This window comes from Dendrobates tinctorius, unplaced genomic scaffold (genome assembly GCF_039654945.1).
Source record: "Dendrobates tinctorius isolate UK_male_01 unplaced genomic scaffold, ASM3965494v1 ptg000270l, whole genome shotgun sequence".
In the NCBI taxonomy this organism is placed as follows: Eukaryota; Metazoa; Chordata; class Amphibia; order Anura; family Dendrobatidae; genus Dendrobates; species Dendrobates tinctorius.
Genome location: NW_027361937.1, coordinates 8,696,094 through 8,840,272, shown reverse-complemented (window position 1 = coordinate 8,840,272; position 144,179 = coordinate 8,696,094). Strand labels below are relative to the sequence as shown.

Sequence of the window (144,179 nt, the reverse complement as noted above, 5' to 3'; positions counted from 1 at the left end):
AGTGGTGGGATTCAAATTTTTAACAACAGGTTCTGTGTTTGTGTGTAGGAAATCCACACCCATTTTAAGCCACACCCATTTTAAGCCACACCCATTTACACGCACCTTTTCCTCAAACATATACAAGTAGGGGCGCAGTCAAACAGTTAAAAAAAATAATAAATTGGAATGAGATCAGAACAGTGCACAGGTCCCCAATAGGCAGCACAGGTCCCCAATAGGCAGCACAGGTCCCCAATAGGCAGCACAGGTCCCCAATAGACAGCACAGGTCCCTATAGGCAGCATAGGTCCCTAATAGGCAGCATTGTTCCCAAATAGGCAGTACAGGTCCCCAATAGGCAGCATTGTTCCCTATAGGCAGCACAGGTCCCCAAAAGGCAGCACAGGTCCCCAATAGGCAGCATTGTTCCCAAATAGGCAGCACAGGTCCCCAATAGGTAGCATTGTTCCCTATAGGCAGCACAGGTCCCCAATAGGCAGCACAGGTCCCCATTAGGCAGCACAGGTCCCCATTAGGCAGCACACGTCCCCAATAGGCAGCACAGGTCACCAATATGCAGCAAAGGTCCCCATTAGGCAGCACAGGTCCCCAATAGGCAGCACAGGTCCCCAATATGCAGCACAGGTCCCCAATATGCAGCACAGGTCCCCATTAGGCAGCACATGTCACCAATATGCAGCACACGTCCCCATTAGACAGCACAGGTCCCCATTAGGCAGCACAGGTCCCCATTAGGCAGCACAGGTCCCCATTAGGCAGCACAGGTCCCCAATATGCAGCACATGTCCCCAATATGCAGCACAGGTCCCCATTAGGCAGCACACGTCCCCATTAGGCAGCACAGGTCCCCAATATGCAGCACAGGTCCCCAATAGGCAGCACACATCCCCATTAGGCAGCACACGTCCCCAATATACAGCACATGTCCCCATTAGGCAGCACACGTCCCCATTAGGCAGCACACGTCCCCATTAGGCAGCACACGTCCCCAATATGCAGCACACGTCCCCATTAGGCAGCACACGTCCCCATTAGGCAGCACACGTCCCTAATATGCAGCACACGTCCCCATTAGGCAGCACACGTCCCCATTAGGCAGCACACGTCCCCAATAGGCAGCACATGTCCCCATTAGGCAGGACAGGTCCCCAATATGCAGCACATGTCCCCATTAGGCATGACAGGTCCCCAATATGCAGCCAGCACATGTCCCCATTAGGCAGCACAGCAGGTCCCCATTAGGCAGCAGCAGTACATACTGACCTGACACAGCAGCACCGGTGTGACCAGTCCAGGATGATGAAGATGGCAGGCCGGGCCCGGGGTGACTAGGAAGGCAGGCCGCAGACCACGCGCAGCTCACACTGGGTAGCGGCGCACGGTTCGTCCTGGTTAGTATCAGTGCGCGGGGGCACTGGGGTCCGGCGGGGTGTGCTCAGTCCCCGTCAGTGCCTGCGGCTGGCCGGCTGCACGTATCAGTGTGCGGTATCCGGCGCGGCGGGCGGGACTAGGAAGCAGAGCAAGAGTCCTCCTCTGCTCCTGCTCCTTGCCGGCTGCTGCAGGAACATCAAAGTACCGGATTGCGGCTGTGAATCTCCCCGGTTCGGGGAAGCGGCTGCTTTTTTAACAACCGGTTCCACCGAACCGAGGAGAACCCGCTGAATCCCACCCCTGGGTTGAGGGTAATTTGGAGTATGAGGTAGAGAAAATTTTGGACTCTCGTCTGGCTAGACGTAGACTCCAGTACTTGGTCAAGTGGAAATGTTATGGCCAGGAGGATAATTCTTGGGTATCTGCTTCCGATATTCATGCCGAGAGATTGGTTTGTGCTTTTCACCGGGCCCATCCTGATCGGCCTGGTGGTGTGGATGAGGGTTCGGTGACCCCTCCTTAAGGGGGGGTACTGTTGTGAGCTCTCTTGATCCGACTTTTGAGGCAAGGCTCCCTCTGGTGGATTCTGCTCGTAGTGGTGCTGGTCAACGTGATGTTAACCCAACAGCTGCAGAAAATAATTGGAGTAGTGGTGGAAGTGACTGGGACTACATAAGCGAGCAGACTTCTCTCAGTGACTGCCGGTGATACTCCTTTCTTTGCTTACTGAGGATTTCTGTCTGCTGCCTGATCCTGCATTTTTTCAGCTAAGTGTCATTTGCTAAACCCTTTGCATCTGTTTTTGCCTTGCTGTCAGGGGTCAGCTTGCTCCCCCAGGGGCTGCTGGCTCCTGCCCTGTATTTTTGTATCTTGTGTTTGTTTGCTCAGTCCCCTGCTGTATTAGCCTGTTGCTAGCCGCCAGTTCACACCTGAGTGCTGATATAGTGGGGGTGAGGTTGTTCAAACCTCAGTATTTTTGTACTTCAGTCGTGTTGGAACTATTAGGGTTTTTGCGCGATTGCAGATAGGACAGGACAGAAAAGGCACTATCTAGTCAGTGTGGGCCCCATCATTTGCTCAGTCTATTTTCTGTCTGTGTTTGTGCTTCATCTTGTCCCATCGACAATATATGTTTGGGGGCTGTCTATTCCTTTGGGGATCTGCTCCGGGGCAGTTTAGATTTCACCTTTCTGTCTTTAGGCTTAGTTAGTCCTCCGGCTGTGACGAGGCATCTAGGGCAACGTAGGAACGCTCCACGGCTACTGCTAGTTGTGTTGTTAAGATCAGGGGTCTGCAATCCGCTGAGCGACCAACCTCTCTGGTGTTCTGGTGGCATAGCCTATTGCGCTCTCCTCCTCGGTGACCCATTCATAACAGGAAGGAGGATGGGGGATTGGGGTGGATGAAAATAGATTGGGCAGGGATCAGTTAGGGTTGTAGTTTAGGTGGCGCAAGGGGGGGTAAAAAAAAAAGGAAAAACGGCAGGCACAAACTCTGATAAGTGAACTGTGTCACTTATCAAAGTTTTGCGGCTGCAGGATGTGTGTGCCGAGGTGGTGCAAAGGGGGCTGAGGAAAAAAGCACGCACGAGTGTTGATCGGTGAACTGCATCACCAATCAACACTCAGCGGCTGCGCACAGTGGCAGTGCAAAAGGGGGGGTGGAAGGGGGTAAAAAGAGGGGGATGGGGGATTGTGGTGGATGAAGAGAGATTGGGCAGGGATCAACAGTTAGGGTTGTAGTTAGTTGGCACAAAGGGGGTGAAAAAAATGAAAAACGTCAGGCACAAGCTTTGATAAGTGACGTGCGTCACTTATGAAAGTTTTGCGGCTGCGGTATGTGTGTGCGGAGGTGGCGCAAAGGGGGCTAAGGAAAAAAGCGAGCACGAGTGTTGATCAGTGAACTGCGTCACCAATCAACGCTCAGCGGCTGCGCAGAGGCGCCAAAAGGTGGGTTGGAGGGGGTAAAAAGAAGGGGAAGTGGGGATGTAGATAGATTGGGGGGTGAAGATAGATTGGGCAGGGGATCCGTTAACACTTACAGTTGTAGTGTTCTTTTTTCTTTCTTCTTTTTTTCTGCAGGATTTGTGGTGCTACAGGCTGCTGTGGCACCACAATACCCAGCACAGGAGCTCTTGCTGCTTGTGACTTCTCTGCAGGAATGCTCAGCTAGAGTGAGGACCCCTGCAGGGAAGTCAGACAGGTCACCTGAAGATTAGAGACAGGTCACAGAGCGGTCTCACCGCTGCTGTGACCTGTCATTGGTGGGATCGAATGATTACATCGATCCCACCAATCCCTGCAGGCCCTGATGACCATGGCAACTGCCTAGGATTGGAGCTCACAGCTCCGATTCCTAGGCAGGTCATGGCCAGGTCACCAGCAGGGCACAGAGCGGTCACAGCATGACCGCAGCTGTGCCCTGTGGTTGGCGCGATCAACGGTAACATCGATCGCGCAAACCAGCTCCTGCAGACCCTGCTGGGCCTGTACCAGACTCCAGTCTAGGATCGGTGCTAATACAGCACAGATCCGGGCTGACACTGGCAGGGCACAGTGGCGATATACCGCCGCTGTGCCCTGGATTGGCGCGATCGATTAGATCGGCGATCGCCCCAATCCGGGGGCTAACAGCCGGTGCCTGGCCAGGCTCCGGGGCTAGGATCGAGTACATCGGTACTCCGATCCTAGCCTAGAACCTCATTGGCTGTTCAGAATTGAACAGCCAATCACAGCGTTCTGGAGGCCGGGGGGGCTGGATCGCAGCCTGGGAGGCCGTCGCCATCTTCCCTAAGGTGAGATGGCATCGGAATTTTAATGCAATCACCGCGACTTAAGTCCCGATATCGCATTAAAGGGCTCGACGTACTATCCCGTCCACGGTCATACGGGCCCGTGTAACGTGGACGGGATAGTACGTCGAATGTCAGAAAGAGGTTAAAGTGCAAGTGCATTAATAGGATATCAATGGATAAATTAGATATCAGAGGCTAATAGTAAACAGCAGCTAAAACGTATATATAGCCATAATGGCAACATTATACATAGCTGAATTATACATAGCTGATTAAAAACTGCCAACAGAAGCCATCCAACATTATATTACCTCATGCACATGTGAAAGGAGTCCCCAGGATGTGCCCAGCCCCTTCCATGACTGAGAATAAGATTTTCTGTCCGGATTCATGGATGGCCCATAACTTTGCGCCCAAAGCTCTGAATTGGTTGATTGTGCCGCCACTGAGTTCTGCTGGATTTTATCTGTGCATAGAGACCAAATATGCCTACTGTATGTAATTCCTGTTAGCTATGATTTATAACTCAATAATGCAGGATTGTGGAGGTGTCTAAATAATATGGGCGTGTGGGGAAAGGAATGTCGATTCCGATAATGTGCTTGGCTAGGCTCAGAGATATTGCATTCTGTTATTTTAGGTCATTTTCCAGATTCAATACCTCAGAGCCTGCTGTGACTTGTTGTATGACGGCGTCTCCATGTGTTTCAGTCAGACAAAGGGCCAGCTGGCTGCAGCTGCAAAAAAAAGTTTGCACCCTTGTGTTAGTTTTTTCCTTCCGTATTGCTTCAATTCTTGTGAAGCACCTGAAGGGTTAATAACCTATTTGAATGGGGTTTTGAACACCTTGAGGGGTGCAGTTTTTAGAATGGCGTCACTTTTGGGTATTTACTGTCATATAGGCCCCCAAAGCTACTTAAAATGTGAGGTGGTCCCTAAAAAAAATGGTTTTGTAAATTTTGTTTAAAAAATGAGACATTGCTGGTCAAATTTTAACCCTTATAACTTCCTAACAAAAAAAAAATTATATTTCAAAAATTGTGCTGCTGTAAAGTAGACATGTGGGAAATGTTATTTATTAACTATTCTGTGTGATATAACGCTCTGATTTAGGGGCGTAAAAACTTAAAATTTGAAAATTGTGAAATGTGCAAAAAAAAAATTTTCACAAATAACCACAAGAAGTTTTGAAGAACTTAAGAACTTTTACCACTGTCATACAATATGTCATGTAAAAACATTCTCAGAATCAGTGGGATCCATTGAAGCATTCCAGAGATATAACCAGATAAAGTGACAGTGACCAGATTTCAAAATTAAGGCCTGGTCATAAACCTACAATGTGACTTGATCCTTAAGGGGTTAAACAACCAATAAGCTGTAACAATAAAGCAAAAGACACCCAGGACGCCTCTTGTCCTGTGATTGCTTCTCCTTTTTCCAACCTTTTACTATTTGTTTAATAATAAATTCTTTTGTTACATCTCTACAACCCCAAAGTTTTAGCATAAATGCTGGGCCAGATAGCTTTTTCTATTCGCTAAAACCAGACAGACTTCTTCGCTTCCAAACTTCCAGCAATGACAGAGTAGTTTTGTAAATGAGATCTATCACACGTAGGAAACTTGCCACCAGCAAACATCAACCACTCATTCCATGCCGTACCATGACTTTGCCATGTCAAGTGAGCCACCGACGTCTGAACTAAGTGTGCCAGCTCTGCTCTACGATAATCCACAAGTGGTCCGGGCAACTGAAATCTGTTTCTTCTGCCTGTGGAAAACTGAAATTGATGAAGCTAAGTATAGAGAAAAGTTTCAGAAGCCACCCCAAGAGATTTTGTGAAATTTACAAGATCCTGGTGGAGATGTCGGGAGGAGTGGAAAGATTCTGGAAGAGTGATTGGATGTCCTATTTTATTCACCCAATAAGGCTGGATTTAAGATAGGCTAAAGTATTTTGATTCTGTTATTATGTGAAAAGATTGCATTATTTTTGTATCTTTTCTAGAAAAAGTGGACTTTTACTTTAATGTCGCGTCTTCTGACGCACTCAAATTTAAAAAAAAAATCTGTTCTTATCAGTTTAATATCTGATACGTCCCCTATCTGGGGACTATATATTAAATGGATTTTTAAAACCGGGAGATGGAAAAAGAGCTCGCTCTGTTCACTCCACGCATTGACCTGGTATTGCAGTAATTCCAGGACCGATACAAACCCCTTCCATAATCCAGTTTCCAAACAAAGATTGAATTGAAAATCAATGCAAGTTGTGTTTTTGAACTATTATTTTAATTGTTTTTTTTTTGTTTGCTTTTTTTATATTTTTTTATCTTCATTCGTTTTTTTCAGGGTCAAAGTGGCACATTTCAGATGCCAAATACATTCTGGTTGAAGTTGACCAACTCTGCTATATCTTGTGTGTGCATTGTTTTCACCTATGTATGTAAAGCATTGTATTGTATTCAATTTGTAAGGTAATTAATGTAATCTATCTATCTGCTTGCTTCAGGTGTGATAAGCTGCAACAATGAAATTGGCCTTTATTACCATGTTGCACACACACCTCCTACAAGGCCAGTCCCCTTGCCATCAGTACTTGCTGGTTTAATTCAAGTATCCCATGTGTAGATATTGCATTCCTTCCACATTCCTGATGCTATGATTTATTTTGTGAAACATTGTCTCCCTCTTGTGGCACACAGATTTCTTAATTTTGTGTATATGGATTAAAAAAAAATAAAAATTTGGTCTGGGGTGGTGTTTGAATGTGCTGCCTATCTTCCCCAATCTGAGTATTTGGCAGCAGGAGAGGTAAAGGCCCCGTTAAACATAACAATGTCCCAGCGATCCCACCAACGATCCGACATGATGGGATCACTGGGACATCGTTAGGCTGATCGCTGGTGAACTGTCACAAGACAGCCGCTCCAGTGATCAGGACCAGCGACTCTGGACGCTGGTTTCTAATGTAAACATCGGGTATCTAAGAGCCGCGCGACTCCTGGATACCCGCACGATCAGTGATAACCGGCAGGGGGGCGGTCGCTGATCCCCGTCACACGCTAGCGAGATCGCTGTGTGTGACGGGGCCTTTAGGCAAGACAGCTGCTCTTTTGTTTGTTGAATGTTCTCCCCCCTCCTACTGGCGTTGAGGCGCATTGATATAACGGGGAGGGAGGGTGTGTTAAAATAGGTGGAGTTATGTAGATTAAAATCACGTGGATTGCAGCTAGAACAAGCAGCAGAATTGTCATTTTTAATGCATCTAGTGTTTGTTAATTAATGTCTTCTTAAGAGCAATCTCTGGCTCGATCTCCACAACGAGTGTGTCGTAGGTCATGGGGCGTCACAAGTACAAAACAAATACTGGTTATTGCTTCTCAGCCTTTTGGCTAAGATCAAGTGCAGTGATCTAACAGTTGCTGTGCTTGGTCTTGGCCGGAGGTGACCAGGGTACCCAGCTTCTTGCCCTTCTTGTCCTGGGGAGATCATTGTACTTGAAGGTGTGACTTCACCCCCTGCTGCTTTTGGGGAGTCTGATTAGTCACTGGACAATGTGGAGCGATCACCTTGCCTCGTATTTTGGTACTAAAGGTTTCCTGCGATTGGGGCGACCGTTTGCTGGCGAAATGGAAGGAATCCCAGAATATATGCGGATTTGGAAAGCTGTCTGTATTTCTTTTGGAGAAATGGCGAGGAAGTAAAGAGAGCTGGAACTCCTGATGGACACTTTGTTACTTGGCCTGTTTAAAGTGAGTAGAGAGGATATCCTATGTGTGATGGACTACCGCCATCGGGGTTATTATGACATTACATTTGGAGGTGAAGCATCTTTGTTTAAATTTTTGGACTTAACCCCTTCACCCCCAAGGGTGGTTTGCACGTTCATGACCGGGCCAATTTTTACAATTCTGACCACTGTACCTTTATGAGGTCATAACTCTGGAACGCTTCCATGGATCCCAGTGATTCTGACATTGTTTTCTCGTGACATATTGTACTTCGTGTTAGTGGTAAAATTTCATTCAAATAACTTGCGTTTATTTGTGAAAAAAATGGAAATTTGGCAAAAATTTTGAAAATTTCGCAATTTTCCAACTTTGAATTTTTATGCCCTTAAATCACAGAGATACGGCACACAAAAAACTTGATAAGTAACATTTCCCACATGTTTACTTTACATCAGCACAATTTTGGAACCAAAATTTTTTTTTGTTAGGAAGTTATAAGGGTTAAAAGTTGACCAGCGATTTCTCATTTTTACAACACCATTTTATTTTTAGGACCACATCACATTTGAAGCCACTTTGAGGGGTCTATATGATAGAAAATACCCAAAAGTGACACCATTCTAAAAACTGAACCCCTTAAGGTGCTCAAAACCACATTCAAGAAGTTTATTAACCCATTAGGTGCGTCACAGGAATTTTTTTGAATATTTAAAAAGAAATGAACATCTAACTTTTTTTCACAAAAAAAATACTTCAGGTTCAATTTTTTTTATTTTACCAAGGGTAACAGGAGAAATTGGACTGCAAAAGTTATTGTGCAATTTGTCCTGAGTACGCTGATACCTGATTTGTGGGGGGGACGACTGTTTCGGCGCATGGCAGAGCTCAGAATGGAAGGAGCGCCGTTTGACTTTTTCAATGCAAAATTGGCTGGAATTCAGATCGGACGCCATGTCACGTTTGGAGAGTCCCTGATGTACCTAAACAGTGGAAACCCCCTACAAGTGACCCCATTTTGGAAACTAGACCCCCCAAGGAACTTATCTAGATATGTGGTGAGAACTTTGAACCCACAAGGGCTTTACAGAAGTTTATAACGTACAGCGGTACAATTAAAAAATCATATTTTTTCCACAAAAATGATCTTTTCACCCCAATTTTTATTTTCCCAAGGGTAACAGGACCCTAAAAGTTATTGTGCAATTTGTCCTGAGTACGCTGATACCCCACATGTGGGGGTAAACCACTATTTGGGCGCATGGCAGAGCTCGGAAGGGAAGCAGTGCGATTTGACGTTTTTGGCTGGAATTGAGATCGGACACCATGTCGCGTTTGGAAAACCCCTGATGTACCAAAACAGTGGAAACCCCCCACAAATGACACCATTTTGGAAACTAGACCCCCTAAGGAACTTATCCAGATGTGTGGTGAGAACTTTGAACCCCCATGGGCTTCACAGAAGTTTATAACATAAAGCCATACAATTAAAAAATCATATTTTTTCCACAAAAATGATCTTTTCACCCTCAATTCTTATTTTTCCAAGGGTAACAGGACCCTAAAAGTTATTGTGCAATTTGTTCTGAGTACGCTGATACCCCACATGTGGGGGTAAACCACTATTTGGGCGCATGGCAGAGCTCGGAAGGGAAGCAGCGCCATTTGACGTTTTTGGCTGGAATTGACATCGGACACCATGTCGCGTTTGGAAAACTCCTGATGTACCAAAACAGTGGAAACCCCCCACAAATGACACCATTTTGGAAACTAGACCCCCTAAGGAACTTATCTAGATGTGTGGTGAGCACTTTGAACCCCCCAGTGCTTCACAGAAGTTTATAATGCCCGGGCGTGAAAATAAATAATTCGTATTTTTTCCACAAACATGATCTTTTAGTCACCATTTTTTTATTTTCCCAAGGGTACCAGGAGAAATTGGACCCCAAAAGTTGTTGTCCAATTTGTCCTGAGTATGCTGATACCCCATATGTGGGAGAAAACTACTGTATGGGCACACGTCGGGGCTCGGAAGGGAAGTAGTGACGTTTTGGAATGCAGACTTTGATGGAATGGTCTGCGGGTGTCATGTTGCCTTTTGAGAGCCCCTAATGTACCTAAACAGTGGAAACCCCCCACAAATGACACCATTTTGTAAACTAGACCCCCCAAGGAACTTATCTAGATGTGTGGTGAGCACTCAGAACCCCCCAGTGCTTCACAGAAGTTTATAACGCCCGGGCGTGAAAATAAAAAAATCATATTTTTTCCAGAAACATGATCAATTAGTCCCCAGTTTTTTCATTTTCCCAAGGGTAACAAGAGAAATTGGACCCCCAAAAGTTGTTGTCCAATTTGGCCTGAGTACGCTGACACCCCATATGTGGGAGAAAACTACTGTATGGACACACGTCGGGGCTCGGAAGGGAAGCAGTGACGTTTTGGAATGCAGACTTTGATGGAATGGTCTGCGGGTGTCATGTGCGTTTGGAGAGCCCCTGATGTACCTAAACTATTGAAACTCCCCACAAGTGACCTCATTTTGGACACTAGACCCCCCACGGAACTTATCTAGATGTGTGGTGAGCACTTTGAACCCCCAAGTGCTTCACAGAAGTTTATAACACTCGGACGTGAAAATAAAAAAATCATTTTTTTCCACAAAAATGATATTTTTGCCCCCAATTTTTTATTTTCCTAAGGGTAACAGGAGAAATTGGACCCCAAAAATTGTTTTGCAATTTGTCCTGAGTAGGCTGATACCCTACATGTGGGGGTAAAACACTGTTTGGGCGCATGGCAGAGCTTGGAAGGGAAGGAGCACCATTTGACTTTTTCAACTCAGAATTGGCTGGAATTGAGATCAGACGCCATGTTGCATTTGGAGAGCCCCTGATGTGCCCAAACAGTGGAAACCCCCAATTATAACTCCAACCCTAACCCCAACACACCCCTAACCCTAATCTGAGCCCTAGCCCTAGCCCTAGCCCTAACCCTAGCCCTAACCCTAGCCCTAACCCTAAGGCTGTGTGCACACGCTGCGGATTTTGCTGCGGTTCCGCAGCGGTTTTGGCTGCTGCGGACCCACAGCAGTTTCTGCTGCGGTGTACAGTACCATGATTCCCTATGGGAATCAAAAACCGCAGTGCAGACGGTGCGGAATTTTCCGCGCGGATTATCTGCGGTTTTCAATCCGCAGAAAGAATTGACATGTCAATTCTTTCTGCGGATTCTCCTGCGGTTTGCCATCTCCTCTATTGAGGAGATGAAAAACCGCAGGACAAAACCGCAGAGCAATCCGCAGGTAAAACCGCAGGTCTTTTGACCTGCGGTTTCACCTGCGGATTTTACAAAATCCGCGCGGATGAATCCGCACCTAATCCGCAGCGTGTGCACACAGCCTTACCCTAACGGGAAAATGGAGATAAATACTTTTTTTTTAGTTTTATTATTTTTCCCTAACTAAGGGGGTGATAACGGGGGGTTTGACTTACTATTTATGGCGGTTTTTATGTTTGGCGACTGTCACACGCTAAAAGACGCTTTTTATTGTAAAATAGTTTTTGCATCACCACATTTTGAGAGCTATAATTTTTCCGTCTTTTGACCCACTGAGTCATGTGAGGTCTTATTTTTTTGCGGGACGAGTTGACGTTTTTATTGGTACCATTTTCGGGCACGTGAAATTTTTTGATCGCTTTTTATTCCGATTTTTGGGACGCAGAATGAAGAAAAACCAGCGTTTCATGAATTTCTTTTGGGGGGGTGCGTTTACACCGTTCCGCGTGCGGTAAAATTGATAAAGCGGTTTTATTCTTCGGGTCAGTACGGTTACAGCGATACCTCATTTAGGTCGTTTTTTTATGTTTTTGTCGGTTTTATGCAATGAAAACTATTTTATATAAAAAATAATTATTTTTGCATCGCTTTATTCTGCGAGCTATAACTTTTTTATTTTTTCGCTGATGATGCTGTGTGGTGGCTCGTTTTTTGCGGGACAAGATGACGTTTTCAGCAGTACCATGGATATTTATATGCGTCTTTTTGATCGCGCGTTATTACACTTTTTGTTTGGCGGTATGATAATAAATCATTATTTTTTGCTTCGTTTTTTATTTTTATTTTTTAAGGGGTTCGCTAAAAGGGTTAACTAATGGGACAGTTTTATAGGGCGGGTCATTACGGACGCGGCGATACTTAATATGTGTACTTTTATTGTTTTTTTTTTTATTATTTCCAAAAAATGGATTTATTGAGGGAATTTTTTTTTTTTTTTCTAATTTATTTGGCGATTTTTTTTAATTTATTTTTACATTTTTTTTTAATTTTTTTTTACTTTATTACATAGTCCCAGGTGGGACATCACTGTCCTGTGACAGATCGCTGATCTGTCACATCACAGATCACTGTGACAGATCAGCAATCTGTCACAGGCATTGAGGAAGACTTCCTCTTGCCTGCGCTTTGCAGGCACTGAGGAAGCCAGCTTCCTCAGGTCCCCGAAGGCCCCCGTCGCCATCTTGGATCCGGGGGCCTGGAGGATAGGAGCCCCCGGCAGCAGCGCTGCACATTGCGCTGCCGTGGGGGGCTCAGGGAAGCACGGAGGGAGCCCCCTCCCTCCCGATGCTTCCCTTTAACTCCCGGTACACCGCGATCATGTTTGATCGCGGTGTGCAAGGGGTTAACGTGTCGGGGGCGGTCCGTGACCGCCCCTGACACATAGTGCCGGGTGTCAGCTGTGATAATCAGCTGACACCCGGCCGCGATCAGCGGCGCTCACCACGTGGGCGCCGCTGATCGCGGTAGACGTCCACGGTCATACGGGCCCGGGTACCGTGGACGGGATAGTACGTCGGATGTCAGGAAGGGGTTAAGGAACAGGATGAAGGAAGATCCAACAGTGGCCGGAGTCACAGAGAATCCTCACTACGACTCTTGATGGAAGCTTTTTACTGCGTAGTCTTTACTCGCCATATGTAACTGAAGATGTTTGTTTTCTGAAGAAATGTTGCAAGAGTGTGACAAGTAAAGGTAAAGTTTTCAACCAGTGTGGTTTCTAGACAAGTAAGTGGAAGATGAATTGTGAGTTGGACAAAGATGGAAAGTTTATCCTACCTCCGGCCTATTTTAAAATTGGTGCGGCTGCGGGTGATTTGTTTTTCGCTGGAATGGGAATGTTTTGCTTTAATTGTAAAGAGTATGGTCACAGTAAAGTGGATTGCTTGAATAAATTTTGCTCTAAATGTTTTCAAGAAGGACATGAGTATAAGGGTTCATACCCATATCCGAGAAAAAAAAACGGTCCGATTTCCAGACCGAAAAACGGACGAGAGCCATGCGAGTGTCATGCAATTTCTGTTCAATTTTTAAACCGAACATCCGTATGACATGCGTATGCAATGCAATCTTACCATGAGCTTTTACATACAGCAGTTCTTTGTCCTTTACACATCATTTTAAAACAAAATATTCTTGAAAACACATACATATACAGTACAGACCAAAAGTTTGGACACACCTCATTCAAAGAGTTTTCTTTCTTTTCATGACTATGAAAATTGTAGATTCACTCTGAAGGCATCAAAACTATGAATTACTTTACTAAGGCTAGTTTCACACTAGCGTTTATGAGCGCAGCGACGGCCTGCGCACGGCCGCCGCTAAGCCACGCCCCCTGCCGCGCCTCCGCCGGTAGCTCCGCCCACCGGCGCATGACGCTGCATGCGCCCTGCGTCCCTTATCTTTATCACAGGGGGTGCAGGCCGTGCGCAGTATGCGTTTGGCGGCGCATGCGTCCTTTTGACGGTGCACCAAACGCAACCTGCTGCAGTTTGGTTGCGTCGGCGCACCGTCAAAAAGGCGCATGCGCCGCCAAACGCATACTGCGCACGGCCTGCGCCCCCTGTGATAAAGATAGGGGACGCAGGGCGCATGCAGCGCCATGCGCCGGTGGGCGGAGCTACCGACGGGGCGCGGCAGGGGGCGGGGCTTAGCGGCGGCCGTGCGCAGGCCGTCGCTGCGCTCATAAACGCTAGTGTGAAACTAGCCTTAGCTGCTTTTTTCTTGCAATAAAACAAATTCTAACAGTCTATTCAGTAGGACTATCAGCTGTGTATCCACCAGACTTCTGCACAACACAACTGATGGTCCCAACTCCATTTATAAGCAGGGCCACGACTCCAACTCCCACATATATTGCTTATATTCAAGTGAAAAATTTATTGTAGTATAATGTGAACATCAGACACTTAATCATTTTTATGATACAATAATCAAGATATTTAGATAGAACATAATATATATCTAATACACTATGTAATATCGATTACATATATAACACTATGTAATAAACTATGTACAGTTGTGGTCAAAAGTATTGACACCCCTGCAATTCTGTCAGATAATACTCAGTTTCTTCCTGAAAATGATTTGCAAACACAAATTCTTTGGTATTATTATCTTCATTTAATTTGTCTTAAATGAAAAAACACAAAAAGAATTGTCCTAAAGCCAAATTTGATATAATTCCACACCAAACATAAAAAAGAGGTTGGACAAAAGTATTGGCACTGTTGGAAAAATCATGTGATGCTTCTCTAATTTGTGTAATTAACAACACCTGTAACTTACCTGTGGCAACTAACAGGTGTTGGCAATAACTAAATCATACTTGCAGCCAGTTGACATGGATTAAAGTTGACTCAACCTCTGTCCTGTGTCCTTGTGTGTACCACATTGAGCATGGAGAAAAGAAAGAAGACCAAAGAACTGTCTGAGGACTTGAGAAACCAAATTGTGAGGAAGCATGAGCAATCTCAAGGCTACAAGTCTATCTCCAAAGACCTGAATGTTCCTGTTTCTACCGTGCACAGTGTAATCAAGAAGTTTAAAGCCCATGGCACTATGGCTAACCTCCCTAGATGTGGACAGAAAAGAAAAATTGACAAGAGATTTCAACACAAGATTGTGCAGATGTTGGATAAAGAACCTCGACTAACATCCAAACAAGTTCAAGCTGCCCTGTCGTCCGAGGGTACAACAGTGTCAACCTGTACTATCCGTCGGCGTCTGAATGAAAAGGGACTGTATGGTAGGAGACCCAGGAAGACCCCACTTCTTACCCCGAGACATAAAAAAGCCAGGCTGAAGTTTGCCAAAACTTACCTGAAAAAGCCTAAAACGTTTTGGAAGAATGTTCTCTGGTCAGATGAGACAAAAGTAGAGCTTTTTGGGCAAAGGCATCAACATAGAGTTTACAGGAGAAAAAAAGAGGCATTCAAAGAAAAGAACACGGTCCCAACAGTCAAACATGGCGGAGGTTCCCTGATGTTTTGAGGTTGCTTTGCTGCCTCTGGCACTGGACTGCTTGACCGTGTGCATGGCATTATGAAGTCTGAAGACTACCAACAAATTTTGCAGCATAATGTAGGGCCCGGTGTGAGAAAGTTGGGTCTCCCTCAGAGGTCATGGGTCTTCCAGCAGGATAATGACCCAAAACACACTTCAAAAAGCACTAGAAAATGGTTTGAGAGAAAGCACTGGAGACTTTTAAGGTGGCCAGCAATGAGTCCAGACCTGAATCCCATAGAACACCTGTGGAGATATCTAAAAATGGCAGTTTGGAGAAGGCACCCTTCAAATATCAGGGACCTGGAGCAGTTTGTCAAAGAAAAATGGTCTAAAATTCCAGCAGAACATTGTAAGAAACTCATTGATGGTTACCGGAAGCGGTTGGTTGCAGTTATTTTGGCTAAAGGTTGTGCAACCAAGTATTAGGCTGAGGGTGCCAATACTTTTGTATGGCCCATTTTTGGAGTTTTGTGTGAAATGATCAATGTTTTGCTTTTTTCTTCATTCTCTTTTGTGTTTTTTCATTTAAGACAAATTAAATGAAGATAATAGTACCAAAGAATTTGTGTTTGCAATCATTTTCAGGAAGAAACTGAGTATTATCTGACAGAATTGCAGGGGTGTCAATACTTTTGGTCACAACTGTAAGTGGCAAAAAACAGTTTTCAACAAAAACATACTAAATAACATTTGTGCAGTCTAGAATTACCTCCATCAGATCCTCCTTCATAGATGACCTCAAATCTGACCTAATAATTTTAAGGCCAGAGAACAACCTCTCTACACTAACTTGGGTTGGAGGCAAAGCCGTAACCACATGGGCAGCATCTCTAACAATTTCCGGGTATAAAGGAATTGCCTCATGCACAGTCAGTTTTGATGAACGGTTGAATTTTTCTATTTCTTTGAGAGCAAGTGAAACATTTTGCTGAAATATGGTCAATCTGCTTGCTATAGGAAACGGAGTGAAGTTTTTTTCCTTGCGGCAACGCTTTGCCTGCTCCATGTCATCCAAATACTTGTCAAAGTCAAACTCATCTGATGAGGATGAAGATATGGTAGCAGTAGCACTGTCAGGACCCAAATCCTCTTGCACCTGGCAGTCCTCCTGTAGGCCACTCATCCTATCTGCTACCTTAGTCAGAGCTTCTTTTCCTTTAGTAAGCTGTTGATCATATTATGCAGTAGACGATGACTTGGGTACACATAAACAGCTGTCAGAACAAATTTATTTTCCAATAGCTGTGTCTCTCTCCATTTCATTGAAGCAGAAATGCCATCTGCGATTAAACCACCTCTTTGGGACAAGCAAAATAGCAAGTTCTTCCACTCCCTTATGAAAATGCCAGAAGTTAAATCCTCAGCTTGTAATTTTTTAGTCACTGTAAATGGGTGGTTAAGCAATTCCTTCAATTCAGTCACCTGTGTCCATTGACCTTCATTTAGGGTTACCTGAGGGATCGCCATATCTGTAAGAAACGGTTTTAGTTCAAGCAATCGCTCAATCATTAAATAAGTGCTGCCCCACCGAGTGGCTTGATCGACAATTGCCCCTTTCCCAGCACGTCTCTTCAAGATGGGATCAATTTTAGGGGTTCTGGTGGGAATAACCAATTTCCTCACTTTTCCTATCAGATTTCCAGCATGTCCCTCTTGCAGACTATTTCTTATTGCTACCCTTGTCTGTAGAGGAGGAGCTTCACTGGTGCTAGAGTTCAGCACTGACCCTCAGCTGCTGCGAACCTCATACTGCACACCCCTACACTTGAAAATAAAGCCTGCACCTTAAGAAGATGTGGTGAATGCAGTCTATTTATTCCAACTATCAATTGATGTTGATGTGTTACTGAAGAGGAGCAATGCCTGTCCTGGGCGTCCTTTTGGGCAGCTATGAGGTGTACCTGACTGGTGCTAAAATAAAAAATGGAGTGTTAGTCTCTGTGCTATCCGGCTTTCATTATTTTTTGGTACTGATAAGATATGGATAGACAGATATGGATAAATGGATATATAGAGCAGATTTCTAATCTGCTTTTGATATTGAAAACATTATCTATGAGCTCAAAAACCTTTCAGGTGATGCGGTTTTTTAAAAATCTAATCTGCTTTTGCAGCTGAAAAACATATCCTCAAAAAACGTAGCAAAAATGCTGTGTGTGAATGTAGCCTTAGATTAGGAATAGAACAGCCATTTATAGGACATTTCATAACTTTCGCAAATTCCTATGAAAAAATATTCAGCATATTCTGCATTGAACTACTGTACCCAATTTATTATATATTTTCGGAGTCGGTCCATTTTATACAGACTCCGACTCCACCAAAATGAGCTTTGACTCCATGACTCTGACTCCACAGCCCTGTTTATAAGGCAAGAAATCCCACTTATTAAACCTGACAGGACACACCTGTGAAGTGAAAACCATTTCCAGTGACTACCTCTTTAAGCTCATCAAGAGAATGCCAAGAGTGTGCAAAGTAGTAATCAAAGCAAAAGGTGGCTACTTTGAAGAACCTAGAATAGAAGGCATATTTTCAGTTGTTTCACACTTTTTTGTTAATTATATAATTCCACATGTGTTAATTCATAGTTTTGATGCCTTCAGCATGAATCTACAATTTTTATAGTCATGAAAATAAAGAAAACTCTTTGAATGAGAAGGTGTGTCCAAACTTCCAAACTTTTGGTCTGTACTGTGTGTGTGTGTATATATATATATATATATATATATATATATATATACAGCTGTGGCAAAAATTAAGAGACCACTGCATAGTTTCTAAAAAATCAGCTTCTCTACATGTCTGACAGCCACTCCATTCCAGTGTCAGTTGAATTCCAACCAGAGTACACCTCATTCTACTTAATGTGCTTCTGATGTGATCACCTGAACCAAATCTTATTTAACAAAGGAGAGTATAAAAAAAAAACCTGCTATGGTGTTCACAATCCTCTTGCAATAGGACAAGCTAGATGGCAAAACAAGTGCTAGTAATATTCCAAAAGCAATAGGAATGAAAAAATAACTTTTAACCATGTCAAAGGAGTTGAAAAGAAAAGTCTTGAGTGAGGAAAAGAAGGGCTCACTTCTGGCTTTACTAGCAGAGGGATATCGGCAGCATCATGTTTCCATCCTTAAAATTTCTAAGACAGTCCATTGCAACAAGGTCAAGCAGCAGACAATCGGGACAACAAAGCTACAAACCGGCAGAGGGCAAAAACGACTCTCCACTAACCGGGATGACCATCATCTTATTCGAATATCACTCAGCAACTGCAGGATGACATCAATTGACCTACAAAAAGAATGGCAAATGGCAGCTGGGGTGAAGTGCATGGCAAGAACAGTTTGTAACAGGCTCCTAGAGGCAGGGCTCAAGTCATGTAAAGGTAGAAAAAAGCCTTTCATCAATGAGAAGCAAAGGAGAGCCAGGCTGAAGTTTGCCAAAGACCATAAGGATTGGACCATAGAGGACTGCAGTAAGGTAATCTTCTGTGATGAATCTAATTTTCAGCTGGAGAGGCGTACAAGCCACAGCATCTTGCACCCACTGTGAAATTTGGTGGAGGATCGGTGATGATCTAGGGATGCTTCAGCAAGGCTGGAATTGGGCAGTTTAATCTTTGCGAAGGACATATGAATCAATCTGCATACAAGGTTATCCTGGAAAAACAGTTTTCCTTCTGCTCAGGAAATGTTCCCCAACCCTGAGGACTGTTTTTTTCCAGCAGGACAATGCGCCATGCCACACATCTAGGTCAATCAATGTGTGGATGAAGGATCATCACATCAAATCCCTATCATGGCCAGTCCAGTCTCCACACCTGAACTCCATTGAAAACCTCTGGAATGTAATCAAGAGGAAGATGGATAGTCATAAGCCATGAAACAAAAAACTGTTTAAATTTTTGTACCAAGAGTGGCATAAGGTCACCCAAAAGCAGTGTGAAAGACTGGTGGAAAGCATGCCAAAACACATGAAAGCTGTGATTAAAAATCATGGTTATTCCACAAAATATTGATTTCTGAACTCTTCCTGAGTTAAAACATTAGTATTGTTGTTTCTAAATGATTATGAACTTGTTTTCTTAGCATTATTTATTTGAAGGTCTGCCAGCACTGCATTTTTTTTGTTATTTTAACCATTCTTCATTTTCTAAAAATAAATACAAAGTGTAGTTCTTGGAAATTTGAAGACATGTTGTAAGTAGTTTATAGAATAAAAGAACAATTTACACATTTTACTCAAAAATATTCCTATAAAGAGAAAAATCAGACAACATGGAAATTTTGCAGTGGTCTCTAAATTTTTGCCAGAGCTGTTTGTGTGTATGTGTGTGTATATATATATATATATATATATATATATATATACACACACACACATACGCACATATATACAGAGTGGTCCAAGAGTAGGTGGACAGAAAATAGTAACATTTATTTTGATGTATATATAACATTATATTTACTAACACAACCTTAACATTGACAATTAAATTTTATTCTGCACAATAATACAAAAGCCCTTAAATTTTATCAACGCAGGTGCTCAAAGTGTTTTCCATCACAAGCTTGACAAAGACGGGTCACCGTTGAAACGTTGGCACCTGAGGATCAGTAAAGTATCCACTTATTTTTTTCACATTTAATCTGGAGTGCTGCCTATTTTTTTTATATATATATATATATATATATATATATATACACATACACTGCTCAAAAAAATAAAGGGAACGCTCAAATATCACATCTTAGATCTGAATGAATGAAATAGCACACGAAAATCATCAATGGAAATCAAATTTATTAACCAATGGAGGCCTGGATTTAGAGTCACACACAAAATTAAAGTGGAATGTAATGTCCTTAAAACAAGTCAAAACGAGGCTCAGTATTGTGTGTGGCCTCCACGTGCCTGTATGACCTCCCTACTGTACAACGCCTAAGCACACTACTGAGGCGTCGGATGAACTCCTGAGGGATCTCCGCCCAGACCTGGACTAAAGCATCCGCCAACTCCTGGACAGTCTGTGGTGCAACGTGGCATTATTGGATGGAGCGAGACATGATGTTCCAGATGTGCTCAATTGGATTCAGGTTTGGGGAACCGGCGGGCCAGTCCATAGCTTCAAAGCCTTCATCTTACAGGAACTGCTGACACACTCCAGCCTCATGAGGTCTGGCATTGTCCTGCATTAGGAGGAACCCAGGGCCAACCGCAACAGCATATGGCCTCACAAGGGGTCGGAGGATCTCATCTCAGTACCTAATGGCAGTCAGGCTACCTCTGGCGAGCACATGGAGGGCTGTGAGGCCCTCCAAAGAAATGCCACCCCACACCATTACTGACCCACTGCCAAACCAGTCATGCTGAATTATGTTGCAGGCAGAAGATCGCTCTCCACGGCATCTCCAGACTGTCACATCTGTCACATGTGCTCAGTGTGAACCTGCTTTCATCTGTGAAGAGCACAGGGCGCCAGTGACAAATTTGCCAATCCTGGGGTTCTGTGACAAATGCCAAGAGTCCTGCACGGTGCATCTGTTGTCTATTCCATTTGCACAACAGCATGTGAAATTAATTGTCAATCAGTGTTGCTTCCTAAGTGGACAGTTTGATTTCACAGAAGTTTGATTTACTTGGAGTTATATTCTGTTGTTTAAGTGTTCCCTTTATTTTTTTTGAGCAGTGCATATATATATATATATATATATATATATATATATGTAGCAAAAAACAGGGAAACAGCATATGGAGTAGAAAAAGTAAACTTTAACCCCTTTACCCCCAAGTGTGGTTTGCACGTTCATGACCGGGCCAATTTTTACAATTCTGACCACTGTCCCTTTATGAGGTAATAACTCTGAAATGCTTCCATGGATCCTGGTGATTCTGACACTTGTACTTCATGTTAGTGGTAAAATTTAATTGATATAACTTGCGTTTATTTGTGAAAAAAACAGAAATTTGGCGAAAATTTCGCAATTTTCCAACTTTGAATTTTTATGCCCTTAAATCACAGAGATATGGCACACAAAAAACTTAATAAGTAACATTTCCCACATGTTTAATTTACATCAGCACAATTTTGGAACCAAAATTTTTTTCTGTTAGGAAGTTTTAAGGGTTAAAATTTGACCAGCAATTTCTCATTTTTGAAACACAATTTTATTTTTATGGACCACATCACATTTGAAGTCACTTTGAGGAGTCTATATGATAGCAAATACCCAAAAGTGACACCATTCTAAAACCTGCACCCCTCAAGGTGCCCAAAACCACATTCAAGAAGTTTATTAACCCTTCAGGTGCTTCACAGGAATTTTTTGAATGTTTAAAAAAAAATTGAACATTTAACTTTTTTTCACAAAAAAATTACTTCAGGTCCAATTTTTTTATTTTACCAAGGGTAAGGCCGGTTTCACACTAGCGCATTTTCAGCGCGCGCACGGCCGGGGGTAGCTCCGCCCCCGATCCGGCTCTCTGCCCGGCGTGCCCGCCCCTTCCTTGTAGCGCCGCCTCCTAGCGGACGGCGGCGCCTGCGATCGGCGCACCCTATCTTTAGCATAGGGTGCGCCGATCGTGCGCAGGTCGTGCGCTAGTTGCGCTTTGACCTGCGCTGCGCACTTATGACGGTGCGCCGTGCGCGCCAAAATCCGAAAAGTTCGATTTTGGCGCGCACGGCGCACTGTCAAAAGTGCGCAGCGCAGGTCAAAGCGCAACTAGCGCACGACCTGCGCACGATCGGCGCACCCTATGCTAAAGATAGGGTGCGCCGATCGCAGGCGCCGCTGTCCGCTAGGAGGCGGCGCTACAAGGAAGGGGCGGGCACGCCGGGCAGAGAGCCGGCTCGGGGGCGGAGCTACCCCCGGCCGTGCGCGCGTTGAAAATGCGCTAGTGTGAAACCGGCCTAACAGGAGAAATTGGACTGCAAAAGTTATTGTGCAATTTGTCCTGAGTAAGCTAATACCTGATATATGGGGGAGAACCACTGTTTCGGCACATGGCAGAGCTCAGAAGGGAAGGAGCGCCTTTTGACTTTTTCAATGCAAAATTGGGTGGAATTCAGATCGGATGCCATGTAACGTTTGGAGAGTCCATGATGTGCCTAAACAGTGGAAACCCCACACAAGTGGCCCCATTTTGGAAACTAGACCCCCCAAAGAACTTATATAGATATGTGGTGAGAACTTTGAACCCACAAGGGCTTCACAGAAGTTTATAACGTACAGCCGTACAATTAAAAAATCACATTTTTTCCACAAAAATGATCTTTTTACCCCTAATTTTTATTTTCCCAAGGGTAACAGGACACTAAAAGTTATAGTGCAATTTGTCCTGAGTACGCTGATACCCCATATGTGGGTGTAAACTACTATTTGGGCGCATGGTAGAGCTCGGAAGGGAAGCAGCGCTATTTGACTTTTTTGGCTGGAATTGAGATCGGACGCCATGTCGCGTTTGGAAAGCCCCTGATGTGCCAAAACAGTGGAAACTCCCCACAAATGACACCATTTTGGAAACTAGACCCCCCAAGGAACTTATCTAGATGTGTGGTGAGAACTTTGAACCTCCCAGGGCTTCACAGAAGTTTATAACGTACAGCCGTAAAATTAAAAAATCACATTTTTTCCACAAAAATGATCTTTTCACCCCTAATTTTTTTTCCCAAGGGTAGCAGGACGCCAAAATTTATTGTGCAATTTGTCCTGAGTAAGCTGATACCCCACATGAGGGGGTAAACCACTATTTGGGCGCATGGCAGAGCTCGGAAGGGATAGCAGCGCCATTTGACTTTTTTGGCTGGAATTGGGATCAGACGCCATGCCGCGTTTGAAAAGCCCCTGATGTGCCTAAACAGTAGAAACATCGCACAAGTGACACCATTTTGGAAACTAGACCCCCCATGGAACTTATCTAGATGTGTGGTGAGCACTTTGAACCCCCAAGGGCTTCACAGAAGTTTATAACACCTGGGCGTGAAAATAAAAAAAATCATATTTTTTCCACAAACATGATCTTTTAGTCCCCAATTTTTTTTATTTTCCCAAGGGTAACAGGAGAAATTGGACACCAAATGTTGTTGTCCAATTTGTCCTGAGTACGCTGATACCCCACATATGGGAGAAAACTACTGTATGGGCACACGTCGGGGCTCGGAAGGGAAGTAGTGACGTTTTGGAATGCAGACTTTGATGGAATGGTCTGCGGGTGTCATGTTGCCTTTGGAAAGCCTCTGATGTGCCTAAACTGTGGAAACCCCCCACAAGTTACACCATTTTGGAAACTAGACCCCCACGGAACTTATCTAGATGTGTAGTGAACACTTTGAACCCCCAAGTGCTTCACAGAAGTTTATAACGCCCGGGCGTGAAAATAAAAAAATCATATTTTTTTCCACAAAAATGATATTATTGCCCCCAATTTTTTATTTTCCTAAGGGTAACAGGAGAAATTGGACCCCAAAAGTTGTTTTGCAATTTGCCCTGAGTAGGCTGATACCCCATATGTGAGGGTAAAACACTGTTTGGGCACATGGCAGAGCATGGAAGGGAAGGAGCACCATTTGACTTTTTCAACTCAGAATTGGCTGGAATTGAGATCAGACGCCATGTTGCATTTGGAGAGCACCTGATGTGCCCAAACAGTGGAAACCCCCAAATTTTAACTCCATCCCTAACCCCAACACACCCCTAACCCTAAACTCAGCCCTAACCCTAGTACTAGCCCTAAGGCCTCTTTCACACATCAATTTTTCGCCGTCAGGCGCAATCCGACTATTTTTACGAAAACCGGATCCGGCGAAATGCAATGTCGGATCCGGTTTTTCCCCATTGACTTGCATTAGCGCCGGATCTCGCCGGATGGTCATGCATTTTGTCCGGTTTTGGCCGGATCCGGCAATGTGTCGCAATCCGGCGTCTGGAAAAAACGGCAACTGTAACGTTTTTTTTGTCTCCGGCGAAAAAGCCGGACTCGCCGGATCCAGCACTTCCGGCTTTTTCACACAATGAAAGTCTATGAGCGCCACAATGTGCCGGATCCGTTTTTTTTGGTCTGAGCATGCTCAGTAGCCCTGCCCACAGCAAACATATATAAAACCATGACAGTGGGACCCACAGCCACAGCCCATATGCCAGCCAAGAGAGGAGCCAGCCGCAGGAGAAGGCAGGAGAGTACCGCACCACAAGCACCACCCCAAATGGAGTCAAGGGACCTTGATGAACAGGCAGAGGGGAATCCAGCAGCAGACGACAGACGGTAATTATCAAATCCCCCATTCCTCAAAACTAGGGCCATGGAATATTAATATATTCAGTGGCCCTTTGTTTGTCTTTATTCACCAGCAGAAGACGCCCTATAGATGCAGCAGCACCGGCAGCAACAGCAGCACCAGCAGCAACAGCAGGAGTGGAGACTGGCCAGCAGGAGGACACCACATCTTCTTCTGGGAGCCCTCCCTCACATCGTCAGCGTTTGACGGTAAGTTTTTATTTCCAAAATCCATCATCTCTGGAATATATGTCTATTCATTGGCTTTTATTTCAAAACAGGAATCACAAGCTGAAGAGGAGCTCCCAGAAGAAGAAGGAAGGGGTGGACAGATACCTGGAGTGGGCTCGCAATTGATAAGTTTCCTGCATCAAACGCAGAAACAGTACATCACACTACACACAACACATAGAAAACAATGTAGCGCAGATATCACACAGCAAACACATATGCCTATATCCAACCACATAATTTTTTTGCTTTTCTTTTCTAGTCTTCCCAATCTGGTGCTCGGCCAAGAGGTCCTCGCAGTGCCTCCCAGGGTCGTCGGCGACAGCAACGCGGCGGTCACCAGCGTGTAAGTATAATAATTTTGATTTGATTTTTTTGCACTTTTTATTTCATTTCTTAAAGTGTGGAGGCTAATTATGTTAATTTTCTCTTTTTCTTTAACAGCCTTCACAGCGTGCTCCCGACTCTGACGGTGAGGATCGAGGGATTGATGTCGACCACCTCATCGATCTTGTTAGAGAAAGGGAGCCGCTTTGGAATATGGCTGACCGCCAGCATGCTGATCTAATTGTGACTCGACGGCTCTGGGAGGAAATCTGTTCGCTCCTTGTGGACCGCTGGGAGGACCTTGAAGCTCGGGCCCAGATTAAAGAGCGTAAGTATATACAGTTCCCGTTGCTTGATGTCAAGCAGTGTTTCCCGAACTCCAGTGGTACCCACGGGTACTGTTTTCATGATTTCCTTTTGAGCAACACTATGGAAATCCTGAAAACATGACCAGTTGGGAACCACGAGGACTGGAGTTTGTGAAACACTGATGTTGTATACTAACCACTTTTGTGCTTTCTCGTTTCAGGGGAGAGAATTGTGAAGCGGTGGCGGTCTGTGAGGGATCGTTTCAAGAAGGAGTTCAATAAAGAGATGCGGGCCTTGAGTGGATCTGGAGGACGCAGGAGCAAGTACAAGTACGCCCGAGCCCTGTCGTTCCTCCGGGATACAATGGTCACCAGAAGGTAAATATGAAACATCCCATGTATAAAAAAAAGTTTACATGTCTAAATTTTTTTTCAGCCAGGGCCAATGGCATGTCAGTATATTAATTGTATTTTTTCTCTTTGTTCCACAGCACGGTGACCAGCACTCGGGAGCCTGCACGGTTGGACCCTTCTGCAGCGATCCCTGAGGAGACCGCCACCAAGGGACACTTCGAGCACCCCGGCACATCTGCACCTTCCCAACCTTCCCTCACATTCGACCCATCTGTCCCATCCACCAGCGCAGGAGCATCCTGGCCACCTACATTACATGAAGCTGCTGGTGAGGAGATCGCTTTCCCTTTACCCCACCCTTCTGCCCCTGCCACCTCTAGTACACCTGCAGGTACTGGGCGGCAGCGGCAGAGGGGTCAGGAAAAGAGCTATGCCCCAGAATGCATCTTTCCAGAACTGTCTCAAAGTCTTGTCAGAGCAAATCTCCGCAGGCTTTCAGCTGATCAACTCCAGCATTCTGGAGTTGAAGACACTTCTGCAAACAATGCATTCAGAAGCAAGATCTTCTCCAAACCACACCTTTTTCAGGTCTGTTGTGGATCGCATGGCAACGCTATCTCCTACCCAGCAGGTGCATGTAATGCATTCGTGCCACGGTGCTCTACAACCGGTTACCTCCCAACCTACACCTCCCACCACAGTAGTTCCTCCACCTGCACCCCCTCCAGCCACTGCTCCTCCTCCCCCTCCTATTCCATACCAGCCACCTCCCCAGTACCAGCCACCTCCCCAGTACCAGCCACCTCCCCAGTACCAGCAACCTCCCCAGTACCAGCAACCTCCCCAGTACCAGCAACCTCCCCAGTACCAGCAACCTCCCCAGTACCAGCAACCTCCCCAGTACCAGCAACCTGCCCCGTACCACACTCCTTCCCCGTACCACTTCTCAACCACATCATCTGCTACTCCAGTCCCTGCCCAACCCTCCTCTCCACCACCCACCACCTGTTCTGCCACACACATGTCCACCCATTCTCTTGCTTTTTCCACCCCTTCACCTCTAACTGTTCCTTCCCCACCACACTCCCAGTGTCGAAGTGTCCCGCAGCCCCTCCAGCAGTATTTCCACCCCACACTACACTAATTTATAAATGTGTGTATGCAAATAAAAAAGAAAAATTTGGGGGGAAATTAACAGTTTATTAAAAACAAAAATTTTTCAATAAAAGTTAAATTATTTCTTTACACTGGTTGTCTGTCTTTTATTTCTGTGGTGAACTATGGTATAAAAAAAAGGTTAAGTACAGGGTAGACAAAAGATAAAAAGGTATACAAAAACCTGTTACATAACTGTGGGTAAAAGGTAAGTAAATTTTACCTTTTGGCCACAGTTGTGATCCTGGTTGTGTTTTAGACAAAGTATTTCACCTTTTACCAAAAGTTGTGAATCTTGTTGGGGATTTCACAACTTTTGTTAAAAGGTGAAAGACTTTGCCTAAAACACAACCAGGTACACAACTGTGGTCAAAAGGTAAAAATAGTTAAACCACAACAAGATAGACGACAAGATAGCCAACTTTGTTTGGAAAAGGTATATACTGTTGGTACAGAAGGTACACAACTTTGGTTAAGGGCAGAAATTTATCAAATTCTGTCATCCTGCCAGTCTATTCTGCCTTGAGGTGACAAAGTATTGTGCAAAATTGTCCCTCATTCGTGACACCGTCACAGAACTTCTATTGGTAAGGTTCTGGTAATCTTGCAAGGTGGTTTCTTCAGAGGTGTCCTCAATGGAAATGGGTTCCTTGCACATAACAAAATTGTGGAGTACCACGCAAGCTTTGATCACCTCATCCACAGTTTCTGTCTTGAGGTTGATCGCAGTCAATAGGACACGCCATTTGGCTGTCAGAATACCAAAGGAGCATTCAACCATTCTTCTTGCTCTTGTTAGGCGGTAATTAAAAATGCGTTTTGTTGTTGTCAATCCTCTGCTACAGTACAGTTGTAAAAGGTGTTCTTACAGCTGGAATGCTTCATCCCCTACACAGACAAAAGGCATAGGTGGACCAGATGTTTGCGGCAGCGGTCTAGGGGATGGGAACTGGAAGGTGTTTCCATACAGTTTACGCCCCATGGCAGACAGTTTGAAAACTTGAGTCATTGGAGCGGCCATAGGCCCCAATATCAACAGCAATAAATTTGTATTCCGCGTCAGCGATGGCCATGAGGACAATGGAAAAATATTTCTTGTAATTGAAATATTCCGATCCCGATCCTGCTGGCTTTACAATGCGGATATGTTTCCCGTGCACAGCGCCCAAGCAGTTAGGGAACTGACATATCTGTAGAAACTTTTCAGCAATTTCTATCCACCTCTCTGTTGTGGGCTCTGGTAAAAACTCTTCAGCTAAGGAGTCCCACAGTGCACGGCATGTGTACTTCACTATTCCAGATATGGTGGAAATCCCGAGTCTGTACTGGAAATGCAGTGACGAAACGGATTCTCCAGTTGCAAGAAATCTGTGGATAATTTAAAAAAAAAAAAATTATTTAAAATCACAGCATTACATACCAAAACTCAGCTATAACACTTGGAGATACAAACTACCACCAACAAGATTGCAGTGAAAGTGTGCTCAGATGCGAGCATATCCAATAAATGTGGCTTACCTTAAAGTCACCATCAGATGCTCTGCGGGTGAAACGGAGAAGCGGCAATAGGTGTCCGCTTTTCTTATGAGGTGTGCAATGCGCTCCATCAAGTAATCAAAATTCTCCATTTTCATGCGAACATATGAAAAAAATTTCTCCGGGTTTCGTCTAAGGTCCATGCAGAGTGTAGAATAGACCCCACGCGTCATTCTCTTGGCTGTGATGGGGTGGATCCACAAACGGCATCGCTGATGCCTGATGCGCTGCTGTCTCGCTCTCTCCTCCAGAACAATCACCCTCAAACGGTTCGCCTCCGCTGTAAAATCCACCACATTCTTCAATATATTTGCAATCACAGCATCCATCTTCGCCAGTCACTTGCTCTTCTCTCCAACCTGCAGTTTCTCCTCTACAACCTGTCAAAGATGGGCTGTAGGAACACGGTATATATAGATTTCAGCAGCCAATCCTGTTTCGAAGCCCCCAAGGGGAGTTTTTAAAAACCGGATCCTTTTGGAAGTCCATTGAGCAGCAAGGTGGTGTTCTGGTAAATGGGGGAAAAAAAAAAACTCTGTTAAATCTTTTGCCTGAGCAAGTGTGAACGAGCTGAGTGTGACCTGAGTGTAAGTGCGAACTGTGGTAAGTGTGTGACTTGAGATTCAGTGACGTTGGATTCAGGGAGTTTCCAAGGGAGGTGTTACTGAATTGCTGTTATATCTTATTAATACTTTTTACTTATTTTTGCTTATCTTATTGTCTGGTGCAATCCCCATTAGGATGTGCTCCACTATTGCCAATGCCATCTAATGCACGTCTTGCCGCATGTATGAAATCCTTGAACAGCCGGTCAAGGGTGCATACTGCTGTGCGAGATGTGAGCACGTTGTGCATTTGGAAGCCCAGATACTGGATCTAAATGTGCAGCTGGCAACACTGAGATCCATAGACAATATGGAAAGGAGTCTTCTGCTCACTGAGCAGACGCTCAATGGGATAGATGAGGGGGGGATGCTAGGTTGGAGCTGCAGGACAATGAAGCAGCTAGCTGGGTGACAGTTAGAAGGCGGGGTAGATGGAAGAGCACCAGGGAGGCTAGTCCTGATCTGGCACACCCCAATAAATTTGCTAAGTTGGCAGATGAGGGGAGTGTTAGTGCAGGAGTAGCACTGCTGCAGCAAGGCATGTCCTCTGAAAGCCGGAGGAGTGTCTGCTTCAGTAAGGGGGAAATAGGAGAGCAGGGCAGGCCAGACAGGTTCTGGTAGTGGGAGACTCAATTATTAGGGGAACAGATAGGGCAATCTGTCAAAAAGACAGGGATCGTCGAACGGTGTGCTGCCTACCTGGCGCTCGAGTCCGACACATCGCTGATCGGGTTGACAGATTAAGCCTCTTTCACACTTCAGTTCAAATCCGCCAGAAAGGCAGACAAGCGGATCCGTTCTCAACTGATATCCTGAAAAATGAAGAAATGTAAAGGAACCGCTGGCCGGGAAAAGAGAGAGAGAGAGAGAGAGAGAAAAAAACCGGATGCAACGGACGGCAATCCGTCACAATCCGCCATTAATAGAAGTCAATGGGGAAAAAAACGGATCCTCAAAAGAAAATTGAGGATCCGTTTTTTTCAAAACCTGGCGGATTGTGACTGATTGTAAAAAACTGAAGTGTGAAAGAGGCCTTACTGGGAGGGGCTGGTAAGGATCCAGCGGTCATGGTGCACATTGGCACAAATGACCAAGTTAGAGGTAGGTGGAAGGTCCTTAAAGATGATTTCAGGGAATTAGGCTGTAAGCTTAAAGCAAGGACCTCCAAGGTGGTATTTTCGGAAATACTTCCTGTACCACGTGCCACGCCAGAGAGGCAACATGAGATTAGGGAGGTTAATAAGTGGCTCAGGAATTGGTGTAGGAAGGAGGGGTTTGGGTTCCTGCAGAACTGGGCTGACTTCTCAGTTGGCTACAGGTTCTACGCTAGGGACGGGCTGCACCTCAATGGGGAGGGTGCAGCTGTGCTGGGGGAGAAAATGGCTAGAAGGTTGGAGGAGTGTTTAAACTAGGGACGGGGGGAGGGTATTCCTTTTATAGGAGGGGAAGACAGTGCAGATAGAGACCTGGGCACAAATAATGACATTGGGGGTGGGGGTGGCATGGGGTTAGAACAGTTAATAATTTAAGAAAGAATAGAGGTACAGAGAGATACATAAAGTGCATGTATACTAATGCCAGAAGCCTCGCCAACAAAATGGAGGAATTGGAGTTAATGTTGTTGGAACATAATTATGACATGGTGGGGATATCTGAGACATGGCTGGACGAGAGCCATGACTGGGCGGTTAATTTACAGGGCTATAGTCTGTTCAGACATGACCGTACAAATAAGCGAGGGGGAGGCGTGTGTTTATATGTAAAATCATCCTTAAAGCACATCCTTCATGATAATATATATGAATCTAATGAAAATGTAGAGTCCCTGTGGGTAGAGATAAGGGGAGGGGGAAAATAATAAATTACTGATAGGGGTTTGTTATAAGTCTCCAAAAATAATGGAAGCAACAGAGAATATCCTCATAAAGCAAATAGATGAAGCAGCGGCTCAAGGAGAAGTCATTATTATGGGGGACTTCAACTACCCTGAAATACATTGGGGAACCGAAACCTGCAGTTCCAGCAAAGGTAATAGGTTTTTGACAACTATGAGAGACAATTACCTTTCACAACTGGTTCAGGACCCAACTAGAGGGGGGGCACTGCTAGACCTAATATTAACCAATAGGCCAGACCGCATATCAAATGTAAGGGTTGAGGGTCACTTGGGTAATATTGATCACAAATTAATAAGTTTTCATGTATCCTTTAATAAGATGTGTAGTAGAGGGGTTACAAGAACACTAAACTTCAGGAAGGCAAATTTCCAACGGATGAGAGATGATCTTGGTGCAATTAACTGGGACGATATCCTGACACATAAAAATACACAAAGAAAATGGGAGACGTTTATTAGCATCCTGAATAGGACCTGTGCACAATATATACCGTATGGGAATGAACATGCGAGAAATAGGAGGAAACCACTATGGCTAAATAGAGCTGTAAGGGGTGCAATAAGAGATAAAAATAAAGCATTTAGAGAATTAAAGTAAGTAGGTAGTGATGAGGCATTAAATAAATACAGAGAATTAAATAAATTCTGTAAAAAGCAAATCAAAACAGCAAAGATTGAGAGAGAGAGAGACTCATTGCCAGAGAAAGTAAAAATAATCCCAAAATATTCTTTAACTACATAAATAGTAAGAAACTAAAAAATGATAGTGTTGGCCCCCTTAAAAATAGTCTGGGTGAAATGGTGGATGAGGATGAGGAAAAAGCCAATATGCTAAATGACTTTTTCAACAGTATTTACACAAGAAAATCCCATGACAGATAACATGATCAGGGATAAAAAATCCTCCATTAAATGTCACCTGCTTAACCCAGCAGGAAGTGCGGCGGCGTCTAAAAATCACTAAAATTGACAAATCCCCGGGCCCGGATGGGATACACCCCCGAGTACTGCAGGAATTAAGCACAGCCATAGATAGACCATTATTTATAATCTTTAAAGATTCTATAATAACAGGGTCTGTACCACAGGACTGGCGTATAGCAAATGTGGTGCCAATATTCAAAAAGGGGACAAAAACTGAACTTGGAAATTATAGGCCAGTAAGTTTAACCTCAACTGTGGGTAAAATCCTGGAGGGTTTTCTAAGAGATGCTATACTGGAGTATCTGAAGAATAACCTAATGACCCAATATCAACATGGGTTTACGAGGGACCGTTCCTGTGAGACTAATCTGATAAGCTTTTATGAAGAGGTAAGTTCCGGACTGGACCAAGGGAATGCAGTGGACGTGGTGTACATGGACTTTTCAAAAGCTTTTGATACTGTGCCACACAAAAGGTTGATACATAAAATGAGAACAATGGGGATAGGGGAAAATATGTGTAGGTGGGTTAAGAGCTGGCTCAGGGATAGGAAACAAAAGGTGGTTATTAATGGAGCACACTCGGACTGGGTCACGGTTAGCAGTGGGGTACCACAGGGGTCAGTTTTGGGCCCGCTTCTTTTTAACATATTTATTAATGACCTTGTAGGGGGCATAGAGAGTAGAATTTCAATATTTGCAGGTGACACTAAACTCTGCAGGGTAATCAATACAGAGGAGGGCAATTTTATATTACAGGAGGATTTATGTAAACTAGAAGCTTGGGCTGATAAATGGCAAATGAGCTTTAATGGGGATAAATGTAAGGTCATGCACTTGGGTAGAACGAACAAGATGTATAATTATGTGCTTAATTGTAAAACACTGGGCAAAACAGTCACTGAAAAAGACCTGGGTTAGTTAGAATACTGTGTACAGTTCTTGTCTCTGGTGTATAAGAAAGACATAGCTGAACTGGAGCGGGTGCAGAGAAGAGCGACCAAGGTTATTAGGGAACTAGGGGGTCTGCAATACCAAGACAGGTTATTACACTTGGGGTTATTTAGTTTGGAGAATCTAAGGCTTAGGGGTGATCTTATTACAATGTATAAATATATGCGGGGACAATACAAAGACCTTTCTAATGATCTTTTTACTCTTAGACCTGTGACGGGGACAAGGGGGCATCCTCTACGTCTGGAGGAAAGAAGGTTTAAGCATACTCACTGATGCGGATTCTTTACTGTAAGAGCAGTGAGACTATGGAACTCTCTGCCATATGAAGTTGTAATGAGTGATTCCCTACTAAAATTTAAGAAGGTACTGGATTCCTTTCTTGAAAAGTATAATATTACAGGGTATATACACTAGTTTCCTTAATACTGCGTTGATCCAGGGAGCTAGTCTGATTGCCGTATGTGGAGTCGGGAAGGAATTTTTTTTCCCCAATGTGAAGCTTACTGTTTACCACATGGGTTTTTTTTGCCTTCCTCTGGATCAACATGTTAGGGCAAGTTAGGATAGGATATGGGTTGAACTAGATGGACTTAAAGTCTTTCTTCAACCTTAATAACTATGTTACTATGTAATCCGGCGGCAAAACGGATGGAAAAACGGATGAGAGGGATCCGGTTTTTGGTCTGATGACCAAAACGGATCCAGCAGAAAACCGAATCCGTCACATCCAGTTTTCCATAATATTTGCCGGATCCGGCCTAGCCAGTCTCCAGATCTCAACCCTATAGAAAACCTTTGGAGGGAGTTGAAAGTCCGTGTTGCCAAGCGAAAAGCCAAAAACATCACTGCTCTAGAGGAGATCTGCATGGAGGAATGGGCCAACATACCAACATCAGTGTGTGGCATCCTTGTGAAGACTTACAGAAAACGTTTGACCTCTGTCAATGCCAACAAAGGATATATCACAAAGTATTGAGATGAAATTTTGTTTCTGACCAAATACTTATTTTCCACCATAATATGCAAATAAAATGAAAAAAAAACAGACAATGTGATTTTCTGGATTTTTTTTTCTCAGTTTGTCTCCCATAGTTGAGGTCTACCTATGATGTAAATTACAGACGCCTCTCATCTTTTTAAGTGGTGGAACTTGCACTATTGCTGACTGACTATATACTTTTTTGCCCCACTGTATGTCCTAAGAGGAAGGGGAGTAAGAAGACAGAGGAGAGAGGAAAATGGTCAGAAACAGGAGAAGAAGGTGGTGGGAAAGGAAAAAGAAAGAGAAACATGAGTGTAAATTAAAAGAAATGGAGGTGGGCGCAGAATCTTTGCAAGGGGTGAAGAGAACTGTTCACGCAGCTACTGTACAGAAAAAAATGGATAATATTGTCAAGTTTAAAAATGCAGTCTTATTGAGGACGGTTAGGATGCACTTGGAAAAGGAGGAGGATAGTTTTATGGAGACATACCATATTCCGTTGTGATTGAAGAATAAAGTGGATGCCGTTAAAGGTATACGGACCTTGAATGTTGGATTTATAGACTACCTAATGGCATATGCAGTGGACTATAGGTTAGGGAAGTAACTTATGCATGTCTTGTTGTTTTTTTTTCTTTCAAGTTGTATAAATGTCTTTTTTGCAATTAAAAAAAGGAGTATCAAAACCTGATGAAGATTTAACCCCTTCATGACCAAGCCTATTTTGACCTTAAAGGGGTTGTCCTTTTCACATAATCTCAGTGCACATCTGGGCTGAAGAATGCTGACAGTAAGTAATTTACCTTCTGTGGCCAGTCTGCACGGTTTCCAAGATATCATCTCTTGCTTCTAAGCTAAACGTCCAGGGGGTGTGTGTTCTGGCATTGAAATGAGAACTGGTAGTTTCCTCCTCACTAGTTTCACTTTCCATAGATCACTGTTCAGCGTGTGTCTGGGGAGGAGCAGCTGGGTGGTCCTGCTCTCTGCACTGAGGCTGCTAGAGGGGGAGGATTTGTTACTGTGTGAGGAGGGATAGGCTTGCTCATGTAGTCAGGGAGGACCTGTTGCTATGGAGGGTGGGGTTGTTGCTATAGAGGGCATGTTTTTAGTAGAGTAGGAGGAAATGACCAGTTCTCATTTCAATGCCAGAACACCCCCCCCTTGGACGTTTTTCAGAAGCAAGAGAGTGATTTCTTGGAAACCGTGCAGACTATCCACAGAAGGTAAATTACTTATTGTCAGCATTCTGCAGCCCAGATATGCACTGAGCTTATGTGAAAAGCCCGGACAACCCCTTTAATGACCAGGCCATTTTTTGCAATTCTGACCAGTGTCCCTTTATGAGGTAATAACTCTGGAACGCTTCAACGGATCGTAGCATTTCTGAGATTGTTTTTTCGTGACATATTGGGCTTCGTGTTAGTGGTAAATTTAGGTCGATAATTTTTGCTTTTATTTGTGAAAAAAACAGAAATTTGGTGAAAATTTCGCAATTTTCAAATTTTTAATTTTTATTCTGTTAAACCAGAGAGTTATGTGACACAAAATAGTTAACAAATAACATTTCCCACATGTCTACTTTACATCAGCACAATTTTGGAAACAAAATTTATTTGTTAGGAAGTTATAAGGGTTAAAAGTTTACCAGCGATTTCTCATTTTTACAACAAAATTTACAAAACCATTTTTTTTAGGGACCACCTCACATTTGAAGTCACTTTGAGGGGTCTATAAGGCAGAAAATACCCAAAAGTGACACCATTCTAAAAACTGCACCCCTCAAGCTACTCAAAACTACATTCAAGAAGATTAACCCTTCAGGTACTTCACAGGAACTAAAGCAACGTGTAAGAAAAAAATGGACACTTTAATTTTTCCAACAAAAATTTTCTTTTAGCACCAATTTTTTCACTTTCACATGGGTCACAGGACAAAATGGATCATAAAATTTGTTGGGCAATTTCTCCTGAGTTCACCGATACCTCATATGAGGTCTTAAACCACTGTTTGGGCGCACGGCAGGGCTCAGAAGGGAAAGAGCACCATTTGACTTTTTGAATGGAAAATATGCTGGAATATTTAGTGGTTGCCATGTCGCGTTTGGAGAGTCCCTGTGTGCCAAAACATTGGATCTCCAAACTGACCCCATTTTGGAAACTAGACCCTCCAAGTAACATATCTAGATGTATAGTGAGCACTTTTAACCCCCAGGTGTTTCACAAATTGATCCGAAAAAAAGTACTTTTTTTTCACAAAATTTTTCTTTTAGCCTCAGTTTTTTCATTTTCACATGGGCAACAGGAAAAATGGATCCTAAAATTGGTTGGGCAATTTCTCCTGAGTACACCGATACCTCATATGTGGTCATAAACCACTGTTTGGGCGCACGGTAGGGCCCGGAAAGGAATGAGCGCCATTTGACTTTTTGAATGGAAAATTAGCTCCAATCGTTAGCGGACACCAAGTCACGTTTGGAGAGCCCTTGTGTGCCTAAACATTGGAGCTTCCCCACACATGACCCCATTTTGGAAACTAGACCCCCAAGGAACTTATCTAGATGTGTGGTGAGCACTTTGAACCCCCAAGGGCTTCACAGAAGTTTATAATGCAGAGCAGTGAAAATAAAAAATTTCCTCAAAAATGATTTTTTAGCCCACTATTTTGTTATTTTCACAAGGCTAACAGGAGAAATTGAACCACAATAGTTGTGCAATTTGTCCTGAGTACACCAATACCCCATATGGGGGGAACCTCTTTTTGGGCGCATGGGAGAGCTCAGAAAGGAAGGAGTGCCATTTTGGAATGCAGACTTTGATGGAATGTTCTGCGGGCGTCATGTTGCGTTTGCAGAGCCCCTGATGTAGCTAAACAGTAGAAACCCCCCACAAGTGACCCCATTTTGGAAACTAGACCCCCCAAGGAGCTTATCTAGATGTGTAGTGAGCACTTTGAGCCCACAAGTGCTTCACAGAAGTTTATGAACGCAGAGCCATGAAAATAAAAAATCATTTTTTTTCCTCAAAAATGATTAATTAGCCGGCTATTTTTTGTTTTCCCAAGGATAATAGGATAAATTGGACCCCATAAGTTGTTGTCCAGTTTGTCCTGAGTAAGCTGGTACCCCAAATGTGGGGGAAAAAAACTGTTTAGGCGCAAGGCAGGGCTCAGAAGGGAAGGAGCGCCATTTGACTTTTTGAATGGAAAATTAGCTCCGATCGTTAGCGGACATCATGTCCTGTTTGGAGAGCCCCAGAGTGCCTTAACTTTGGAGGTCCCCCACAAATGACCCCATTTTGGAAACTAGACCCCGTAAGGAACTTATCTAGATGCATAGTGAGCACTTTGAACCCCCAGGTGCTTTACAGAAGTTTATAACGCAGAGCCGTGAAAATAAAAACAATTTTTTCCTCAAAAAAATGATTTTTTAGCTTGCTATTTTTTATTTTCACAAAGGTAACAGGAGAAACTGGACCCCAAAAGTTGTTGTCCAGTTTGTCCTGAGCACGCTGGTACCCCATATGTGGGGGGGAACCACTGTTTGGGCACACGTCGGGGCTCGGAAGGGAAGTAGTGACGTTTTGAAATGTCGACTTGATGGAATGGTCTGCGGGCGTCATGTTATGTTTGCAGAGCCCCTGATGTGCCTAAACAGTGGAAACCCCCCACAAGTGACCCCATTTTGGAAACTAGACCCCCCCGATGTGTGGTGAGCACTTTGAACCCCCAATTGCTTCACAGAAGTTTATAACGCAGAGCCGTGAAAATAATCATTTTTTTTCCACAAAAATAATTTTTTTAGACCCCAATTTTTTATTTTTCCAAGGGTAACAGGAAAAATTAGACCCCCAAAGTTGTTGTGCAATTTTTCCTCAGTACGCTGACACCCCATATGTGGGGGTAAACCACTGTTTGGGTACACGTCGGGACTCGGAATGGAGGGAGCACTGTTTGACTTTTTGAAGGCAAAATTGGCTGGAATAAATGGTAGCACCATGTCGCGTTTGGAGACCCTGTGATGTGCCTAAACAGTGGAAACCCCTTAATTCTAACTCCAACCCTAACCCCAGCCATGAGCCTAACCCTAATCCCAACCCCAACCCACCTCTAACCTTAACCCAAATTCCAACCCTTAGCCTAATCCCAACCCTAACCCTAATTCTAACCCTAATGGAAAAATAAAAATATTTTCTTTATTTTATTATTTGTGCCTACCCATGGGGGTGATAAAGGGGGGGTTTATTTACTTTTTTTTTATTTTGATCACTGTGAGAGTTTATCACAGTGATCAAAATGAATGAATTAATCTGCAGCCGGCAGATTCCGGCGCGTGCACTGCGCATGCGCCTGCTATTTTCAAAGATGGCAGCGCCCATGATCCAGGATGCCGGGACATCAGGACGGCCAGTGGGACATAGGAGGTACCGAGGTGGTGAGGGGGGGATCGGAAGGTGGGGGGGAGCAGAGGGAAGGAGATTGGGAGCAGATGATGATGGCAGCGGCAGATCGCCACCATCAACCGGTGGCAGGGGCCGATCGCCCCCGCCAGTCGGTGTGGGGGGGGGTCAGATCTCGGTCTCCAGCCATGGCCGATACTATCATGGCTGGTGTTACGGGTCTGGCGGAACACACCAAATAATAAAGATGAAATAATATATGAGGTGTGTTCGCAGCCCAGAGCCCAACGTGCAGAGGTGACCAACTGCTGTTGAACAATGAGGGAAAGGCGTGTAGGAGGAAAGCCGGACACCCGTGGGTAACCAATGAGCCAGTGCTAGCAGGCACGAGCTCCGTTACTTCAAGTAACACATACCAGCCGGCAGGGGCTGGCTGGCACTTTTCAGCCTGGGGGGGCAATCACAAGCCAGTGGCCCTCCAGTTGCGGTGCTTTTGCTCTGCTTATCTCTGGCCGCTGCATTAAAGCAGCAGAGATAACAGGCTTTAATAACAAATATAAATGGAGATTCAGTGGCGCTTATGTGAGAGATTGATTCCAGCAGCAACACTAAGTCACCCGTCACAGCAGTGTCAGAAGAATGCTTGTAAATCAACCGTAAAAAAGTATGCGTTTGGATAAACTCAAATATGGGTGGTACCAAAAAGGGGATGAGTAAGAGTAAAGCTATTTAGGATGCTGTTTATCTGTATTGTCTTGTATTGACTATTTCTGAGGCGCTAACAGTTTAGTCTTTTAGGGACCGATTGAGGTCCTTTAACTATTACCGCTATTACTCTGAAAACCGCTGCTATCAGCCAGATAAACAGCATCCTAAATAGCTTTATCCTTACTCATCCCCTTTTTGGTACCACCCACATTTGAGTTTATCCAAGCGCACACTTTTTTATGGTTGATTTACAGGCTTTAATAACAGGCTGGTACATAGATATGGGAACAGAACGGAGCTAGCTGCATATATATGGAAGCAGAACCAAGCTTGCTGCCTACATAGATACTGTAACAGAAGCAAGCTGACTACAGAGATATGGAAGCAGAACCGAACTTACTACAGAGATATGGGAACAGAACAGAGCTTACTACAGAGCTATGGAAGCAGAACCAAGCTTACTACAGAAATAAAGAAGTAGAACCGAGCTTACTACAGAGATAAGGGAGCAGAACAGAGTTTACAACAGAGATAAGGGAGCAGAATCGAGCTTACTATAGAGATATGGGCGCAGAACCAAGCTTGCTGCCTACATAGATACTGTAACAGAAGGAAGCTGACTACAGAGGTATGGAAGCAGAACCGAGCTTACTACAGAGCTATGGAAGCAGAACCGAGCTTACTACAGAAATAAAGGAGTAGAACCGAGCTTACTACAGAGGTAAGGGAGCAGAACCGAGTTTACAACAGAGATATGGGAGCAGAACCGAGCTTACTACAGATATATGGGAGCAGAACCAAGCTTACTACAGAGATATGGGAACAGAACGGAGCTTACTCCAGAGATATGGGAGCAGAACCGAGCTTACTCCAGAGATATGGGAGCAGAACCGAGCTTACTAGAGAGATAAGGAAGCAGAACAGAGCTTACTACAGAGATAAGGAAGCAGAACAGAGCTTACTATGTCTACTACAAGATACAGAAACAGAACCAAGCTTATGGCATACATATTGTACCAGAATCTAGATTACTACATCAATACAGTATCAGAACCAAGGTTACTGCTTAGATATGGTACCATAACTGAGTTTACTTACAAACATACATACAACTCCAGAAACACAGACATTTAAACACACAATATGGCAGGAGCATTGCCAGGGTCCTTAAAGCTCATGGGCCCAAGCCCCAAAAAGCATGTCTCCCCATAAGACCAACCTTTAGCCATTTAAAATAGCATGTATATATAATTACAGTGTACCACTGTTGCTACCCAAAAACACACAATGCAAAGACCAATATGATCAATATTACTACTATAAAAGGCCAAAACAATACGTCTGCACAATGCCCACTACCATCACCACCACCACACCGCGAATACATAATATAATATGACCATTACCTCTACATAACAAAACACTCTAATCAGACCAATGACACCACCATACACCTTCTTCTACATAATGACCGAAACACATTAAGCTGTTACTAAATAAATAAAAAAACCAAAAGCTACTAAAAAGAGCACTAGTCCCACCTTACAGGAACCGTAAATTGGTAGATACCAGTCCTGCAGAACACACACATGATTACAGTCAGGGCTGCCACTAGGAATTTCGGGGCCCCATACTGGCAAAATTTTCGGGACCCCTTGAGACTCCACCCAGGCTCCACCCCAGTTCTGCCTCCACACCTCGAGCCTGCCACAGTCCCACCGCCCACTCTTGGAGAAACTCATCTTCTACACCACGTCCTCACCAATCTATTAACAGTTCCCAGCAAACACCAGATCACATACATAACCAGCAGCTTTTGTTTTGGCCAAAAGAATTTTTAAGCCACCACCACAACAAGGTAGACTCTTTTGGCCAGGCCATATTCTACTCTTACTAATTAAACATTTCCTAAAATATCCAATACTCTTTTTAGGTTCATTTTTATTTATTTTTCTTTAAGGGAATGAGTCGCATATATTTTTTAGAATGACCATTAATACCACATACAAGGGACAAAAACTGTCACACCTTGACCAGACCATATATTACCACCACATAGCGACCGAATAATACCATATATAAGGATCAAATGAACAGACCACATATTACCATCACATAGTGCCAAATAATACCACAAACAGGGAGAAATACCACCACACCATAACCAGATCACATACTACCACCATATAGTGACCGAATACTACAATACAGATCATTAATAAAAAAAATACACAACACTAATGCCATTAAACACAGGAGCTTTGTATATAGTGTACAGGTAATACAGAGCTCATCAGTGACATTGTGACATTATACACAGGAGCTCTGTATACAGTGTCAGTGTCCAGGTAATACAGTGATTACCTGTGACCTTATACACAGAAGCTCTGTATATAGTGCACAGTGAACAGGTTATAGTGTATAGTCTCAGTGTACAGGTAGCATACTGACTCACCAGTGACGTCTGCAGCTGATGTCCCTCATCTTTGCTTTTCTTTTTTATGCAGGGCAGACCGCCATCATTTCTTTCAGCCAGGACTCGTCTCTGCATAAAATAACACAAAGTTACCTTGAGCACGGCTTCCAGAGCACATTCCCCATTTTTCCCCTTTCTTCTACACTACACATCTAAATATAGACGTGCACCCACCATTAATATATAATAATCCACCATTCCAAATATAAATTATAATTCACCACTGCGCCCCCACCAACAATAAATAGCAATTTCCCCACCTAATATATACATTAATTAGCCCCTGTACTCTTCCTCCAATTCATTACCAGTCACTGCATCCTCAATGTCCCCCAATTCATTATATTTATATGCCCCTTCCGCCCCAACACATTGTCATGTCTTTCTCTCCTACCCTCTAGTCATTATCAACTGCTCTACCCCACATTCAATACATCATTTACTCCCATCACCCTGAAAATTCATTATTTGCTCCCCCCCCAGGTCCTCATTTGTTCTCCCCATCCCCCACCTTCAATTTAATTGCTGTCCCCGTCCCTCATTTCATCATTTGCAGTCCCCCTTACTTCATCATTCGCTGTCCCTCTTCCCCCCTCTCTTCATCATTTGCAGTCCCCCTTACCCCCTCACTTCATCATTTGCAGTCCCCCATTCTCCCCCCATTTCATGTGCAGTCCCCTTTCGTTCATGTGCAGTCCCCTATCCCCTCCCTCACATCATCATATGCAGCCCCCCTCCATCATTCGCAGCCCCTTCCAACATTTGCAGGCCCCATTCCATAATTTGCAAATTGCAGAACCCCCCTCCATCATTTGCATCCCCCCTTTCATCATTTTCAGCACCCCCTCCATCATTTGTAGCACCCCTTCATCATTGGCAGCCCCGCTGTCATCATTGGCAGCACCCCCTCCATCATTGTCAGCCCCCCTCCATCATTTGCACTGCAGCCCCCCTCCATCACTGGCAGCCCCTTCTAGCATTTGCAGCCCCACTATCATTTCCAGCACCCCCTCCATCATTTGCTGGCCTGCTCCATCATTTCCAGCACCCCCTCCATCATTTGCAGCCCCCTCCATCATTTGCAGCCCTCTCAATCATTTGCAGCCCCCTCCATCATTTGCAGCACCTCCTCCATTATTTGCAGCCCCACTTTATCATTTCCAGCACCCCCTCCATCATTTGCAGCCCCCCTCCATCATTTGCAGCCCCCCTCCATCATTTCCAGCACCCCTTCCATCATTTCCAGCACCCCCTCCATCATATGCAGCCCCCTTTCATCATTTGCAGCCCCCTCCATTACTTCCAGCACCCCCTCCATCATTTGCACTGCAGCCCCCCTCCATCATTGGCAGCCCCTTCTATTATTTGCAGCCCCACTATCATTTCCAGCACCCCCTCCATCATTTGCTGGCCTGCTCCATCATTTGCAGCCCCCCTCCATCATTTGCAGCCCCCTCCAGTATTTGCAGCCCCACTTTATCTTTTCCAGCACCCTCTCCATCATTTCCAGCACCCCCTCCATCATCTGCAGTCCCCTGCATCATTTGCAGCCCCCTCCATTATTTCCAGCACCCCGTGCATCATTTGCAGCACCCCCTGCATCATTTGCAGCACCCCCTGCATCATTTGCAGCACCCCCTGCATCATTTGCAGGCCCCTCCATCATTTCCAGCACCCACTCCATGATTTCCAGCACCCCCTCCATCATTTCCAGCCCCCCTCCATCATTTGCAGGCCTGCTCCATTATTTCCAGCACCCCCTCCATCATTTGCAGCCCCCTGCATCATTGGCAGCCCCCTCCATCATTGGCAGCCCCCTCCATCATTGGCAGCCCCCTCCATCATTGGCAGCCCCCCTCCATCATTGGCAGCCCCCCTCCATCATTTCCAGCACCCCCTCCATCATTTGCAGCCCCCTGCATCATTGGCAGCCCCCTCCATCATTGGCAGCCCCCTCCATCATTGGCAGCCCCCTCCATCATTTCCAGCACCCCCTGCATCATTTCCAGCACCCCAGCCATCATTTGCAGGCCCCTCCATCATTTCCAGCACCCACTCCATCATTTGCAGGCCCCCCTCCATCATTTGCAGGCCCCCCTCCATCATTTGCAGGCCCCCCTCCATCATTTCCAGCACCCCCTCCATCATTTGCAGGCCCCCCTCCATCATTTGCAGGCCCCCCTCCATCATTTCCAGCACCCCCTCCATCATTGGCAGCCCCCTCCATCATTTCCAGCACCTCCTCCATCATTTGCAGCCCCCCTCCATCATTTGCAGGCCTGCTCCATTATTTCCAGCACCCCCTCCATCATTGGCAGCCCCCTCCATCATTTCCAGCACCTCCTCCATCATTTGCAGCCCCCCTCCATCATTTGCAGGCCTGCTCCATTATTTCCAGCACCCCCTGCATCATTTCCAGCACCCCATCCATCATTTGCAGCCCCCAATTTATCATTTGCAGCCCCCAATTTATCATTTACTGCCCCCTCCATCATTTCCAGCACCCCTCCATCATTTCCAGCACCCCTCCATCATTTCCAGCACCCCCTGCATCATTTCCAGCACCCCATACATCATTTGCAGCACACCATCCATCATTTGCAGGCCCCTCCATCATTTCCAGCACCCACTCCATGATTTCCAGCAGCCCCTGCATCATTTCCAGCACCCCCTCCATCATTTGCAGGCCCCCCTCCATCATTTGCAGGCCCCCCTCCATCATTTGCAGGCCCCCCTCCATCATTTCCAGCACCCCCTCCATCATTGGCAGCCCCCTCCATCATTTGCAGCCCCCCTCCACCATTGGCAGCCCACATGCATCATTTGCAGCCCCCCTTTCATCATTTGCAGCCCCCTCCATTATTTCCAGCACCCCCTCCATCATTTCCAGCACCTCCTCCATCATTTGCAGCCCCCCTCCACCATTGGCAGCCCCCATGCATCATTTGCAGCCCCCCTTTCATCATTTGCAGCCCCCTCCATTATTTGCAGCCCCCTCCATTATTTCCAGCCCCCTCCATCATTTCCAGCACCCCCTCCATCATTTCCAGCACCCCCTCCATCATTTGCAGCACCCCCTCCATCATTTGCAGCACCCCCTCCATCATTTGCAGCACCCCCTCCATCATTTGCAGCCCCCTCCATTATTTCCAGCACCTCCTCCATCATTTGCAGCACCTCCTCCATCATTTGCAGCCCCCCCTTTCATCATTTGCAGCTCCCTCACCCATTTAATTCATTTGATAAAGAAAAAAAAACGTTTTTCATACTTACCTCACCAGTGATCCCCAGCAGGCACAGCTGCAGCTCCTTTTGTCATGGTAGACACTGTACCTGGAAGGAGCCCATACATTGTATCATTTTCAGCAGTGAATCAGCTAGACTGTATGGGCTGTAGTCAGGACCTGCAATGAGCCCCTACATTCTAGCTACAGCCATGTCACATGACCAGAAGTCCAGGGAGGGCGGAGGGAGAGAGTCGGAGCTGCGCAGCTGTCAAGGTAAGACAGCCATGCACAGCTCAGAGAAAGCTGCCGGCCCACGTGTGCGCCTGGGGGAGCGGCCCGGGGGGCATATGCCTCCCTGCCAGCCAGCGAACAACGGCAACCTGTTAGCGTCACAGGTCACGGTGGTGTGAACCACTGCTTGCAACAAGTGCAGTGTCCGCCCTGATGGACGCCACTAACCAGCCTAACAAGCGGTGCTGGAAAGAACACATATGGCACTACTGTAGCGGATGCTGCGGTAGCAGTGGCCAAGGAGGCCTATACTGGCCGACGCTCAAGGCGCTAGCGGTAGATGTGGAGCAACACTTAGGCGCTATGCAGTGCTAGAGCTAATGTGCTGACTCTAATTCCTAACCCTAACTCATACGTAATATCCATGGAGGGGGGAATTATAATGCGTCAGTCACCAGGCTCATTCATCCATCATCATACATATGCTAAATACATTAGCCTCAGAGTCTATCATAGCGCATGGCGGGGCGTCCATGCGAGCCTATTAAAGCCATGCACTTCCGGGACCTTCCTGATCCTCCAGGTGGACCAATCAGAACTGGAGAAGGACCTGAGCATGTGACTCCCGATCCCCAATAGGAGATCGTCTCATGAGCATGCTCAGTGGACCGAAGGAAGGGCTTAGACTCTGGAGTCTTTCGCTACTGGACAGGTTGCATTGTCATAACTGAACCAGAGGTGGCAGCAGCAGCAGCAACCAAACCCACAATGCTGGTGTGGGCAGAATGCTGGGATCGTGGAGTCTGCTGAGCTGTTATGCACACACACTGATTACAAGCAAACAGGTCACAGGTGAAGATGTTACCTTTAAAAGCCAGTCAAACCCATTTGTGTCAACTTCTGTGCATGTTATCAGGACAAAATCACCAGCGTATGTAAACTTTTGATTAGGGTAATTTGGATGTTTTGGGTTGTCATTATGATTTAACCCCTTTCCGACATTGGGCGTATATTTACACAGATTTCGGACTCCCTCCCTTTGATGTGGGTACTGGCTGTGAGCCCACATCTTTCCCAGGACATGTCAGCTGTTTTGCCCCTACAGTATTATGGCCCCACTTGCTATCATAAACCAATAATGTATGTTCCTCATCCTGGCCCACATACAGTTATGTCACTCCTATATTTAATAATGTCCCCATCCTGGGCCCCTTTATTCAATAATGTTCCCATCCTAAACCCCTTTATTTAATAATGTCCCCATCCTGGGCACCTTTATTTAATAATGTCCCCATCCTGGGCACCTTTATTTAATAATGTCCCCATCCTGGGCACCTTTATTTATTAATGTCCCCATTCTAAGCCCATTTATTTAATAATTTTCCAGTCCTAGGCCTCTTTATTTAATATCACTATCCTAGGCCCCTATGTTGCCCCCATCCTGAGCCTCTATGTCCACTTTAATAAGGTCTCCATCCTGGGCCACTTTATTTAAAAACGTCTCCATCCTAAGCCCCTATGTCGCCACATCCTAGGCCGCGATGTTGCCTCCATCCTGAGTCCCTATGTCAGCCCCTATGTCCACTAGTACTACCCTGCCCAGTCACAAAGGGAGAAAGAAAAAAAGATTCTTCTCACCTTCCTACGCTCCTCGGTGTCCTCTTGCGGCTTCATACTCGGCGTGGTCGTTAAAATGCTTGCGCTGACATCACATAGCAGTAACATTGAGGCTGTGTGCCCACGCTGCGTTTTTGTAAGCGTTTCCGCAGCGTTTGAGCCAGATCAGACACTGCAGAAATGCTTAAAAGAAGCTTCCCATTAAATTTAATGCATTTTTAGCTTTTTGTGCCAATGCATGCGTTTTTTCCGCTCAGAAAACGCTTAGCGGCTAAAAACACAGCATGCTCATTATTTTCCGCATAGCTCCGCGTTTTTAGCCATTTCCAATGTTCCCAGAAACCCCACGGAAAAAACTGCATCAAAAACGTGCTGTTTTTGTGCAAAAATCACGCAAAAAACGCACGGAAATAAAACGTGCAGTTTCTGGGAAGGAGTCTGGTTTTCTGAGCGTTTAAATATGCTAACGCGGGTCCATAGCCTGAAAGGCCGCAGGCATAAGCGTGCGACCTCTTATGGGGTGGAGGCCATTTAAAGGGAATCTGTCACCTCAATCTGGCGGGCTATTTAAATGCCTTGTGTCCGGTCTGATGGGCGGTGTTTCGTCTCCTTTTCTCCACCCCAACCTTGGCCGCTGTCCGCAATATTTTCGGGAATTTGAGTTGTTGTCCTCCATAGTCGGTGAACTATGTCCCAGAACACAGCAAAATACTTCCGGGCCAAATTGAGGTGACAGATTCCCTTTAACATCACTGCTAGTTGATGTTGGCGCGCGCCCTGTCACAGTTGCAGCCTGTGCCTCATCATGGCTGGTCAGGTAATAGACCCTGCTTGCACGCGCCTCTGCACTTTTAAAGGGTCTGTGCCCCTAAAAACTGTATTTATTTATTTTTCTTCCTCTCTGTTGGGCCCACCAGGCATTTCACCGGTACCCCGCCAGGCCAGTCCAACTCTGCCAATAACACGTGGCTCAAACTCTGTTAGGCTGCGTGCACACGCTGCGGATTCACCTGCGGATTTTTCCGCACGGATTTGCAGGTAAAACCGCAGGTAAAGTGACATGCGGTTTTCCTGTGGATTTGCACCTGGACAATGGAACAGGTGTCAAACCGCTGCGGAATCTGCAGAATTGGCATGCTGCAGATTTAAAACCACAGTAAAACCGCGTGGAAAAATCTGCAGCATGTGCACTGCGGACTTGAAATCCCATTGGCTAACATTGTACTGTACACTGTCTGCGGAACTGCTGAGGGTCCGCAGGGCCGGATCCACAGCAGAATCCGCAGTGCGTGCACATACTCTTAGGGTGTGTGCACACGCTGCGGATTGTCCGTGTGGATTTGTTAAAAACCACAGGTAAATCCGCAGGTCAAAAGACCTGTGGTTTATCTGCAGTTTTTCTGTGGTTTTCCCCTGCAGTTTGACACCTGTCATGGAGCAGGTGCTAAACCGCTGCGGAATCCGCACAAAGAATTGACATGCTGCGGTTTTGAAATCGCAGCAAATCCGCGCGGAAAACTCTGCATTGTTTGCACTGCCGTTTTCATTTTCCATTGAATTTAATGGTACTGGTATAGTAGAGACCAAACAGACAAAACTAGAGCATACGCAGGACCAAAACTGCTGCGGATCCACAGCAGAATCCGCACGCACCCTTAGAGTGTGAGCCGAGTATCATCTTACTGTGATCTGATGTTCTCTCAAGAGAGAATCGCAGCACAGGTGCGGAGAAGATGGAGAACTTAATTTCACACCCTATAGACTTGTATGTGCGTGCGTGATCCAAATATCAAATTCACTCGCAGCACTGCTGAATTGGCATGTGAAAAGCGCTGGTTGGCACTGCCCAATAGTATAACACTGGAGCGAGTGCTATCCGATAAAACATGTGCTAGCACTAGGTCATGTTATGCTCTTAGAAACTCAGGAAATGGAGAACGACTCTGCTGTACAAACTGTGTTCCCCTGGGAACCACTGATCTGTGATGGCACAGGTACTGACCACCATTGGATGAGGTATGACAATTCACCAGATGTCATTGCTGCAGGGCATTATGGGGAATCCTGTGTGGCCACGCAAAATGATGACCTGCTCTCTGATGCTTTAGCGGTGTGGGAAATGGCACCAAGCAAGTTTTATTTTTTGTAAATATCGAATCTCAAAGTCTTTCAATTTGCGTGACGTCACGAATTTTAGGAAATGCAACTCATACTGAATTCTCCGCAGATCGATCTGCTCATCTCTACTGAGGTAGTAGAGACAAAACTAGCGCATCCTACGATTTGTAGCTTTTGTGCCCTAGCTCAAGGACTTTCATTGATATGCAACAGACCAGAGACAGGACTCTGGTCAAAAAGACTATGTGAACAAGGCCTAACCCCAGCAAGCAATAATACTTTGGAATACGTAGGCCATGTTCCCATGTCACGGCGATATTGGGTTTGCAACTAATGAGTTCCTATGGTTTCGCATTGTGACTTAGTTCCCAATGTCTTGGAGTTTCTGTCGCTGGTTGCAAGATGCTCACGACTCGCTTGCCATAGACTTTAATGCCAGTCACAAGCGACCTCTCTGTTATTTGGCCATGTTTGTTTTATTATTGCGGAATGACAACTCTAAAATAGTTGCACAGATGAGTTTTGCACTGTGACACGTCTGTTAAAAAAAGGCCTTGCCCTGTGGGTCTCTGTGTTGTAGGGCTGTGTAGTAAGCTGCCATTCAGTCAGTGCTGGGCTGGAGGGTGTAGCCAGGGTGTGACTGACAGTGCAGGCACCCATTACTGTCTGGCCACCAGAAACCGCCTCTTCCAGAGAGGAAGGTGCCTCACCCAGAAGCAGCAGTGTGGTAGACTTCTGCAATCTCTGGCTGTAAGGTAAGAAACCTCAGACTATCGGGCCCCCAGTGTAATGATCTCTGTGCTACATGGTGTTTGCCCTCACAGGCCTGCAGCCCCCCAGCCTGACTGCCATCTAGTCCTCCTCTTTTTGGACTGCTTTCATTGTCTGCTTTCCTGAGACCTAATGACATAGTCTGAGAAATGGAGTTTTGTTTTTCCCCAGCTGTAACATTCTTGCTTTTAACTTCCAGCTTTTATTACTGTCCATTAAAATACTTCAGTCCCTGCTAAAAGTTGCAAAATATGGCGCATATTTTATCGCACTAGTCCTCTATAATGGCGACAAACTGAATATAATGACTCGTGAGTCAGACACGAGTAATGTAGTACAGGAATTCGGAATAGGAGACCCCCCCCCCATCTGTTTTGGCCGCTGCGGTGTACAGTACCGTGATTCCCTATGGGAATCAAAAACCGCAGTGCAGACGGAGCGGAATTTTCCGCGCGGATTATCTGCGGTTTTCAATCCGCAGAAAGAATTGACATGTCAATTCTTTCTGCGGATTCTCCTGCGGTTTGCCATCTCCTCCATTGAGGAGATGAAAAACCGCAGGGCAAAACCGCACAGCAATCCGCAGGTAAAACCGCAGGTATTTTGACCTGCGGTTTCACCTGCGGATTTTACAAAATCCGCACGGATGAATCCGCACCTAATCCGCAGCGTGTGCACACAGCCTAAGGGCACCATTGGTATCTCTAGGGTACGTTCCCGCTATCAGTTTTTGATGCTGCGTAATTTTGCTGTGCCAAAAATACAGCGTATAAAGCTATGTTCACATGTTAAGCTTTTGCTGCATTTTTAAGCAATTTAAAAGCTGCGTTTTACAGTACCAGCAAAAACAGATTTCAGAAATCTCATGCACACGCTTTGTTTTTTTTTCTTCTCCTGACTGAATTGGAAAACTGCACCTCATAATGGATGAGATGTAAAACTGCAGCGTTTCTGCACCAAACAATTGACATGCTGCGGATTGTAAACCGCGCGGAAAAATCCGCAGCATGTGCACAGCGGTTTTTTTCCATTGAAAATAAAGGTACTGTACAACGCAGCAGAATCTGCTGCGGACCCGCAGCTGCGGAACCACAGCAGAATTCGCACCGTGTGCACATACCCTTAAACTGCTGCATGTCACCTTTTTTTTTTTTTTTTATTTTGCCATTTTTTCACCCATGGTAAGCAATAAGAGAACAGAAATGCAGCAAAAATGTTATCCTTTTCATATTTTATAGTGAAATACGGTAAATACACCCACGCAGGTACACCAGGACACCATTTAATTTTGTGATTTTTTTTTTTTTTTTTTTTTTCACCCTCCCCCCCCAAGTTTACTCTAAAATTACTTGGTTGTCCTTACATGAGCATGGCTGTTAGTATTAGTACAGTTTAATTATATTTAGTGATACCATGTAAAAGGTGAGATAAATAAACAAATCCTTAGCATCTCAATGCCTGACCAAGTGTGCGAAAGCATCTCAATGCCTGACCAAGTGTGCGAAAGCATCTCAGTGCCTGACCAAGTGTGTGAAAGCATCTCAATGCCTGACCAAGTGTGTGAAAGCATCTCAGTGCCTGACCAAGTGTGCGAAAGCATCTCAGTGCCTGACCAAGTGTGCGAAAGCATCTCAATGCCTGACCAAGTGTGTGAAAGCATCTCAGTGCCTGACCAAGTGTGCGAAAGCATCTCAGTGCCTGACCAAGTGTGCGAAAGCATCTCAATGCCTGACCAAGTGTGCGAAAGCATCTCAATGCCTGACCAAGTGTGCGAAAGCATCTCAATGCCTGACCAAGTGTGCGAAAGCATCTCAATGCCTGACCAAGTGTGTGAAAGCATCTCAGTGCCTGACCAAGTGTGCGAAAGCATCTCAGTGCCTGACCAAGTGTGCGAAAGCATCTCAATGCCTTACCAAGTGTGCGAAAGCATCTCAATGCCTGACCAAGTGTGCGAAAGCATCTCAATGCCTGACCAAGTGTGCGAAAGCATCTCAATGCCTGACCAAGTGTGCGAAAGCATCTCAATGCCTGACCAAGTGTGCGAAAGCATCTCAATGCCTGACCAAGTGTGCGAAAGCATCTCAATGCCTGACCAAGTGTGCGAAAGCATCTCAATGCCTGACCAAGTGTGCGAAAGCATCTCAATGCCTGACCAAGTGTGCGAAAGCATCTCAATGCCTGACCAACTCAATGCCCTGAAAAAGTCTTAGGTAAACCATGCCTGACCAATTCACCCCCCCAACGCTGTTTTTAAATTTGAAAATGTGTATTTTTTCTTCTTAAGTGTATATTTGAAATCCGCAACACACCAATTTCTTGTGCCGGTGCGTCGAGTTTCATGTGTAGCTTTTCCCAGTAGAAATGCTTTAGGAAATGCATATGCGTTTTTAGGCCATGTGCACATGTTGCGGATTCTGCTGCCGGATCCGCAGCGTTTCAGGCTCTGCGGGTCCGCAGCAGATTTAGCTGCGTTGTACAGTACCATTGTTTTCAATGGTAAACTGAAAAGCACTGTGCACATGCTGCGGATTTTCCGCGGGTTCAAATCCACAGCATGTCAATTCTTTGTGCGGAATCCGCAGTGGTTTCACACCTTCTGCATTGTAGAGGTGTGAAACCGCAGGCTAATCTGCAGGTAAACCCTCAGGTCTTTTGACCTGAGAATTTACCTGTGGATTTTTCCAAACCCACGCAGAAAAATCCGCAGCACCTAAAACTACGTGTGCACATAGCCTCAGAGTGTTTCAGCTGCAGAAACGCAAGAAAACCGCATGTAAATCACACATGCCTGTTTCAATAAAGTTTTGTCAAGGCCAAGGATACCAGGAAGCTTTATTGAAAAAATGACATAGCAAAAAGAGACAAAAAACAGACTCAAAAATGTGCTCTAAAACGCAATAACAACAAAAATTGCAAGTAACCCAAGTATGTATTTAATGGCTCCAGGAAATTTGCAACATCAAAAAACTCCCCAAATATTCATTATGGGAATGTAGCCTTAGGTAGCTCCAAACGATATCGGGCGGCATCATTGAGGGTATGTTCCCACGTAGTTTTTAGTCTCTGCGGATTTTGTAGAGAAAACCGCAGGAAATCCGCAGGACAAAGTGCTGCGGATTATCTGCGGATTATCTGCGTTTTTTCTGCGGTTTTGCCCTGCGGTTTTACACTTCATAATGGATGAGGTGTAAAACCGCAGCGTTTCTGCACCAAACAATTGACATGCTGCGGATTGTAAACCGCAGCAAAACCGCGCGAAAAAAAACGCAGCATGTGCACAGCTTTTTTTTATTTCCATAGGAAATAAAGGTACTGTACAACGCAGCAAAATCTGCTGCGTTTCTGCAGAGCCAAAAACGCTGCGGAAACGCAGCAGAATCCGCAGCGTGTGCACATACCCTCAGACGCCCTGCCTGAGCTACCTAACCCAGGGTCCTAAGTCGGGTCTGCAATATGAAAACATGTCCAAACACCATTTAAATCTCTGCCTTGAGATGCTTTTTGTGTGTAGATTCATCATCAGGAGAACTGTTTTAGGGGTTGTATTCAACTAGTGTTAATGAAGCAGGAATACCTGCTGCACTGAGAATGCCGATTTCCAGGTCACCACCTGACAGCACACTGGAGGGCGTCCTTCTCATCCGTAGTGGGACAGGAAACCACAAGAGTTTAAAAGGATCCTCCCCTTCCCATCCCTCAGTGTATTTCCTGTCCCACCGCGGATAGGAACAACGAGAGAATATCCGGCCGTTCCATGCAGATGGTCAGGATCGGGGGGCCCAGCCTTACCTTTCCTACCTGCTGAGATCTGCAGCTGACACCCGATGGAGGGTCCCTCAGCTACTCCGGTGTAGCGCTGCTCCCGGACGCCGGGTTGCTTCCTCCTCACGGGAGCTCTCAACCTTGGATGCCACCACCGCCAGACCGCCTCTGGGGTTTCTAGGGCCCACAAGCGGTCCACCGACAGCAGATTACCGCCCGGAGGAGCCGCTATGCCCGGAGGCAGGCGCGCGCAATAGCAGGCGCACGTCATAGTCTGGCTGCGCCCCAGGGCCGGCCGCCCCACCGGAGTAGAACGCGCAGGCCAGGGCGTGCGACTGAGACCGGGGCGGCGCGTCACTTCCGGCCACGTCGCCACTAAAGCACCTCAGGCGGCGACCACCCGGTACCAGGCTGTATTGATCAATTAATCGGTGGTATGTGTTGACTGTTTTGATGAAGTATGAATTATATGTTGATTTGCTTGATATATTTAGTCTTAAAGTGCACCCATTTTATTATTCCCTTGTACCAGTTTTTGAGTGCAAATTAAAGGGAATCTGTAACCCCTTTTTTCAATTATGAGCTGCCAGCACCGCCATCAGATGCTTATCTACAGCATTCTGTAATACTGTAGATAAGCCTTCGATGTAACCTGAAAGATAAGAAAAAAGAATTAGATTATACTCATCCCGGCGTCCGGTCCGGTCTGATGCATGTCGCCGTCCGGTGCCTCCCATTTTCTAGCGATGACGTCTTCTTTCCTTCCTGTCGTGTCTCCAGCGCAGGTGCACTGCTCTGCACTGCTCAACAGGGCAGAGCAGTGCACCAGCGCTGGAGCCACGACAGGAAGGAGAGAAGAGGACGACATCGTATGAAGATGGGAGGGACCGGACCGTGACACCCATCGGACCATTCCCCCCCCCCACCCGGTGAGTATAATCTAACTCCTTTTTCTTATCTTTCCGGTTACATCGAGGGCTTATCTACAGTATTTCAGAATGCTGAAGATAAGCCCTTGATGTCGGTGCCGGCAGCTCATAATCGAAAAAAAGGGGTGACAGATTCCCTTTAATGGTCTGAATGAAACCAACTAATAGTCAGACTTTAATGGGGCTTCTCTGCCTCCATTTGAAACTGGAATTTTTTTTTTTTTTTTACTGATCTAAATGGTACAGACAAACCAAAAGAATAAACTGAATGTGAACAGGGTCTAAAAAGACTGGGTAATTTTCTTTATGCCAGAATATTTGTATTTAGTAAAATATTTCAGGAATGTATGGCAGTCTGCTCAGGAGAGAAAGTTATTCTGTGCCTCAGAAAATAGACAGCTGTGGTAAATTCTCAGGACCTTTTACTTGTCTGGATCAAATTAATACTTGTGCACAATATAATTACTGACACTTTTCACAGTTTAGGGTTAGAAAGTCCATTTAGTATTGCAGTGATTTAGTCTTTACATTGTTTTCTGAAAATTGGGGTGGGGGGGAGCTCAATGAAATGTAGAAACCTCATTACCCATGGACTCTCCTTTAGAGAAGACCTGTTTCCATAAATATGTAATTTTTTATCTGGGCAAAATACTGCTGTTTTCCTGAATCTGGCAGTTTTTTTTTTTTTTTTTTCCATTTCTGCACCTTTTCATTTTTAACCCCTTTCCGACATTGGGTGCAATAGAACGCTGATGCCGGACTACCCCCTCTTTGGTGCAGGCTTCGGTACTGAGTCCGTACCTTTCCGGGCACATGACGGCTAATCTATACAGCTGACATGTGCCTGCAACAGCTGCAGGTGGGATCATGATCCACCTGCAGCTGTTAACTAGCTCAATGCCACTGTCAGTCTCTGACAGTGGCAGTCAACTCTTGCTTACCCGAAGCATGTTGCTAATCCCGCCCAGTGGTGACCCTGTCACATGATTGCTGGTCACCGACGGGTCGGCATGACAAACGGAGGTCAGCAGCAGACCTCTTTGGTTGTCATTGTCAGATTGCTATGAGCGCCACCCCCGTGGTCGGCACTCATAGCAAGTGAGCATTTCTGCTACACACAGGCAAAGTACCGCAGCTTTTAGTCTCCCATTGAGACAATTGAAACCTAAAAAAGTAAACTAAAAAAAATATATTTAAAATAAATCAAATCTCAAAACACCCCTCCCCTTTTTTTTGCCTCATACAAAACAGTAAAAAAATCAAATATACACATTTGGTATCGACAAGATCAGAATCACCTGATCTATCAATATAAAAAAATTAATCCAATCATTAAACTGCGTAATGAGAAAAAAAATTAACTTCAGAATTGTTTTTTTGGTCATCGCTACATTGCAATAATGGGCGATCAAACGATTGTATCTGCACCAAACTGGTATCAATAAAAATGTCAGCTCAAGATCATGAAAAATGGAGACTCTAAGGGTATGTGCACACGCTGCGGATTCTGCTGCGGATCCGCAGCGGTTTTAGCTCTGTGGGTCCGCAGCAGATTCTGCTGCGTTGTACAGTACCTTTATTTCCTATGGAAAAAAACGCAGTGCACATGCTGCAGATTTTTCCGCGGGTTGCAATCCGCAGCATGTCAATTCTTGTGCGGTTTCCGCTGCGGTTTCACACCTTATCATTATGGGGTGTGAAACCGCAGGGCAAAACCGCAGATAAACAAAAGTCCCAGTTATGGCTCTGGGAAGAAGGGGAGCAAAAAATGAAACCACAAAAACTGAAATACATCTGGTTGTTAAGGGGTTAAGATAAAGTCCCCTCTTCCCCTATATATAAATTTAGGCTTATTCAAGAAGACTATCCTAGGGAAGAGTTTTTAGGTCCACTTGGCTAACAAGAGTAGATTTACATACAGATATGGGCCATATCTAAGGCTAGTTTCACACTAGCGTTCTCGGGCGCAGGGCCGCTGCTAAGCCCCGCCCCCAGCCGCACCCCCTCCGGTCAGCTCCTCCTCTGATCGCATGATGCTGCATGCAATCAGTATACCCTATATTTAGCGTTGGGTACGCTGACCATGCGCTGGTATGATTTTGCTGGCGCTGCGCCCAGCTCACAAAAATGCAACACAGCTGGTTTTTGTGTGCTGGGCGCAGCGCCAGCAAAATCATACCAGCGCTCACCCAATGCTAAATATAGGGTACGCTGATCGCATGACGCTGCATGCGATCAGAGGAGGAACTGACCGGAGGGGGCGCAGCCGGGGGCGGGGCTTAGCAGCGGCCCTGCGCCCAAGAACGCTAGTGTGAAACTAGCCTCAGTAAGGCTTAATTCACACAAGTACATTAACCACTTCACGACATATGACATAAACTTATGTCATATGTCGTGTCCCTTCAGTGCGAGCTCTGGTGCTGAAAAGCATCTGTCTTTGCACGTGACAGCATATTTAATTGGCTGTCATGTGCCTTTAACAGCCGCAGGAGATGGTAGCGCTTCAAAAATCCTGCCTATCGGTGCCGTTGTCACGTGATTGGAGGCGTGGATGAGTTGTCATGACAACCGGTGGGTGTGTGTGGTCCGATTCTCATAGCCATTCGATACATGCTGCGATTGTTTTCCCATGCTGAATTGATTTTACTATTTTTTTTCTTTATCTGTGCATCCGTCATTTACAGCCGTTTGATATGCGTCTAACATCTATTTTTATATATCAACAATTGAAAAATTTTTTTTTTGCATTTATTGACTTATATAGGCCAGTTTAAAAAAAAAAAAATCAACTTGTGCACGCTGCGATTTTTTTTTTTTCTTTTTTTTTTTTTCACTAGGTACACTTCAATACGTAAAAAATGGATTCAACAGGTGCTGTATTCCGTATTCGTGTAGTGCTGATCACAAGTGGACGTGTTATATGGCCTTATGCCACTTTTAAGTCTTTGATACACTTTTAGCTGCTGGAAAAATGTTTAGTAGGCAAAAAGCTTTAACCCTGACTTCTTTTTACAGGGAACCTGTCGCCAGAAAAAAACGCTATTAGGGTGTGTGCACACGCTGCGGATCCGCAGCAGATTTGGCCCTGTGAATCCACAGCAGTTTCTGCTGCGGTGTACAGTACCATGATTCCCTATGGGAATTAATAACCGCAGTGCAGATGCTGCGGAATTTTCTGCGCGGATTTTGCTGCGGTTTCAAATCCGCAGAAAGAATTGCATGTCGATTATTTCTGCGGATTCCGCAGCGGTTTACCATCACCTCCATTGTGGAGATGATAAACCGCAGGGCAAAACCGCAGATAAACCACAGGTCTTTTGACCTGCGGATTTTGCAAAATTCGCGCGGATGAATCCGCAGCAGATTCCACAGCGTGTGCACACAGCCTTAAACTGCATTTGTGGGGTTAATCTGCAGTTTAATAGCGGTATTAACCTATCTGGCGCCGGAACTTGGCAAGAAGCTGTGGGGAGAAAATGAACTACATTCCCCTTGGCAGCATTTGGGTCTCAACATGGGGGAGGTGCAGGTTCAGTGGCGGCTGTAACTGCGCCTCTGTCCCTGACTGACTGCCGACCCCAATGCAGAGCCAGTGTCGGTCAGGGTTGTGGGTGCGATTACAGCTGCCTCTAAACCTGCAGCCGTTACTGAAACCCCAAGACTGCCGAGTAGGGGGTAAAGTTAATTTTCCACCCGCTTGTTTGGCTAAGTGCCGGCGTCGAATAGGTTGCTATTAACCTGCTTCTAAAATATAATTGTTGTGTAGCTGCTAACCAGGACATGGCTGTAACCTGAGGGCAACATTCAGCAGATTCTGAAAGCATGTGTGACCAAATACTAATGATTTCTTCAGTGCATGTCCTGTCATGTTGCAGTAGCTTCCCCCATTGGAGTAGGCCTCGGTGTACTGTAATCTACACAGTACAAGTGACCTGTTTTCTGTGTGGAAACCTCGCAGTAAGTGTCCAGTTTTCCTGTATTGTCGCCACAGGAGAAATTGGGCATTGCACAGTAGACAGTCACATCAGTGAGTCGGTGGCATCATACAGGAGAAGTCTTCTACAGTGAGGGACGCTCTTTGTAGCCTCTCATTGTCCCAGTACACCGAGAAGAGTAAAGGCACTCGTATGTCGTATATCTCAGAATGGACAACATGCTCAGTACAGTAGGGACTAGCCCAACTCCTGAAAGGGCCGTCAATGGTGACACATCGTTTCAGGGTGGGGAATAGAGGCTGCAGCAGTGACCACAGCCCCTTCTCCTGCTTAATATCCCAGCATGCTCTGGGGGTTATCAAATGAAGCGCCATCAAAATATTACTACATTAAAATTAAATAAAGCAATTAGATTAGGGAACAGTAGAGACTTTTTAATTTAATCCTTATTAGACTATTACGGTATATTGAAATACCGTAATAAATTTAGGATGACAATATTCATTTCGGACCATCCCTTTTAATTTTGATATTTGCACTGTTCTGCTATTTTGTAAAGTGACTTCCGAACATAACAGGCTACTGAGAACCCCGAATCTGCTGTCGAAGCTGAACCTTTTATTCTTCTCTATTGTAATGAACGTCCAGTAACCGGAATGCGAAGTAGTCAAACCTGTTTTCCGAGGCTCTCTTTACTGAGAAAGGTGTGGAATATCAGAATGTGTTTGGTACATGTGCAGTGAGGATTGTAACAATGTGAGATACGAAGAAATAATAGCTAATATAATAAATGTAGGGCCAGAAGGCACTTGCAAAATGATTGGCCAACAGTTCCGCAGGTTATCTTGCACATTGTCAGTTTTGCAGTAGGATAATACTTTCTTCCATACATAAACCAGCTTTCCCAGAAACCGGCCCTTCAATTATAAACCAGTTTCTACTGATGCCATGGGATATGAGAGCCCTTACCATGTCTACTATAACCATCAGACAGAAGGTGCCCATGCGTAATGCCTGCTGCAACGCAGTAGCACACAACCTCCACCTGGGGTTGCGAATGCAGGAAATACGGGTACACTCACAGTGAAACCACAGAGCAGCAGGCAAGAGCTACTAGGTGGCAGAAGAGTAGACAGAAATTCGGGGTCAGCAACAGAGAGGGAACAAAGTACCAGAGATCACAGCAATACACGTGGTCAGAAACAAGCCAGAGAATCAGCAACGGTCGGAAGCGGATAAGACAAAGACAGAAATAGGTCAGGATGCAAGCCAAGTCAAAACCAGGGAAGCGGCACACTAACGGGAAACACTGAGTCAGGTTGGGAATTGGGGAAAACAGAGACGTGGGATCAGATGGCAAACGTAGCAGGACCAATCAGAGCACTCATCTACAGCAGCCCAAGACAGGAACTATAACCGACATTGCCTGCAGAAAGCAGCAGCAATAAATGGCAAACCTGAACTGAGGCTGAGAAAGGTTAACCCCTACATGACCAGACCGGGAAAAAAGGAAAGCAGGACTCCAACCCTTGTCTGGATCATGACACCATGTAGCTTGACTACTTGTTGGCCAAGCAGTTATCTCTCAAATCCACCCACATTAGGATTGTAATTTGTCCTCTGAGTAGAGTAGAAACAGGTGCTGCTTGGCACCTCTAATATTGGCTTTTATAGTTACAAATCAACCTATAGTCCCCACTTCCAGTCAGGAAGCCCCCATATACACTTTAGGCCCCCTTCACACATCCACTTAAAAAAACATGCTCGTGAGACAGTTCATTTTTGCTATCTGTGTGGTTTTCTGTTGGCCATCCGTGTGTACCACCTGTATGCTGTCTGTGTGACGCCTATCGGAATAAAATGTATTCAAGCAATTACTGATTTTTATGGGTTAAATATGTGCAAAGATAATAGATATCCGTGAGATATATGATTTGTGCCTTGCATGTGTAGCTTATTTTACATCTATTAATCAAATGAATGAAAAATGTGTTCGTCCCCCTCCCCATTTTTGGTAACCAGCAAAGATAAAGCAGACAGCTGAGAGCTGATATTATCAGGCTAGGAAGGTCCATGGTTATTGGGCACTTTCCAGCCTAAAAATAGCAGCACGCAGCTGCCCCAGAAGTGTAGCATCACACGAGATGCTCATTCTGGCGCTTTGCCTTGGCTGTTCTCAATGCCCTGATGCTTTTGTAATCGGGGTAATGGTTTTTGGGGTTTGTCAGCTGTGAATTGTCCAAAAACACATCTGACATTAAAGGGAAGGTGCCATGATTTTAATTTTTGTATTAATAATCATTGATTATATAATTTAATTTTGTATTAAAAATCTACTTTAATAGTTTTTATTTATTAACTTTTACTTCTGCCACTGGGAGCTGCCATTTTAACTAGTGGGGGCGTAAGTGTCTGGGCAAAACGCTTGCACGCCTCACTTAGAGCAGCCATGGGCATAAGAGACTGCAGTCGGACACCGACCGCATCACATGCATTGAGGCAGCTCCTCCTGCCTCTTGGCTGTGATATGGGCACGCCCCCTGGGCTGTCCAGGTCACATCTGTGGCAGGAGATTGCAGCCATTTTGTTGTAGCCCGCAGTGTATGCTGTGGGCTTTATTTTCCCCTTTCATCACACACACTGCTCAGTGCATGTGATGACAGGAGCTGTGTTGTGAGTTCATTTTCCCCTTCACCGTCGATGTCTGATGAACTCCCTCTTCTGGTGAAGGAAGGTAGTGAGGCTGATTACCAAACACCTGATCTGGTAGATGATGACTGGGTAACAGGAAATTCTGACTGGATATAAGGCAGCCGACGCCCTTCTGAGTCGCTGGTGATTTCTCTGTTGGATTCTTGGAGACCAGTCTGATTCCTGCTTCCCAAAGATAAGTTTTTGCTCTGCTATTGAACTTATTAGTTTTGTTTTCTTTACCTTGTTTTTTGGAGTTCAGCCATCCCCGGTCGGGGGTGTGCTGAGTTCCATTTTTGTCTCTGATCAGTTTGTCTCTTTGCTCTGTCTTCAGAATTTACCTGAGTACTGATATAGTCTTTTTGAAGTCCTAGCGACTTCAGGGCCTGTTTTTCCTATCAGACGGTTGGGACATTTTTTGGTAGGGTTTTTTACGGATTGCAGACAGCAGCTTTTCTATCCTGTCCTTTTTAGTTAGCTTGGGCCCCATCGTTTGCCCAACCTATCTTTCTATCTGTGTTAGTGTTTTCATCTTGCTTCACCGTCATTATATGTTGGGGGCTGCCTACTGCTTTGGGGTCTGCTCTGGGGCAGTTTAGATTTCCCCTTTCTTTCTTTAGGCCTATTTAGTTCTCCGGCTGTGATCGAGGGGTCTAGGGCATCGTAGGAACCCCCCACGGCTACTGTTAGTTGTTGTGGATAGGATCAGGGGTCTGCAATCCGATAGCTGCCAACCTCTACGGTTTTCTGGACTTAGCTTGTATTTTTGTTTTTTCCTCCTTCGGTGACTCATTCATAACAGAGCTGCCTGGGAGAAGCTGCTGGGAACCGAGGATCCAGGGTAAGTGTCTGCAGCGGGGAGCGGTGATCACAGCCTGTAATTAGTATCACAGTACAGGCTGCGATCACCGTTCACTGCCGACCTGTTCAGAGGACAGCAGGGAGATCTTCACACAGCTGTGCCCTGAATAGGATGCAGCACTTCCTGGGAGAGAAGTGAAGGTAAGTACAAGCTTTTTTTTTTTCCCTATGCATTGTATAGATGGGGGAGCCATGTATGCCAGGCTGGCTGGCTGGGGGGGCGCCTGCATGCCAGGCTGGCTGGCTGCGGGGGCCATCCTTGGTGACCATCTACTTGTCAGTATATCTTTGCAGTCACCAACAAAATGGCTCCGCATTGTGATCCTAAATCTCAACCTCTCTTATCCTTTAGCAATCACCCAGAAGGGGAGGAGAGGAGTGACATCACACACGTCAGCAGATTTGGACCATATTTACTGCAGTGCAGTAATGTGAGCTACTTGTACACTAGGTTTTTGTGTTAATGTTCAGTAGCTGCTGCCCCTAGTGTTTACAAGTGGAAATACCAAACCTTTTAAAATTACTTTTGATGTTTTATTAAATTATAAACTTATTATATAATATTTTTAACAAAATTTAAACATTAATCCTTTACATTTTTTCAATTGCTGAAAATAAAAATAATTTGGCACCTTCCTTTAACCCCTTCACTACCAAGGGTGGTTTGCACGTTAACTACCGGGCCAATTTTTACAATTCTGACCACTGTACCTTTATGAGGTCATAACTCTGGAACGCTTTCATGGATCCTGGTGATTCTGACATTGTTTTCTCGTGACACATTGTACTTCATGTTAGTGGTAAAATTGCATTCAAATAACTTGCGTTTATTTGTGAAAAAAACGGAAATTTGGCGAAAATTTTGAAAATTTCGCAATTTTCCAACTTTGAATTTTTATGCCCTTAAATCACAGCGATACGGCACACAAAAAACTTAATACATAACATTTCCCACATGTTTACTTTACATCAGCACAATTTTGCAACCAAAATTTTTTTTTGCTAGGAAGTTATAAGGGTTAAAAATTGACCAGCGATTTCTCATTTTTGCAACACCATTTTATTTTTAGGGACCACTTCACATTTGAAGCCACTTTGAGGGGTCTATATGATAGAAAATACCCAAAAGTGACACCATTCTAAAAACTGCACCCCTCAAGGTGCTTAAAACCACATTCAAGAAGTTTATTAACCCTTTAGGTGCGTCACAGGAATTTTTTGAATATTAAAAAGAAAATGAACATTTAACTTTTTTTCACAAAAAAAATACTTCAGGTTCAATTTTCTTTATTTTACCAAGGGTAACAGGAGAAATTGGACTGCAAAAGTTATTGTGCAATTTGTCCTGACTACGCTGATACCTGATATGTGGGGGGGAACCACTGTTTCGGCGCATGGCAGAGCTCAGAATGGAAGGAGCGCCGTTTGACTTTTTCAATGCAAAATTGGCTGGAATTCAGATCGGACGCCATGTCACGTTTGGCGAGCCCCTGATGTACCTAAACAGTGGAAACCCCCCCAAGTGACCCCATTTTGGAAACTAGACCCCCCAAGGAACTTATCTAGATATGTGGTGAGAACTTTGAACCCACAAGGGCTTCACAGAAGTTTATAACGTACAGCGGTACAATTAAAAAATCATATTTTTTCCACAAAAATGATCTTTTCACCCACAATTTTTATTTTTCCAAGGGTAACAGGACCCTAAAAGTTATTGTGCAATTTGTCCTGAGTACGCTGATACCCCATATGTGGGTGTAAATGACTATTTGGGCGCATAGCAGAGCTCGGAAGGGAAGCAGCGCCATTTGACGTTTTTGGCTAGAATTGAGATCGGACACCATGTCGCGATTGGAAAACCCCTGATGTACCAAAACAGTGGAAACCCCCCACAAATGACACCATTTTGGAATCTAGACCCCCCAAGGAACTTATCTAGATGTGTGGTGAGAACTTTGAACCCCCAAGGGCTTCACAGAAGTTTATAACGTACAGCAGTACAATTAAAAAATCATATTTTTTCCAAAAAAATGATCTTTTCACCCTCAATTCTTATTTTTCCAAAAGTAACAGGACCCTAAAAGATATTGTGCAATTTATCCTGAGTACGCTGATACCCCACATGTGGGTGTAAACCACTATTTGGGCGTATGGCAGAGCTCGGAAGGGAAGCAGCGCCATTTGACGTTTTTGGCTGGAATTGAGATCGGACACCATGTCGCATTAGGAAAGCCCCTGATGTACCAAAACAGTAGAAACCCCCCACAAATGACACCATTTTGGAAACTAGACCCCTCAAGGAACTTATCTAGATGTGTGGTGAGCACTTTGAACCCCCCAGTGCTTCACTGAAGTTTATAACGTCCGGGCGTGAAAATAAAAAAATCGTATTTTTTCCACAAACATGATCTTTTAGTCCCCATTTTTTTATTTTCCCAAGGGTAACAGGAGAAATTGGACCCCAAAAGTTGTTGTCCAATTTGTGCTGAGTACGCTGATACCTCATATGTGGGAGAAAACTACTGTATGGGCACACGTCAGGGCTCGGAAGGGAAGTAGTGACGTTTTGGAATGCAGACTTTGATGGAATGATCTGCGGGTGTCATGTTGCGTTTGGAGAGCCCCTGATGTACCTAAACAGTGGAAACCCCCCACAAGTGACCCCATTTTGGAAACTAGACCCCCTAATGAACTTATCTAGATGTGTGGTGAGCACTTTGAACCCCCCAGTGCTTCACAGAAGTTTATAACGACCGGGCGTGAAAATAAAAAAATCGTATTTTTTCCACAAACATGATCTTTTAGTCCCCATTTTTTTATTTTCCCAAGGGTAACAGGAGAAATTGGACCCCAAAAGTTGTTGTCCAATTTGTCCTGAGTACGCTGATACCTCATATGTGGGAGAAAACTACTGTATGGGCACACGTCGGGGCTCGGAAGGGAAGTAGTGACGTTTTGGAATGCAGACTTTGATGGAATGGTCTGCGGGTGTCATGTTGCGTTTGGAGAGCCCCTGATGTACCTAAACAGTGGAAACCCCCCACAAGTGACCCCATTTTGGAAACTAGACCCCCTAATGAACTTATCTAGATGTGTGGTGAGCACTTTGAACCCCCCAGTGCTTCACAGAAGTTTATAACGACCGGGCGTGAAAATAAAAATATCGTATTTTTTCAACAAACATCATCTTTTAGTCCCCATTTTTTTTATTTTCCCAAGGGTAACAGGAGAAATTGGACCCCAAAAGTTGTTGTCCAATTTGTCCTGAGTACGCTGATATCTCATATGTGGGAGAAAACTACTGTATGGGCACACGTCGGGGCTCGGAAGGGAAGTAGTGACGTTTTGGAATGCAGACTTTGATGGATTGGTATGCGGGTGTCATGTGCATTTGGAGAGCCCCTGATGTACCTAAACTATTGAAACTCCCCACAAGTGACCCCATTTTGGAAACTAGACCCCCCACGGAGCTTATCTAGATGTGTGGAGAGCACTTTGAACCCCCAAGTGCTTCACAGAAGTTTATAACGCCTGGGCGTGAAAATAAAAAAAACATTTTTTTCCGCAAAATTATATTTTTGCCCCCAATTTTTTATTTTCCTAAGGGTAACAGGAGAAATTGGACCCCAAAAGTTGTTTTGTAATTTGTCCTGAGTAGGCTGATACCCTACATGTGGGGGTAAAACACTGTTTGGGCACATGGCAGAGCTTGGAAGGGAAGGAGCACCATTTGACTTTTTCAACGCAGAATTGGCTGGAATTGAGATCAGACGCCATGTTGCCTTTGGAGAGCACCTGATGTGCCCAAACAGTGGAAACCCCCAATTATAACTCCAACCCTAACCTCAACACACCCCTAACCCTAATCTGAGCCCTAGCCCTAACCCTATCCCTAACCCTAACCCTAGCCCTAACCCTAGCCCTAACCCTAACCCTAGCCTTAACCCTAGCCCTAACCCTAGCCCTAACCCTAGCCCTAACCCTAGCCCTAACCCTAGCCCTAACCCTACCCTAACCCTAGCGGGAAAATGGAAATAAATACATTTTCTTTTAGTTTTATTATTTTTCCCTAACTAAGGGGGTGATAACGGGGGGTTTGATTTACTATTTATGGCGGTTTTTATGTTTGGCGGCTGTCGCACGCTAAAAGACACTTTTTATTGTAAAAATAGTTTTTGCATCACCACATATTGTGAGCTATAATTTTTCCGTATTTTGACCCACCGAGTCATGTGAGGTCTTATTTTTTGCGGGACGAGTTGTCGTTTTTATTGGTACCATTTTCGGGCACGTGACATTTTTTGATCGCTTTTTATTCCGATTTTTGGGATGCAGAATGAACAAAAACCAGCTTTTCATGAATTTCTTTTGGGGGGTGCGTTTACACCGTTCCGCGTGCGGTAAAATTGATAACGCGTTTTTATTCTTCGGGTCAGTACGGTTACAGCGATACCTCATTTAGGTCGTTTTTTTATGTTTTGTCGGTTTTTTGCAATGAAAACAATTTTATATAAAAAATAATTATTTTTGTATCGCTTTATTCTGCGAGCTATAACTTTTTTATTTTTTTGCGGATGATGCTGTATGGTGGCTCGTTTTTTGCGGGACAAGATGACGTTTTCAGCGGTACCATGGATATTTATATGCGTCTTTTTGATCGCGCGTTATTACACTTTTTGTTCGGTGGTATGATAATAAATCATTATTTTTTGCTTCGTTTTTTATTTTTATTTTTTAAGGGGTTCGCTAAAGGGGTTAACTAATGGGACAGTTTTATAGGGCAGGTCATTACGGACGCGGCGATACCAAATATGTGTACTTTTATTGTTTTGTTTTTTTTTTATTTTCAAAAAATGGATTTATTGGGGAATATTTTTTTTTTTTTTAACTAATTTATTTAGCGATTTTTTTTAAATTATTTTTAACACTTTTTTTTTTTTTTTTTTTACTTTATTACCTTGTCCCAGGTGGGACATCACTGTCCTGTGACAGATCGCTGATCTGTCACATCACAGATCACTGTGACAGATCAGCGATCTGTCACAGGCACTGCTGCAGACTTCCTCATGCCTGCGCTTTGCAGGCACTGAGGAAGCCAGCTTCCTCAGGCCCCCGAAGGCCCCCGTCGCCATCTTGGATTCGGGGGCCTGGAGGAAGGGAGTCCCCCGCAGCAGCGCTGCACATTGCGCTGCCGTGGGGGGCTCAGGGAAGCAAGGAGGGAGCCCCCTCCCTGCCGATGCTTCCCTTTAACCCCCGGTACACCGCGATCGCGTTTGATCGCGGTGTGCAAGGGGTTAACGTGTCGGGGGCGGTCCGTGACCGCCCCTGACACATTGTGCCGGGTGTCAGCTATGATAATTAGCTGACACTCGGCCGCGATCAGCGGCGCTCACCACGTGGGCGCCGCTGATCGCGATGACGTAATATTCCGTCCATGGTAATTAGGTCCATGGTCACATGGACGGAATATTACGTCAATTGTAGGTAAGGGGTTAAGCATATTAATCATTGCTACTTTCAAGCATCGTGCACATGGTCCTAGTTGTATGGAGCCATAATCGGGCACCCAGAGTCTTGTTTGAAACCTTACCTACCAATATACCGTATACACCTGAGTATAAGCCGAGGCACCTAATTTTGCCACGGAAAACTTGGTAAGCTTACTGACTCGAGTATACGACGGGCATGCATTGTCCCCTCATCCCTGTCCTGCTATGCATGGCTCCCCCCCCCCCCCCCCGGTCCTGTCATGTGGCTTCCCCCATCCTATCCTGCTGTGTGTGGCTCCCCTTGTGGCATGCATGGCTCCCCTGGTCCCGTAGTTTGTATGCATGGCTCACACCCCCTGTCACATTTGTAGGGATTGTACTCTCTCAGGTGCAACGGGTGGCAATCGGGAGGCACGTTCCTTTTAAGGTTCACGGGGTTTATTGCTTCACAAACCCACAGAACAGAAAAATAGCTTTTAGCTCAGGCAAAACAAAGTACAAGTGTCCAGTACTTCAGGCTCAGTCCTGGAGCCACAACACACACAAGAGGCTTCCCCTCCCCACATACAGCCCTGTGTTAAGCAGTAGCCCACATTATATAGGTATAACCACACCCAGGAACCCATCACCTGACTAGTCACGTGACTGTGACATCACTGCAGGTCCTGAAACATATATAGAGGTATGGTGACGTCCCTTCGTGCTTACGTGCACTAAAGAAAGCACTCCGGGCTACATCAGAGACAAGCCATTTCTCTGACACATACTGTATCTCCTATCGACTATACGACCCTTAGCCACGCCACACATTGTTGTATGCATGGCTCACCCACCTTGCACCGTCGCTGCATCTATATTGTCCTGGCGCAGCAGCTCTCCTGTGCTGAGCGGTCACATGGTACCGCTCATTAAGGTAATGAATAAGCGCTCCACGCCCATAGAAGTGGAGTTGCGTGCATATTCATTACCTTAATGAGCGGTACAACATGACCGCTCAGCACAAGAAGAGCTGTCGGGACGGAGATGCAGGGACAGCGCGAGGAGGGTGAGCATAATGTCTTCTGGAAACTGGCAGCTGTGACTGCAGCTGTCACTGTGCCACAGCCGCCAGCTCCTGCGGCTCCTTCGCCGCTCCCCCTCCTGGGCAATGACTCGTGTATAAGCCGAGGGGGGGCATTTTCAGCACCAAAAAAGTTCTGAAAATCTCGGCTTGTACATGAGTATATACGGTATGCCTCCGATTCAGTGTACCCTGTAGAGGAAAAAAATCCTAATCCTATCAGAAACCCAAAATATGGCGGCTTCAGTGAAATTCATGTGCAGCCTCCTGAATAACAAAAGCTTGCAAATGAGAATTGTGCTGACGTAAACTTATGAGCAAAGATGTTTTATACTCCACTCAATATTTAGGCGATGTAAAGTTTAAGAGTTACAGTGCACAGAATTAGGGCCGGCTCCAGGTTTTCGTGGGCCCCGCCCGGGCAAAAGTCTGCTGGCCTCTTTTAGTAGCGCAATTTATGATGCACAGATACAGCAGAGAAATATTGGTGTAGTACAATGCCAAAGATTTCCCTCCTTGCATTACATGAGTTATATCACTAGCTCAGAAACCGGACAGTATAGTCCTCCATACAGTATTATGGGCACCACATAGTGCTCCTTATAGAATAACGAGCCCCATATATTGCTCCATACAGAGTAACAAGCCCCATGTATTTCTCCGTACAGAATAACGAGCCCCATATAATGCTCCGTACAGAATAACGAGCCCCATATAATGCTCCATCTGTAATGGGTCACAGCCTAGAGAGTATCCCACATAAAGTCAATTAAAACATAACCTTTATGAACCATTAAAAGGGCATAACACACAAAACATTACAAAAAAGTGCTCATGTGAACCAGTGCTCAAAAAAAAATGGCTTGGTCTCACCATTGGTATTAGATATAGCATTCCAGCATCAGGGCGTATCCTGTTGGAGAGACGATCCACTCATGGGGAGCTGAGACATGGGAAAACCAGTGTTAATGTAAAGTATTCCCCTACACTCCCTGTCGTGCCCCAGTGTTACTCCTGTCCTAACAAGGACAGGCCCCAAGTGGATCCTGTAGTGGACACCCCCACTGATAAGGGGAATAATAGACAGAAGCTCCCTACGCGTTTCTTCCCCAATGGTGGGGATTCATCAGGGGAGTCAAATAGTTATAAAGCAGTAGGAAAGGATATATAGAATTAGTGTTATCCGTTAGGCACCTCGCCACTGCAGGGCCTGTGGACTTAACAAACTAGTGTGACTGTCACTACCAAGTGGAGTCCTGGAGGGGAAAGCACATGGACTCTTGATAAAGACTACATTAGGCTGGAGTCACACTAACCTGCGCAAAATACAGTCAGTATTTTACATGCGTAATACGGATGACAGACCCCTAAACAGTGCTCCGTATGTCATCCGTAATCAAGGTGTGGTCGCGTATTTTGCGCATGTGAGCATCCGTATGTAATCCGTATGGCATCCGTATGGTGAGATTTTCTCGCAGGCTTGCAAAATGGACATATAATGGAGCCCTATGACAGTTTTAATAAAGAAATGAAAGAATAGATATACACACATAGAATGTGTGTATATATATATATATATATATATATATATATATATATATATATATATATATATGCATTCTATGTGTCTATATCTATTCTTTCGTTTCTTTATTAAACCTGTCAGTGTGAGATTACTGTATAGCGCACTGAATTGCCGGCTTTGCTAAAAGACACCTGGTGCGTATTTCTCGCAAGTCACACGTGTGGTCCGTGTGTAATCCGTATTTTTTGCGCACCCATAGACTTGCATTGGCGTACGAGTGGCACGAGTGCAGCGAGTGGCACGGAGCGTAGGATACTGAGGAGAAATATACGGCTGGTGCGAGTGACCCCATAGAAAATCATTTGTCCTTGTGTAATGTGTGCTTTTTGCGCCTCTCACTCTCCCGTATTCCTCGCCAGTGTGACCCCGGCCTTATTGGTATGCTCCACCCCAGCGTCTGACATCAGATCGCAAACTGCTACTGATATTAACCCCCTGCATTCCATCAGCTGCTACCGATATTAACCTCCTGTTTTCCAAAATGCAGGACACATGCAAGGAAACGGCCATATTACCTATTGTTTCTAATATCATATTTCATGCATCCAAAGTGTGAATGTTATCATAAACAGGTTAATGCAGCCTCTTCCTATATTCCAAAATACAGGACGCGTGAAACAGAAACTGCCACAGTGCACATAATTACCAGAATCGCATTTAATGCGATCAGAGTGTGAATAGTGTCCTAGGGCAATAAATACAGCTGCTACTGATATTAACCCCCTGCATTCCATCAGCTGCTACCGATTACCAGAATCGCGTTTAATGCGATGGAATGGAGGGGGTTAGAATGCAGGGAGGCGCTGGACCGCAACACCCATTCGACCAAGACCGGACTGCCCCCCCCCCCCCCCCTGGTGAGTATAGTCTAAAGGGGTTTTTCACATAGCGATATCGCTATAACGTCACCGTCCCCTGACGAAGCTGCACTTGTTGCAGCGATACGCGTGGGGTATGGTTCTGGGCAGGGCGCCCACTTATTCTGATCCTTACTATGGTTTCTAACCTGCTGGGGTTATATTCACATTGCTCTGTCTGTCCATCCTGGGATATTACCCTATTTTAGGGATGCATATGTGTTGATTTGGCTACTCTTGGATATTACCCTGTTATAGGGTGCTTTCAGCATCCTGGGGATTACTTTGGTGGCTTATTATGGCCTATATATCCATATCAGTTAGTAGGGATGGATTTATGTTTCATTTACTGAATAGTGTTAGGACTTAATAGTCCCCATGAGCCCAACAGTAGGTTATTGATGCATTACGTGGTTGGATCAGTTGTGATAGGCAATTATATTACATATGATTTTGCGCTCTATACTTTATTATTGTATATTGTGGGATGCCTGTGTGTGTTTTTTTTATATGTTTTTATGTATAACTCTTTTGCATTAATAAACGTCTAAGTATTACATGGGGTCAGTGTGCGTTGTTATGCAGTGGTGCTTTTTCTCTCTTTGCAAACAAGGTTATCATCTCTGTGCTGCAATGACCCCTGTGACAGCTAGGGGGGCTGTATGGGCTTCCCAGGACATGCATGCAGGCGTTTCCTTTATTGTGATGGGGAAATGGTGAGTGGCAGGGTTGTGAATGGCCGATATGTATCACAAAGGTGGGTGTCTTGTGATGGAAGCTGGAACATGTGTTGATCAGCAGAGGTACTGCTGAGGGTTTGCTGCAGTGTAATAGGGAGAGCTTCCAGGTGGCTGGTGAGATGGGTGGGACCAGTCACCTACAAACCCACCCAGGGGCATGTGTCTGAATGCCCAAAGTATATGTGTGTGTATATGATTGGGTGTCTGAAAAGGACCTGCAATGAGGTCATAGCCATGTGATCACCTGTGGGTGTGGCTATGGACCATATAAGGTGCCGGCGGTCTGGTCACATGGGGAGAGACTGTGTACCTGAATGGTTCAGGGTGGAAGGTCCTGGAGGGTCTAGGTGTCGGAAGGTGTGCTGCCTTCCTGAATAGCACCTGGTGAGGCTGGTGTGTTGGGAGTCCCTGGGACTAGGGACGGATCCCTGAATAGCACCCGGTGAAGCGTGAGAGTTGGACGGTCTCAGGAGGGGACGGACGTCCTGAATAGCACCCGCTGAGGCCCTGGAACTGGTGAGGCCGGTGTGTTGGGAGCTTTGGCCTTTAAGTCACAGTCCAACTGTGTTACCAGACCCTTGTTAGTCTCCACATTTCTGCCATATGCTCCTCCACCCAACCTTTCTCTCAATGGTCGGCTCTCCTGGTTCGTACGGTCATGAGTCCCACGTCCAGTTGAACTAACTGGCTGGTCTGAGTCTGACCCTCTCCTGCCTTTGCTACTAAGATTAGTAGTGTCGGATCCCTGAATAGCACCCGGACAGGCCACGTGTGTGAGCAGAGTCTGTGACGGCCTGCGTTTGGGGAAGTCACTGCCCGGCTGTGGTTCTGGAACCGTGAGGCGGCCTAGTGAATAAGGCACTGTCCGGAACGGAGAGCCCAGTGCGGCCACTTCCCCGAAAGAAAGAACAAACCAAGAGTCAGCGTCTGGAGCAGGAGCTCCTCAGAGGTAACCCCAGACAGGGGGGAAATAACTGTTGAGACTATAGAGCCTGTTACTGGACGTGGCACAGCCTGAGTGGCCTCAGAACAGAGAGAGCGGAGCTCTAATGTGAACACTGATCTATCTGATATAAGACTGCTTTCTTTGTGTTGCCTTATATGGTTTATGCCGTTCAATAAACCACATAGACTGTTTTAATGGAAAGTGTTCCGGTGTGACGTGAATGCGCTGCCTAGTGAGTGTTCCCCAATACACTGGGTGAGCGCTGCCTTACACCTCTATGTAGATTACTTTTTATACCAGCATCCAACTCTTTAAGTCCCTCTCTGCACGAGCTACCACAGCATATGGTACTGTGTGCAACAATTAGAGAGGCCTCCCTAAGATGTTAATTGGGTAGCTGCTAAGAATGGGTGAGTGTAGAGCCCAATGTAGCAACAACATGCTGGTGGTCAAGTACAAGGAGAAGAGGGATGTCGTTTTCTTGACCACTATGCATGGTGATGGCAGCATCCCCACTGCTGTATGAGGTACCTCTACACAGGTCATCAAACCAGACTGTGTACTGGGGTACAACAAGAACTTGGGGTTTTTTTGATCTCTTATTAAGTCCTCCAGCCGTACAGTTCCATGAGAAAAGCCAAAGTGTGGTACAAGAAGCTGGCCATGCACATCGTACTGATGGCAATGTACAATGCTTACGTGCCATCATGATGTGCAGGCCAGACAGGTATGTACATTCAGTTCCAGGAGGTAGTAATCAAGGCTGTAACCTTTGGAGATCAGGAAGGAACAGACACCAGTAGTTCCGGAACTGAAAGTGCTCATGTCTTACCAGGCCAACACTTCCCTAGTGAGGTCCTTCAAAACACAAAGAAAGGAAACTCGCAAAAGAGGTGCCGAATGCGTTACAGAACAGCGATACGCAAAAACACCATTTATCCATGCTATACCTGACCTGTGCATAAAATAATTTTTCAAACTTGTGTATGCCAACCTGATGCACTCCACACTACTTGCGTATGCCACCACATTATAAAATTCACATACCAGGAAACACTAGATCAATTCCAATATATGGTCACTTATTGTGGAAACTTTTTTTTTTTTTTTTCTTTACGGCTCAATGTTATACATTTTTGTAAAGCAACTGGGAGTTTAAGGTGCTCTCCACACATCCATATAACTTTCTTTGGAGGGGGGAATCTATTTTTCAAAATGAGCTCACTTGTGGGAGGTTTAGGCACATCAGGGGCTCTCCAAAGATGACATGGCTTCTGCTCTCGAGTCCAGCCAACTTCAAAAAGTCAAAATTTGCTTCTTCCTTTCCGAGCCCTGTTGTGCGCTAATACAATAGATTTCTCCCACATATGGAGTATCTGCGTGATCAGGTGTAATTGCACAACAAATTCTGGAGTTTTGTTTCTCCTGTTACCAGTGTGGAAAAAAAAATATTTGGGTCTAAAGTAAAATTTTTGTGGGGGGTGGGGGAGTTAAGTGTTCATTTTTTTTTCCTTCCGCATTGCTTCAGTTCCTGAGAAGCACCTCAAGGATTAATAAACTTCTTGAATGTTTTGCGCACCTTGGGGGTGCAGTTTTTAGAATGGAGTCACTTTTAGGTATTTTTGACGTATTGACCCCTCAAAGTCACTTCAAATGGGATGTGGTTCTTTTAAAAATAAAAAACAAAAATCGCTGGTCAATTTTTAACCCTTCTAACATCTTAACAAAAAATTGTTTAAAAAATTGTGCTGAAATGAAGTAGACATATGGTAAATGTTGTTTAACTATTTTGTGTCATAAGTCTGGTTTAAGGGCATACAAAATTAAACGTTTGAAAATGGGAAAGTTTTCAAAATCCTTACCAAATTTCCGATATATTTTTTTTTCTTCACAAACTCCAGTTATATTCTAGAAATGTTGCCAACACCATGTTGTACAATGTCACAAAAAAAGTTTGTCTCAGAATCAGTGGGATCTGTTGAAGCGTTCCAGGTTTATTATCACATAAAGTGACACTGGTCAGAACTGTAAAATTTGTCTTGGTCAAGAAGGTGAAAACGGACTCCGTGGGTTGAAATGGTTAAAGTCCCCCAAGTGCTTCAACTCGGCAGCATTCACCTATGTCTGACTAAATTCACTGCCTAACCAGCCCTTTATAATGTTCTTTGGTTAAATTAATGTTATAAATACGGTACTTCTTTTTTTAAAAAAAAAGTCTGCTTTTCCTATGCTGATGGGGCGTTAGTTTTCCCAGACTAGATGGCCTTCTTTCCATTTTACCATGCCTCTGTGGGAATGATAACATAATTTGCACTTGTTGGCGTCATCACCAGCTCCTGCACATCTCGCGTATACACGCGGCTCATTTCGGCAGCATCTCTGCGCCTAAGTAGCTGGGTGTACTTTACCGACTTCATGGGCGCACTACGCATGACTGAGAGTTCAGAAGACTGCGTCCGGTAGAATTTCTGCTACACACAGGTGATCTGATCATCGCCTGTGTGTAGCAGAGGAGGTGCAAAATACTGCAGTTTCTAGTCTCCCATGAATACTATTGAAGTATGCAAATAGTAAAAAAAAAAATTTAAATATTAAAAATAAAAATCGCCCCATAATAAAAAAAAAAATCCAATATGCACATATTTGGTATCACCGGGTTCAGAATCGCCTGATCTATCAGTATAAAAAGAAATTAACCCCATCGCTAAACGGCGTAAAGAGAAAAAAATGTCAAGTCAGAATTACATTTTTTTTTGGTCATTGCTACATTGCCATAACGGGCAATCAGAAGATCATATCTTCACCAAAATGGTATAGATAAAAACGTCAGCTCTGCAAGCAAAAGATAAGCTTCCACCCAGCCCCAGATCACGAAAAATTGAGACATTACAGGTCTCGGAAAATGGCGCCTTTTTTTTTTAAACAAAACTTTGGATTTTTCTTTTTTCACCACTCAAATAAAAAAAAAAAGAACCAAGACATGTTTGGTGTCTATGAACTCGTAATGACCTGGGTAATCATAATGGCAGGTCAGTTTTAGCATTTAGTGAACAAATAACTGTGAAATGTCACTTCTTTGCATTTTCACCGCACTTAGAATTTTTTCCCGATGTGTTAAAACTAGAGTTGAGCGAAACAGGTCGGCCAGATTCATAAGTCGAAGACTTATGGCAAAGTCGGGTTTCGCTGACCGAAACCCGACCACAGCGTGATGTCGGCCATGCGGACGGCAAAACGAGCGCCAAAGTCGGATTTCTCAGAATGCTTGCACACGACCTTTTTCAGCCACTGAGCAAGGACGTACACTGTGGGCAACGAGATGACGTGCAGCGTCCGGAGAGAGATTTTTCGCACACTTTAAAAAAGCGGTCCGGCATGTAGGTGTGTTTACTGTCCTCCACTCCCTGCCGACTTTGCTTCCCCATTGACTTGCATTGGGTTTCGTGTTTCAGTTGGACCCCCAACTTTTCCCTGTAGTCGGCCGATTTCGTTCGACTCGACTTTTGAGAAAGTCGGGTTTCATGAAACCCGACTCGACCCTAAAAAAGACAAAGTCGCTCATCTCTAGTTAAAAACCAATAGTGTAATTTAAAACAACTTGTCCCGCAAAAAAAACCAAGCCCTCACATGGCCATTTTGATTGAATAATAAATAAGTTATGGCTCTGGGAAGAAGGGGAGCAAAAAAAAACGAAAAAGCAAAGACTGAAATGCCTCTGGTCTTTAAGGGGTTAAACTGATTTAACTGAATTACATTATGCAGGGAATTTAGTCAGACATATGTGAATGCTGCTGGGTTGGAGGGCTTGAGGGACCTGACAGGTTCCCTTTAACAGGACTGTTTAATTACTAATTAAGTGGACAGACTATATTCCTCAGCCAGTGGCACACAGACAGAAGAGGGACCCCGGTGCAAGAACCCTCTGCAGTTCAAGAGCTCATCATAATGCCCAATTCCATCTGCTTTGGAGGTGGAACTGGCCCCCTTACTTCTTGGGCCCCTGTGTGGCTGCACAGATTGTACCCATGGTATGTCCGCCCATGCCTCAAGCTAAAAGGAGGAAATAAAGCTTTGTGATTATGGAGGCTGAAATGGCATCCAATGATGTCTGCAGTTAAACCATTTGACTAACCTTTATAATTTAGAGAACAATAATTTGTGTCCGAATAGTCATGTTATTGGTGGTCTGCCAGCCGAGCAGTTGTCGCTGCTAATGCTACATTGTTGTGTCCGGTTCGCTTACATAATATGATCTGATGTTCCCATTCTCTGGAATCAGTCAGTGTAACTCCTCTATCATTTGAAGTTTCTAGCCACCGTTGGAGCTCTTTGATCTGTGTACCTAATTAGGTCTAATAGTTTGTCTGCCTGAATAATGTTTAGGGCTCTCCAGTAGATGTGACTCTGGGGGTCCACCCTATCGTTAGATGGAAATGTTGTTCATCTTAGGACTTGGCACCATAACCTTTCCCGTGAAAAAGGGTTATTAGAAAGTTTTTTGTTTGTTTTTTTAAATGCCATCAATTGGGGCACATATCCTTGTTTAACCTTCATTAAAGAGGCCAGCTACTTTTATTTTTTAAGTTGAAGAAAATGACCAAACATGGTGTAAAAATAATATTCTTGATCCTTACTCTTTCTCTTAGGTCTCCTGTAGCTTTTCTTGCTTTATTCTCTAGGAAGGATGGCATGTGATATCTGTAGTCAGTGATTGTTCTCTCACCAGAAGAAGAAGCAAGGGGACTGGCAGGGGCCTGGGGACTACTAGAAAAGAAATGGCAGCCACTCTTGCTACTTCCAATAGGTGGCACTGGAGTTCCAATTCTCCGCCTCTCTGAAGAGGCTATTTGCATAGTTACTTTTCAATATGAGAAAGTGGTGGAAAACTCCTATATTTTATTTATTTATTTTTGTGAACTGGAATTTGACAAAAGGGAAGTAGAAAATCCATTTTATTTTTTTGTACAGTAGTATGACTCCGGAAAAGGTGAAAGCTGCAAGGCTTCATTGTTTCCTACAGAAACTCATTATTGTACCCCTCTCCAGCACTTCTGCAAACAAATTGCCATCTGTTATCGCACCTGCTGTCATTTTTGTGCTCTATAGTTCCTATGTTTTAGTGACTAGTTGAGACACTGACTTATTTTGTTGACAGCAGTCATGGTGTTTTGCTACAGTTCTTCCATGAAGACCCCTTCTAGCCAGACTCCTCCAAACATTAGATGTATGTAGCTAGGTCCCACTGGTTGCTGCCAGCTCTTTGCTTATGGCACTACTGGACATCTTCCAATTTCAAGGGAAGTAACAATGATGTGTCTAGAGTACTCAATGTTTCTCATTTTTTGGCGTTTCTTGAAAAAGGTTTTAACACAGTTTGAAAGCACAGTCTACGTTAACATCTTTACCTGAGAGAGACCTTGCTGATGCAGTATAACTACCCTGTGTCTTGTTGCTGTGCTTAATCTTGCCAAAGTGTATGACATGAAACTGCCTTCTATAACTTCATCTTTGAATCCGAGTTTGGCTGTTCATTGTTCCAGTTTTAACCCTCGGCACAGCTAAGGACTATTCTTCAACCTACATATGAAAATGATGATCACACTCACTTGTTTGGCCTATTAGGTAACTGATTCTCCTGCCTATAATCCTTCAAAATTCCTTACTTTGTGCAAGAGTACCTAGAAGAATTGATGCTGTTTTGAAGGCAAAGTACGGGTCACTCTAAATTTTAATTTAGATTGAAAAACAAAAGAGCAATCACTTAATTTTTATTAACAAAATACAATTGACACTTAGAATCATAGAATCATAGAATCGTAGAGTTGGAAGGGACCTCCTGGGCCATCTGGTCCAACCCCCTGCTCAAAGCAGGATTCGCTAAATCATCCCAGTCAGATGTCTGTCCAGCCTCTGTTTGAAGACTTCCATTGAAGGAGAACTCACCACTTCTCGTGGCAGCCTGTTCCACTCATTGATCACTCTAACTGTCAAAAAGTTTTTTCTAATATCTAATCTGTGTCTCCTCCCATTCAATTTCATCCCATTGCTTCTAGTCTTTCCTTGTGCAAATGAGAATAAAGTTGATCCTTCTACAATGTGACAGCCCTTTAGATATTTGTAGACAGCTATTAAGTCTCCTCTCAGTCTTCTCTTTTGCAAACTAAACATTCCCAAATCCTGCAACCTTTCCTCATAAGACAGGGTTTGCAGACCGGTCACCATTCTGGTCGCTCTTTTCTGAACTTGCTCCAGTTTGTTGATGTCTTTTTTAAAATGTGGTGCCCAAAACTGGACACAATATTCCAGATGAGGTCTGACCAAAGAGGAGTAGAGGGAAATAATGACTTCACGTGATCTAGACTGTATGCTTCTGTTAATACATCCTAGAATTGCATTTGCCTTTTTTGCTGCTGCATCACACTGTTGACTCATATTCAGTCTGTGATCTATTAGTATACCCAAGTCTTTTTCACATGTGCTGTCACTTAGCCCTATTCCTCCCATTCTATATATGCTTTTTCCATTTTTATTGCCCAGATGTAGTACTTTGCATTTCTCCCTGTTAAAAACCATTCTGTTAGTTGCTGCCCACTTCTCCAGTTTATTTAAATCTTTTTGAATCCTCTCTCTCTCTTCTCTAGTATTAGCTATCCCTCCTAGCTTTGTGTCATCAGCAAATTTAATCAGTTTACCCTCAATTCCTTCATCTAAATCGTTGATAAAGATGTTGAACAATACAGGGCCCAGGACAGAGCCCTGTGGTACCCCACTTGAGACATTCTTCCAACTGGATGTGCAGCCATTTACGACCACTCTTTGGGTCCGATCACTAAGCCAGTTATGAATCCACCTAACAGTTGCCTTGTCCATTCCATACTTAATCATTTTTTCAATAAGGATTGTATGAGAGACTTTGTCAAATGCTTTGCTGAAGTCAAGATATACTATATCTACAGCATTTCCTTGATCCACCCAATCAGTGATACCGTCATAGAAGGAAATTAAGTTAGTCTGACATGACTTATTAGTTACAAACCCATGCTGACTCTGTTTAATCACTTCATTCTTATCCAGGTATTGACATACATGTTGTTTAATAATTTGTTCAAAGATCTTTCCTGGTATAGAAGTCAGACTCACCGGCCTATAGTTACCTGGGTCCACCTTCTTCCCCTTTTTGAAGATAGGAACAACATTTGCTCTTCTCCAGTCTTCTGGCACTTCTCCTGTTCTCCAAGAATTTTCAAAGATTATAGAGAGGGGTTCAAAAATTTCTTCTGCTATCTCCTTCAGTACTCTGGGGTGTAATTCATCTGGACCTGGAGACTTGAATTCATTTAGGCTAGCTAAGTGTTTCCTCACTATCTTTCTGTTTATAGATATCCTGGATTCTTCTATTCCCTTAATAGGACAGTGAATAACAGTTGATGTTACATTTCCTTTCTGAGAGAAAACAGATGCAAAATAGGAATTTAAAAGTTCAGCCTTCTCAACATCCTGTCTTACCATTTCATCATTTTCATCCTGTAAAAATCCTATGGCATCTTTGACTTTTCTTTTACTTTTGACATATCCCCAAAATCCTTTATTATTGCTTTTGACATCTCTTGCAAGCCTCAATTCATTTTCAGCTTTAGCTAATCTGATTTGTGCCCTGCAGGTTCTGCAGACAGCATTATATTCTTCTTTAGATATGCCTCCCTCTTTCCATTTTATAAACATTTTTTTCTTCCTTTTTAGCATGTGCTTAAGTTCTGTGTTCATCCATCCTGGTTTCCTTAACTGCTTCCTATTCTTCCCTCTTTTCGGAATTGTTAACAACTGTGCTTTGAGAATTTCATTTTTCAAGATTTTCCATCCTTCCTGGACATTTTTGTCTTTAAGGATATCCAGCCATTGGATCCCTCCAATTCTCTTTCTGAATCCCTTAAAATCTGCCTTTCTGAAATCTAACCTTGACGTCTGAGTCTTCACAGGTCTTCCGCCTCTAGTTATCCAAAATTCTAAAATAGCATGGTCGCTACCTCCTAGGGTCCCAGCCACTTTTACCTCCTCAACCATTTCCTCCCTGTTTATAAGGATTAGATCCAAAGTAGCAGTTCCCCTTGTTTTCTCCCTTACCTTTTGGAAGATAAAGTTGTCAGCAAGAGAGGATAAGAATTTCCTTGACCTGTTAGTTTTGCCTGAGAGAGATTCCCAACAAATGTCTGGATAGTTGAAATCTCCCATGACAACTATGTCATATTTTTTGGAGAACTTGGCCATTTGATGCATAAAGAGTTCATCCATAGCTTCAGGTTGCACAGGCGGCCTGTAGTAAATGCCTACAATGGTGTCCTTTCCATTGTTCTGTCCTTGTATTCTTACCCAAACAGTTTCCACAGAACTCCCAGTCTCTGAAGCTTCAATCTCTGTGCAGATATACGCGTTTCTAACATACAATGCGACACCCCCTCCTCGTTTATCAAGTCTGTTTCTTGCAAATAAGTTGTATCCTTCTAGTCTTGTATTCCAATCATGTGTATTGTCCCACCAAGTTTCAGTGATTCCAATGACATCATATTTCTTTTCCTGTGTTAGTAGTTCCAATTCTCCTTGTTTGTTGCCCATGCTTTGTGCATTAGTATAGAAACATTTTAGTTTGTGATTGGTTTCTCTTTCTCCAATATTTGTATTAATTAGATTCTTTTGTCTTTGTTCTTCCTTTCCACTTCTAATAGCAGAGTTCTCAATAGCATTTGTCAGGTGTATGGCTTTTTCTGGTCTTTTGCTTCCCTTCCCATGTTGTTCTAGTTTAAAGCTCTCCTTACAAGTGTAGCAAGGCGACTTCCAAATACATGCTTTCCAGTCTTCGTAAGGTGCACCCCATCTCTAGCAAGTAGTCCATCGTATAAGTAGTTCACTCCGTGATCCAGAAATCCAAATCGTTGCTGACGGCACCATCGACGTAGCCAGTTGTTCACCTGCAGAATCTTATTCCACCTCCTTGTTCCATGGCCATCCACTGGGAGGATGGAAGAGAAGACCACCTGCGCTCCCAGTTCTTTCACTTTCTTGCCTAAGTCTTGAAAGTCTCTGCAGATGGTTTCCAGGTCGTTTCTTGCAGTGTCATTTGTCCCCACATGTAGTAGCAGGAATGGGTAGTCATCTGTAGGTCTGAAGAGTCCTGATATCCTGTCAGACACATCTTTAATTTTTGCACCTGGAAGACAACACATTTCTCTTGAAGTTATATCCGGTCTGCAGATAGCGGCCTCAGTTCCTCTCAACAGGGAATCCCCCATGACCACCACTCTCCGTTTCTTCTTCACAACATTTTTCTTTCTCCATCCAGGAGAACTCTGAAGGCGTACAAGGTTGCTGCTTGTTGGCAAAGTCTTTTCCTGATGTATTTCTTCATTGTTTTCCTGCGTGAGAGCCTGGTACTGGTTTCTGAGCAGTATGGGTGCTGACTGCCTCCTGATCCTCCTGCTTCTCTGGGTCACATGTCTCCATTCCTCTGTTTCTTCAGGTGCACTTCGAATTTCTTCTCTTTCTGTAACATGAAGAGATAATTCTGCTCTGTCCAAGAACTCTTCACCTTCCTTAATGATCTTCAACGTAGCTAACCTCTCTTCGAGATTTTGCAACTTTTCCTCCAACAGGGACACAAGCTTGCATTTGGATAGTTTTTTAAAGTATTTTTACTTTTGCAGCATTTTTCCACATTTGACAAAAAACCATGATACCGCATAACAAAATATTATGTCTGCTGCCTCAACACACGTGTATGCAAACCTATGGAGAGTTCTAGGAAAACGCAGACAATATGCTACATATGAACATGTGATTTATGAAATCTAATATATAAAGCTCAATGTGTGTGTGTATATATGTATGTCCGGGATTGGCATCCGCATCGTCGCAGCTACAGCCACAAAATTTTGCACAGTCACACGTCTGGACCTCGAGAGCGTCACAGGCTATGTTGTGAGGCAAAATTTTAACCCTGTGCGTTCCAATTCACCAAACAATTTTGCTCCTATCTACATAATGGGGGGGGAAAAGTAAAAGGAAAATTGTTGGAGGCAAATTGACAGCTGCCAGATGTGAACAAGGGGGAATTAAAGAATGAGAGCGATGGCGCCAAAGAGTATATACCGTACAGTTGCTAAGGTGGGGCACTGACATGGGATACTCACCACACACGGGGATATGAACACACACACAAAATGCGCCACACACTACCATGTGCTTCAACACATATACCACCCTCAGCACACATTTCACCACACATACACCAACCTCGCCACATAAAAGTCGAAACGCAAAAGTCGCCACTCAAAACTCGCCACGCTGTCCCAGAGCTGTTTAAAAGATGAAAAATGAGCTGTGATTGGTTGCAACAGTTTTCTTTGTAGATAGTTGTGGTAACTGAGGCCTATTATTCTTATTTCTATGGTGTTATCGTCCTTCTGTAAAGCTGGAAATAGCACAATTTATTACCGTGCCAACACAGACCACCCTCTGACACAGACTGCAGGGGGAGCCCAGTATCACCCAGGATAGGATTAGATACACGGCTCAGCAGTCAGTATCACACAGGATAGGATTAGATACACGGCTCAGCAGTCAGTATCACACAGAATAGGATTAGATACACGGCTCAGCAGTCAGTATCACACAGGAGAGGATTAGACACATGGCTCAGCAGGCAGTATCACACAGGATAGGATTAGATACACGGCTCAGCAATCAGTATCACACAGAATAGGATTAGATACACGGCTCAGAGGTCAGTATCACACAGGATAAGGAATAGATACACGGCTCAGCAGACAGTATCACACAGGATAGGATTAGATACGCAGCTCAGCAGGCAGTATTACACAGAATAGTATTAAATATACGGCTCAGCAGTCAGTATCACACAGGATAGGATTAGATGCACGGTTTTTATGTGTAATATAATCAATATAATTTGTTATAACTAACCACAGTTGGTTACTATGCCCAGGCAACGCCAGGCTCTTCAGCTAGTGTTACAAATAAAGTGCAAAATACTGAGTATAATATAACACTGTACTAAAGAGGGGGGTAAGACGGGAAGGCAAAACCTCCCTGGTATGGTAGATTAATACCTTTCACATGAAACCATAAAGAAAAAAGTAAATGCGCAATAATGAGATTTATAAAGTCCATATATCACACAGAATTCATGTGTACATTTTTTATGCGGTTTTGTTGTAATATGTTTATTAAATATGTTCATATTAAGCATATTTCTTCACACCTGCCTGAAGCCTTTGCACTTGTACATGCAATCCTTACCTATTTCATCTGCTGACTCCAATAGGGCGTATTATGGCTTCGGCTGGATGGAAATAATTTGTTGGGGGGGGGGCCTCTAGATGATGGCCTCCTCCACTTCTTATTAGCAGGTATTCAAAGTAAATGTGTCCTCCAATGTGTCAGCCATTCTTTCAGATGCGGCCATCACCTTTCAGGGCTTATATACAGCATTATGTAACGCTGTATATAAGCCCCCAACCCGACCTGGAAACACTGAAAAATAAGTTAGATTATACTTGCCTGTGGGGCGGTCCGGTCCGATAGGTGTCACTGGTCTTGGTCCGGTGCCTCCCAATCTGCTTGCGTCGCTGCCCTCCTGCTTGCTTCATATGGATGACGTGACCCTGTATCATCTACACAGGCTCCCTGGCATCACGCTCCTGCTCAGGCGTACTTATTTGCCCTGTTGAGGACAGAGCAAAGTACTGCAGTGTGCAGGAGCTGAGCATCTCTGACCTTTTCTGACACCTGTGCACTGCAGTACTTTGAGCTGCCCTCAGCAGGGCAGATAAGTACGCCTACACAGGAGCGCGATGCCAGGGAGCCTGTGTGGATGATGCAGGAAGGTGGTGATGGTAAGAAGATAGGAGGCGTCGGACCTAGAACAACGACACCCATCGGACCGGATTGCCCCGCAGTTCTGCCAGGTCGGGTTAGGGGCAGATATACAGCATTATATAGAATGCTGTGTATAAGCCCAGAAAGTGGATGGCTGCATCTTATATCGGCCAAAACTGCTAACAGGTTCCCTTTTAATGACAAACTATATGGAGAGAATTAAAGTAGCGAAACTTGTTTGTTCAAAGTCCCAAAAACGATTCACCGGCTTCTTGGTGGGTCTATCAAAGCCTGGGCAGATCTGCCATAAATGAAAAAAGTCACCCTAGCTCTAAATATTGGTATCGTCAGTATGTGTGTTCATGTGATTACATTTCTTTTCTTCAGTTTGTGTCCATGTTGTACACAACGAGGAAGGACATAACTTCGTACTTTTTGGGTGATCAAGAGGTTACTTTTTTTAATGCATGGCTACACATTGTTTCATTCACTGTGGTATCTGATATCATCCTTGTTATAGGATAACATAATTTAGTTATGAAAGAGGGCCGTATATATAAAGAGGTTTAGATCAAAAGCGGGAACCATCGCATCAAAATAAGGACACTGAGGGGGAAAGGGAACATGGGCCCTTAACTCTGAAGGTTGAAAATTACAGCATTGACGTATGGGGCTGTAAGAAGAAAAAACCAGCGATTCATATTAAGTTGTCAGAATTTTAAGTATTTATACTGTGTATTTACAGGGGCACAGGACTCAATAAGAAGAACTTTCCTTTCCTTCCAGTTTTTAATAATGAGCATGTGTTGCAACTTCAAAGTAGAAATTAAAGCTGAAATTCTTCGTATTGATACATGAGGCGGTGCATGGAAATGACTGTAGCCTTTATGACTCTAGGGGTCATGTGTCTATCGGTCTATTCGGCCATGGTTGCCAAATGTACCACAATGACACTGATTTCCACTGTAAATCCCCTCTTTGCTAACACTGTACACCTTGTACATAATGGTGTCCGGTTGGTTTTCTTCCTCTTCACATCAACCAAATACAAAAGCGGAGTTAGGCTTAGTTTGTCGACATGAGTCATGGTAGGGGAATGTGCTGGGAGAAGATAACGGACTGAGCTCGCTGTCATGTGGCTTGTATCTCGTCATCACGTATATTAGGATGAGCAGAGCAGTTACAGTGGGCTAGTAATGCTTCTCTTACCATCAAAACATATCCTTCCATTTGTAACTATGATGTACTATATTTCTAGGTTTCCATCAGGTGAGCAGTACTCAACTTTGAGCATGACATTTTGACCTATGATTACCAAAAAAGTAACAATGGAGCAAGAACCATCTGTATATTGGAGTGCTAACAAAATATGTGTAAGACAGATGCAATAAAAAAAAGGCTACGAGAAGTACAAAACATTGGCTGCGCTTCCTAAATTTGAACCATGTAAATACTTATTTAGAAACAAACACAAAAGCCTAGACCAGACAAATACACACGTTTAAAATTGCTTATATTGTACCAGTACCTGTTTCTTAGGCCAAAAATTGGCACTGGGATACAACTCGTAAGGTCGGGGTCAGACTTGTGAGAAACTCGCACGAGACTCTCGCCTCAATACCCGGCACTGCCGCCAACACTCAGGACCGGAGTGTACGGCTGCATGTATTGCTATGCAGCTGAGAGCTCTGGTCCTGAGTGCCGGCGGCAGTGCCGGTTTTTGACGTACGAGTTTCTCGCAAGTCTGACCCGGCCTAACAGGCATGATAACTAATAGCCATTTAATGTGGTGGATATTACCCCAGAGGAAGCCAGCTCCTGCGGCGATACGCGTGCCGTTCTCTTTCCCATATCCTGTTTTTTCTAGGGCAAAAAAAGAGAAAAAGGATCCATAGGCTGAATATGAATAAAATTAAATTTTTATTTCAGTACTTTAAGGAAAAAAGTTGTCCAGACAGGTTAAAAGAATCCAACGTTCTAATGCGTTTCTGGCCGTAGCCCTTAGTCGTAGAACGTAGTTCATGGCTGCACTTTTGAGTGGCAACCATCATCACACCATGAGGCTTATTTCCTTACTTCTACTTTTCTTGTGATAGATTTTTTTCTATTAGCCAATTTAGCTGGTGACTCTGCACATTGCCCTTTACTGCACATATCTATTGCTTGTTTCCTGTTACATATTCCTTTGATGCTGCATTATTTGCTGCCAGTACATGTGCATTGCACCTTTACCCCTAAAGTGATGTCAAGTAGTATTCAGTAGTGTCCATTATTGGTTATCATGCCTGCTGTATGGATTGTAACCCAGTGCCAATTTATGGCCTAGGAAAGAGGTTCTTGTGCAATTTTAAATGCTTTTTTTTTATTTGTCAAAGCTTTTTTGTTTCTAAACTCATTTTCACATTTTTCAAATTTAGGAAGTCCAACCAGTAAATTTGTTCATGTCTTTCCCTTTTTTTTTTTTTTTAAATTGCATTCTGACCTATGCTCCAATATTTGAAAAGCATATGAATACAAATTTTACACTCGAGGTGTCATAACTAGGATTTTTTTTTTAATGCGGGATAAGGTTTAGTTCCCTATACCTTGTCGTTTGTGTTTGAATAGTCAGGTTTTTATATACAAATATTTGGTGACACGGAGTCTACTATATATCACACTAAACCTATTGTAATGCCGCTTCTGCCAGCTTGTTTTACTGAAACCAGTACTTCTGCAATTGCTCATATAAAACGGTGCCATTCTCCGTTCTGTAGACGGCATATTTGGCTTTACAGGGTAAGAGAACTTCTTATTTGTGACAGGTCTTGTCTTTGAATCAGTATTACTGCAATTTGAAAGCGAGTGTTCATTTTCTTTGTATTGAATTGGTCTGCCAATTTGGCTTTCTATTATGGTACTTTCTACTAGACTGAAGTAAGTGGAACATGGCACATCAGTCTTTTACATGTCAGTCTTCTCAAACTTGTATGTCTTGCCTGCAATCTGCCATTTCAGTCTAGGAATCGGCAGGCTGCGTCATTCTTCGAAGAGATATCCTTACCACATAATGTTATGGCATCAGGTCAAAAGGGAAAAAGACTGTGGAGAGCTGAAAGTTTGGGTGCAATTCTCTGTACCCCAGCTATCCAAATTTTATTTTTTTAGTGTAATGGTTAAGTGCACAGCCAATGACATGGGAGACTGGGGTTCAAATCCCAGCTCTGACTTGTGAAAATAAATTATATACTAAGGCTCACGTAAAAGTGCACAACCACCAATGTGGGAGTCTGTGGGGTTCATACATAATATACCAGTAGTGATCCTTGGGCAAGACTACTAACACTATAGTGCCTACGTCAATAAACATGAGTGCCACGAGCAGTCCTGCCGCTCGGGCGTCGCCCGGATTAACAAGGTCCGCATTAGATGTCAAGCAACCAGAACAATCTGATGATAAATAGGCTACTGGAACAAACCATTCGTGGACAACGCAAAAGAACATGGATCTGATGACATGCTACTATAACAGGAGACTAAATGAGGGAGAATATATGAAGCAACTCTGGATGGATATAAGACCTGCATGCCCACTGACTGAGAAACAACTAGTCACAAAATGTTTCAATATCCTAGAGAAAGCTATTATCACAACTTGAGATGGATCAATTGCACACACGTAGATCCACCCAACATGAGGACCTGGAAGAGCAACATGTGCAACCCCCTGAAGATCCTGATCCAATCCTGCAATTAGAGAGCACTGCAGCTGGTCTGAAACAGAAGATCTTAGATAAACTAAATACCATCAATACCAGAGATCGACTGCCAAGGGCCAGCAAAGAAATACCACCAGACAGTATGCTATAAGATGCCAATAGAGTACTTGCATCAATACCTACCACCACCATAACTCAAACTAATAAAGTGATTTATGCTACTGCCTCAGCAATCATGGAAATGCTTGGCTATTCAACCAGCAAGAACAACAGAAGTATGTGCCCCCCTTGGAAAAGAAGGCTGGAGACAAAAATCAAGGTGATACAAGTTCAAAGGCCATACCCCCGCTGAAGCCCTAGAGACTGCTAAGCAATGGCTCACGGCACTTGCAAGACTAGGGAGATACACTAGAGAAGCTGAGGCCAAGAAGATAAATGCCCTGTTCGCCAAAGAACCATCCAAAAGTGTACTCCCAACTACAGAACAACAGCACAAAGGCAGCCACTTCACCAATAGCAGAGACTGAACAATACTGGAGGGACATATGGGAGAAGGAAAAGACACACAACACCAGTGGCTGCAAGATCTGAGACTGAAACACTGCAACCACCTAGAGCAAGAACCAGTCACCATTAGGCTTTGTGCCCACAATGCGTTTTTTAGGCGTTTTTGCTGCTTTTTCCGCAGCGAAAACACTTATAAAAGCGCTAATAAAACGCATCCCATGCAATCCTATGGGATTCCGAAGTTGCTGTGCCCATGCTGCAGATTTTACCCCTGCAGCATCGCATTGCTGTAAAATCCGCAGCATGTCCATTAATTTTGCGGAATCGCGGCAATTCCGCAGCCATAGGATTGCATTGTAACGCTCACTTTACGCATGTGGCTATGCCCACCATGTGTAAAGTGAGCGCTTCATGTGCGGATGGTACCCAGGGTGTTGGAGGAGAGGAGACTCTCTTCCATGCCCTGGGTACCATATCCCTGTAAAAAATAGTATAAAAATAAAAAAAATAGGAATATACTCACCTTCTGATGGCCCCCGGAGCTCTCCCGCCTCTCAGCCACGCTGCCAGCATCTTCTGGTCCCAGGGATGCATTGCACAAATCTCCCCAGATGACGTCACGGTCGCATAACCGCTACGTCGCCTGAGGTGATTCTCGCAATGCATCCCTGGGAACGGAGCTTGCCGGCAGCGTCGCTGAGATGCGGGAGAACTCCGGGGGCCATCAGAAGGGGAGTGTGTGTGTGTGTATATGTGTGTATATATATATATATATATATATATATATATATATATATATATATATATATATATATATATATATATATATATATATATATATATATATATATATATATACATACATACATACATACATACATACATACATACATACATACATACATACATACATACTTATTTTTTTTTTTTTTTTTACATCCTATCAGTAGTAAAAAGTTGATCACACTTGTCAAGCACTATGCTTGACAAGTGTGACCAAACTGTCAATCACCTTTCCAAGCGATGCTACAAATCGCTTGGAAAGCGCAAGCATTCCTCAAGCTAAAAACGCTTGCAAAATGCTTGTGTTTTGTGAGAAAATGCATGCGAATTCCGCATGCGTTTTACCCGAGGCAGGGACTTGCGGAAATGCTGCAGACATTTCCGCAGCATTTCTGCAACGTGGCAGAAGCAGACATCCAATAGCTGGTCAAGAACATGAAGAGTAGGACAGCACCTGGCCCAGACATGATCCACACCTACTGGCTAAAGAAATTAACAGCGGTACATGAACGCATGGCAAAGCAGATGAACCAACTGCTAAAAGCAGGCCATCACCCAGCTTGGCTAACACAAGGTAGTGCTGATCTTGGGGGATCCTTATAAAGGAACAGTTCCATCCAACTATCGCCCAATAACCTGCCTTATAACAACATGGAAACTCCTGTCAGGCATTATAGCCACCAAGCTACAAAACCATATGAACCAGTATATGAATCCAGCTCAGAAAGGCATCAGGACCGACACTAGAGGCTCTAAGCACCAGCTCCTAGTAGATAGAGCAGTCGGTCAAGACTCAAGATCCAGACAGACCAATCTCAAGCCTATGACTCAATGCCACACGCATGGATCTGTGAATGCTTGGCTCTCTACAATGTTAACTGGAAATTAAGAACCTTCCTCAGAAACTCAATAGGGCTATGGAGAACAACATTGGATATCAACTTAAGACAACTAGCACAAGTGACCATCAAATGGGGCATATACCAAGGTGATGCACTGTCCCCATTGCTGTTCTACATATTCTTGAACCCTGTCAGTCAGATAATTAGAGTCTGGCTATGGATACAAGTTCAAGTGGAAGCACTGTTAGCCGCCACCTCTACATGGATGACCTCAATCTGTATGTGAAAAACGAACGAGACATTGATTCACTGATCCACTTGACAAGGATCTACAGTGAAGACATCGGGATGTCCTTCGGACTGGAGAAGTGCGGCCGGTTGGTAATAAAGAGAGGCAAATGTAGCCAAGACTGATGGAGTGGAATTACCAGCAGGACACGTAGCAGATATACAGACATCTTGACATCCCACAGGGATACGGTAACCATGATGAGGTGGCAAGGAAAGCAGCAACATCCAAAAACCATCAAAGGGTAAGACATGTTCTGAAGAGCCAGCTCAATGGGAAGAATAAAATCTGCGCCATCAATACATATGCTCTGCCAGTTATCAGATACCCTGCTGGTATAGTGTGCTGGCCCAAAGAAGAGATGGAAGCTGCAGATGTGAAGACACGAAAGCTCCTCACAATGCATGGAGGTCTCCATCCTAAGTCTAACACCCAAAGATTGTATTTCAACAGAAAGGAGGGTGGTCGAGGCTTGATAAGCATGCAAGCCACCGTCACGGATGAAACAAGAAGTATCCAGGAATACATCACAAGAATGACACCAAAAGATGAGATGCTGAGAGAGAGCCTAAGGCAGCAACAACAGATCTGGAAGGAAGAACAGGAACATGAAGCGCCATGGCAAGACAAGCCACTGCATGGGATTTACCATCGACAGATATTGGAGGTGGCTGACATAGAGAAACCCTACCAATGGCTGGAGAAAGCTGTACTTTGAGACAGCACAGAGGCACTAATCATAGCACAAGAGCAAGCACTAAGTACCAGATCCATAGAAGCAGGAATCTACGACACAAGACAAGACCCAAGGTGTAGACTATGCAAGGAAACCTCAGAAACCGTGCAACACAGTGTCAGGATGCAAAATGCAAGCAGGAGCAGCATATACTGAACGCCACAACCAAGTATCAGGAATTGTATACAGAAACATCTGCACAGCATATGGGCTAAGTCCTCCTAAATCCAGGTGGGAGGCCACAGAAAACGTGGAGAATGAAAGGGCTAAAATCCAGTGGAACTTCAAGATCCAGACAGATAAGCAGGTGTTGGCTAACCAACCAGACATTGTCTTAGTAGACAAGGATCAGAACACTGCAATGTTAATAGATGTGGCAGTGCCAAGTGACAGCAACGTCAGAAAGAAGGAATATGAAAAGTTGGAGAAATACCAGGGCCTCAAAGGAGAACTGGAGAATATGTGGAAGGTGAAGGCAACAATGGTTCCAGTGGTGATAGAAGCACTTGAAGCAGTGACCCCTAATTTGGAAGAATGGCTACAGCAGATCCCAGGAGCAACATCTTGGCTCTCTGTCCAGAAATGCCCAATACTGGGAACAACTAAGATCGCAGAACTCTCAAACTCCAAGGCCTCTGGTAGAGGACCCAAGAATGAGAAAGGACATCAAAGACAACCCCCATTGGGAAGGAAGTTTTATATAAAATATAATATATTTATTTTACTGCTTTTATCAGCTTTACCTGTGTAAGCTTAGTATTTTATGTTTTAGTCCTTATTTTACAACAATGGTGTTCCTTCTTTTACAGATGGCTCAGTGTGTCACCAAGGTCCAGCTGTCCATCTCTTGCTCAGATCTTTTGGATAAGGATATTGGATCCAAATCTGATCCATTATGCGTAGTTCTGCAAAGCATTGGTGATGGCAAATGGTCAGAGGTACAGTAAATGTTACATTGTTCATAAAATGGAACCTGTTTCCACTGCATGTCCAAGCGATCTGTGAGCACCAAGTAATAGAGCTGAACATATTGAATATTTTCCCACAAACTTGCATACCAATGTAACTTGTATATTATTCATTTAAATCCCTGCTCATTCTTGGAAATCCGTGTTGGTGTCTGACAGTTCTTTATGTGCACACTTTTGTACGGAAAGCTGTCAATCACTAAGTAGGACCACCCCTTTATTGTTAAACTCCAAAAGAGGAAAAAATCCTCCAAAAAATTCAGATACAAACCAGACAGGCCTAAATGCATCTGCACTAATACAGGGTGCAGCGGACCCATGTAAAATGGCAGCTGCACAGGTGCATAAATACCAAATGAAACAGCCAGCCTACAATCAGGGATTGGCCGTGTGGTACACCAGTGCAGAAGAAATAATCTGCATGTGGCAGTGTTCACTAGGGTGACCGGATCTCATATGGGGGGGAAAAATGTCAGAATTTTGTTCGTCTGGACCCCACAAAACGATTCCCCTTTCCAGATATTGAGATAGCCAAAATTTGTGCTCGATCAAACGACGTTAACCCGTGCCGCTCGTCGCTCAAAGTTTGAAAAAATCCAAATTGAGGTATTTAAAGATTTAGGTATTTTGCATAGTCTGTTAGACTATAAAGAATGTGACAACAACATTGCAGAAATAGCCCTGACCAAATTTTCGAACCATTTGTGGTATTTGAATGCAGAGTTGGTGGGATTATCGTTTTTTGATCCCACCATTACAGACAATGAAAAGTTGTTAATGGCTAATAAATTGCTCAGTAGCACAGATGAACCATCAGAGCACGCTAACCTACATGAGTTGATAATTTTACATAGTTATCTAATCTATTCTAGAGCTTTTGTTAAAGCAGTTTTTGAAACGTCAGAATATAATGCTCGGCATTTGCTTACAACTTGCAGGACATATTGCTTTTGTTCTTCATCTTTTGTCAGAAGGTCGTTAAAGTCGGTTACTTCCTACCTCTTTTAATTTTTCTTTCCTAACTTTTGGATTTACAACCCTAGCGTGCTCTGATGGTTCATCTGTGCTACTGAGCAATTTATTAGCCATTAACAACTTTTCATTGTCTGTAATGGTGGGATCAAAAAACGATAATCCCACCAACTCTGCATTCAAATACCACAAATGGTTCGAAAATTTGGTCAGGGCTATTTCTGCAATGTTGTTGTCACATTCTTTATAGTCTAACAGACTATGCAAAATACCTAAATCTTAAAATACCTCAATTTGGATTTTTTCAAACTTTGAGCGACGAGCTGCACGGGTTAACGTCGTTTGATCGAGCTCAAATTTTGGCTATCTCAATATCTGGAAAGGGGAATCGTTTTGTGGGGTCCAGACGGACAAAATTCCGACATCGATTTTTGCGGTCACCCTAGTGTTCACACAGGGAATGCAGGGCTTCTGGTTCACAACCTCTTAGTAACACCATATAGGGGGCTGCCCAGTGCCAACTAGAATGCATCCCATGTGAACAGAGGCCACAAGTTTGCAGAACCATTTGGGCCCAACTGCACCCTGAAGAAATATAAAAAGTGCACAAAAAACATATCAATATATGTAAGGTATTGGTTGATATTAAGGCCTTAATACGGAAGCTGGCAAACTGTGTCAAAGTTCCTTACACTTGCCAGTCCTACTCTAACATGAAAATCTCAAAAAGAGGAAAAAATTGTTAAGCCTAGAATGACTGACTCTTTTCCCAGAAATATGTACCGTGTATCTGTTCAGCTCCTCCTGCTCTATACTATGCTGCCCTAGGTTGTACCGCATTTCCAAGATCCTTCAGCAAACCACAGGCTATGTTGACACTAGGTGGTTTTTTTTTTTTTTTTTTTTTTTCTGCAGGAAAACCTGCTCTCTTGGCAGTAAAAAGCTGCTTACAAAAAAGCAGTTTTTGTTGCGTTTTTCAGGATCCCAAAGTTCAGCTTTGGTTCCACCACAGAAGCATGAACACAGATCAGCAAAGTAAGGCTGGTTTCACAATAGCGTTTCTGTGCGCAGCGTAGGCCAGGGACATGCGTAGTATGCGGATGCGTCCCCGTATGTCGTTTTGACGAGCCCGCCGAACATACGGGGACGCAACATGTGTTCGGCGGGCATATCAACACAACGCACGGGGATGCATCCTCATACAAGGCATGTCCCTGCGTACACAATGTTAAATATAGGTACGCAAAACGCATGTGGATCTATGCGGATCTTAGGCAAAGAAGTACGCTGCGCACAGAAGCGCTAATGTGAAACCAGCCTAAGACTTGTAAAGCCATAAAACCATTTTTTAAAAATGTAACAGTGGCAGGAGGTGAATTGGTCTGGAATAGTTTACCTAAGACATGGACAGGTCATTGAGTTTATAGGACTCTGTTTACTTTCACAATTTGGTCGGCCACAGGCATCTCGCACCTTGGTCTGCCAATGTTTACTTTATACACATCACTAATTTAAAGGGAATCTGTCACCCTTTTTTTCGGCTTGCAGCTGCCGGCATAGACATCGGGGGCTTATCTACAGCATTCTGTAGTGCTGTAGATAAGCCCCCGATGTAACCTGAAAGATAAGAAAAACACGTTATATTATACTCACCGGGGTGGGCGTTGCGGTCCGGTCCGACGCCTCCCTTCTTCATGCGATGACATCCTCTTCTCCCGTCCTGTAATGGCTGCGGCGCAAGCGCACTGCTCTGCCCTGTTGAGGGCAGAGCAGAGTCCTGCAGTGCACAGGCGTCGGGAGAGGTCCGGCGCCTGCGCACTGCAGAATTCTGCTCTGCCCTCAACAGGGCAGAGCAGTGCGCCTGCGCCGGAGCCATTACAGGACGGGAGTAGAGGATGTCATCGCATGAAGAAGGGAGGCGTCAGACCGGACCGCAACGCCCACCGGACCACCCACCCACCCCGGTGAGTATAATATAACTTGTTTTTCTGATCTTTCTGGTTACATCGGGTGCTTATCTACAGCATTACAGAATGCTGTAGATAAGCCCCCGATGTCTATGCTGGCAGCTGCAAGCCGAAAAAAAGGGTGACAGATTCCCTTTAATTAAACTATAGTAATCCTAAACTGCCAATGTCAACTGCCATGATCATGAAGACATTATGGTTTAAACTTGGGAAAAATCGCAAAAATGGGTTTTAAATACTGCTGTACCTGCTTTTTTCCAATAGAAATGCAGCAAAACATGATACCTGCTTTTTTTTCATCACCCATTACTTTCAATGGTTGCAGTATGCTGAAAAAAGTGTCATGCTCTATTCTGCAAAAAACAAGCAAAGGCATAAAATACTGAGGACAAAAAAAACAAGCTGCGTGCATGAGATTTCTGAAATCTGAGACTTTGCTGGTACTGTAAAACGTAGCTGAAAATTTACATTAAAAAATGCAGCAAAAACTCCTAGTGTGAACATAGCCATAATGTTACAGGCCCTGCAAATGGACAAGTTCACTTGGGCTAATTTGACTGTTAACTCGTTAACTAATACAGTCCGGTATGTACTGTGATGCATAGAGGCTGCAGAAGCTAAACGGTCCAAAATGTTTAATGGAAACTTAATGTAACATGCCTTTATCCAAAGAATACATGCATTTGAGTGTGGGGGAAAATAAAAGTCCCCAGAGGCGTTCACTATCTTATTCAATTTACTTCGTTTTCAGAACAATCTCATCAAAACCATATCATTTTCAGAAACATTTCATAATTTCATAACAAACGAATACCGTACATTTGTTTCACCACTGCAAGAATCTGGCAACAAGTTCTACATTTTAAGCCAGCCAATCGGATTGACTCAGATTTTTAATTGTCAAAATCTATTCCTTTCACTCTAGTTGGCTCGAACAGAGAGGGTGAAGAACTGTCAGAGCCCAGAGTTCTCCACAAAGCCTGTCATTGATTACTACTTTGAAAAAGCGCAGAGCATCAAGTTCGGCGTGTATGACATTGACAACAAGTCGGTGGACCTGAATGATGATGATTATCTTGGAGGGTTTGAGTGTACTCTTGGTCAAGTATGTATTAGTGTATAAACGTACAATTAGATTTCGTGTTGTGTAGCTTGCACGTTTTGTGGACTTTATTTTATGCTGTATCTCTAATGGGTTTCAAATGGTTCTTTCACAAGATTTCGCAATACAAATTGTACACATCTCTCAGATCTATTTAAGATGCTGTTTTTAATTTGAAAATCCATGTCAGAATGACTCTATAATCGTATATGAAAGTTTAGCTCTGTCTCCACGCACCTAGCCTGGTCGACAGCTCCTCGGTGTCCTTCCTACCTGTTGAGATCTCACACTGCTCAGAATAAAGACTTGGACTCATGAGCGAATTCATTCTTTAGGTGGACTCATAAAATGCCCATCTTAAATATCAAGATTAAACAGCCATTTTGACATGGATTTTCAAAGTAGCTACACCATTCTCCTCAAGAGAGCTAGTTAATAGCTTATGCAGTTTGCACTGTGAAATTTGAAAAAAGAAAACCAAAAAAAAAGTTAATCCACCCTCTCCGGGTCCAGCAAAGTGTCTTTATCGTTGCTCCTGGTGTCTGTTGTTGTCTTTTGCACGGATCTCATGTCAACAGTGCTGCAGACAATCGGAGAGCTCAGGGGCCGTACCCAAGTAGGAGGCATGAAATGCTCGGAGCCAGTAGAACTGCTGATTGGCTGCAGCGATGTTGACAGGTCAGTGCTGTAGGTAATAACGAACACTGGGAGCAGCGAAGCGGTGGAGACTCAACCGTGGACTCGGGGTCAAAGTGAAGCAATTTTTTTTGTCTTTTTTTAATTAATTCAAACTGTGACTTAATAAAGGGTTTTCAATAACTATAAAATCCCTTTAATGGTAGTTTTCCATTAGACTTTGAGTGTTAATTTCGCACTGTTTTCAAGATCTTTTAAAGAGATCTTTTAAGGGAAAGGGTGGTCACCCAAATATTTTAATTTAGTTTTTATTTATTTAGCATTTTGTTCATTTATAAAAAAAAAACCCCAAACTATTGACAGGTCTATTTTTTTTTTTTTTTTTTTAAAAGCATTCTTCCGTTGCATCATTTTTTGCACAGTACTGTAAATCACCATATATGTACATTTTTAAGCACTCTTTTCAATCAAGATAATTCCTAATATAATCACCCTTATGAAGAAATATAATTTTGTTGAAAATTAGTGGTTATTAGGCATACCTGAAGCCTGTTTTTGTAATGTACTTTTAGATTGTGTCCAATCGTAAGTTTAAGGGGCCACTGGAGCTGAAGAAGGGAAAGCCTGCGGGGAAGGGAACAATAACTGTAAGTTTGGACGTTTGTACTTGCAAATCTGTTGTAATCTACGTAGCCACAGATAATGGCTGAGTCTTTTATGTGCTTTGATTGCAGCCCTTATTTTTGGCTGATGTCCCAGTATTTTTCATTATGTTCTCTCACTGGAGTGCATCTTAATAATTTAAGGAACACTACAGTTAAAAACTAAATGTGAATAAAATACTTTCCTCAAAGGCCTATTTTAAATGAAAATTGCCAGTTGGCTTACATCACCTACGATTTTTCATGCAGTCCTTGTTTGTGTTCAAGAAACCACATTCAGCAAATGTGTCGAATCTCTGGAGCTGGGACTAAAGCCCCGTCTCACGTAACGAGATAGTTACCGAGATCGCTGAAACGTCACAGATTTTGTGACGAGCCAGCGATATCGCTACATGTGACACATAGCGGCGACCGGCCCCCCTGCTGGATATCGCCGATTGTGCTCAAATGTCCTGGGCCATTTACTCATCGTTGGCGTCCCGCTGGCCAGCATGCATCGCTGTGTTTGACGCCGACGAGCGACCTCATTGGCGACGCAGAACTCGGGGATGCAGGTGTGAGTTGTCGGAAAAGCTGCTGTGTGACAAGGTCCCAATGACCTCCGAGGTTGTTATACGGATCACCATATCGTTGCTGCGTCGTTGAAGTGATCTGCCTGTTTGACAGCTTACTAGCGACCATGTAGTGACGCACCAGCGATCCCTACCAGGTCTTATCGTTGTCGGGATCACTGGTGCGTCGTTATGTGAAACGGGACCCTAACACGTAAGAGCACAATTGGGAAAAGCATAACGTATATATCCTCCAATGATATGTTATAGGTGTGTGTGTGTTCTCTTTTGTTTTTATTTTTTTTATATGGGCTAAATTTCTATTTTTTTCCCTTTACTAGATCATCGCTGAAGAAATTAAAGACACTCGAGTTGTAAATCTTGAAGTGGAAGCTAGAAATCTAGATAAAAAGGTATCTATCTGAGATGACTAATAAGTTGGGAAGTAGTAAGGTCCTTGTCATTAATTGACTGTCAGCCCAGAATTACTGTTGAAACCAAGTACGGGCGCTTGGTGCTTTACAATCATTTATATACAGTTTCCCACCCGATTGTTTTCCCTCAATGTTCATCCCCCTTCTTACTTGATTCACAGCTCTGGCTTCATAGATGGGGAAACCAAGCAGGTGAGAGGGCGTATTTAATTTATTGGCCTCGCCGTGAAGCACCAAAAACCTGTAATTGGTTTCAACAGCCATTTTGTGACAGTCGCTTTAAGTTCAAAACGTGAAGTCCAGTCTCCAAAAAAAAAAAAAAAAAATTTCAGACCTGGGTCTGAATTTAACACTTTCTATTCATGCATTCATTTGGGGAGGCGCTTACAAGTCCTCAGTGGATGGTGCCTTCATTACCTAGCAATGGCCCCCAAAGAGCATAATCGCCCAATGTAAGGCCTCCATATAATATACTTAGTCTAAGTCCTATGCTATAAATACGTTAGTCCTGGACAAATTCTTTCCTTCTACGTCATCATATTGCAATAACGTTGCCACCACGGTAGTGTCCTGGTGAATTTTATACATGCATAGTTTGGAAATTAGTATGCTACCAGTTTCTTTTTTATTTTTATTTAATAATATTTGAATATTATTATTTTTTTTTTTTTACCTTGACCTACTTTAGGATTTTCTTGGCAAATCTGATCCATTCCTGGAATTATTTAGGCAAGGAGATGATGGCTCCTGGCAGTTAGCTTACAGATCTGAGGTATGGTAACAAGTCTGCCCACTTACCTACAATTGTTACTGCTTGCGGATATGAATAGATATTTATTACCTGGTTAGTATGGCCTTATTTTGATAACATATGGGTGTCGTAGAGGGGATTATCTGGCACCCCCTTCTATAAGCCATAATTTTGAGTGTGTTTGACCTTCTCATGTAATTAAAGGCAGTCTGTCAGAAGGATCAACTCTCCGAAGTCGTCTATATGGACATACAGGTCATAAAACCTTGAACAAAATGATACCTTGATGTCTGCGATCTGATGTCTTATTCCAGAGAAATATACAGTTTCCGTAATATGCAAATGAGCTGTTAAGATGTATGGGCCGGACACAGATTTCTAGAGAGTCTGACCTACATGCCCATGTAGACAAGTTAGGAGCGTTTATCCTAATGACATATTCACTTGAATGGCCACCATGCAATAGGAAACCTGATCCGGGGAAAAATCCTGACTGTCCATGGCTTCCCCTTTTTTAAATTTTTCAGCTTTCTGAGGATGTCAGGTGCCATTCCTGCAGTGATAATCTCTTCTCCATGGCAGACAGATGTCAGTGATCAGAAAATAAATCATCACACATTGCCTTTCATGCAGTGACATCTACTAATCTTATCCTTGCTGATGCAATTCTCTTATTGCAATTTTCTCTGCCCAATTTGTGTATTGTTAAAATTTGCTCCATGTATTTTATCTCCTATTTGCAACAGGTTATCAAGAACAACCTCAATCCCTGCTGGAAGAAGTTCAGCGTCCCCCTGCAGAGCTTATGTGGCGGAGACTTGAACAAGCCCATTAAAGTAAGAACTAGGAATACTTAGTACTGTTTGGGCATTTCACCAAAATTAATTATTTCCCAGAGCAGAACTTTCTGAGAGGAGGGGGTGTCACATAAGCGTTTCCGGTTGACAATGCATCCAAAAATGTGACCCATAGCTTTCAAGCAATGAGGCATAATTAGGAAAACATGTTCGACCTCAAAACTCTCAAATGATGGCTACACATACGAAGGACCTGATTTTCTGTAATAATTGGAATTCAAATTGTATTCATTAAAATGCACTAAAAACATGGGCCCCGGTTTCATTATTAAAACTGGCGTGTATAGGTCTTAATTGGTATGGAGGAAAAAGATATACTGAATTTAAGCAGCATGCGACTCTTAAGATGCACCAAATTAATTATCAGCGCCGTGCACCTTGCTCTGAAATGCTACTCCTGTCAGGGACTGGAGTAACACTTCTGGTCTATGAGTCATCGCTACTTTTGAAAAACTTGACGCATGGGAAGAGCCACTCCCCAACCCAGCTCCACCCATTCTGACTGTGCTGCCAAAAACTAGAGAGATTGTGCCAAATGTTTCAAAATTAAAAAGTCACAACATTTTTGCGCAGCAATGTGGTTTACGCCAGGCTGGTCTAAACATTTTGATGAATCAGAACCATAGACTTTTTTTTTTATTTCTTTAAATATTTGTCTTTTAGTACTGAAATTCTGTTACCAAATGCCGATCAAATGTATTGGTGCCAATGTTTTATTAAAATTTTAATTGGGGAATCATTTTCTTTGTTAGTACAAACTGCATTATTAAGTTTATTTATTTTTTTTTTTTTTAGGGTTTTAAGGGAAATTAACAGCTCTGCTTAAAGAAGAAACTTGCATATGCTGTTCAATGGCCATTTCTAGTTAGGGCTTATGCACCCTTAGTATGGAGTCAATAATTGTGCATCGCCATACAGGTTGTGTGATGGGTATGTCCCACTAAAAGCGGTAACTTTAGGGGAAAATGTCTTCAGGGTCTAATGATTTTTGCCAGATTCATATGGGATCCAACAGATAAAACATCCATATGCTTCTGTTAGAAATCTTAGAGCTATAGTATACTAGAAGCATTTTGGAAGCCTTACTTTAGCTCCATACAAAGCAGAAAAACGGCACTAGTGGGTCAAACCCACCATTCTCTCACACATGTCGGATATCAGCAATAGAGATATTAATAAAACATAACTTTTAATGTTCAAAAAAGTAATAAAAGCTACCAAAGGATAAAATGAATTGGTGCAGTAAAAAAGAGAAGGGAAAAACACTCCCGGGCTTTCTCTTGTCTGCAATATGCCCATGATGTGCTAACAGGTCCCCTGAGGATTCACAGTGATGAAACGCGTCGGTATGCACAGGGCAAGTTTAGGGCCATTATTGTGATGGTCAGATGTGGACTTCCCTTGTAAGGGCGGGAGTTTTGGGGCTCAGGTTATGCCAGCCTTTACAGGGCCTAATAGGGCAAGCGTTCCCCATTTTCTCCTGACTAATTCCTGCTGTCTAGAGATTACATCTGACAGCTGAAGTCCTCCACATACAGTATATGGGTGAGATTATTCCATATCATATTTATTCATATGTTTACATGAATGTTGTTATTGCTCACTTATGATGTAATTATAACTTATTAGTATTATCATTTCTTGATAACCCTTACAGGGCAGGGGTTATTGTTTTACATTCAGTTTTTCTGATTATTATTATTTACAATACCTCCTATACCTTTTGTGGTCACAGTTGAACTCATGTGGTCCAAATTGATATTTCTTGTCCGTGTCCGGTCGCTTGGTCATCCAGGACTGGGAATATTTGCATGTATATATGCATTGGAGTCTGTGATGTGACTATATACCGATACCTTTATGTATAGTCTGTAGCAATATAGGTTTGAAAGTGAGGTTTTTTTATTGCAGTAATTCACTTTCTCCTTTTGGTAGCTTTTATTACTTTTTTGAACATTTAAAAGTTATGTTTTAATACTATCTTGCTGATATCAATGCAAAACGGAGCATTAATAATAGCCTTGTGCATGAGCCCTAACAAATGTTAGCATTTTCATAGTCTGAATACTATACAAGTAAAACATTCTGAAGGTAATAAAATCTGAAAATGAAATGTGTAGCTTGGCTCACTGCTGTGTTTTAATGTCAGGTCTCAGTTAGCGATCACGATGACAGCTCCAGCTCTGATCTCATAGGAGAATTCGAGTGCGTGACATCCAAGCTGCTGGGAGCTCAGGAGCAAGCGGTGAGCCCGATAACCTTTCTCACTGCCTACCTCTCTTCCTCTAGGTTCACTGTACTGATTATGATAGCGATGGCTCTCATGACTTAATAGGGATATTTGAGACTAACTTGTCTCAGCTGCAGAAAGCAGGAGGAGGTTCTCCGGTGAGCTCTCTTCAATGTTTTTACTCATAATTTCTTAATAATAACTTCACTTAACTTATTTTTTTTTCTATGGGGCCACTGAACAATCAATTTCTCTTATTCTAAAATTTGACTTAATCATACAAGTATGAGTGCTCTATAGGTTTATGGTGCTTGTCTTATGTTTTTGCATGTTGTAATTCAACTTTATGGAGCTTCTTCTAGTTGTCACAGTCTTAATCATTAAAATCCTTTTTTATGTGTAGGTGGAATTTGAATGCATTAATCCCCAGAAGAAGCAGAAGAAGAAGGGTTATAAGAACTCTGGGATTGTTCGGGTTAAATCTTGCAAAGTAAGTTACTTTTGATATCTGATAAACTAAGGCGATAATTGGTGGGGGCTAGTAACGGGGTCTTCCAAGCTGGGGTACCTCTTTAAGTACCACCCCGTATTTTCGGAGGTCCGCTCTGCGTTGGCTGGAGTCTGAATGAATGACGCTGGCTGGAATTCCTCTGAGTGCATGGGCGCATATAAAAGATCGCTGCTTCTCCGTGTATTTCCAGTCTGACAACACTTTACTCACAGGACACCGAATATATCACACAGATACAGTGGGCCGGCCAATAGACAAGCGTCAGGCCATACATGCATTACAAAAGCCGCAGGTGGCCGGAGCCTGCGGATGTTTACTGTGGGAATTACAAAGGTGGGGGGAGGGCGGACACTGCTGATACATTAGGGACATGCATCTCACATGGAACCTATTATATATACATATAACTTCACAACATATTCTGGGTGCTGAGTGGTTCTGTAACACGGCTCCCCTTTTCAGCGACGCGATCGGCATACACAGTCTGATCCTCAACGGATCGGTTTGGGGATGACCGAAGTTTATGCGGTTGGTACAAGTTCCGTTTGTCGACTTAGTCCATCGGCGTTACCTTTTTGTTTGCCGGGTCCGTAGTGGATGGTGAAGTCCAGAGGTTGTAGGGCTAAACTCCACCGCAGCAATCTGGCGTTGTCTCCAGAGACCCGATTAAGCCAGACTAGGGGATTATGGTCCGTTAGGAGGGCAAACTGTCGTCCATGCAAATATGGCTGCAACTTCTTCCATACTACCGCCAGGCACTCCTTCTCGATGGCCACATAGTTTACTTCACGGGGCAGTAGTTTCCGACTCAGGTAAGCTACCGGGTGTTCTTGGCCGTCCGGCCCGACTTGGCTCAGTACTGCCCCCAATCCAAACATAGAAGCGTCTGTATGAACAAGGAAACGTGTAGTTGGATCGGGTGCGGTCAATACAGCGGTATTGGTAAGGGCGTCCTTTAGTTGGCGGAAGGCTTCCTCACACTCTGAGGTCCAGGTTACCTGGCGGGGTTAGTTCTTACGGGTCAAATCAGTGAGGGGCTTGGCTACGCTGCTGTAATTGGGAACGAATTTCCTGTAATACCCCGCTGTCCCTAGAAACGCCATGACCTGGGTTTTAGTGCGTGGCATGGGCCATTTGGCTATGGCCTCAATCTTGGCTGGTTCTGGTCGCTGTTTCCCACTTCCCACCCAATGCCCTAAATACTGAACCTCTGCTTTGCCCACGTGACACTTGTTTGGGTTCAGGGTGATTCCGGCCTGGTGGATCCTGTCCAATACTGTTTCTAGGTGATTTAGATGCTCTTCCCATGTCGCACTGTAGATGGCGATGTCATCCAGGTTGGCACAAGCATAGTCCTGGAGACCATCCAGAAGGCGGTCAGCCAGCCTTTGGAAGGTCGCCGAGGCATTCTTCATCCCGAATGGCATAACTCGAAACTGGAATAAGCCGAACGGGGTGACAATTGCCGACTTGAGAATAGCGTCAGGACTAAGGGGAATCTGCCAGTAGCCTTTGCATAGATTGATGGTGGTCAAGTACTTTGCCCCCGCCAGCCGGTCTAACAACTCATCCACACGCGGCATGAGGTATGCATCCGTCACTGTTTTCTCATTGAGCTTACGATAGTCTACACAAAACCGTGTAGTCCCTTCCTTCTTGGGCACTAACACTACGGGGGATGCCCAGGGACTATCTGACTCTTCAATGACCCCTAAATGCAACATCTCTTGTATCTCTTGTCGCATCCCCTCTCGTACAGACTCAGGGACGCGGAAGGGGTTTTGTCGCAGGGGGGTTCTGATCCTGGGTCTCAACCTTGTGTTGTGCCAGGCGAGTGTACCCCGGTCTCTCTGAAAACATCCTGTGTCGCAGCCTCAACAACGCCTCCGCCTGCTGTCTCTCCCGGGGGCCTAGGTCTTCACCCAAGTGTACCTGGTCCCATGTTTTAGACTGAGTCCTTTCCCCTAAGACATCCGGCAAGGGAAGTCTGGCTAAATCCTCTGCTTCAGGTGCACAGATGGCCACTACCTCTTCAGGGCGCTCCGGATAGGGCTTCAGCATATTCACATGGAACATGCGGTTAACCCTGGGGTCGTCATAATTGGCGACATTATAGGTTGTGTCGGCTATTTTCCCCACTACCTGGTAGGGCCCCTGCTATGCAGCTTGAAACTTATTCTGCTTAGTAGGCTCTAACACCAGGACCTTCTGTCCTATTTCCAAGGTGCGCGCTCTGGCCCTCCGATTGTACCATATGCGCTGGCGCCGCTGGGTCGCCTGCATGTTCTCACGTACAGCCTGAGTCAGCTCCTGTAGGCGGTCCAGGAATTCCAGCACATAGGGTACAATAGGTACCCCTTCTATGAGGCCCTCCCCTTCCCAGTGTTCCAGCACTAAGTCTAGCGGTCCCCTTACCCGTCTCCCGTATACCAGCTCGAACTGTGAGAACCCCGTGGATTCTTGGGGCACCTCCCGATAGGCAAACAGGAGGTGTGTCAAGAATTTCTCCCAGTCCCTGTATGTCCTGGTAAAAGTCCGAATGAGCTGTTTTAATGTCCCGTTAAAGCGTTCACACAACCCATTGGTTTGCGGGTGGTACGGGGCGCTTCTAATGGACTTTACGCCGCACAGCTTCCACAGTTGGTTGGTCACCTCTGCTGTAAACTGGGTACCCTGGTCCGAGATAATCTCCCTGGGAAATCCAACCCATGAGAAAACCTGGAGCAGGGCGTCCGCCACCGTCTCTGACAGTATGTTAGGTAATGCAAACGCCTCTGGATACCGTGTGGCATAATCTACCACTGTCAATATATACTTTTTCCCGGACGGACTGGGTTTGGCTAACGGCCCTATCAAATCGACCGCTACTCGGCTAAATGGTTCCGCCACAATGGGGAGGGGGCGTAATTTGGCCTTGCATCGATCCCCCCTCTTGCCAATGCGCTGACAACTGTCACAGGTCTGGCAGTACTGACGAACATCATAGGTTACCCCCGGCCAAAAGAAGTTTTGTGTCAGACGATGCCTGGTGCGACTGATGCTGAAGTGCCCGGCCAAGGGTATATCATGAGAGATTCGCAGTAGCTCCTGCCTATACTTCTTGGGAACTACCAGCTGTTGTTTTATAGTGGGGCTCGTCCCTGTGTGGTGCTGCTCTTTGATCCGGTAGAGGAGTCCCTGCTTCCATACAAACTGTTCCCCTTCTAGTACTCCTCTCCCCTCCTGTGCCTTCCCACGATATCCCTCCAATGAAGGATCCTCAAGTAACTCCCTCTTAAATTCATCTGGGGTGGCCCAAGAAATATGTCTGGCAATGGGAATACATGCAGGGCTGGGATGTCTTACTTGGGCCTCCTCTGAGTGTGATTCCGCCTCCGCAGCTCGAGCTTGTCTCCGGGTGGTCACAGGATAGGTCTCAGCCAGAGGGGCCACCGAGAATGCAGACAACATGGGCCCCAAGTCATTTCCCAGCAAGACGTCTGCAGGCAAATCTTCCATCAAGCCGAACTCAACAAGGTCATCCCCGACTCCCCAGTTCAGGTGAATCCTGGCAGTGGGTAGTCGATGTATGGCTCCCCCTGCTACACGGACTGCCACTGTCCGGTCCGTCTCCTCTTGGTCCCGGACGAGATGAGGCTTCACAAGGGTCAAAGTTGCTTCGGAGTCTCTTAGTCCCTGTATACGTTTCCCATTAACCCACACGACCTGTCGATGCTGTTGTTGATTATCTGCTCGGGCTGCCTGCACGGGGTCTACTTCATGCAGCACTTCCTCCATCTCTTCCACCCCTTGGTTAGTCGTAGCCCCCAATGCCGGGTCAGCTTCGCCTTGGTAGCAGTGTACAGCAGCCCGGCTGAAGGTAGCTGTTCCCGCCTTTGGCCACTGGGTATGCTGAGTCCGGTTGGGGCATTGTCTTTGCAGGTGGCCCAGCTGACGGCAGGTGTGGCATCGCGCCCCAGGGGGACTGTGGTAGGCCGGGTTTCTAGCTGATCCCCCTACAATCTTCGGTGGTTTGGGGCCCTCCAGGTCCATGGGCGGGCCCCTAGTGACCACCTTTGATCCGGCGAACTGCGGCTTTCTGGCATCATGATGTTCATCGGCCAGACGAGCGGCTTCCTCAAGAGTCGTTGGCCGCCTGTCCCGAAGCCATTCCTGTGTCTCGGGGTTTAGTCCATTAAAGAATCGTTCTAACAGGAAGAGCTGGAGGACGTCCTCCTTAGTGGTTGCTTGGCTCCCTTGTACCCGCTGTAGCAGTGACCGCCGTAATTTACAGGCCCATTCAGCGTGGGTATCGGTTCCGCGTTTTATAAGTCCGCGGAACTTTTGGCGATAGGCCTCTGGTGTCAGCGCATATCGGGCCAAGATCACTTCTTTGATCCGCTCATAGTCCATACAGTCCTCATCAGGTACCGTGCGATAGGCGTCCGCTGCCTGGCCTGTCAGCTTGCTGGCCAGAATCTGAACCCGTTCCTCCGGCTTTACTTGATGAAGGGCACACTGCCGCTCGAAGTCCTGCAGAAAGCCATCAATGTCTTCCTCTGCCTCCCCCAACTGTCGGAAGGCATTGTACTGGATCTTTTTGTGGCTTACTGTTGAAGGTACCTGGTCGAAGGCCAGAGCTCCCCCTGCTCGCTGACTCTCCTCTCCGCTCTGCCATCTCCATCTTGGCCAGCTCCACTTTGGTCCGCTCTGCCATCTCCATCTTGGCTAGCTCTATCCTGGTCCGCTCGGCCATCTTTTCCTTCAGATCAGTACGCACATCAGCCATCACCTCTCGTATGATCTCTACTGCAGGGTTTGGGCCATAGAATGCCAGTCTGTTCTTTACCTCCCTCTGGAAATCGGTCTCCTCCACGTTCACATTGGGGGGCGCTGCACTGTCGTGTTCCATGATGGCTGCTATCAAATCCGCTTTTGTTTTGTTGCTGGCGATCAACCCTCGGGCTTCCACCAGGTCTTTTAATGTAGTCCTCTTTAACTTCTGGTAGTTATTTTCCATTCATTCCCTTCCTCCTGTAGAAGGGGTATCAAATCCCGCTGTCTGCCACCAGTGTAGCGGGGTCTTCCAAGCTGGGGTACCTCTTTCAGTACCACCCCATATTTTCGGAGGTCCGCTCTGCGTTGGCTGGAGTCTGAATGAATGACGCTGACTGGAATTCCTCTGAGTGCATGGGCACATATAAAAGATCACTGCTTCTCCATGTATTTCCAGCCTGACAACACTTTACTCACAGGACACAGAATATATCACACAGATACAGAGGGCCGGCCAATAGACAAGCGTCAGGCCAGACATGCATTACAAAAGCCGCAGGTGGCTGGAGCCTGCGGATGTTTACTGTGGGAAATACAAAGGTGGGGGGAGGGCGGACACTGCTGATACGTTAGGGACATGCATCTCACATGGAACCTATTATATATACATATAACTGCACAACATATGCTGGGTGCTGAGTGGTTCTGTAACAGGGCTGTTTTATGTTTTTGACAGCCGGTGTGTGTTTGCATTTTTTTCTGCTCTCTTTACGCTCCATAGAACAATGCAGACACTGCCAATGTGGTTTTTTTCATTAAAAATGCCTAGAGCCCTTCCATTGACTTGCACTGTAAAAAGCATCAAGGGTGATCAAAGCACAAAATGCCTGTACAAAGGTTCGCTCACTTCATTTAACCACTTGTCGGAAACCTGAGGCGGTTAAAAGACTCAAATTGTCCGAACATATGAATAATATAAATATGAATCAAGTAATAATTACATAGAAATTATTATGGTCATTCTTTTGAACGACAGGTGAAATCCGCACTAAATCTATATCTGAGGTCACTGGCAGGTCACTTGCGTTCTTGTTGTGTTTTTTACATGGGTTTTTGATGCGTTTTTTTTCATTGCATACGTTGTTTTTTTTTTTGTTTTTTTTGTCACTTGAAATAAAGCTAATTGAAAGTTGGCTTCTGGGAAGGAAAAAAAGTGATTTCTTGTTTGCAGATATAATGGGGGTATGTGCACAGTGTCAGTAAACGCTGCAGGTTGGGCGCTGTGTACAGCCGCAATGTCCAACCTGCAGCCTCCAACTGTTACAGCATAGTGGATAGGATTTCAAGAAATACCAAGCCCACTATGTGTGCACCGAAGCCCGCAGAGACGGACATGTGGGGCGTCTTTCCAGACCGCAGCATGTCCATTTATGTAGCGGAGACTGAGTGTCCGCTGCGTAAATTGCCCATTCACTATGGTTAGATGTGGTAAAACCGCATTATCTTCCTAGTCACATGCATATTCAGTGCAGCAGCGTAGCTTACTACTCATATGTACTAATTTACGTAATGGTAAATCTTGTGACACAGCCGGAAGTACATGACACATGAAGTGGAGGAAAGCACAGAGAGAGGTCCCCTCCTTTTTTTTTATAAATAATAATAAAAATAATAACGTGGGGTCCTCCTATATTTGTTAACCAGCCAGAGTAAAGCAGACTACTGGGACTGGTATTTCAGGCTGGTAAGGATCCAATATCCATGAACCTAACCAGCCTCATAATACCAGGCCGCAGCAGTCTGCTTACCTTGGATGGTTAGCAAAAATAGTGGGCTCCCCTCCAAAAAAATAGTGTGAGGTCCCACTACTTTTGTTAACCAGACAAGGAAAAAGCAGACAGCTGCAGCCTGGTATTCCTCAGGCTGGCGAGGCCGGATTTTGGCCCTCGCCAGCCTAACAATAGCCTGCAGCCGCTCTACAATTGGCACATCCAAAGATGCGCCAGTTGTGGCACTCTACCCGGCTCTCCCCACTTGCCCTGTAGCAGTGGCAAGTGGGGTTCATATTTGTGGGGTTGATGTCACCTTTGTATTGTCAGGTGACATCAAGCCCATGGATTAGTAATGGAGAAGAGTCTAGAAGACACCTACAGTTGTGGCCAAAAGTATTGACACCCCTGCAATTTTGTCAGATAATACTCAGTTTCTTTCTGAAAATTATTGCAAACACAAATTCTTTGTTATTATCTTCATTTAATTTGTCTTAAATGAAAAAACACAAAAAGAATTGTCCTAAAGCCAAATTGGATATAATTCCCCACCAAACAAAAGAGGGTGGACAAACGTATTGGCACTGTTCGAAAAATCATGTGATGCTTCTCTAATTTGTGTAATTAACAGCACCTGTAACTTACCTGTGGCACCTAACAGGTGTTGGCAATAACTAAATCACACTTGCAGCCAGTTGACATGGATTAAAGTTGACTCAACCTCTGTCCTGTGTCCTTGTGTGATCCACAATGAGCATGGAGAAAAGAAAGAAGACCAAAGAACTGTCTGAGGACTTGAGAAACCAAATTGTGAGGAAGCATGAGCAATCTCAAGGCTACAAGTCCATCTCCAAAGACCTGAATGTTCCTGTGTCTACCGTGTGCAGTGTCATCAAGAAGTTTAAAGCCCATGGCACTGTGGCTAAACTCCCTAGATGTGGATGGAAAAGAAAAATTGACAAGAGATTTCAACGCAAGATTGTGCGGATGTTGGATAAAGACCCTCGACTAACATCCAAACAAGTTCAAGCTGCCCTGCAGTCCGAGGGTACAACAGCGTCAACCCGTACTATCCGTCGGCGTCTGAATGAAAAGGGACTGTGTGGTAGGAGACCCAGGAAGACCCACTTCTTACCCCGAGACATAAAAAAGCCAGGCTGGAGTTTGCCAAATCTTACCTGAAAAAGCCTAAAACGTTTTGGAAGAATGTTCTCTGGTCAGATGAGACAAAAGTAGAGCTTTTGGGGCAAAGGCATCAACATAGAGTTTACAGGAGTAAAGAAGAGGCATTCAAAGAAAAGAACATGGTCCCTACAGTCAAACATGGCGGAGGTTCCCTGATGTTTTGGGGTTGCTTTGCTGCCTCTGGCACTGGACTGCTTCACTGTGTGCATGGCATTATGAAGGCTGAAGACTACCAACAAATTTTGCAGCATAATATAGGGCCCAGTGTGAGAAAGCTGGGTCTCCCTCAGAGGTCATGGGTCTTCCAGCAGGACAATGACCCAAAACACACTTCAAAAAGACCTAGAAAATGGTTTGAGAGAAAGCACTGGAGACTTCTAAGGTGGCCAGCAAGGAGTCCAGACTTGAATCCCATAGAACACCTGTGGAGAGATCTAAAAATGGCAGTTTGGAGAAGGCACCCTTCTAATATCAGGGACCTGGAGCAGTTTGCCAAAGAAGAATGGTCTAGAATTCCAGCAGAGCATTGTAAGAAACTCATTGATGGTTACCGGAAGCGGTTGGTCGCAGTAATTTTGGCTAAAGGTTGTGCAACCAAGTATTAGGCTGAGGGTGCCAATACTTTTGTCTGGCCCATTTTTGGAGTTTTGTGTGAAATGATCAATGTTTTGCTTTTTGCTTCATTCTCTTGTGTTTTTTCATTTAAGACAAATTAAATGAAGATGATAATACCAAAGAATTTGTGATTGCAATCATTTTCAGGAAGAAACTGAGTATTATCTGACAAAATTGCAGGGGTGTCAATACTTTGGGCCACAACTGTATCTATTACTAATCTTATAGTTATATGATAAATAAAGACACAGCCAGAATGAAGTCCTTTAATTGAAATAATGACACAGGCGCCTTTAATAGATATTAATTACACCATACTTACTGCATTGCCTAATTCCACGGATGCCCTCGTCTTCTGGTAGAGAATTAAAATAAAAAAGCAACATTAGCCTTACCTGTCCGCTGACAAGATATGCATACTGTCCCACGACGAGTCCAGCTCTGCTACATCTGGATGCCTTTGTATGAACGATGGCATTATGCCACCATTCAGCCTGACATCCAGAACACAGCTGAGCTTGAACCTGATCACTGGAGATACCCCGATCCCTGTTGGTCCCGTGCACTGCAGTTATCTCGATCAGCTGATCGATCGTAACAATTGCAGTGTAGGTGAACTTCCGGCTGAAATAAGGTACGCCATTATTTAAATTAGTACACGTGTAGTAAGCTGCGTTTCCGGACTTAATACACATGTGACTAAGAAGATAATGCTGTTTTACCGCATCTAATGAAAATGTATGGGTAATTTACGCAATGGAGACTCCGCTACATAAATTGACATGCTGCGGTCTGGAAAGACTACGTGCGTCTCCGCAGGGAAGCCGGAGGCGGCCGTGCACGCATAGTGCACCCGCTGCGTTTAGTGACTGTGGGAACCTATCCTTACATCTTTTTTTCAGGTGGATTTCGGAGCGGACCCACCCAAAAGAAACCTCATGTGAACATAACCTTTAATGTGCTCTTTGATGACTCCATACTGCAGTTGTTTAATTAAATATGCAAATTAGTGTTTGATGCACCCTCCGTGTAGCTAAGAGACTCTGCGCCCTGTTCAGCCCTCTGATTATTGCATGCCCCTGCCTGCCCCACTGGTGCTTGACAACATTGGCTTACCTGAAGCGAGCACTGAGAAGAGTATTGAGCATACTTATTGGCATTTTTGATTAAACTTCAGACTCCGCAAAATGTATGCATTGATAAGACCACCTAAAATGCGTTTTTTTTTTTTTTTTTGATAAGGGTCTATAAATCCCCCACAAGGATATGTACTTTGGCTACACGGCCAGGGCTGACACTCCCTTTAAAACATATTGGGTGATGCAAAAATGCATCGGATAGAATGACATGATGTACAGATGCAGCATAATATCTTGTAGAAAGTTTTATTGTCATTCTGTTTTCACCTCTTATTTTGTCTTCTAGATCGATGTAGAGTATTCCTTCCTGGATTATGTGATGGGTGGCTGCCAGATCAACTTTACAGTAAGTAATTTCACACATTATTATTGGCTTGAAAGCTCTGCTGCAGCGAACACTTCCATTAAACTGATGCCAGAGGCTGCCTCTAAGGCTACGGTCATATCTGTATCAGAAGGAACAGGCGAAATACTGCTGGATGAAGCCCAAAGGAACTGACCCTGCATCATAGTTTCCATTATAAACAGATAAACAGACTTGTCAGATGACTGGAGAAATCTAGCAGAAATAAGAAATGTATAATTGATTGCCCCCTCCTCCTGATATTGGTCATTTTTAAGTTTTTGTACAATATACAACATGGGCAGTATTTGGGGGTGGGGGGGTGTGACAGCAAAAATACTACATGTAGCAGACGCTACAGACTTTAACTTGGGTGGCAACATTTTTGAGTGCCAAACGAAAAAAAAATGCGAAAACTCGGAATCAAACCTACTGAGAGCACTTTGAGTGGAAAGATATCCCTTTTGTGTGGTTGTTTGTTTTTGTATCATTCAACCCTGGTTTTACCTATTAAGTACGGATACTGCACATCACACTGGTGTGTGTGTGTGTGTGTGTGTGTGTGTGTGTGTGTGTGTATATATGAGACCTAAAACGAGTTGGGCGAGGTTAAAGATCGTCTGAATTTTTATTTTTCTCAGAAGAATCCCTACTCTTGTCCATAGGAATAATCATACCAAACTGGTATACAGTTTTCTATGTATAGATCTTTACAAATCTCCTCAGCATTTGCATGTGTTTGTTTTCAGGTAGGAATTGATTTCACTGGCTCCAATGGAGATCCCAAATCACCCGACTCCTTACATTACATCAGCCCAAATGGTGTCAATGAATATCTTACCGCAATATGGTGTGTGGGTAACGTGGTCCAGGACTATGACACGTAAGAGTCTCTCCTATTGCTTATGATTCTTTTATGGCCACAGAAGAAAGCAATTTTCACAAAAAATGTATCTTTTGTGTGTCGGTGAAAATAAAAATATTAACCCCTTCACGACACATGACGTATATTTACGTCATGTGTCGTGTCCTTGCTTTTTTTTTTTCTTTAAACAAATTTTTTATTGAAAGTTTACATTTTACAAATAAGGTGATAGCAAATCTCAATACAGAGCTGTATTTGCAATATGCATAAGAGAGCATGTAAACGGTCGACAAACAGACAAACTAACAGGGTAGGAGGTAAAGGAGGGGAAGGGGGGAAGCCCGAGGGGAGGGGGGTATGTTGTGTCCAATTATCGTTAATGATTCAATCAGAATCAGGGGGATCTGGGTTGGTTAGATGAAATGGGGGTGTGGTTGGCGTACTCCGCCCAGGGAAGCTATATTTTCTCAAACTCACCAACTTTATCTGTAAGTATGGCAGATAATTTTTCGTTGATCATATACCAAGAAAGGCGTGTTTTTACCCCTCGCCCCCCGTTGGGGCAATCTCCAGTTTCCCCCAGGCATGGAATCCCTTAGGAACTTTCGTTTATGGGTCGCTGCAGGGATAACCAGAGTCCACCATCTTTTTAACGTTGACGGGATTATTCCATTCTCGGTCCTGAGTGAAAAATATGATTTCCCCCTGGAGAGGTATTTCGCTATCTACAACTTAAGCTTTGTCAACTCATTACTAAAAAATTCTACTCCTCCCTACTCCTTTACTCCCTTCGAACAAAAATGCCATCAAAATCCACATGCTCCAGGTACTATATCTCTCCTCTACTCACATATCAACTCCTCCCCTCATAGGCGCTGCTTAAAATACACTTCTCGCTGGGAGTCCGACATTGGTTCCACCTTGACAGATTCGGAGTGGTCCCAAATTTGGTCCTCCTCTACTGGAGGAATATTAAATACCCTTATGTTGGAAACTAACTATAAGGTGTTAACCCGATGGTACCTGACCCCAGCCAGAGTGGCTAAGGCAGTCGCCAACTACTCTCCAAATTGCTTTAGAGGGTGCAACTCCACAGGAGATATGTTCCATACATGGTGGCTATGCCCGACCGTACGTAGATTTTGGATCAGAATCTACCATTACTTACTCAACAAACGCATCCCCAAACACACTCAAACCCTCATTGCATTCATATTCCTAGCAGCCAAACAAACCATAGCTTTGGCATGGAAAAAAACAAATTTAGATTTATCTGCGGTTAAAATGGTGAGATTAGCTGCGAGGAATATTTCAACGAGTCCCAAATCCTAAGAGAGTGCGTTATAATAGGATTCGAGATGTGTTTTCGCTGGGCTGGGAGAATCCATAGTAGTGTGTCGAGGGTACCTGAGTGAAATTCAGGGGTCTCTAGAGATAGCCACAGTGGGGGTTCGGAGTAGGCATGATATAGGGTCGGTTGACCCAGTTGGGCTGCATGGTAATATTTAGAAAGATTGGGAACTCCCAAGCCTCCTTTCAAACGGTGACGGTAGAGGGTAGCTCTATTAACCCTGGGGAGGCCACATCTCCAAACAAAAGCATCTACTATTTGTTGGGCTATTTTGAGGTAGTGTGAAGGGACAGGGACTGGCAAGACACGAAATAAGTAAAGTAATTTGGGGAGAATGGTCATCTTTAGTGCTCGTACTCGGCCGAGCCAGGAGAGATGTAGCTTCTCCCATGACTGAAGTAGTAGACGGAGTTTGCAGAGCATGTGAGGATAATTGGCTGCATAAAGGGAGTCTAAACTGGCAGTCAGTTTCACCCCTAGGTAATCCAGATGGTTAGTGGCCCATTGAAATGGAAAGTCGTGTTGGAGCTGTGAAACAATAGGTGAAGGGAGGGATATATTCATGGCATAAGATTTTGAAGGATTAACCTGTAGACCAGAGATAGATTCAAAATTACTAAGGGTTTGAAGTAGGGCCGGCAAGGATGTCTGAGGGGTTGATAGAAGAAGTAGCATGTCATCTGCGAACAAAAAGAGCTTGTGAGAAACTGACGCTTTTTCTACACCCTGTATATTAGAGTTGAGGTGAAGATGAATAGCTAATGGTTCGAATGCCAAAAGGAATAATAAGGGCGAAAGGGGGCATCCTTGCCGAGTGCCTCTACTAATGGGGAAAAGTGCAGAGAAAAAGCCATTGTAGCGTACGTAAGCGGATGGGGAGCTGTAAAGAGCGTGAATCCAAGAAAGAAAGTGGTCAGGGAACTTCCACTTCCTCAAGACCGCAAACAGATAAGGCCAGGAAATGGAGTCAAAGGCTTTTTTAATATCCAGGGACAGTAACATGCTTGATATGTTGCGCTGTTTGCAGAGGTGCAGCAGGTGGGAGACCCTCCGTATGTTGTCTGAGGCTTGTCTACAAGGGACAAAGCCTACTTGATCTCTATGTATTAGGGTTCCCAAACCTGAGAGAATTTTAGCTAGTATTTTAAGGTCTACGTTAATAAGGGATATTGGTCTATAATTAGACCAGAGTAAGTGGTCTGAGTTGGGTTTTGGTATCATGGATATAGCGGCCATTAAATAGCCTCCTCCTGGATTGTTACCGTCCCTTAAAGAGTTAAAGTAGTTAGTGAGGTGGGGAATTAGTACCGATGCATATCTTTTTATAATAGAGGGCCGTAAATCCGTCGGGACCTGTTTTTTTTAATTAATTTTCAATTGCTGAATAGCTAGTTCTATTCACTAGGAGTAATTGCTTGATTTAGGAGTTCGATCATGTCAGAGCTAAGGGCTGGGAGGGGGGTAGAATCTAAAAAAGCATCTAACGTTTCTGAGTTTATAGTGGTAGAGACGTGTTATAACTGCCAAAGTTTTTGTTGGCACCTATGAGTAATCTGTTGTGGGTTGGATGTAATGCCTGAAGGTGTACGTAAACGTATGGGGGGGCAGGGTAGGGGTAGGCATTTTAAGCGACGAGCTAAGTTAGAATTATTCTTATTAAGGGCGTAGAAGCGTTGTTGTGACCAGCGTATGGCCCGGACCGTGTTCTCAGAAAGACAGAGGTCTAATTCTGTACGAGCGTGGGAAAGGTTTTGGTACGTAGCAGGTGAGGGTGAGTTTTTTCATCCGGGACTCTAAAACTGATACCTTGCTCTCTAATTCGGCTACCCTTGCACGTCTGTCTTTTTTCTTGCGCGAGGCCTCTTGAATACAGAAGCCTCTTAGCACTGCCTTATGAGCTTCCCATAGGGAAATTGGCGAGGAAGCTGATTGTTGATTCAAGGAGAAGTAATCATCAAGGTGGTTTTTCAGTTTTTGAGCGATATCAGGGTAAGCGAGCAATGAATCGTTCAAAGTCCAGTTGAATGATCGAGGCCGTGGGTGGAGAGTAGAGCATGTGAGTTGAATTGGAGAGTGATCTGACCATGGAGTAGATTGAATAGAAATATTTGACACATTTGGAATAAAGGGTGGATGAACAAAGATATGGTCAATTCTAGTGTACACTAAGTGGCGTGAGGAGAAGTAAGTATAGTCTTTATCTGAGGGATGCAAGTCTCTCCATAAGTCCACCCAATGATGTTGGGAGAGGAGCTTGTTAAGGGCAGCTGAGTCCGAAGAATATAATGGCAAGGGAGTAGGGGATTGAGGGCTTGTGGACTTGTCAAGGCTGGCTTTAAGTATACAGTTGGAGTCCCCGCATAATAGCGTAGTCCCTTGGACATGTTCGGAGACTAGTTCCAATAATTGGGAAAAAAAGGCAGCTTGATGAGTGTTAGGAGCATAGTAGGAAACAATAGTCACCAATTCATCTGAAATTGAGCCCATCACCATTAAATAACGGCCTTTTTTGTCTACGACCGAGGATTTAAAAATGAAGGGAACCGATTTTTTGAAGCAGATAGCGACGCCTTTGGTTTTGTTTGGGGCGTTCGCTAAATAAAAAAGCGGGTAAGAGGTGGACATAAACTTAGGGTGAGAGCTAGTTGAGAAGTGTGTCTCTTGGAGATATACCACGTCTGCTTGTTGAGATCTGTAGTAGCGGAAGGCCTTAGTCCATTTATGCGGAGAATTAAGGCCTCGCACGTTGTGTGATAAGATTGTTAGCGGCATGGTGAAAAGATGTTAGACACGCCTTTGATAGCTGTTAATCGTGGTTTGTAGGTAAAAGTAGAGGTATTAATATGGAATGGACTAAATTGGTGGAATTCACTTGGGCAAGTAGTAGCAATGGGAGATTGGGTAGATGGAACAATACGTGTAGTTTGAATAGGATAGGAGAAACCTTAGGAGAAAAAGGGGCAACTTTAACATTGGCTAAGCACGACGTGCTGAGCGGCAGTGTGTAAAAACACTGTGGGGTCATGTGGAATTGTTAGGGACAATGCAATATAATATATAATAAGTAAAATTAGATGCAGGGGGGTGTATAAGAGTGAGGTGGGTCAAGGTGAGCTGGATATATGTCAACGGACTTGGGAGTATTCAAACAATTACCAGGATTTTAGATAAGTATGTTTATAATGTAGGGAGTGTGGTACAGGTAAAAGAGAAAGTGGATCTAGTTATGGTCTAGTGTCCCTGAAAAAAGAATTAGACAACACAATTGTAGAAGAGGTGTAATCCTATTAAGTAGTTATGATAATCCTTTAATTGTCCCACCATGGGGAAATTCAGAGCATTACAGCAGGAACAAGTACAGATACAGATGCATAAAGGCATTACATTGACAGTAGGTAGGTACATATACGAAAAAAAAGATATAACCGGACTATCACAACTTTGGATCTATCAGTTCACTGTTTGGGTCGTTCTCCGTTTTGGACAGTGCTGGTTATACAGCCTAACTGCAGCAGGAAGGAAGGACTTTCGATAGTGCTCCCTCTCACATTTAGGATGAAGTAGCCGGTCACTGACAGTACTGCACATCTTTGTCACGGTCTCATGCATGGGATGGGAATCATTCTGCACCATGTAGCTCACCTTGGCCAGTATCCTCCTGTCGCCTACTTCCTGAACTGGATCAAGGGGGCATCCCAGGACAGAGCTGGCCCTTCTAATCAGTTTGTCCAGCCTATTCCTGTCCCTGGTTGATATGCCACTACCCCAGCACGCCACACCAAAGAAAACGACTGATGCCACAACAGACTTGAAGGATGCAAGGAGTGCCCCCCTAACTCTGGAGGCTCTCAGCCTTCTGAGCAGATAAAGCCTACTGTGGCCCTTCCTGTACACTGCATCCAAGTGATGGGCCCAGTCAAGCTTATTATTGAGGATCACACCAAGGTACTTATAGGTGTCGACTATCTCAATGTCATTTCCCTGAATGTTCACCACTACTGGTGGATTTTTTTCCCTTGCCCACCACCAATTCCTTGGTCTTCCCGGAATTAATCCTAAGGTGGTTTCTCTGACACCACTCCACAAAAGCTTGGTTAGTATCTCTGTACCCAAAGTGGAAGGTAACATAGCATAGTATATTACTGGATTAACAAGAGAACAATAGAATTAGAACAAGTCACATAGAGGTAACCGTATTAATTACCAACATAGCCAAAGTAAACCGTTATAAAGCATTGTATAATATTTGGTTTACAACAGTATAGAAAAGTATAGAACAAATCTCCTGTATATAATGGATGGAGTAAAAACCATCGACATGTAAATTGAGCATAGTCACCTAACCTTCTTGGAGATCGAGTCGAGGGGCAATCACCAGTCCAGATCGCCAGAAAAAACGAAGAACTCGACTACCTCCGAAGGAATGAATGTTGGAACTGCGCGCTCCGAAGATACCTGAAAAAATAAACTGAGAAACCATATATAACGACTTTGTCAAAGAGGACATTGAGATATTTGTAGAACTCGGAATATGCGGAACTCGTGAATATGCACAGTCAAAGTTTCTAAGCAAAAAAGAATAGGCTGACAGTTTGTATATAAGGACCTAGAGACATCATGTAAAGTAGCCTATGTCCTAAACTCAAAGTAGAACTAATGTTTACATAGATTATCAAGGGGGAATAGGTGGATCTTGCGGACTGGAGCGGCGATTCCTGGGCCGTGGCTGTGAAGAAGATGATGGGGGGGGCGCGAAGGGGGATCCATGAGCTGTAGCTTAGTGAGGCAGCGGCTCGCCCCTTCGGGGGAGAGGACTGTGTGGACCGTTTCGAGATGAGTGAACATCAGTTTAAAGGGGAATCCCCAACCATACTTAAAGGGAAGGTGCCGCAATTTTATATAATTTGCAAAAAAATAGTAAGTTACAAAACATGTTGTTTCAGCAAATGTTGTAATAACCAGGATTTATGGTTTGTTTGTAATAATGTTTTCATGTAGCCACTGGGCGCTGACATCTTGATTTGCAGATCTGTGGAGGACTCGTACAGTCTGCAAATATGGCCGTCCCTGGACATAGGAGACTGCGGTCGGCTCCCGACCCCACCATGCAGCCTCAGTAGCAGAGAACTGGGCACGCCCCTGTGGGCTGCACCATTCACTGCTGTAGGTGTGGCTGGGCGCCATTGTACTGTAGCCCAGTGCTATCTGCTGAGCTCCACTTACCCTCTATCACAGGACCACTTGTGGCATAACAGGTCCTGTGTTGTGAGGAGAGGCTGAAGAAAAGGAGAAGGTGGTCAGCAGAGGAGAGAAGCGCTCACTGGAGCCGGAGGATGGAGAGTGGTGAGTGCCGGTGACTTTCATCTATGCTCCTCTGTACTGCTTACTCCAGGCTCAGCCCTGTGCTTCCTGCTCCAGCGTCCTCCTGCTCTGTCTCCGCCTCCTCACTCACAGCCCCAGTGATCTCCGCTAATCTGACACCTTTGCTTTTATGGCTGTCTGAGGAGGACAGTGACTTATACAGCCCATAGTCTTGTGTATAATTGGGGGGGGCTGGAAGTTTCACCAGTGTGGGCATATCTGTAATACTGTCTGCTGAGCCGTGTATCTAATCCTCTCCTGTGTGATACTGCCTGCTGAGCCGTGCATCTAATCCTCTTCTGTGTGATACTGCCTGCTGAGCCGTGCATCTAATCCTCTTCTGTGTGATACTGTCTGCTGAGCCATGTATCTAATCCTATCCTGTGTGATACTGACTGCTGACCATGTGTCTAATCCTCTTCTGTGTGATACTGCCTGCTGAGCCGTGCATCTAATCCTCTTCTGTGTGATACTGCCTGCTGAGCCGTGTATCTAATCCTCTCCTGTGTGATACTGCCTGCTGAGCCGTGTATCTAACCCTATCCTGTGTGATACTGCCTGCTGAGCCGTGTATCTAATCCTCTCCTGTGTGATACTGACTGCTGAGCCGTGTATCTAATCCTCTCCTGTGTGATACTGACTGCGAGCCGTGTATGTAATCCTATCCTGTGTGATACTGACTGCTGAGCCGTGTATCTAATCCTATCCTGTGTGATACTGTATTCTGAGCCGGGTATCTAATCCTCTCCTGTGTGATACTTTCTGCTGAGCCGTGTATCTAATCCTCTCCTGTGTGATACTGACTGCTGAGCCGTGTATCTAATCCTCTCCTGTGTGATACTGCCTGCTGAGCCGTGCATCTAATCCTATCCTGTGTGATACTGCCTGCTGAGCCGTGTATCTAATCCTATCCTGTGTGATACTGACTGCTGACCATGTGTCTAATCCTCTCCTGTGCGATACTGACTGCTGAGCTGTGTATCTAATCCTATCCTGTGTGATACTGTCTGCTGAGCCGTGTATCTAATCCTCTCCTGTGTGATGCTAACTGCTGAGCCGTGTATCTAATCCTCTCCTGTGTGATGCTGCCTGCTGAGCCGTGTATCTAATCCTATCCCGTGTGATACTGCTCTCCAGAAATACTCTGTGCTGCTGTCACCCTGCTCCCAGAATCCTTGCTGCCTGCCATCCTCAGTGACCGAAGACCCCATTCCTCTCCTCAGATCCCGTCCTGGCGATGTGTGAAACCGAGGGGACAGGGGCCTGATATATGGTGGAAGGAGCAGGGTGACAGCAGCACAGAGTATTTCAGGAGAGCAGTGTGCTGGTCTGTGGGGGGCGCCCTGTTCGGTGCCAGGGATTGTACAAAGAGCGCTGTGTTTTATTCACATGGATGGACCGTCTGCTTGTCTGCTCCACAGAAATCCAGGAAACATTTCTGCTGATTGATGGCCTGTTCTGATCCAGACTTTACATGCAAAGACAGTCAGTAACTTTGCAAGCCCCATCAAAATGGCTGCTCACTGTGTCTATAGATGTCATAGGTTTTTGTGCCAGATTTCAGTAGCTGCTCCCCCTAGTGTTAACAAGTGGAAATGCCAAACTTTTTAAAATTATTTTTCATATTTTGCAAAATTAAAAACAAACGATAATATATTTTAAGAAAATGTAAACATTAATTCTTTACATTTTTTCAATTGCTGAAAAAAAAATTTTTTGGATGGCACCTTCCCTTTAATGTTCTTTGGAGTGGAGAATGTCTAGGTATGGTTTCATAGCTTGCCTTTTGGCGATGGTGGTAGGGGCCAAGTCAGGGAAAAGTTCGTAGTGGTGGCCTTGGAATACCAAAGGCGCTGACTTTCTCGCTGCCTGTAAGAGTTGTTCTTTTGTTTTGTAGAAATGCAGCTTAAGAATTATGTCCCTTGGTGGGCCTTCTGGCTTGCGTTTGCTCAAAGCTCTGTGGATGCGGTCCATTTCCAAGCGCTCAATTGAGATACCCGGTAGAAGTTCCTGAAACAGAGCTGTCGCCGTGAACTGAAGATCAGTGATGGTCTCAGGCAGTCCCCTGATTCTAATGTTACTCCTATGGGCTCGATTTTCAAAATCTTCTAATCTATTATTGAGGGTGTAGATCTTGTCATGAAGCATCTTGATATCTTTTTCATGAGTGGCAAGATTTGTGAGGGTAGAGTCCATCTTGTCTTCAAGGTCGGAAGTACGGGAACCCAGCTCTCTGATCTCTTTAGTTAGGTCTTTAGTCAATTTGTCTGACATTTTGAGTAATTCGGAGTGTAAAATAGACTGGAACTGCGAAAGTAGAGCTGTTTGGTCCGAAGTTGGGGTGTTAGGAATTCTGGTTGTAGAAGCTGGAATCCTCTCTGAGTCTGCTCCATCTGGTATAGAAGAGTTGGAGGATTCTGACTGGGAGAGTGGTCCAGGGGACATGTTGGCGTCCAGATCCGTTAGTGCGAGAAACCTATTGCTAGAGTACTTTGAGTTGCTTTTGCGCAGTTTAGGCATGAGGGCGCCTATATACTGTAAGGAATCCCAGTATTATATGTCCAGCTTTAGAAAAATGAAGTCAGAGGTGAAGCATGTGACGCGTTGTCCCCTGCAAGGTGTGAGGGGGCGTGGACTAAGTCATTATGGAAGTCTCAGGGTATAGTATAGAATAGATCTAGGCCGACTGATGGAATATTTTTGAATTGGCCAGCAGGTGGCGGAATTTGACTAAAAGTCTGAAAAGTGGCCAAAGTAGTAGAGTAGAATGGCTTTAGAGCAAGTTATATGGAATGGACACTAGGTGTCGCTGTAGAATCATTGGAAAGAGATATGAATGCAGATCGTGCAAACAAATAAGATGCAGGTATATTGTTTTGAAAATCTTTGTATCCAAAAGGTAATGTAGTCTGTCCTTCTGCAATAATAAAAAGGACTTTTATATTTCACAGGTTCTGTGAGTCTCTCCTGCTCAGACACAAAACACTGCAGGGACTTTTTTTTTTTTGTGCAGGGAAAGCGCTAATCAGCGCTTAATAATTCCCCTGTATTAGCTGTGCCTCTGAGAGCGGCTTTGTGACTAATTTAATTCAGGGGATCTTGTCTCACTGCCCTGTATGGATGGCACTACTGCCCTTACACCAGAGCATACAAGGAGAGAGCTTGTGATGCTGAAAACGTCCGGAACTATGTATATCCCTCCGTCTGTAGATACGATGCAGCTCACCCAGTTTTGCAGATAATCCCTTGTTTGTGCCACCCCGGTCAGTTATCAGAGGGTCTCCCGAGGTTGGTGGAAGTGTCCACAGGTACCTTAATGTGCCAGTAAGGTGGCACACCTCGTTTCTCACGTGCGGGGTGGACCCTGACCGGTGGTATCCCTCCGCGTCTCCTCTGCTGTTGTACTCTTCTCCGGGTCGGTGCTGCCGATATTTCTGCCTCTGTGGTCCCACAAGGAGGGTGGAAGGGCTCTCCCGGGGCTGTGGGATTAGTTTGGTAGAGTCTCCGCTGCTGTCCTCTTAAAGTCTGGAAGATGTGGCACTACTTTTTTTTTTTTTTTTTTTTCCCTCCCTCCACGCTGAGTTGTTCAGGGCAGATATCCTCTCACCTCCTTCACACTGCTGCTGACCGCTCCGGATTAGTGTAGCAGGAAAATTTGCTGTCGTGCCTCCATAAGAAGGGCAAAGGGGAATCTCCTAGGGCTGTGGGTACAGTTTAAAAGTGTCCTGAAGTGCCAAAAAAGCAGCACCACTTTATTCTTCTTATGTGGAGAGCTCTGTGAGGGAATATCCCTCCGCCCTTCCTTCACCACTGCTGTCTGTAGCTCAGGAGCGAAAATGCTTCTTATAGAAGTCCAAAATGCCAGAAACCGTTTTCAAGGTGGTCCCAATTCCCTCAGGAGGACTGTAGGGACGGTTAGGAGATGATGATCCGTATTTTGGTCCACTTATAAGTCGCTTTATCAATTGTCTTGATGGGAGCCTAAAACATTTGCCTCTTGCCTGGCCAGCGCTCAAGCCACGCCCCATGTCCTTGCGTTTTAATGTGAGCTCACATGTCCAACCCGCATTTTTCCCCACACGAGAGTTGATTTAATCATTTGCCATGTGCCTTTAACAGCCGTGGATGGATCGGATCTCAACCCACAGTTGTTAAAAAGTTAAATCGCTTTGTCAATCTCTGACACCCTGATTTAACACGGCGCAAAGTGCATCATAAATTCCACTCATTGGCATCCAACTCATGTGATTGTGGGGCGCCCATGGGTTGTCATGATAGCTGGGGGTTTGCAGAAGAACTCTGTGTCTGTCTTTACGATGCACCTGTGAATGTGGTTTGTAGCCAGCGTTCATAGATCGTGATTTCTGCTAAAAATAGCAGGGCTGGAGCAATGCTTTGTATAGCACGTGATTGGATGATTTCAGCTTCAAGTCTCCTAAAGTGGCTACTAAAGTTTATCACTACATTCAGAAGTGTCCGATCTATATTTTGATCGGACACTTCTGAATGTAGTGATAAACTTTAGTAGCCACTTTAGGAGACTTGAAGCTGAAATCATCCAATCACGTGCTATACAAAGCATTGCTCCAGCCCTGCTATTTTTAGCAGAAATCACGATCTATGAACGCTGGCTACAAACCAGCATTCACAGGTGTATCGTAAAGACAGATTGATTCGATCAGTAAACGGTGTAACAAAAAAAAATTGGATATCGGTCAGACGTCTCTCTCACAGCCCAACCAGATCTCCCACTTTGCACTGATGAGGGGCAGTACCCCGAAACAGTGTCTGCAAATGGAGATTCTGGCTTGGCTTTTATCCTAAGTCATGTAACTAGGCTCGTTAAAGGGTCAACAATGACTTTTAGGATTGCTACCTCCAATAGGTGGCACTAGAGTTCTAGTCCTCTTCCTCTCTGAAGAGACAATTTGCATAATTAGCATATTTCCCAGAGGAGCATTGCGGCTTTAAGTCTCCTCACCTCGACATGCTTAGCATGTCATTCTCCGCAAGGAGAAATGATACTTCTTGGATAAAAAAAATTGAAACACTACGTTTTTGTTTGTTTTTTTGGCCAATCAATACATTGTATCTACCCCAAAATGGTATCAATAAAAATGTCATCTCAAGCCGCAAAAAAATGAGCCATCACCCAGCTCTAGAACCTGAAGAATGGAAACTCTACGGGTCTTGGAAAATGGCTATAAACATGTAAAGTGTTTTTTTTTTTTTTTTTTTTTTGTACAAATTTTGGATTTTTTTTTTTTTCACCACTCAATTAAATTAAACTACACATGTTTGGTATCTGTGTACTCGTGCTGACCCGGGGAATAATATTGGCAGGTTAGTTTTACCAAATGATAAACCTGGTAAATTAAAAAAAAAAAACAAAGAAATTGTGAAATTTCAAATTTTTTGCAATTTCAATTCACTTAGATTTTTTTCCCCGTTTTCCAGTACACTATGTGGTAGAATAAATTGTGTCATTCAAAAGTATAAGTTGTCCTGCAAAAGGCAAGCCCTCATATGGCTATATTGACAGAAGAAGGAAAGGAGGAATAAAACGGAAAATAGCCATGGCGTGAGGGGGTTAACACCATTTTGAGATGGCTTTCCACTAACTGTGATATTATTCGATGAATGAGATCTTTTTTTTATGTCTGACTGCCACACGACGGTCAACTGGTGGTGATTACCAAGGTACTTATTACCTTGTAAAGCCCAGTTTTGTACTTCTGCATCTGGAGAGAACGGAAGCTTCTAGCTACGCTATATATGGAAATCTATGCGAAGAGTTCAGTGTAGGTTTCGTATATTTTTCTTTTGGACACCTGTAGGGTCACCTGGGATTTTGGCCATTCCTTATTTCCGTATATTCACCCTTTTTTGCACTTGAACTAGTTTTCTGTGATATTAAGGCGCTCTCTAATAATTCCTGTTTACAGAGACAAACAGTTTCCAGCTTTTGGATTTGGAGCCCAGGTCCCACCAAACTGGCAGGTGAGAGGATTGTAGTAATTTTGCTTTATTTTTCACACTAGACAAATACAACTTTCAATAGGTTAGACTATAGCTGTCCTGTACTTTAATATTCACTTAAAGGGTTTGTTGGCCATTGATCTTTTATAACATTCAGGAATCTCCTGCTATAAGCGGCAAGTCAGCTTTATGCGGGATGAAAGGGACATCAGGACGGGCAGCGAGCGATGCTCTTAAATAGAAAAATTGAAAACGCATATGGCAGAGCGCTGCCGACGTGACGCAAAAGAGGTGTAGCTCCTTAACTGGCATGTCCGCATGTAAATTGTAGATGAAGGAACAAATAATTGGGCTCTTGTGTTTTTTTTTTTTTTGTACCATAAAGCCCATAGACTTAAATAGCGAGAGCGGTACATCCTTGGCCCGTTTTCTGGTGCTACCGATAATTATTCTTCTATTATTTACAAATAAGTCATAAATGTTAACGGTTGTTACAACATCTTGCACCAAAAAAATGTAAAGCGAAATATTTATTACCAGTGTTTTTTTTTTTTTTTTTTTCTGTGTTGCAAAATTTTTGTCTAAAGCACAGCAGCCCCATAAGCCAAGGAGAACAAACTGCAAAATTTTACAGCTCACTAGAAATGTTTGACAATTTAAGATGAGATTGAGGAATCTCCCACACTTGAGTGTGGCTTCTTTAATAACTTTCTACGCAGGATTCCAATGCGCAGTAATACAAAGTCCCAGCAATAATACATTGACTAAAAACTATTTAACTTTTCAGGTATCTCATGAGTTCGCACTAAACTTCAACCCCAGCAATCCTTATTGTGCAGGTAAGATACCAGTAAGCATTATGCCGCAATCACTTGAATAGATACTTGAGGCTAGAAATGCAGATTTACTGATTGTATAAAAGAGAAAAAATGTCTGAGGAAGGACATGGTCAATTATTTGACATAGTGATATAAGGTTGACGTGTGGAGTGTGACTACAACCGGGTGGCATCGCCATCGCATATAACAGCCCAGCATTGTGCTTGTGACCAAATTGGCTGCTCATTTGTGGGAATTGGAGCTACTAATACTAAACTCTTTCCATATATTTCCAGCTAGAAGCCCCAGAGGAAACTTGGAAAAAGCTTCCTCTGGGGATCAAAGGATTCTAGCTACTATGGAATATATGCGAAGAGTTCAGTGTAAGTTTAGTATGTTTTGTCTTTCGGACATCTGTAGGAGCACAAACCTCCTCCAACTGCACAGTTACAGGTGAAAGGTGTAGAAATATTTCCACTGAGGACGTTGCTTTCTACTGCTTTTGTCATCAGGTATACAAGGCATTGTGGATGCATACCGCCAAGCTTTGCCACAGGTCCGTCTGTATGGCCCAACAAACTTCTCTCCAATTATTAACCATGTGACCAGGTTTGCAGCTGCTGGGGCACAGCACAAAACTGCATCTGTGAGTATACGATAACATTGCTAGAAAAATGCTTGTTGCACTTTTAAAGGGATTATCTGAGAAAACCCAAAGGGCCCAATTGATCAAAGCTTTCAGACCAGAATTCTGGTGTAAAAGCTTTGAAAAGTTGCAAAATTTAGACCCCAGTCTAAACTGTTGGCAGTTTCTCCCAGCTCCGCCGAAGTGGAGCTGGGGCAGGATGGAGGTGTGGCAACTGCTACTGGTCAAATTCATGACTAATGGCTTCTTATAATACAAAATCTTTGAGACAGAAAGCATCATGTATCACGCAGTCCTAGCCTATGTAACTGGACCACTAAAGGCAGTAGCCATGGAATAACTCCCACAAGATGTATACATACAAGAATGGAGTAAAACAATTCACCAATAGATTATAAAGAAAGCGAATTTATTTAACACAATACATAAAAAGCACATCAAGATCACAATAAAGGACCATATCAATGACAGAGCTATTTAAGACCAAGGATTGGGTGCAATAAAAAAAATCAAGTGCAACACCACAGGTGCAGTATAGTTAGGGAGAAATGTTAATAAGAGGACCTGTATATCGTATAAAGTGACAGTGCACCAAGTCCATTACACAAGACTCAGATTTGTGCAGCTGTGTCAATGCAAGTAAGGTAAGTAATACATGTATCATACATCAACCACAGTATTAGAATTTATACGCATTGACTACAGCAGCATGATCATGATCATCCCAAAAGGTAGTTGCTCTTACCCATATCTGCCCTGTGGTGTTGCACACATGGCTCTAATGTGCGTTTCTAGTGGGTTTCCTCAGGGGGCTGCTAATGCTCCATATAAACCCCTTCGCCAGGTGTTAGACATGTTGCTGAAAGTGGCACATGTGGCCGATAACGAGATCTGGAAGTAACGTCACCCCGGGCGCCATAATGGCGGCGTGGGTCTCTGGTAATGCTCAATGACATCACTAACCCACACACATCATACGCCAGCACCGGAAGAGACGCCCCGAGTATTGCTCGCATCGGAGACATGCGCACCAGCGATGGTCCATGTTACTCGGCTATCCCAAGGTACCGGCAATTTCTCATAGGAGTGTTACATATCATACTCAGATGGTTTAAGGGCAAAGGACCAGGTATAATCCTGTGTCAAAGACAATGGGTTTGTACAGCAAGAATATCATCAAAGACAACTACTTCCAGAAAAAAATATTGCGCTATATATATGTATATATAGCACATCGCCACCCTACAGAAAAAAAACTGCATGAAGATGTTAATGCAGCACAGTGAATATAGATGAGAACTAAAAATGTGTGTACAATCTCCATAAAGAATGAAAAAAATATACCAGACAAAATACATATATACAACCAAAAGTTATAGATAATATGCACAAAGTGCATTTTAGATCATCCCACATAATGTAGGGGATGTCCCCACAAATCCAAACACACATTGTAAGGGTATAAAAAGTACTAACAATGCAAGTGCATAATATTATAAATACAGTAATACTGTGTTGCGCCATTCCATGTCGCATATTACAAAAAAATCACAGATTAAAGACAAGTGACAATTTAAAACACAAATAATGTGAATATACAACAATGACATAATGTGCTGTAGAATTCACCGGCGGCTTGGAGGCTGACAGCTGCACATGTCCATGATTGGGAGCTGGATTTTTTTTTTCTCTATTGCTTCATTGGGGGACACAGAGACCATGGGTGTATGCTGCTGCCACTAGGAGGCTGACACTATGCACAGAAAAAGGTTAGCTCCTCCGCAGTATACACCCCACCGACCGGCACTAATTTCTTCAGTTTAGCTTAGTGTCAGTAGGAGGTGGACACGGGTCTTTCATTAGACCCATATCTACCTCAGTGTGCGTCGTTTTCTTTTCAGATCTTCCGGAGGGATACAGAGTGAATAGTCGCATCTGTAGTCCCACAAAGAGACTGTGAGTACGGCGTGTACTGCCACCCCGTATCACCGATCTCAGCAGGACCAACAGCCTTCTCAGATGGCCGCCAACACGGGTACGTGTCAGCGATCCTGATGGTCCTTGTCGCCTACCAGAGCCTGTCGGTTTGGATGAGGTGCGGACATACTTCTACAGGACGCTCAAAGTACCTTTTTCTTCCAACAGGTTTTCCACGGAAGGGTCTGAGGACAGGGTAAGTATAGGGCCCCCAGTCGCATCCTCCATCACCTTCAGGAGCGCCCCACGGTTCCAGGCAGCTGTCGCATGTGCCCCACAGCCTGTTTTCTTCACCTCGGTCAGGCTTCAAACAGCAGCGTTCGGGCTGTGATACCTCCGCGCCGCCCCGCGCTGACAGGCGGCCGCCGCGCTTAATTTAGGGCCCGGCTTCACTTTGGGCCTAGTACAGCATGACGTCCACGCCCCCCGCCTTCATTCTCAGGCGGGCTTCCCTCCCGCCCGTTCTAAGTCCGCCCACTGCCTCGCCTCCTGCTCCCAGGCGCCCTGAGGCGGCGCTCAGCCCACCATTGTCAGCGGGCGGTGTCATGTGCAGCGTCGGCGCTTAGCTCCACCCATCATCCTCAGGAAAAGCGCGTTTCTTTCTCGTGCTCCTCAGCCGGCTGCCATTTTCTCTTCTGTCAGCCGGACACTGCACTCTGCTGCGGCCCTTCAAATTCAGACGGGCTGTGCAGCATCGCGTACGGGGGTTATCCACAGGACAAAGGACCGTGAGTAGCTCTGCTTCTGCAGACTGACACCCTCCTCCCTGTCCCCCAACCTTCCGGCACTCCTTCAGTGGCTGTCCCTCATTATGTCTTCCTCTAAGCCTGCTCCCACTGGCACTTTGGTCAAGTTCTTTGCATGTTCTTCTTTGCAAACGCAAACTTTCCTCAGGTCAGTCCACTCCCCTCTGCCTCGACTGCAGTAACCCCATTCAGCCTGCTTCCCAGGAGCCCCCTATGCCCACCCGGGAGAGTGAGTCCCCCATTTCTGTCTGGGCTTCTTCTCTATCACAGTCAGTGGCGGATCTTACTAAGGTGTCTCAGTCCCTAGTGGCCGTTCTCGATAAGTTGCCCCTGGACACTTCTTCAGTATCCAGCAGGTTGCAAGAGGCTCCATCTGAGCCAGCCAGCATGAGCCGCAAAAGACCCAGGCAGAATCTCTGGCCTGATATCCTCCCCTCGTCCCATCTCACCACATAGTCCTTCCCAGTAGTCTCCTTCCCATGCCTCCTCACCCGAGTTAGGCGAAGCGTTCTCGGACGCGCCGTCAGAAGAGATTTTAGAGCTGGATTCGGACCATGACGCGGACATGGAGGTTACGGTACAGAACCTCATTGCAGCGATTAACCACACCTTCGACATCACAGACTCCCCTGTGAAATCCTCAGATCAGGAGGTTTCGTTCAGACGGGCAGAAACACCTTCCAGAGTCTTCGCTTCACACTCTGAGTTTGGCAAGCTTCTTACCAGGGAAAGAGAAAATCCAACTAGGTGCTTTCAAAGAGGAAAGCGCCTCGGCGTGCTGTATCCATTTTCTCAGGAGCTCACCGACAACTGGTCGGCTTCCCCCTCTGTTGATGCTCCCGTGTCCAGATTATCTAACAACACGGTCCTCCCGATTTCAGGTGTGGCGTCTCTGAAAGATTCTAACGACAGGATCATAGAATATTTAGCAAAGTCAGCATTCGAAGCGGCTGCGACGGTGCTAAGCCCAGCCTTCGCTTCCACTTGGGTAGCAAAGGCCATAGCTACTTGGGCGGAGGATCTCCGCCCAGGCATTCTGGATAGAGCCCAACCAGAGCGATTTGCCGAGATAGCCAACCAGATCTCCCATGCAGGGGATTATCTGGTCTTGGCCTCCTTGGATGCCGCATCTTGCGCAGCTCAAGCGTCCAGCAACGCTGTTGCAATCCGGCGTACACTTTGGCTCAAGGCATGGCAGGTGGATTTGTCTTCAGAAAAGTCCCTTACCAATCTGCCTTTTCAGGGAGTGCGTCTTTTCGGATCCCAGCTGGACCAGATTATTAAAGACTCCACTGGAGGTACAAGCTCTCTTCTCCCTCAGTCCAAGCCTCGTAGACCTCCCCCAAGGCATCAGTTTCGGCCCTTTTGGTCGTTCCGCCGCTTTGCGACGGCAGAAACCTTTTCCAACCAACAAAGGCTGCAGGCATGCCAGGATAGGAAGAAGGTCTCCTTTAGGCCCACTCCCTCCTGGCGGTCTCACTCCTCCCAGGGCAGATCCTACAGGTCCAGATCTGGAAGATCCACATCAGCATGACTGTCAAAGAAACCCCAAGGCGCCTTCCCAACTGGGCGGTCGACTCCTTTTCTTCAGAGACGTCTGGCTTGCCTCTGTAGAAGACGCTTGGGTCAGGGAGGTTGTATCCTCAGGATACAAGATAGAGTTCGCTTCTCGGCCCCAGGATCGTTTCTTCGAGTCCCAGCCTCCAAAAGACCCCGCCTTAGTTCCGGGTTTCTTTGCATCCATCACCTCCCTCCTCAGTTCCGGGGTGATCGTGCCCGTTCCCGAGTCAGAATGTTTCACAGGGTTGTATTCAAACCTGTTTGGAGTACCGAAAAAAGGCGGCGCGGTCCTGCCCATCCTGGACCTCAAGTTACTGAACAAGAGTCCGCCTACGACATTTCAGGATGGAGTCTCTTCGTTCAGTGATCGCTTCCATGGAGGCGCAGGAATTCATGTGCTCAATAGACATTCAAGATGCCTATCTGCATGTTCCCATCTTTTCTGGGCATCAGAAATTCCTGCGTTTCGCGATTCACCAGAACCACTACCAGTTTGTCGCCCTGCCATTCGGTCTCGCCACCGCACCCATAGTATTTACAAAGATCCTGGCGGCGTTGATGGCTTTGTTGAAGATCAGAGGTCTCGTCCTTTTTCTGTACCTCGACGACATTCTTATCAAAGATCCGTCTTTTCACCAGACTCGCCAAAGTCTTTCCATCGTTCTCGACACCCTGTCCAACTTCGGGTGGCTCGTCAACACCAAGAAGTCCTGTCTTGTTCCGACACAACGTCTTGTGTTTCTTGGCCTATTGTTCAACACCCGTCGATCCAGGATTTTTCTTCCTCAAGACAAGATGATCTCTCTGCGGTGAGATGTACGATCACTGCAGAGCACACGGCTTCCATCTCTCCGGTCAGCCCTGAAAGTCTTGGGAAAGATGGTGGCAATGGCCGAAGCGGTTCCTTTTGCCCAATTTCACTCAAGACCACTTCAACAGGCCATCCTGTCTCGGTGGATCAGGTCTGTCCTTTCCCTGGACCGTCCAATTCTCCTTTCGCCCCGGGTCAAACAGTCCCTCAATTGGTGGCTGACGTCACCTCTCATTTCTCGGGGTCGGTCATTCCTTCCGATTCACTGGCAGATTGTGACAATGGACACCAGCCTTCTCGGCTGGGGTGCAGTGTTTCGCAATCAAACGGTTCAGGGTCGGTGGTCGACTCAAGAGACAACTCTGCCTATCAACGTCCTCGAGATACGGGCGATTTATCTGTCTCTCATTCACTGGGAAAGGCTTCTCGGGGGTCTGCCAATCCGGATTCAGACAGACAATGCCACAGCGGTGACATATGTCAACCACCAAGGGGGGACACGGAATTCCTCAGCTCTAGCGGAAGTGTCCAAGATTCTTCACTGGGCAGAGGTCTCAGTCCCAGCGATATCCGTGGTGCACATTCCCGGCGTGGAAAACTGGGCCGCCGATTTTCTCAGCCACGAGGGTCTCGCGGCAGGAGAGTGGTCCTTACATCTGGACGTCTTCCATCAGCTTTGCCGTCGTTGGGGGACTCAGGATGTAGATCTGCTGGTGTCTCGCATGAACAGGAAGGTTCCACAGTTCGTATCCAGAGCTCGAGATCCTCTCCCAGTGGGCGCCGATGCTCTGACCATTCCCTGGTCTCAGTTCAAGCTCCCCTACCTGTTCCCTCCCCTTCCCCTTCTTCTCAAACTGTTGAAGAAAATCAAGGCGGAAGGGGTTCAGGTCATCCTCATGGCTCCGGATTGGCCCAGAAGATCTTGGTTCGCAGACGTCGTCAACCTGCTTGCGGACGCCCCCTAAAAGCTTCCAGACAGAGCAGATCTGCTGTCTCGAGGTCCGATTTGCCACCCCAATTCTTGGCCGCTCAATTTAACAGCGTGGCTGTTGAGACCGCGGTTCTGAAACGGTCAGGTTTTTCGGATCGAGTTATTCACACCATGATCCGGGCTAGAAAGCCTTCGTCTTCCAAAATTTATTATCGTACGTGGAAGGCCTATTTCGCTTGGTGCGAGGCCAATAACATTCCGCCCATGTCCTTTTCACTTCCTTCTGTACTGGCGTTCCTCCAGACAGGCCTTGATGCGGGCCTTGCCCTCAGCTCTTTAAAGGGGCAAGTCTCGGCGCTTTCCATTCTGTTCCAGAAGACGTTAGCCTCCCGTCCGCAGGTCAAGACCTTTCTTCAGGGAGTGGCTCATGCGGCACCTCCATACCGCGCGCTTGTGGATCCATGGGATCTTAATCTGGTTCTCGAGGTTTTGCAAGGTCCACCCTTCGAACCTCTCAGGGAAGTTTCCCTATCTCTTCTCTCCTGGAAAGTAGCCTTCCTGGTGGCCATCACCTCCATCCGGTGCGTGTCGGAATTGGCGGCCCTTTCTTGTCGCTCCCCTTTCTTGGTGCTCCACCAGGATAAGATGGTCCCTGCGGCCTCCGACCTCTTTCCTTCCTAAGGTGGTGTCCACTTTTCACCTGAATGAGGATATTGTTCTCCCGTCCTTTTGTCCGGGTCCAACTCGCCCTCTTGAGCGTTCCTTGAACAAGTTAGACCTGGTCAGGGTGATGAAGGTCTACCTGGCTAGGCCGACTTCCTTGCGGAAGACAGACTCTCTCTTCATCATTCCAGATGGTGCGCGGAAAGGTCAGCCGGCCACCAAGGCTACTATTGCTCGCTGGATCAGATCAGCAATTTTAGAAGCCTGCCGGGTCAAGCATAGAGTGGCCCCTCCTGGAATTAGAGCTCACTCTACCTGGGCAGTGGGTGCCTCCTGGGCAGTGCGCCACAGAGCTTCTGCTCTGCAGCTTTGCAAAGCTGCAACCTGGTCATCTGTTCACACGTTTGTGAAATTCTACAGGGTCCACACCTACGCTTCGGCGGATGCCAGCCTAGGAAGAAGGATCCTGCAGGCAGTAGTGGTGAGTCCGCTGGCCTGATGGAAGTTTGCTTTCCCTCCCCAGGGACTGCTTTGGGACGTCCCCTGGTCTCTGTGTCCCCCAATGAAGCGATAGAGAAAACAGGATTTTTGGGTTGCTTACCATAAAATCTGTTTCTCGGAGCCTTCATTGGGGGACACAGCACCCTCCCATGTTCTGCAACTCCTGTTCTCATGTTTGTTGCTTACAGTTGAGTTCTGTTTCAATCATTTTGTTACTTCTCCTACTGCTTTCTCACTAACTGAAGAAATTAGTGCCGGTCGGTGGGTTGTAGACTGCGGAGGAGGAGATAACCTTTTTCTGTGCATAGTGTCAGCCTCCTAGTGGCAGCAGCATACACCCATGGTCTCTGTCCCCCAATGAAGGCTCCGAGAAACAGATTTTACGGTAAGCAACCCAAAAATCCTGTTTTTCCACACCAAATATAGAGGTGGGTGAAGAGTTCTAAAGGGGATGTTCAAATAGGTTCAATGATATGCCACACAAAGACACAAACGCTTATTAAAAATAAAATGATGTAAAAAGAATCCAGCGTTATAGAAAAGGGGAGAAACTCAATTGTTCATTTTGACCCGCCGATGCCATCGTGTCCAAAACAGCAATCCAACGACATTCCCTCTGTTAGAAACCGTACCGCATCACCATCTCTGATGCCCAGACGTAGTCGATCAATTCCTCAAATCTTCAAATCCGTGGGATTACAATTATATTTTAATCTAAAATGTCTGGGAATAGTTTTAAGACTCTCCATGTCATCCACGTCACAGGCGGCCTCAATATCCCTCACACATTCGTATGTTCTCACACGCAGTTCGCGAGATGTCAGTTCTTTTTTTTTAACTCAAATAGATTTTTATTAAGAAGAGTACAGCAATATACTTATTACAGAGATACAAACATTTTCTGTTTTTATTGCAATAAAACAAACCCGAACATACAGTGGGGCAAAAAAGTATTTAGTCAGTCAGCAATAGTGCAAGTTCCACCACTTAAAAAGATGAGAGGCGTCTGTAATTTACATCATAGGTAGACCTCAACTATGGGAGACAAACTGAGAAAAAAAAATCCAGAAAATCACATTGTCTGTTTTTTTTTCATTTTATTTGCATATTATGGTGGAAAATAAGTATTTGGTCAGAAACAAGCAATCAAGATTTCTGGCTCTCACAGACCTGTAACTTCTTCTTTAAGAGTCTCCTCTTTCCTCCACTCATTACCTGTAGTAATGGCACCTGTTTAAACTTGTTATCAGTATAAAAAGACACCTGTGCACACCCTCAAACAGTCTGACTCCAAACTCCACTATGGTGAAGACCAAAGAGCTGTCAAAGGACTCCAGAAACAAAATTGTAGCCCTGCACCAGGCTGGGAAGACTGAATCTGCAATAGCCAACCAGCTTGGAGTGAAGAAATCAACTGTGGGAGCAATAATTAGAAAATGGAAGACCTACAAAACCACTGATAATCTCCCTCGATCTGGTGCTCCATGCAAAATGCCACCCCGTGGGGCAGAATGATCACAAGAACGGTGAGCAAAAATCCCAGAACCACGCGGGGGGACCTAGTGAATGAACTGCAGAGAGCTGGGACCAATGTAACAAGGCCTACCATAAGTAACACACTACGCCACCATGGACTCAGATCCTGCAGTGCCAGACGTGTCCCACTGCTTAAGCCTGTACATGTCCGGGCCCGTCTGAAGTTTGCTAGAGAGCATTTGGATGATCCAGAGGAGTTTTGGGAGAATGTCCTATGGTCTGATGAAACCAAACTGGAACTGTTTGGTAGAAACACAACTTGTCGTGTTTGGAGGAAAAAGAATACAGAGTTGCATCCATCAAACACCATACCTACTGTAAAGCATGGTGGTGGAAACATCATGCTTTGGGGCTGTTTCTCTGCAAAGGGGCCAGGACGACTGATCCGGGTACATGAAAGAATGAATGGGGCCATGTATCGTGAGATTTTGAGTGCAAACCTCCTTCCATCAGCAAGGGCATTGAATATGAAACGTGGCTGGGTCTTTCAACATGACAATGATCCAAAGCACACCGCCAGGGCAACGAAGGAGTGGCTTCGTAAGAAGCATTTCAAGGTCCTGGAGTGGCCTAGCCAGTCTCCAGATCTCAACCCTATAGAAAACCTTTGGAGGGAGTTGAAAGTCTGTGTTGCCAAGCGAAAAGCCAAAAACATCACTGCTCTAGAGGAGATCTGCATGGAGGAATGGGCCAACATACCAACAACAGTGTGTGGCATCCTTGTGAAGACTTACAGAAAACGTTTGACCTCTGTCAATGCCAACAAAGGATATATCACAAAGTATTGAGTTGAAATATTGTTTCTGACCAAATACTTATTTTCCACCATAATATGCAAATAAAATGAAAAAAAAAAAAACAGACAATGTGATTTTCTGGATTTTTTTTTCTCAGTTTGTCTCCCATAGTTGAGGTCTACCTATGATGTAAATTACAGACGCCTCTCATCTTTTAAAGTGGTGGAACTTGCACTATTGCTGACTGACTAAACACTTTTTTTCCCCACTGTAACAAGGAAAGCCCCCCTCCCCCCCCCCCCCCCCCCCCAGACAGCTTGCATTCTCAACAGCACGATCTGTTCAAATATATAAAAATATGAGACCTACAGTTCTACCCAAGAGAGCAGTATGAACAAGCATTCCCACACATGACTATCCCAGAGACCGTTTCCCATACATCCGTCTCTTAACCTAATTCCTGTCATGGCATCCACAATTTGTGTAAGATGTCAGTTCTATGTAGATCAAATTGTAACTGCATTATAGAACACTGTGTGGTTGTACAAGTGATACACTCATTGATGTTAAACTTCTTGAGGCCGTCCGATGACATGGACCATACTTGGTTTTTACATGCCAGACAATTACTGCATGGAAAAAATCCCATTCTTTTATTTCCAGTACTGAGAAGAGATGGGGATCTGGTCACGTAATGACTGTTTACTAACATGTCTTTAAGATTTCTACTCCTACATGTCATCAGAGGCGATGTGTACAGACTCCCACAGAGGTTAGGATCGGTCATTAATAATTATCGGCCAATGTCTACTCAGTATCGTGCACATAGTTTCCCACTGTTGGTTAAAGGTTGAGATAAAATTTATCCCTACATCACTTGTTTTCTTTATTTGTGGAACCAATAGGTCCTCTCTCCTAGATTTCTTTGCCCTTTTTAATGCTGTGCTTGCTGTACCCACGATCCATGAATCTATGTCCAACATCCACTGCTTGTCTCTCTCACAGATCGTCCGATGTGCAGACCCTCCAAATCTTCTTTCAGCAAGGGCTGTAGTAGGACTTGTGGCAAGGTGCACACAGAGGTATATGCCACTCGTCCCGTGCTCCTTATTCATGGAGTGGTGTACGTCTCTTACTGAATCTGCAGCGTCTGACTCCATCTTGAGAATAATTATGAACAATGCTGAATTGAAGGAAATAAAGATCATTTTCTCCCCTCTGCATTCGGCTCCGTGCAGGTGTCGGACAGCATCATAGCACTGTTAACCTGCAGATTAACTCCATATCTGCAGGTTAATACTGTTAGTCCTGGTGACAGGTTCCCTTTAAGCTTAATTCAGACACAATACTCAGACCTCCAAATTAAATTGAGAAACCCAGACTGTGATGAACAATAGACAAATGCTACATGAACATTTACCTCTTCTACCCAATGTAGTCAACTAGTACAAAATACTTATTTTATTCTTTTTAATTAATATTATGTGTTTAAATCGATGGAATTTTGCCATTAAATTTCTGACTTGCTCATTTTGTTTATCCTTTTCAGCAATACTTTGTACTCTTAATCATCACTGATGGAGAGATCACTGATCTTAATGACACCAGAAATGCCATTGTGCAAGCCTCTAAGCTCCCTATGTCGATCATCATCATTGGTGTAGGAAGTGCAGATTTTAAAGCCATGGAATTTCTTGATGGAGACAATGGGGTTCTGAAATCTTCCAGCGGGGAGCCTGCTGCCAGAGACATTGTTCAGTTTGTGCCATTCCGACAATTCCAAAATGTAAGTTGAGATTTTATACCTTGGCTCCAGTATCTGAAATTAATTTGCTCTTCGTATTTTCAGGATGAGGTAGTACTCTGGCCACATTCACACGACCATATGTATCCACCCCAAAAAATTCATGAAAAATGGAGATCTTCCTTGTGTGTTCTTTCATTTTATCATTGCCATAGAACAGGCGTGGAGATATATTATAAATATAGTTTAATAATTTTTTTTTTGTTTGGCACATAGGTTCATGTTTTGTCTGTTTTAATGGTTGGGAGGAAAATGTTTGGTCATAAAATATATTGTGTAAAGATTTATTTACATAATCTTTAAGTCATTAGAAAACATTTTTATTTGTAGAGTTCCTGTTATATAGCCCTCTGTATTTATCCACTCTGGCTGGTAGCTGGTTTTGGCTTACAAATACTGATGTAAAATACTGAATGTGTGAACATGGTGTAATGGAAACATCGTAACTTGGCTAAGTCCAACTTCTATGGACGGGACTTGGACGCAGTCAGACCCATCTCCGATATGAGATGTAGACTTTATAGATCAGTGGGTTAATTTTTACTGTGGTTATTCATATAGCTACCTGTTCATACAAACCTGTCACTTATTGCCCCTGCTTTACAGGCCCCACGTGAAGCGCTAACTCAAGCCGTTCTCGCCGAGGTTCCTAAACAACTGGTCTCATATTTCAAGATTTTGGGAATGTCCCCAGTGAATCCTCCACAGCAGAAAACTGCATAATATGGATGACCCCACCTGAAATGTGCTGCTACAACCAGAAGAAGTTACCATACAGAATTTTCTTACATTCATCATCTGTATATAGACTTTTTTTTTTTCTTCAGGGTGTTGTCTGTTATTTTGTCACTCTTGTTCTGTAGTGGCAAGACAGGACAATCTTCATTCAGTGGACTTTCCTACTTACAATAACACTGAAGCTGCGGGGTGCTGCCTATTTTGCTTTTATTTTGGTAAAGGGTATCATTTGGGTGGCTTTGGGTTTATTTTCTGGCAGAGGCAGTTGAGGCTAATTCATTGTTTTTATCAAGTAATGGCTACAATGAAACATGTATCCTGGACAGGTTAAAACCATTTCTCAGGATTCCTACTCTACACAATAGCTTAGGAGTAGTGATGAGTGAACATGCTCGGATAACGTCTTATCTGAGAATGCTCAGGTGTTAGGCTAAGTGCACACGTACCTGAACTCTCGCGGAAATTTCCGCGAGAATTCCGGAACTCCAGTCCGCGGGAAAATCGCATTTTAAATTCCCGTGATTTTCCCACGGAAAAACTAGCATTTTGCAAGCGTAATTAGCTTGCAAAATGCTAGCGTTTTCCAAGCGATCTGTAGCATCGCTTGGAGAACTGATTGACAGGTTGGTCACACTCATCAAACACAGTGTTTGACGAGTGTGACCAACTTTTTACTACTGAGGCCGCCTATGCAGCATCAGTAGTAAAAGATAGAATGTAAAAAAAAGAAAAAACGGTGTTATTCTTACCCTCCGACGTCCCGCGCATCCGTTCCCAGTAATCCTTTGCGAAAATGCCCGCGATGACGTCAGTTCTCGCGGGATCGTGACATCTCGCGGTAATTCGCGATGACGTCGCGCGAATGACCGCGAGACTTCGCGATCCCGCGAGAACGGACGTCATCGCGAGCATTTTCGCAAAGGACTACTGGGACCGGGAGCGTGGAGAGAAGCGGGAAGGCTGCGTGGGACGTCGGAGGGTGAGAATAACAATATTTTTTATTTTAAATTCTTTTTTTTTACAGGGATATGGTACCCAAAGCCCGGAGGACAGTCTCCTCTCCTCCAGACCGTGGGTACCATCCGCAATTGTTCTGCTTACTTTCCGCATGTTGTGCACAGCCACATGCGGGAAGTAAGCGGAACAATGCATTCCTATGGGTGCAGGATCGCCGCGATTCCGCAAATTAATGAGCATGCTGCGGTTTTTACCGCGAAGCGATTCCGCCGCGGTAAAAACCGCAGCATTAGCACAGCATTGCGGAATCCCATAGGAATGCATGGGATGCTTATTTTTTGCGTTTTCGCGGCAAAATCGCGCGGTTAAAACCGCCGCGGAAACGCGAAAAAAACGCCACGAGTGAACTCAGCCTTAGAGTATCTTGGGCATGCTCGTATATATGTTCAAGTCCCCGCAGTTGCATGATTTGCGCTGTTAGACAACCTGAACATATGTGGAGATTTCCTGTCTGTTAGGGAGTTCCCACAAGTGTTGAGACTGTGTAACAGCTGCGAATCATGCAGCCGTGTGGACTCAAACATAATATATGAGCATGCCCAGATAGCACCCGGATTAGTTATCTGAGCACGTTCGCCCATCATTAGTTGGGAGTAACAATTATGGTCAATTACGAATATGACACAACCAGTGATGCATATCACCCATCACAGTACTGTGAGAGCAGTTTTAGTAAATACATCTCATGCTCCAGCTCCTTCTATATAATAGAGGTCAGACATGTCGACATTCCACGGCTGCAGAAGACCAAAATCCCATCTATTGAAGTTCATCCTCCGATATGATCCATGGGACGTCATTTGTGGTGGTAGAGATAGTAATTGGGCAGTTGCACTCACAAAGGAAAGTAAGAGTTTTCCATGTATGAGAGGTAGGAGCATTCCAAAAATCTAGGACACCAATTTAATTGACCAAAACCCAATTTACATATTTCATTACTTACATTTTTAGTTTTTGTAATGGCTGATAATGAGATATTGACTTTCTAGTTACGGGTCTATCCTAAAACATGTCTGATTTCTCTACAAAACGTCTCTCTACTAAAGCCAAATAGAATCTGCATGCTGAACTACAGGGTTGTGAACTGGTACTATATCCTTCAGGTTAGGTAAGGGGTCTGAAAAATGGCTGTAAAGTAAGATGAGTGATCTATGATTGGCTCATCCGAGACATGGTGCTCACAAAAGCGTCTTCATTTAATACTTTCATGTAGAGCACAAAATCTAGCAGCTTGAATAATTAGTACATCTGAATTTATTGGACTGAGCAACATATGATTATTAATTACTTGTATTGTACCTGAATATCACAATGGTGGTTAGCTGGTGCCTTTTTCTTAATCCTATGCTCTCTGAGGGTTAGAATACACTTTATTGTATGCCTTAATTTGCTATGCATTGGCTTGTAATATGTGCCTTTTTATTGAGCTCCAAGGTAATGAGGCTAATATTTTCTGCATATGCCATTTTCTGCACTCTCTCCTTGGAAATGCTTTGTGCCTTTTTTTGCTATTGAATTACCATTAGAAAAAAGATTATAATCATACTTATTATTCCTTGTAGTCATTAGAAATCTATCCATATGGTTCGTGCCCTTTTCGGTTTGTTCATATATTCATTTATTGTAACGTGCATCAGTATTTAGTATTTGTATTATGCAAGTTCACTTTATACTCTGATTTGGGCCCTGGACCTATAAAGTAGACTGCTAGAATAATCAAGTGTTTTTTTATTTTGTAGTATCCAATTGTGTTTTTCTATTTTTCGTAGATGCTTAATAAAATATCTAAATATTATCAACTGTTTTTTTTTTTTTGTCTTTAAAACGTGTGATAAGAATAAAAAATAATGACTTAAACACAGATATAGTGTAGAAATTATATAGATTTATATTATGTTTAAGTGTGAATGTATGGATTCGTGCAAACCCATTATGTATTTCATGGCCAAATTTTAGTGCATTTCTCTGGTCCTTGATATTACTGGAAATTCATGGGACTCTATTCATTGCTGAATTTGCACCTGTTCTTTTGTATTGTTTTTGTTGTCTTGCACTTTTTTTTTTTTGTTTGCACTAAATTCATATTTCTGTTATGTTTTGTGTTCTTTTTTTTTTTTAAGTTTGCTACTGTGAACAAAGTTTAGTTTCCAGATGTTTTCACCTGATTCATAATTTGTCTTTTCAAGAAATTGCAAATTGAATCATTTCAAGAACTGTGATGGAGACCATTTTTCACTTTGCACAAAATTAAAGCACCATTTGTGCCGTTCATCTTGCAACGCGCGCTGATCTGAACTGGAAAGCGCGTGCTGCTGTTATGCACTTTACACAGTGCCAGAGCAGGGACTAGCCCAGCCCCTGAAATGAAGTTCACTGATGACTCTTCATTTCAGGGAGGGGGCAGGGGCTGAGATCATGTTTCTTTTCCTGCGTTAGTAGTTCCAATTCTCCTTGTTTGTTGCCCATGCATTGTGCATTAGTATAGAAACATTTTAGTGTGTGATTTGGTTTCTCTTTCTCCAATATTTTTATTATTTAGATTTTGTCTTTGTTCTTCCTTTCCACTTCTAATAGCAGAATTCTCAATAGCATTTGTCAGGTGTATTGTTTTTTCTGGCCTTTTGCTTCCCTTCCCACATTGTTATAGTTTAAAGCTCTCCTTATAAGTGTAGCAAGACGACTTCCAAATACATGTTTTCCAGTCTTCGTAAGGTGCACCCCATCTCTAGCAAGTAGTGCATCGTATAGGTAATTCACTCTCGTGATCCAGAAATCCAAAACCTTGCTGACGACACCATCGACATAGCCAGTTGTTCACCTGCAGAATCTTATTGCCCCTCCTTGTTCCATGGCCATCCACTGGGAGGATGGAAGAGAAGACCACCTGCGCTCCCAGTTCTTTCACTTTCTTACCTAAGTTTTCAAAGTCACTGCAGATGGTTTCCAGGTCTGTAGGTCTGAAGAGTCCTGATATCCTGTCAGACACATCTTTAATTTTTGCACCTGGAAGACAGCACATTTCTCTTGAGAAATTCATCCCATATAGAGCCCAGCTATGTAAATCATAAATCTACTTTGACTTTGATACGTGTCTTTATTCACAGGCCCCTGAGGAAGCCACACTTCGGTGGCGACACTCGTTGGGTGTTGCGCCCTGTCCTTGTACTGGACCTTTTGGACTCAGGCCACCATGCTAGCTTTGCGATCTTACACCATTGGCATCTCTGCTCTTTATGTGTATGTCTATGCCTCATTTCATGGCTCTATTGCACTAGCAGCACATTACAATATGTGTATTATGCACTCATACCTCTTTCTTGATTATGGGCAACAAAACTTCATTATTGTTTTTGTTCTATTCACATCTCAGTTGCCTCTTGTGCTACATGTGTTTATGAGGTTCTGCAAGAGGCCCTTTTGGCTATCGGCCATTGGGCAATGCTTATATTCAGACTGATGCAATTTTTGCTTGGTGATTTATTTGTTTAGTTATATATGAACTTTCTATTGCTATAATATACATTTTCGACTGTCTGGGTCTTGAATTACAATTAAATTTAACTCTGTTCAACATTACTAGGTCAGTATATTTCATATGTACTATGTGAAAGGGGTTATCACCCTCATTTGCTCAGCAAGTGTTCAGTCACATGTGTGACTTAAGTGTTTTTAATTGTTGTTGGTAGTCTGCATTAAAAAAAAGACTTCTTTTGAATTTTTCATTCTGATGATCCCTTTTTGTGTA

At 44.4% G+C, this 144,179-nt stretch overlaps 1 protein-coding gene and 1 non-coding gene across 5 annotated transcripts; both read left to right on the top strand.

Moving 5' to 3' along the window:
- The first annotated feature begins 6,199 nt into the window (after window positions 1-6,199).
- LOC141069679 (U2 spliceosomal RNA) lies at window positions 6,200-6,391 on the top strand. Its single transcript, XR_012226636.1, has one exon. It is a non-coding gene; the product is annotated as a U2 spliceosomal RNA (small nuclear RNA).
- Window positions 6,392-45,518: 39,127 nt separating this feature from the next.
- CPNE1 (copine 1) lies at window positions 45,519-142,229 on the top strand. 4 transcript variants are annotated; one of them, XM_073559388.1, is made up of 16 exons: window positions 45,519-45,693; window positions 91,756-91,884; window positions 95,779-95,958; window positions 97,164-97,238; window positions 98,146-98,217; window positions 98,927-99,010; window positions 99,736-99,825; window positions 102,136-102,234; window positions 102,480-102,566; window positions 112,337-112,396; window positions 113,143-113,276; window positions 125,916-125,970; window positions 126,737-126,788; window positions 127,280-127,413; window positions 138,425-138,661; window positions 139,286-142,229. In XM_073559388.1, the coding sequence occupies exons 2-16, from the start codon at window positions 91,756-91,758 to the stop codon at window positions 139,400-139,402; spliced, it is 1,605 nt and encodes a 534-aa protein (XP_073415489.1). In that variant the 5' UTR covers window positions 45,519-45,693; the 3' UTR covers window positions 139,403-142,229. The 4 variants fall into 4 exon arrangements, with proteins under 4 accessions (XP_073415489.1, XP_073415488.1, XP_073415487.1 ...); XM_073559387.1 differs by having other exon boundaries at window positions 45,519-45,772; XM_073559386.1 differs by lacking the exon at window positions 45,519-45,693 and adding an exon at window positions 49,183-49,331.
- Window positions 142,230-144,179: the final 1,950 nt, after the last annotated feature.

Coding starts and splice junctions, on each gene's coding strand:
- CPNE1 (XM_073559388.1), top strand. CDS start 91,756: ATGGCTCAGTGTGTCACCAAGGTCCAGCTGTCCATCTCTTGCTCAGAT. Junction 99,826..102,135: donor ACTTGAACAAGCCCATTAAA/GTAAGAACTAGG, acceptor CTCTTCCTCTAG/GTTCACTGTACTGATTATGA. Junction 113,277..125,915: donor GTGGTCCAGGACTATGACAC/GTAAGAGTCTCT, acceptor TCCTGTTTACAG/AGACAAACAGTTTCCAGCTT.